This window comes from Strongylocentrotus purpuratus, unplaced genomic scaffold, assembly GCF_000002235.5.
Source record: "Strongylocentrotus purpuratus isolate Spur 01 unplaced genomic scaffold, Spur_5.0 spur5_scaffold_13, whole genome shotgun sequence".
Taxonomy (NCBI): domain Eukaryota; kingdom Metazoa; phylum Echinodermata; class Echinoidea; order Camarodonta; family Strongylocentrotidae; genus Strongylocentrotus; species Strongylocentrotus purpuratus.
Window position 1 is genome coordinate 23,892,819 of NW_022145598.1, and position 124,050 is coordinate 24,016,868.

The 124,050-nt window shown below is 38.0% G+C and overlaps 7 protein-coding genes and 2 long non-coding RNA genes across 9 annotated transcripts; 6 read left to right on the top strand and 3 right to left on the bottom strand.

The window, feature by feature from the left end:
* Window positions 1-22,950: 22,950 nt before the first annotated feature.
* Window positions 22,951-23,889, bottom strand: LOC763046 (galanin receptor type 1-like). Its single transcript, XM_001198905.2, has one exon. It carries the CDS (start codon window positions 23,887-23,889, stop codon window positions 22,951-22,953), a length of 939 nt encoding a protein of 312 aa, XP_001198905.2.
* A 10,865-nt stretch (window positions 23,890-34,754) lies between these two features.
* LOC105442106 (ileal sodium/bile acid cotransporter-like) lies at window positions 34,755-40,780 on the top strand. The gene is made up of 6 exons (XM_030983196.1): window positions 34,755-35,184; window positions 35,753-35,933; window positions 36,761-37,052; window positions 38,007-38,121; window positions 38,858-39,117; window positions 40,406-40,780. The coding sequence occupies exons 1-6, from the start codon at window positions 34,768-34,770 to the stop codon at window positions 40,584-40,586; spliced, it is 1,446 nt and encodes a 481-aa protein (XP_030839056.1). The 5' UTR covers window positions 34,755-34,767; the 3' UTR covers window positions 40,587-40,780.
* An 815-nt stretch (window positions 40,781-41,595) lies between these two features.
* LOC589280 (somatostatin receptor type 5-like) lies at window positions 41,596-42,651 on the top strand. Its single transcript, XM_788924.3, has one exon. The coding sequence runs from the start codon at window positions 41,596-41,598 to the stop codon at window positions 42,649-42,651; it is 1,056 nt and encodes a 351-aa protein (XP_794017.2).
* An 11,638-nt stretch (window positions 42,652-54,289) lies between these two features.
* On the bottom strand, window positions 54,290-55,577 carry LOC115923326 (somatostatin receptor type 5-like). The gene has a single exon (XM_030983780.1). The coding sequence runs from the start codon at window positions 55,421-55,423 to the stop codon at window positions 54,365-54,367; it is 1,059 nt and encodes a 352-aa protein (XP_030839640.1). The 5' UTR covers window positions 55,424-55,577; the 3' UTR covers window positions 54,290-54,364.
* Window positions 55,578-59,456: 3,879 nt separating this feature from the next.
* LOC587708 (palmitoyl-protein thioesterase 1) lies at window positions 59,457-74,543 on the top strand. The gene is made up of 10 exons (XM_030983197.1): window positions 59,457-59,636; window positions 63,157-63,266; window positions 64,733-64,860; window positions 65,401-65,471; window positions 67,534-67,621; window positions 68,612-68,626; window positions 69,339-69,429; window positions 71,290-71,388; window positions 72,121-72,192; window positions 73,655-74,543. Exons 1-10 carry the CDS (start codon window positions 59,531-59,533, stop codon window positions 73,775-73,777), a joined length of 903 nt encoding a protein of 300 aa, XP_030839057.1. The 5' UTR covers window positions 59,457-59,530; the 3' UTR covers window positions 73,778-74,543.
* A 1,964-nt stretch (window positions 74,544-76,507) lies between these two features.
* Window positions 76,508-78,127, top strand: LOC115923057. Its single transcript, XR_004063749.1, has 2 exons — window positions 76,508-77,207; window positions 77,714-78,127. It is a non-coding gene; the product is annotated as an uncharacterized LOC115923057 (long non-coding RNA).
* Window positions 78,128-79,957: 1,830 nt separating this feature from the next.
* On the top strand, window positions 79,958-80,129 carry LOC115923058. Its single transcript, XR_004063750.1, has 2 exons — window positions 79,958-79,993; window positions 80,028-80,129. It is a non-coding gene; the product is annotated as an uncharacterized LOC115923058 (long non-coding RNA).
* LOC754815 (eukaryotic translation initiation factor 3 subunit E) lies at window positions 79,999-95,064 on the bottom strand. Its single transcript, XM_030983198.1, has 13 exons — window positions 94,931-95,064; window positions 93,494-93,553; window positions 92,453-92,510; window positions 91,707-91,867; window positions 91,094-91,198; window positions 90,322-90,459; window positions 89,696-89,823; window positions 88,380-88,500; window positions 87,191-87,292; window positions 85,929-86,038; window positions 84,605-84,707; window positions 83,518-83,664; window positions 79,999-80,386 (listed from the first exon to the last, which is right to left on the bottom strand). The coding sequence occupies exons 1-13, from the start codon at window positions 95,018-95,020 to the stop codon at window positions 80,348-80,350; spliced, it is 1,362 nt and encodes a 453-aa protein (XP_030839058.1). The 5' UTR covers window positions 95,021-95,064; the 3' UTR covers window positions 79,999-80,347.
* A 23,607-nt stretch (window positions 95,065-118,671) lies between these two features.
* Window positions 118,672-120,134, top strand: LOC576990 (E3 ubiquitin-protein ligase rnf146). The gene has a single exon (XM_030983200.1). It carries the CDS (start codon window positions 118,698-118,700, stop codon window positions 119,922-119,924), a length of 1,227 nt encoding a protein of 408 aa, XP_030839060.1. The 5' UTR covers window positions 118,672-118,697; the 3' UTR covers window positions 119,925-120,134.
* Window positions 120,135-124,050: the final 3,916 nt, after the last annotated feature.

Sequence of the window (124,050 nt, forward strand, 5' to 3'; positions counted from 1 at the left end):
TCGTATATGCTGAGCACCTAGCTAGAAGGCAGAAGGTCCCATTGTTATCCCATTGGTCCCATTGTTGCTCTAACCACTGAGCCACCAGGCCCAGTAGTGTCCATAGGGGGTAATTGTCCCCGGGGGGTAGTTGTCCTCGGGGGGTAATTGTCCCCGGGGGGTAGTTATCCTCGGGGGGTAATTCTCCGGGGGGGGTAATTCTCCGGGGGGCAATCGTCCTACGGGGGTAGTTTTCCGGGGGTGATTTCTTGATAATAATTTACATAAATAATTAATGTGCATTTTCCATGTCAATTTGCGATCAACATAAATTCCAAGGAATTGTGTACTTTGAACACATTCTAGTTCGATACCATTTATTTGAATAGGACCAGGAAGATGATCAATAGTGTTGCTAAATAATAAAAATTATTTATTTCTAATAGATCTAGATAATGGCATACATGCACAGATTTTTTTAAATATTAATTTGCGAGTGTATGTTTTGCGTGACTGCTTAATCATATGTGTGCTACTATGCTAATCAGCTAAGAGACCTACGTCCTTAAGACATAATTGACAGTAATAAGGATTAATGCCTCACAAAAGGGCACTAATATATAGCTGATCGACACGATTTTTATCCTGGGGTCTCACAGTAACGAGGCCATTGCTTAGCCCCTGAATCATGACTCTACACAGTGTTTGCTAGGGTACGCGGCCCCTTCCACAAATCCCCCAAAACGAAGAAAATGCAATAAATTGTCAAAAATTCATTGCATTTTCCTCCGGCCCCCAACAGGAAAAATTCCTCTGTAGGGCCATGCATTATGGTCCAAGGTCTTTGAAACGTATAGAGAGAATAAAATGAAAGCAAAGAAAAGCAAATGAAACAAAACGAAAATGCATGATGAAATAAATAAATGTATATATAAACAATCATTAATACAATGAAAACAGTTTACAGATACAATCTTAATCAATTCAAATTTCTGGTATTTTCCCTCCGCACGCAATTAATAATAAACCAATAATTCTAATTCAATGTGATAATATCAACAACGAAACATTGGTGGGGGTAAACCGAGCAGATTTTAAAGAACAGGAAAAGAGGGAGGAAAACAAGTGCTATAATAAAACAGGGTAGATAATACAATCTCGATCATTAGCAAAGAGTTGAATTCTTAGGTAACTTGCTAACCTGGCAAATGTATAGAAGAGATATGGCAACAAAATAATAATTATACAAGAACTTGTACAGTATGACCTCTTCTCTTGTTGGTCGATTAGACTCTAAAAAAAAAAAAAAAAAAAAAAAAAACAGGGGAGATAATACGAACTCTGTCATAAACTAAAAGTTGATTTCTTTGGCAACTTGCAAACCTGGTAAATGTATGGAAGAGCATGGCAACTAAATTATGCGAGTCCATGTACAGTAAAATAACGTAATATACATGACCTCTTTTTTTGGTCGTCGATTACACTCTGAAAAAAACAGGGGAGATAATACAATCTCTGTCATAAACTAAAAGTTGATTTCTTTGGCAACTTGCAAACCTGGTAAATGTATGGAAGAGACATGGCAACAAAATAAGTATTATACAAATACAGTAGTACAACATAATCTTACATGACCTCGTCTCTTGTTAATCGATTAGACTCTGTAATCATAGGGAACACCTGATCCATCACGCCACTTTCCGACGGCGTAACGCAGCTTCACACCCTGATCGTAGAGTTTCTTTACCTCCGCCGACCATCTACGTTTTTCCGTTAGGTCATCTTTGGTGAGGTCGTCAGTGAAGAAGAAAGCTTCCTTTGCCAATGTGGTGCGCGCCTTCTTCATGATGTCAACTTTATGCCGGTACGACTGAAGTTTAATGAGGATATGCGGGGGTCCGTGCGCTTTCCATCGCGATGAGCCCGCTCGACCTTGAGGTCGATTTCGAATATCCCGCGAACGATGTCCTCCGCGATCTCGATGCATTGATGGTCCGGTGCTTCTGGATAGCCTACGAGGCGGATGTTATTTCTACGAGAAAAACGTTCAGCCTTGTTGATTCCTGCTGCATTCGATGCCGCTAATGCACGAAGCGGAGCTAGCTCATTCTCCAACCCTGACATCCTTTTCTTGAAGTATTGTTGCATGCTAACAATGCTCACATTACTCGTATCTATGGTGGCCCTGAAGGGACATCGCGAATAGACTAAATCGTGAAAAATATGCGATAAAATTCACGATATCGTCAATTTTATCGCATATTTTTCACGAAGAAATTCACGAAATTGACGATATCGTGAACTTTATCTTGAACTTTTCACGATATAAAGTTCACGATATCGTCAATTTTATCGTGTACTCTATCGTGTACTCTATCGTGTACTCTCCTGACGGGCGCTTCGTAAACAAAACCAGCCCTAGCTGGGGGAGACAGAGAGAAGGAAAAAAGGGAAAGGGAAAGAGAAGATAAAAGGAAAGAAAGAATAATAAGAAGAAAAGAGGGAAACGGGGGGGGCGAAGGGCTCTTGCCTCCTCCTCACTCCCCCCCCCCTCCCCGCCAAAAAATAAATCAGAGAGAGAGAGAGAAGGGAAAGGGAAAGGGAAAGAGAAGATAAAAGGAAAGAAAGAAGAGGAAGAAGAAGAAAAGAGGAAAACGGGGGAAGGGCGAAGGACTCTTGCCCCCCCCCTCCCCCCGCCAAAAAATAAATCAGAGAGAGAGAGAGAGAGAGAAGGGAAAGGGAAAGGGAAAGAGAAGATAAAAGGAAAGAAAGAAGAGGAAGAAGTAGAAAAGAGGGAAACGGGGGCAAAGGGCTTTTGCCTCGTCCCCCCGCCCCCCGCCAAAAAATAAATAAGAGAGAGAGAGAGAAGGAAAGGGAAAGAGAAGAAAGAAAGAGAAAAACGAAAAAGAGGGAGAATAGGAAAGAAAGGAAAAGAAAGAAAAGAAAGAAGGCAAGAGCCCTTCGCCCCTGTTTCCCTCTTTTCTTATTCTTTTTCCTCTTCTTTCTTTCCTTTTATATTTTCTTTCCCTCTCCCTTCTCTTTCCCTTTATGGCGGGAGGGGGGGGGGAGGTAAGAGCCTTTCGCCCTTCCCCCGTTTCCCTCTTTCCGTCTTCTTCTTCTTTCTTTCCTTTTATATTTTCTTTCCCTTTCCCTTTCCCTTCTCTCTATCTCTCTCTCTCTCTCCTATTTATTTGTTGGCGCGGGAGGGGGAGGAGGCAAGAGCCCCTCTTTTCTTCTTAATCTTCTTCCTTTCCTTTTTTATTCTCTTTCCCTTTCCCTTCTCTCTCTCTCTCTCTCTCTTATTTATTTTTTGGGCGGGGGGATGCAAGAGCCCTTCGCCCCCGTTTCCCTCTTTTCTTCTTCTTCTTCCTCTTCTTTCTTTCCTTTTATCTTCTCTTTCCCTTTCCCTTTCCCTTCTCTCTCTATCTCTTATTTATTTTTTTGGCGGGGGGTGGGGAGGGAGGAGGCAAGAGCCTTTCGCCCTTCCCCCGTTTCCCTCTTTCCTTCTTATTCCTCTTCTTTCTTTCCTTTTATATTTTCTTTCCCTTTCCCTTCTCTCTCTTATTTATTTTTGGCGGGGGGGGGGAGGAGGCAAGAGCCTTTCGCCCTTCCCCCGTTTCCCTCTTTCCTCCTTCCTCTTCTTTCTTTCCTTTTATATTTTCTTTCCCTTTCCCTTTCCCTTCTCTCTCTCCTTATTTATTTTTTGGCGGGGGGGGGGGGGGGTGAGTGAGGAGGAGGCAAGAGCCCTTCGCCCCCCCCCCCGTTTCCCTCTTTTCTTCTTATTATTCTTTCTTTCCTTTTATCTTCTCTTTCCCTTTCCCTTTTTTCCTTCTCTCTGTCTCCCCCAGCTAGGGCTGGTTTTGTTTACGAAGCGCCCGTCAGGAGAGTACACGATAGAGTACACGATAGAGTACACGATAAAATTGACGATATCGTGAACTTTATATCGTGAACTTTTCACGATAAAATTCACGATATCGTCAATTTCATCGTGAAAAGTTCACGATAAAGTTCACGATATCGTCAATTTCGTGAATTTCTTCGTGAAAAATATGCGATAAAATTGACGATATCGTGAATTTTATCGCATATTTTTCACGATTTAGTCTATTCGCGATGTCCCTTCAGGGCCACCATACGTATCCATGTCGGGTGCAGAGCTAACAGGTGGGGTGAATGTTTGGCCCGTTCCGCTTGAGTAGCCACTAGCACCAGCCGCTGTACCTAGGTATGATGAGGCGCTCCCCGGGCTTCCGCGGGCTTGCTTGGCCTGATGAGGTGGCGCCAGTGAGGGTGAGGCCTCACCATGCTGTGGTAGGTCCTGATTATCCGATAAGATGTCGATATCTGTGGGATTCAAATCCCCTTTGACTCTTCGATGGTGTTTATCGCGCCTCGAAGTCATCGGTCTAGCAGATGAGATGACCAACGATAAAATAAAACTACGAATTAGATCAATTTAAAAGAGAATTGCGGAGAGATTTATACCAGTACGTGTTACTCCATTGAATTAACGACAATAGAAGTGTGTATGTGTGTGCGTGCGTGCGTGGGTGCGTGTGCGTGTGTTTGTGTTGTGTGAAAGGGGGTGTGGTGTGGGTGGGCTAGAGGGGGTGTCATGAGTTTGTTGGTGTGAGAGTTTGTGATAGGGTGGGACTATGTGACTTATTCTGTTATTATAAACTGTTATATGAACGAAAAATGTACAATCGTGTATAATCTGAGATGTTTCTATGTTGTTCATTGATTGATGTAATTCATGAAGTGTCCTGTATCAAAAATATTATTTTATGTTACTTGTGATAATTTCTTGTAATGTGAATTCCTGAGGAAGGAAATAAAATATCATTTAAAAAAAAAATCAGTGGAATGCCCGTCCTTCCTTTCAGAGATGTGAAAATTATTTCATGGGTTGTAAAAAGTATTTCAAGTAATTAAGTTAGCTTTCTGAAGTCTTAATGCATGCAGGATGAAAGTCGGCAATTTTTCACCATCTAACTCTTTCTCTACACCTTTTTTCCTTACTATCTACTTCCTCTTTTTCTTCCTCTCCTTCCGTTTCTTCTATCCTAATTTGTTTTCGTCTCCTCTTTTCCCCTTTTCTTTTCTCTTCCTCTCTGTATCTCCTTCTCTCTCTCTCTCTCTCTCTCTCTCTCTTTCTCTCTTTCTCTCTCTCTCTTTCTCTCTCTCTCTCTTTCTTCACATTATGAAACTCGGGGAAGTTCACGATCACTATCGAGTATCGATACATCATAATTCAAAACGGAATAACCAGTCACATGAACAGTATTGAATATCATCCATTTCATGTAGCAAGAAAAAAAATTTATGTCATCTAGAGTTGTTTCTGCAAGGTAGCTTATATTAGCACAAGTAAAGATAAGTGTACATGGACATGTGTGCTTTTTCAACGTTGGTGAGAAGTATTTGTTTTATTGTTAGAAATATTGCATTGACAATACTTGGTATTTAGATTAGGCCAAATATTCCAGTAAAACAACATTTAAATTATTTTTCTTTTTCGTAAAGTTTGGTTTGGTCAGACAGTGTCTTTCAGTAAGATTTGAATGAACAGCTTGTGAAAATTTTATCTTGAAAATAATTGGCATTCACTTCCTTGATATTCTTCTTGTGTCTCTTTCTTATCTAAAAATACCGTTGCAAAGAAAAGTATTAGCTCTATGTATAGAAATGAACCGGCTAATGTACTTATTCAAACAGTCCTTAAACTGAAAGTAAATATATTCATATGGTATATCCATGTTTGGTATAAAAGAGGCAGGAAATTATACTTAAAAGACCAATAATACTTGAAAGACGTTATGCCAAGTAATCATAAACATTGTTTCCAAACCACAGTACTTGAGAGTAGTTAATAAAAGATAAATTGAAATTATCCTAATTTGCATCACTTCTCAACACTTGAACAACTATGACATAGTATAGTATTAATGACTGCTTTGAGAGAAATAGTTGTTTTATTACGCTCAAGGGAAGGTTAGAATTGTGCTATTCCCCGAGGCTTGCCGAGGGGAATAGCCCAATTGTAACCTTCCCGAGAGCGTATGAAAACAACTATTTCTCGAATATTAAAGCAGTCATTAATACTTTTATATGCCGAAAAAAATAGACTAAAAAATAAAAAATAAAAAATAATTTACATTTTTGTCGAAGACGGGACTCGAACTCTTGCGTACAACAAGAGGTGTATCGAAAACCAACGCTTAGACCACTCGGCTATCGCGCGCCGTTAACATGCTTGGCAGTTTTCTCCAATATATACATTAAAATGGATTGAAAACGGCTCCGCGTGAGGGATGCTTCGCAAAAGCTCCATGAAACGGACCCTTCTTTTACTTTTGCAATGCATATTGGCACGAACTTAGATCAAGATCTATCGGCAGATGTTGTTTTTTTGTTTTTGAGAGTTAATTTTCGTCTTCATGTCAACAATGCAAGATAAAATTGTCGATAAGATCGATCGAGATTCAATTGTATTGAAATTGCCGACCAATTTTTCGCACACGTATGGTATCCTCCATCGCTCAAACCATTTTTTAACATGTAAACCTATGGGGTAACCATGGAGACTGACCTATTTTTTTAATAACCATGGTTATTAAAAATATTGAAATGTTTTAAGCATGGTTACCGGGAATTTTACAGGAACAGTTGAAGTTTATGAATGCAATTCGACCAATCAGATGGCTGGATTTCTTAAGTGAGGTATATAACTTAGTATAAACGTGTTTAATAGTTTAGTTTCTGTTATGCAGACGAGTAATATAACATATACATGCACAAGAATAGCCATATAGGCATATTTTCGTATGGGGCTGATGCTTTTTGCGCAAATATCATAACATCTTCAGTTTCAAAATATTACGCACACAAGTGAAATGAGTGTCAAATAGTTTTCACAATTTTGTTCTCCCTGAAAATCACAAAAATGACATATTCGGGCACCTCCTGCCTTTCTATTGGGGCATCTTACTTCATAATTTTTTTTTTACTATTTACAAAAGTTTTGTTGGAAAAGAATTTAAAAAGTAAAACAACTAAAAAGAGACTTCTTCATATTTTTGTTTACCTATTAAGTTATCGTTTACAAACAGAAGAAAATATTAGAAAAACATGTATATCCCTCCAGAAATAGAGGCAAATGCTAAAAATGTGAATATGTTTATATTATTATGAAGAAAAGAATAAAGAAGACCTGAAATGGTTATTTTACACCAAAAAAAAAATCTTACTTCATGAACGGTGATATTTGGGCACCTCAATATTGTAACTTTAATCTTTCTTGGGGGTGGCAAGTTTGAACGGTTCCCCCTACACCTATGTGTACAATGTAAGCGAGGTGTTTGTGTTGTGTGAAAGGGGGTGTGGTGTGGGTGGGCTAGAGGGGGTGTCATGAGTTTGTTGGTGTGAGAGTTTGTGATAGGGTGGGACTATGTGACTTATTCTGTTATTATAAACTGTTATATGAACGAAAAATGTACAATCGTGTATAATCTGAGATGTTTCTATGTTGTTCATTGATTGATGTAATTCATGAAGTGTCCTGTATCAAAAATATTATTTTATATTACTTGTGATAATTTCTTGTAATGTGAATTCATGAGGAAGGAAATAAAATATCATTTAAAAAAAAAATCAGTGGAATGCCCGTCCTTCCTTTCAGAGATGTGAAAATTATTTCATGGGTTGTAAAAAGTATTTCAAGTAATTAAGTTAGCTTTCTGAAGTCTTAATGCATGCAGGATGAAAGTCGGCAATTTTTCACCATCTAACTCTTTCTCTACACCTTTTTTCCTTACTATCTACTTCCTCTTTTTCTTCCTCTCCTTCCGTTTCTTCTATCCTAATTTGTTTTCGTCTCCTCTTTTCCCCTTTTCTTTTCTCTTCCTCTCTGTATCTCCTTCTCTCTCTCTCTCTCTCTCTCTCTCTCTTTCTCTCTTTCTCTCTCTCTCTTTCTCTCTCTCTCTCTTTCTTCACATTATGAAACTCGGGGAAGTTCACGATCACTATCGAGTATCGATACATCATAATTCAAAACGGAATAACCAGTCACATGAACAGTATTGAATATCATCCATTTCATGTAGCAAGAAAAAAAATTTATGTCATCTAGAGTTGTTTCTGCAAGGTAGCTTATATTAGCACAAGTAAAGATAAGTGTACATGGACATGTGTGCTTTTTCAACGTTGGTGAGAAGTATTTGTTTTATTGTTAGAAATATTGCATTGACAATACTTGGTATTTAGATTAGGCCAAATATTCCAGTAAAACAACATTTAAATGATTTTTCTTTTTCGTAAAGTTTGGTTTGGTCAGACAGTGTCTTTCAGTAAGAATTGAATGAACAGCTTGTGAAAATTTTATCTTGAAAATAATTGGCATTCACTTCCTTGATATTCTTCTTGTGTCTCTTTCTTATCTAAAAATACCGTTGCAAAGAAAAGTATTAGCTCTATGTATAGAAATGAACCGGCTAATGTACTTATTCAAACAGTCCTTAAACAGAAAGTAAATATATTCATATGGTATATCCATGTTTGGTATAAAAGAGGCAGGAAATTATACTTAAAAGACCAATAATACTTGAAAGACGTTATGTCAAGTGATCATAAACATTGTTTCCAAACCACAGTACTTGAGACTTGAGAGTAGTTAATAAAAGATAAATTGAAATTATCCTAATTTGCATCACTTCTCAACACTTGAACAACTATGACATAGCTTAGTATAAACGTGTTTAATAGTTTAGTTTCTGTTATGCAGACGAGTAATATAACATATACATGCACAAGAATAGCCATAAAGGCACATTTTCGTATGGGGCTGATGCTTTTTGCGCAAATATCATAACATCTTCAGTTTCAAAATATTACGCACACAAGTGAAATGAGTGTCAAATAGTTTTCACAATTTTGTTCTCCCTGAAAATCACAAAAATGACATATTCGGGCACCTCCTGCCTTTCTATTGGGGCATCTTACTTCATAAACTTTTTTTTACTATTTACAAAAGTTTTGTTGGAAAAGAATTTAAAAAATAAAACAACTAAAAAGAGACTTCTTCATATTTTTGTTTACCTATTAAGTTATCGTTTACAAATAGAAGAAAATATTAGAAAAAGCATGTATATCCCTCCAGAAATAGAGGCAAATGCTAAAAATGTGAATATGTTTATATTATTATGAAGAAAAGAATAAAGAAGACCTGAAATGGTTATTTTACAAACAAACAAAAAATCTTACTCCATGAACGGTGATATTTGGGCACCTCAATATTGTAACTTTAATCTTTCTTGGGGGTGGCAAGTTTAAACGGTTCCCCCTCCGCCTATGTGTACAATGTAAGCGAGGTGTTTGTGACAATTATAGCAAATTCAATTAAATGTGTAATACATTATTTGACAATTTACTAATCATAGTCAGAATTCCTGCAGTAAAGGAAACAGGGAATGAGACATGAAAAAGGTATTATATAGAATTTGCTTAGTTATTGAGTAAAATAAGTATTGTGATTTCATTATATATTACAGTTATTAAGTTTGAACATATTTGTGGCTTACACCCAGTAAATAAGATCGATTGATCGGTCTGTAATTTAAAAAACAAGTCAGAAAAATCTAGGAACCAGCGGGATTTGAACCTGCCATCTACTGCTTGCCGGGCAGCGACTCTACCACCAGGCCATCCCTGGTCCATGACACAGTCACAATGAACTAGAAACAAATACCCAAGCTCTCCTGATTCATTCTGACTTATTAATATTCATTAGTCCGCCATAGGACAATAACTTTTTTTTTTTTATATATGTAATGCTTCCTGGGACTATTGGCATTTCTCCCAGGAAGCATTACAATTATAAAAAAAAGTTATTAAGTTGTAAATGCAGTATGTAAAATGCTTATTATGTAACTGACATTGCTGAATATTTCATGGTCTTCAGAGTAGCATACATGAACCTATCAACTTTAAGAATGTTTAAAGTTTAGGTACATCGGACTTAATATATGTACTGCATTGCAGAAATATAGGAATTCACAATCTTTTAAAAATCTCAAGTTTCTAACAAAATTGATTTGAGGTACTAGGAAGTAATGGCGGTTTGATTGATGTCTTTATTATGATCTGGCCTGTAACACTTTAGAAGGCGCGATAGCTCAGTCGGTAGAGCAGTGGTTTCGTAATCCGGTGGCCCGGGTTCGAAACCAAGTCGATGCGCTAGTGCCCTTGGTAAGGCATTAATCCTCATTACCAGGCCCCTCGGATAGGACCTTAAACCGTCGGTCTTACTAACAAGCAATTATTGCTTTCTTAGCTGTCAGCTAAAATAACCACCACTATCACTACCACTTTATAACTTAATTTGAAACCAACAGTTTGGAATGAAAACTATAAGGATGGGATAAAATTCCATAGGAGACTTAAGTTTTCAGTTGGTGATATGGCAGTCGAACCTTTAAAACGACAGGTACACAAGTCGCAATAGAAATCCTCGGGTATATATTTACTCGATAAGTAGAAACTTAAATAAAAAGTAAAAATCTTTGAGTGACCGGTTTTACTATCCCCGATTAACTGTAGTGTTATGAAAACCGTTTGGCAAACCGTTTTTTTTTAATTTGTAATTCCAATCATAAATATCTTGATTATCAGACAGGCGATCGGCTTGTAAAAGTCGAGGGGTTCCTGACTGACCTAAAGGTTTATGTACTGGCGATATGAATTGACTTTCACCTGACAAAACAAGTTATAAGAAGATCTTGATAACATTTATTTTTCATTGCATGTCCATCCAGATAAGTCTTTTCCAAAGATTTTGTGGAGAATATACTGAATCTTAGTCTTTCAATTTGAAATATGTTTTAAAGACTTTTATATTTTTTTAAAGAATTTATTGAATTAAAGGAATATTGTTGTTGTTTTTGTTCAGTTAGCTATTATGCAGAATTTCAATTCTATTCTGGATCATGTGACTAAATTGTACTTTCAAAGCCATACATTTGATTGCAAATTATATTTGTGATAATAAGATTTTGTACGTGTGTTAGCCAAGCTGAACTTTAAAGTTTCTTTATCAAAGAAATGTTGGTATAATAATGCATCATATTGTATACAAGATACTTTACAGCATGTATTGCTTGTTGGAAAATTCTATGAATACCATCATGCAATATACATCAATAAGTCATTTATGCACAGGTGGTTGATCCTCCCTTTTTTAAAATATATTTCCAGAGGCAACTATACTCATATAATATGACTACAGGGTGTGTATATCTATTTGTCAAATGCACAAATGGTCCTACCCTCTTTTTATAAAAGGTAAACACTTTAAGGGAAAGTGAATTTAATATTCATAAGAATCACTTTTTTTAAAGGGGAACTAGGAGGGCCAATAGAAATCATCTTTTGTAAGGAGTACACCATTTCTGTCTAAATGCGGGAGGAAATGAGGGGAAGACTTTTTATCGTCAACTTGCCTATATGGTGGACATCACGAACCATGGCCATAGTGTTGCCCTGGCCTCGTGGAATAGGATAGAAATATCGTTAAACCATCACGCTAATGATTGCATTTTAAGCGCGGACTTTATGTAAGGTTGCACATGGCTTTTAATGAAGATGTCCATCATTTGCTCCATCATCTTTTATGTACTTTGAATACGATGAAGGCTCGAAATTTGTTATGTACTGCCTTGTTCTTCCATTTGTATACATCTTCTTTTTTGTGTGTTTAATACTGTGTATGGATAAGGTGTCGTCCGTCTTTGACGAAAATGCTGCTTTGGGGCAAATATGGGATTGTCTTGGAAAAGCATCTTAAAATACCTCTTTTGGAAACAGTACTTGATGAATGCACATGACTCTATATTTTTCTATAACTTCAAGTCGACAGGGTACAAACTCGGTTGTGATATTCATTATGTTTAGGCCTGCATAGTTTATAAATGTTTTGACGGTATACACATTATTGAAATGACTATGATAAAGAAATATTCTCTATTTTGGGGTAAAATTGCATGTAGTATCAACTATAAGTGTGGATTATTGATGCTGTTCTACATAACAATAATACTGATGAATGTCTGGGGTTTGTTATTGTTGTTGTTGTTAACACGATCTCAACTACTTTTGAAAAATTTACTCTAGGACAATTTCAATACTGCATTCTACATTCTGTAACTTCGTGTTGAGTTACATAATACGCCATTGTAATGTTCACGTGTTTCAAAGGGTGATAGGCGGGGGTTATTGACAGTGCCTTAAAGGTAATACAAAGTTTTAGGAAATTTTGAAAAATCGGTGGATAGTGATTCTTTACAATTTTGATATATTTGGATGCCCCTGTGGATGTTTTATAAGCCCTAGAAATTTTAGCCCCTAAAACACTTCTGCTTTCGAGCAAAAATTGAATATCAAATTTACCGGTGCTCTCGGTAAATTTTGATAAATTTAAATCTCAGAATATGTAGTTGTGATATATAATTTCTAAACGGGAATAGCTTATCGGTCGTTTCGAGTCAATTATAGCTTAATTAATATCTTGACCTTGAGAGGGAGCTATACAACATGAAAAGTTTATTATTTACAATTTCATAACTTTAGACTCGACTTTAACCGCGACAACGATCACTGAATATTGTAGGATCGCATATGCTTCCAATATGTTCATTTGAACGAAATTCATGACCCCATACCAACACTTTGTATTACCTTTCAAGGAAAACCCAACCTCGATAACAAACTACTCTAGAACGAAGCAGAAAATCAGAGAAGCAGACTTGTGAAAGTTTGAATGAAATCGGACAAAAAATGAGAAAATTATGAACTTTTTTAAGTTGCAATCACGACAGTATGGGCTCTTCAAATAGGCTGAATCGGCAAAGCTGTAGTGATCTCACATTCATACCTTTCTTATTATTGGTCCGATTTGATTCAAAATGTAGACATTCTGTTTATCTGATTTTTCCGCTTTCGTTCAAATGAATTTATTACAAGGGTTGGACTGCCCTTTAAGTTGATTTTTCGAAAGTTGTGGCGATCGTGTTTGTTGCTGTTCGTTTATGTTGTGTTTTTTTTGTTCATACAACGAGAAGAAGGAAGCCAGCAAATCTTAACCACAGATTGCATGTTCCCTTATCATGCGTGTGTTTGGGAATCTTTCTGTCTATTTTGCTAGTACTTCTGTTACCAGTCAGCCTAACGAATGAATGCTTTTATTTAACATCCTTACATCCCTGTCTCCTTCCTTCGCTTTTACCGTACTAGGGTAGTGAGTCATATTTAGAAATAGGGCTTGTATTGAAGAAAAAGTGAAAGGGGGAGGAAGAGAGAGAGAGAGAGAGAGCGCGGTGGGGTCGAATAAAAGAAATACAGCTAAACCTGACAGAGATAATAGTTAATGACGGCAAATATTTAGTTATGATAGAAAGAGAGAGAGGGCGCGAGGGGAGGATTGGGGGGGGGGAGCGATAAATAAAGTCGGCCTTGTGAGGCAAGGCAGGGCTACCATCTAGTTACACTTGAACTGAACAATGTAGCGAGAAAAAAGAAGGAACATGGTGGACGTATCTCTGAATATGACATCTAGTGTAGCAGTTTAATATTGCCATTAGGATATCGTTTTATATGTATACATTGACAGTGTATGTGTTGTCAGATGACACATTGATCACGTGTTTTGTCATGATCTTAATCGATATATCATAAGGTCATAAAGATCATATAAAAAAGACATTGCAAGATGTTCGTGTCCGAAGGCAAGGACAAATAAATCGTCCCAAGATTTTAAAATCAGCTGACAAAGATTCGACTAAATTCGTTATTTCTTTCTCCAACCCCATCTCGTGACATTCTTGCAATCCGTATTATAGAGGAGAATCTTCAATCAGTTGAAGACCGGGGTTGAAGATCATAGTTCAAAACGGTCAATTACATGATATTATGATTCTCCCAAAGTAATGTGAAATACAACAACTGACAGCATTCAAAAACATTAACTATACAGGTCATCAGATTTACCATATTCAATGTTCATTTTGGCTTCTTTAGCTAGTTTCATTTTAAGCACAATATTGAACAATGTAATGGTGGCGAACTAGAACTAAACTGAGTTCTAAAACTGTTAAAACATTTCACGTATATGTGCGTGACTATGTGCGACAGAGCAATGCAATATATACATTATGTAATTAGTCATATAGTGGTGATAATTCTTTATCAAATAATATTATACACGTGTTTTTCTTCGCTTTTTTTTTTATCTTCTAACTCTAAACTCTGATTGTACATACATTACATCTTTGATGATTTCATACGTGTTACAAATTACCGCTGTACAAGTCTATTAAACATTGAACACCAATTTCTTTGTTGTCCTTTTTTTATATATATATAAGATATTCACCTAATGTGATCAGTCACAGTGATTATTACATTTACTTCTTCAAAGTACGTTATACAAGTAAGTCAGGGTGTTTGTATTTTTCTTTCTTTTGTGTATGTTCTAACGATAAATCTTACATCATGTAAATGTGTTTCTTCCACTAGAGATTTCATATTATGTTACAAATTGCCTTTTTTTTACATACTTTTTTGGGAGACTTTCGAGAAACCAACTCCAAGGGCAATCTCAGTACCCTTTTGTTTTCTGTTCCATATAAATCATATTCCGATTACATACGTTATTTATTTTTTTCTGATATTTAGACAGGGTGAGTCATTATCACCAAAAATGGTGGTCTTCCATGAGGCCCTGTTAAACATAATAAGGAACAATAGCTGTTGCTTTTTAAATGATAATAATAATAATAACAAAATCATGAACATAAACTCATAACACTGAGCAACAAAGAATAAGTAAGAACATGTATAAACATATATAAAAAGTATTTGGTATCCTCGTAATGAATGAATGGGTTTTTTTTTTTTTGCTTTGCTTTTTCTTTCAAGAAAACCTTGATGCATATTTATAATTTCTTAATATTACATTAAATTATAGACGGTAATTAGTTTTTAAATCCGATAAAAAGTAATTATTAGCATATTTCGGTGTGCATTATACTTTGAAATATATATTGAAACTACTTAGGCTCAGTTAAGAAAGACATGAGGGAAACATGAGGGATACATTACATTACATTACGTTCGCATACGTCGCAATGGTTGATGAACAAAGCTTTTGAAATTACATGTACTTTAGGTCGATTTCTCAAAATCCCGGAGATCTGGTTTTAGCCATTAATTATATTTACACTTTGATATTAAAAAAAATACAGAATAAAACACTTTATTTTTACATCTGCATGTATACTAGCGAAATGCAGGCGTTGACGATGTCCTACTTAAATAGCGCCTCGCTCATAATAATCTACGTTAGTTAAAATTGTTAGATGGTCACTAATTGTTATCATTTTCTTTTATTTGCCAGTTGAAAAAAAATCAACCAACTGACTCTAACTACGATCCTCCCAGTTGGGTTAGCCTCACATTTAAAGCCCCTAAAAATTAGTGTTGGAACCCCAAAAAATTTGATGGCGAAATTTCACTTGAATTATATCATAATGTGACACACTTCTGCAAAGATTTCCCCCACACAAAATGTGTGTGATAAAAGTATACATGAATTGGGGATTCTGTTGTACTCGGAAAACCTAAATTGTGTAGTTTTTCATCAATATTAGACTTCAAACACATTTGTTTCGAAAATCCTTGAAGAAATGTGCCTTATATTACATCGTCTTTCACATTATGAAAAAAATTAAGAAACATTTGCCATCAAATTGTTAGAGGGGCTTTATTAAAGTATGATACTGTCCCCTATTCACATACCCTCCCCCTCTCTTGGTGGTATTGCATATGGTCATATTATTTTCTTTCAGATAAACATTCACCTTGCAGGAGCTATCCAGGATTTTGTTAAGGAAAGGGCACAATATTTCTGAAATGTGCTTCCAAGCGAACAGAGAGAAAGAAAAAAAAACATATATACAAACAAAATTTTCGGTGCCCCGCTTGTGACCATGTATCATCAAGATATCATCAAGATATGTTCGAAGGCTGAACTAGCTCGATCTTTGTCACGCGAAAGATGCTGTCATGTCATCAGGAGTGGTTGCCATGTGCATCATGATAGATTGTTGTGATTTATCCATGCCTCGACCCATCAGAAGATCCTTGACAGTGCGTCGGAAGGTTGGAAGGCACACCGAGTAGATGATGGGGTTGGCGACTGCCGCATTGAGAAAAGAGATGGTGACAAAGACGTCAAAGACATCCTTGGACGTGTATGTCCTAGGGGTTGCTCCTATACGGTAGAGGAAGATGCCGAGTTGATCGGGTGTCCATAGGAGTATGAACGACGCTCAGATAAAGATGAACATGATTGTGAAACGACGTCGCATTGACTGAAGTTGCGTTGACTGTTGCCTTGCGGAAGGAACACCTTTGTCAGCCTGGCCAGAACCGTCTCGTCTGAGCTCAACTATGACCCTGATATTGGTGTATGCCATGATGATCAACGGGCACAGATACTCTGTCAGGAACAGGAATGTGTAGTCACTATGAACATGACTGACAATGAGAGCGGACAAAATATACAGTTCCTCAGGTAGACAAAGGAACATCCCTTCACAGCTATTATGTAAAAAGTGAATATGCATGTGACACCTGTTCTACACATTTTTACATAATAGCAGTGAAGGGATGTTCCTTTGTCTACCTGAGGAACTGTATATTTTGTCCGCTCTCATTGTCAGTCATTTTCATAGTGAGTAGACTTTTTCAGAGTGCCGGGACAATGGATATCTGGTGACGCACCTACCACAGTCGCCTACAACGCGGAAATACATCGTGGGGAATCGAATGATCAGAGGACAGATCCATATTGCAAGAAGGGCGTACTTGACGTAGTTCTTGAAACATTATGTCTCTTCAAATATCTTGTTTATGTTATATAATTCATTAATACTGCCTTATATTTCATATTGTAACATTATATGGGCAAATTCGAAAAGCAACGTTGACGCCATTTTACTGTTACAAAAGATAGCCAAGCGTATATGTACTGATTCTTCCTATCGCGACCACACCAATCCCTTGTTTTCAAAACTAAAAACTCTAAAAGCTGATGATATAAATTGTCTACAAATAGCACTTTTCATGTTTCGCTTACAAAATGGTCTACTACCTTCATACTTCCCCCCATTGTTTAATTTGAATAAAACCATCCATTCTTACCCTACAAGGCAAACTGAAAAATTCCATTTAAGAAATCCAAAAACCGCATTGGCTCTCAAATCCATTAGACACGCCGGCCCAGACATCTGGAACTCTCTGCCCATTGTAATAAGAAACCTTAGGACATTGTATTCTTTTAAGAAGGCAGTTAAAACTATGTTATTGTCTAAGTATTGATCCTGTCGTGTGTAATTTTACTGTATTCATGTTCGTGTGTACATTGACTGGATATTCAACAATGATGTGTAATCGTCCATGACCTAGCATCGTTTATCCATTCATGAATGAACCTGCATTCAATCAGCAGATGTATGAGATTTATTGTATTATTACCAACGCTCCTTCTCTCCCCTTTCCTTTTCTTCTCTGCAAGTCACACTCTTTTTTATTTATATTTTTATTGTTGTATCTAAGTTGAGGGCTGCGGGCACGTCAAGCTACTTTGCTTATTTCTGTAGCCCTCCTGCATCTAATGTATGTTAATTATGCATTCAATACATTTGTTTAACTTCGTTTATTATCTGTATAAAATTATATACATTAAAAATATTGTATCAAACCATATTATGTTCATGAAAATGTATGATGAAAAAAAGAAAAAAGATGCAGAATCCAATAAAATCAAATCAAATCAAATCAAATTGTGCATTGGAAAATATTTCAATAAAATGGAACAACCACTTGAAAATATATACAGATGGATCCAAACTTGATGATTTTTTTCTTTCTCTTATCCTCAAGCGAGGTTTTTATTTCCATAATAGTAATACATTTGTACATTAATAACTCAATAATTGAGTGAAACCTAACATCGGCTAAAGATTAAAGTACATTCAACAATTCTTCCAGCTAGTATTATTTTCTTTGCTAACACATTAATATCTTACAAAAATATCTTAGCAACGACTTGAATTAAAAAAAACAAAGTATGTGGGTAGTAAACAGAACCATTAACAATCTTCTTAACGTAACATTTATAAATTGCATATTGCGCATAATTTAAAATAATATTCAGAAGTGAATATTTCTTGTTTCCAATATCCTTACCTACAACTATTATCTTCTGGTCTATTTGTATTTCTATTTGGAATAGATTAAATATCAAATTACATAATATTTTCCAAAACAAAGTCACATCCTTGCAATATAACATAAAATGAAAAGTTGAGTCAACTTGTCCACAAGAGTTGCATAAATTATTATTAACAATTTGCCATTTATATAAGTTTTCTTTTGATGCAATAAACCTATGAATCATCTTGAAATTAAATTGTTTAACTTTATTATTACGAATTTGCTTTAATTTAAATAAAAATACATCCTTCCAAACAAAGTCATTATCCAAATCTAAAAAGAAATTCCAAATGTAAATGATATTTGGTTCTTTTGACTTTTTACGTACTAACGAACGATAGTAATCTTTCACTTTCATAACAAAAACATTCACTTTATCCCCTGTTTCTATTTCTATCATATTCGAAATATCACATTCTTGTTCAAAATCATAGCTTAATCTATCCAATCAACACTGTGGAAATGCTTTCTTTAATTTTGTATATTTAAAATCAAATAAGAGCTGTTGTGCTTTCACTTTTGTATTTAGTATTGTAGAATCATTCCAAATACCATTTGTAATCAAATTATGACATTTCAATACACCGGCCTCTTTCCATTCTCGATAAAACAGTATTTTTTTCTTAAAGGTAATGTTACTATTTTTCCAAATAATTTCATTTGGAATATTTCTTACTTTAAACATATCAATGAATTTTAGTTCTGACCAAGTACAAAAGAGATCTACATAGAATTCTGGCAAATTATGTTTAGAGCATAATAAATTCATATCCTTTATGTTACAATTGAAATGTAAACATAGTGGCAAACCCCCTATTTTGTCGGACCAGTATCTAAACATATTTTTCCAATAACAGCCATTATCATTAAAAAAACGAGATATCCATGCCAAACGAACTGAAGATATTTTACTAGCAATATCAATCATATTCAATCCACCATTTTCAATAACACTTATAATTACATTACGTTTAATTTTATCTTTTTTGGAGTTCCATAAGAAACAAAATAATAGTCTGTTCAATATCTGTGAAATATGTTTCGGTACTGGTATAACAGTTGCGGTATATACAATTTGTGACGCCGCTAACATTTTCAAAACAACAATTCTGCCATAAAAAGTAAGATCTCTCATTTTCCACATATTTAATACATTTCGATTTTTATCTATTTTTACATTCCAGTTTAAATCTTGTAACAATTTCTTATTTTCGCCTACATATACTCCTAGATATTTTACAGGTTGATCAGTATATATAAATGACATTATCATGAACAAAATTATCTACAGTATTCAGTTTCATAACTTCTGTCTTATTCCAATTTATTTTCGGACCTGCATAGTCTCCAAAATCATTAATTTAATTCATAATATATTGTATATCATTAAAAGATTCCACAAATAATGTTGTGTCATCTGCATATTGGGAAATTTTTAAACTATCAATACCTAAATCAACACTGAATATATCAATCCCTTTAATGTTTTTATTTTGTCTTATTTTGCATGCTAATATTTCCACTACTATGTTAAAAAGTAATGCCGATAATGGGCAACCCTGGCCAACTCCTCTCCCAATAAGTAACTTTTCTGAAATCCATCCATTATTCATTACACGACCGATGGCGTCAGTATAAAAGGTCTTTATCCAGGATATAAAAGATTCTTTAAAATTGAATTTACGTAGTACATGAAATAGGAAAAAATGAGGCATTGTCGAATGCTTTTTTAAAATCCAAAAAGAATATAATTCCCGAACTATTGGATGTCTTTAAATAGTCGATTACATCTTGTACTAATCGTATGTTTTCTGCTGCGGATCTTTTCTTTATAAAAACCTCTTTGATCAGTTGAAATGATACTTGATAAAACACGTTGAAGTCTTTTAGACAGTACTCTTGCCGCAATTTTATAATCATTATTTAATAACGAAATTGGTCTCCAGTTGTCTAAATAACCCCTATCCCCCTTCTTGAATAACAACGTAATAAGACCCTGCCTTTGGGAAGAAGATAATTTTTGTTTGTGATACCCCTCATTTAAGCATGCAATAACCAAATCTTTAATTTCTAATCAAAAAACCATGTAGAACTCAACACTAAGACCATCACTTCCAGGGGCTTTGTTATTACCCATACATTGCAATGCGTCTTTACATTCCTTTTCACTTAGCAACCCTTCACCCTTCGATGCCTCTTCATCGGTCAGAGTACTAATAATTCAATCTTTAAAATAGTTATCAACATGAACATTCGTGCATTCCTTAACATACACTTTTTCAAAATATTTATGAATTTCCTGTAAAACCTTTTCATCATCCTTAATAGTTTTTCCATTGACATATAAACTTTCTATTTCTTTTTTCTGCCTATTGCGCTTTTCCAACTGTAAAAAATATTTGCTTGCCTTCTCACCCTTTTCAATCCATTTTGACCACGATCTTACAAACGCCCCTTTACATTTATGTGTATAATATTTATCTATTTTCTTCTGTGCTTCCTTCATCTTACTAATAACATCTTCATTTGGATCCCTATCGAACTGTTCACTCAAGGTATCATATTCCTTTTTAAGTTTATTAAAAGCATTTTTTTTAACATCATATTTTTGTTTACAGTATGACATTGTAAATTCTTTTATCTTAACTTTACATATTTTTCCATTTGTCCTGTGGTGAAAATTGTATGTATTCCAATTTAATTTCTTTAATCAAATTACGTACACCAGTCTGATACTTTGTATCAACTAAGATATTATTATTTATCTTCCAAAAACCTTTGCCTCTCTTTACAATTTTCAATTTCAATTTCAAAGAAATAGCATTATGGTCACGCTTTAAAGCCGGACGGATGTCCGAAGAATGAACTAAATGGCAAACCTTCTTTGATATTAACCAATAATCTAACCTAGAAAATAAAGAGAGAGACACCTGCTTCCATGTAAATTGTCTCTTGTCTGGATATAAATGTCTCCAAATATCTACCAAATTGTGATCTTTTTTAAACTTCTTAAAATAAAACTTCGGAACATTAGCAGAAGAGATACCACGTGTATCCATTTCTTGACTTTGAACACAGTTCGAGTCCCCTCCTGCTACCAAAATATCATTATCTTCTTTAACCGTATTTAACCAATTTAAAAGCATTTTATAAAAAGGCTCTTTTTCCATTTTTTTTGTAGGAGCATAAACATTCAAAACAAAGTAGCATATTCCATTGATGCTCAAACGAGCAGCTACAATTCTTCCGTCACTTTTATTAAAAGCACGTATTAAATCAATTTTCGGGTCTCTGTTAAGTAAAATTGCAACACCCTTCGAATGATTGGTTCCGTTATTAAACAAACATGTACCAGTCCACTCATTACAAATATTCCTTTGTAGGTCGTGAGACCAAAACGTTTCTTGCAAAAAAAACAATATCTTGATGATGGTCTAACAGGTGCAGCCTTTTATATCCCAAAATTTAAGATAAGTAAAGGTTATAGAATAACCCCAGTAAATATTATGACTACTGAACTGACAGCAATCATCCTAGCATTACAATGGATAGAGGACTATCTCCCAGTTTCTGTGGTAATATTATCAGATTCCATATCAGCCTTGCAGGCTATTAAAAACATGGACAAATCTAGTTTAGTTATAGAAATATCGGAGAAATTGACACAATTAAGCGTTTTTGGTATAGACATACAGTTTGAGTAGATACCTGCACATTGTGACCTACTGGGAAACGAAAGAGCCGACAGTTTGGCTAAAAATGCAACACAAAAAGAACACATAGATGTAACTGTACTACGGAATAGGTCTGAATTAACTAACCACATGCGTCATTTTTATCAGCATTTATGGCAAAATCAGTGGGAAACAATAGACAAAGGTAGATTCTTATTTCAGATCCATCCATATATAACGAGACTTATTAACTTATCTGGTTTTTGTAGAAAAGATGAAAGATTATTACATCAAATGAGAATAGGAAAATGCAAATTAAACTTTTACAAATTCAGCATTAATAAACATGAAAATGGCCTTTGTGAATTTTGTCATGAAACTGAAACAATCGAACATTATTTATTGGTGTGTAAGAAATATGTACGAGAGAGGAAAAGGTTGTTTTCTCGGTTGAAAATTAAAGATAAGAGTTTAAAGAATTTACTGGAGAATGAATATCATCTGCACACTCTGTTGGCTTTCATAAAAGCTACATGTAGATACCAATCAGTATAGCTAACGAGTTATAAGTAACTCTCCTGGAGAGGAAGGGAAGGGAAAGTATAGTTTAGCACTGCACAGTTAACCCCTATTATTAATAAAATACTCGCACCCTGTTCATGGTCGACACCTACAATTATTGCCCGCACCATCGAATAAACGGAAGCTGCACAGTACATGATACCCACTGAAGAGGAAAAGAAACAGCGTCATCTAATCATCAGTGATGAACAACTAAAAAGACAACAGCACAGCCAGGCAGAAATAATCTTTTTAGATTGGTCAGCCTTAAATCCCAACAACAACAACAACAACAAATTTGTCCGAGGATGTATTTGGGTCAGGGTCATACTCTAGCAATTTCGTATCATACAGTCGAAACTCTTCACCAACAGGGCGTTTTCCACCATGCTCACACTGCACCCCTTTATGCAGAAGATGGTGTTACGGAAGTAGTAGTCAAGTCCATGATCGACTCCCTGGATCTATCTATTCCTCGACACATCAAAAGATCCTTGATGGCGCGACGAAAGTTTGGAAGACAAAGCGAGTAGATGACGGGATTGGTCGTGGCCGCGTTGAGGAAAGCGATCTGAAGAGAGATTCGATAGAAAGCAGTAGAGGGGTAGTCCCTTGGGAGAACCCTCAGATGGTAAAGCAAGATGCCAAGTTGATCGGGAGTCCAGAGGAGCATAAATGAGACGCAGATAGAGAAGAACATGATGGTCAGACGGCGTTTCAGAAGCTGGAGCCGTGTCGACTCGTTCCTTGTTCGCTGTCCGCTCGATCCTCCACCGTCAATCGATGTATGACGACTAAGCTCGCACATTGTCCTTATGCTGGTGTATGTTATGATGCAGAACGGCGCAAGGAACTCGATAAGAAATAGCAAACTGCCGTAGACTGCCCGAGAGTGTTCGGAAGGGTACTGTGTGATGCAATTGCCGCAGTCATCGACAACGCGGAATGTCATCTGAGGAAGTCGGATGATCAGAGGACAGATCCATATGGCACCAATAGCATACTTGACGTAATTGTTATGAACCCAGACTTTGTAGAAGAAGGGGTACACTACGGCCCAGAACCGTTCGATGGCGATTGTTGTAAGGGTATAGACAGATGCCCTGAAGGACACCCATAACATGTACCGAGATCCAATAATATGACAGTATAGATTGCCTGCGGCGTTGTTGGGGACGTTCCCAAACCTAGGAAATGGCAGCAGGAAAATTGCTGTTAGCAAATCTGCAGTGGCTAAACAGATAGTGAGGCGGTTTGTTGGTGTAGCCCTTGCATCCTCCTGCCCGTTTGCCAGACGACGCTGTATGTAGATAACGAAGGCATTCCCAATTATGCCAATAAACATGAGAATATAACTGACTGTATCAGACCACTTAGGTATTCCGAATACGTACCAAGGGTCATTTCTCGTATAATAGGAACAGTTCTCCATTTCTCGCAGATACAAATAACTATTAACTATATCAACGCAATATACTTTACTCCGCAGACCTCCTACTTTGAATAAGCGTCGTAAAACTGTGGTCTCTTCTATATATCTATCTTTAAACTATAATTAAAAAAAGACGCTTGAAGCTCTTTTTAGTCAGTAGTTGGCTACCAATCAAGAAATTAATTAATACCCTTAAAATATTTGTTGACATGTAGTATCGAAAGCTTCTTGATGTCATATGAATTTTTGTTATGGCACGCGATGTATTCCCTTTTCTCTCTCTTTCGACTCTTCTTTCCTTCTCTCTCTTCATCACTCTTAATCCCTCTTCATATATCTCGTTTTCGTTTTCAATTGCGCCCTCTAGTTATTTACTAGGAGTCCTTTTCTGGAGATTATATTGTGTTCATTTTGTATTCGATCAACCAATGCTTCACTATACCCTGATGAATATTGAAGACTGATATCATAATCATGGTAATATCGATTGCAAATATGCATTCATCATATTTGAGTATCGGTTCTATATCTGTTTAAGACTGAATTGTTAATTGCACATGATTAAACTTTGAGTGGTTTACTTGATTATATAATTATTTAGTATTAATTAACTTGAGTGAATAAAACATTTTATGATAGATCACTGAACTCTTAAATCTCTTTTAACCCTTTAACACATATCATTTTATTATAAACGCGTAAAAACAGATCTAGGATATATTTTCTCATTTTTATAATAGATAATAACAACATTACAGCACTCGAAACGTATATTTCTAAGCTATATAGGATTGTGTACTAGTAAGTCATTTACTATTATTACCCCGACACTGTAGCCGAGCTGAACCCGATAAGGCGCTCTGACATTCTAAAGGATTTCTTCCTACCGGGTACCCATTTACATCACCTGGGTGGAGTGTGACCAAAGGACATGAGTGCATCGATGTGACTCGAATCGCAAACCATGTGATCCATAATCTGGAGACGTATCCGCTATGTCGATCGTGGCCGAGTGGTTTAAGGTGCTTGACTAGAGATGCGAAGGTCGAGGGTTCGAATCTCGAGAAGGCACTATAAACATCCTTCGGCAAGATATTAACCTGCACTTGCTACTCTCCATCCAGGTGTTAAAATGGGTACCCGGTAGGATGCGACCGTCATTGTTGGTCTAACAGTTTTTGAGCGTCATGTAACGCCTGGCTGGAATGATTCCCAGGGAGTGGAGATTGTGCACACAGTCTGCAAGTATTGAATCCAATGACCGGGGTAATAGCGTATCTGTAAAGCGCTTAGAGACATTTGTATTAATAAAGCGCTATACAAAAGCGAAATATTATTATTATTGTTAGACCACGAAACCTCTAAAAATTGTTTATGGAAATGTTATTTCCCATGTTCGAGCGTTTTACAATGAAAGACATTATTGATGGAGTTTATTATGAAGAAAAGCCATACACTTCGGTTGCTTTATTTTTTCGATTTTCTGCACAGTTGCTCGCTTGTCACCGTGCAATTTTGCACAAAACTCTAAGTACCAATTAACGGCAAGATTGTTTTGTGCAACACAATGGCTTTGCAAAGTTACCCTTTTCCTGTCTTCATAAACTCCATGACAACCCTTTTGATACCGGTTTAGATTGACTTGCACTGAAAACAATTAAATTATCTTGAAGCCTTTGGAAGATTTATACAATTTGGCACAATTTTTGTTTGGCATATCTGTGTGCTAAAGATCGATAAATTTGGTACCAACGACAGTATTCAATCTGTACATAGAAAATGTTTTATACAAAATTCTGATTTAAATTAAGTAACATCTAAATCCTGCATTGCGTAATTTGCATTGACTTAACTTTCAGTTTCGACGTTGATATGGAGAGGTAAAATAAAATAAGGTAAATGATCGACAGATTTTGGTTAATGTAAACAAAAACAAAAAAGATCAGAAGCCTTTTATCAATTACGATTTTAGTTATGATATCCTTTTCCTTTATGCAAAAAAAAAAGTTTTCAACATTCAACGTAATAATTTATTTATTTATTCATTAAATAATGAATTTTATACTTTTACAAAATAGCATTGTCAGTTAGATAAAGCTCGTCTTACAGATGCCATGTGGGCGGTATGAAAAGTTGTTCCACAAGTAGCTCAAAGTTTTTGTGCGGATCCTGATAGTCTTTCCGTATAGTTGACAATTTCACAGAACCTGAATTTAGTTTCATCAACACGTAAATACATTCTTGACAGCTTGGCGAAAACCGCTCCAGGGATCGCGCATTCGTTAAGGATCGCGCCATCACTCGGCTTAACGCTTATAGTCGGCGAATAACAAAATTTGATAAAAGGGTCCAGAACTAGACTACTTACTCCCCTGATATGAACCCTATTGAGCATGCCTGGGACGCCCCAGGCCGAGCCATCGATGACAAGGACAATATTCCTCAAACTCTGAGTGTTCGGAATAGAATAGAAGAAGAAAAGCAAATCTATTTTGATCACAGCATTTAGGAGAAAAGCCCCCTAAATTAGCCGAAAAGCTATGAACGATATAATTATTTGAGGGTAAACGAGAGTGAAGATGAACATCAATGAATACACATATAGGCTTCAAGTCACCTGTCTATAAAGAACACATTTATTTGTTCCCGAGAACTGTCTTTCTCATTGAATAATGAATTAAATGAACATGTACAGAAAGTCCACTTGCCTATGAAGATCACCGTTCCGTTCGTACTTGACTGGTCTTTAAGGTTTCAATGGACTAGAGTCACTAGATGAAACGGTTTTAGATCTTCTATCAATTATTTTAGTGGTATGTTATCCTATATTTCAAGTCGCAGTACACCTATCAACATAATTATATAGGTGTCCTCACTGTGGGGGGGGGGGTCGGGCAAATCGAGCCTAAATGTGTTATGTTTACATCTCATCTTCATCATACCAAATTAAAGTGTCTTTTTTTTTTTTTGCTTGCTTGGTCGAAAAACAGGAAGATTTGATATACGAACAAGGGGTGTAAGCCCCCTTTCCCCTCCATCGCGAAAATGTGCCTGTACTGATAAAAGGGTTTTATACGATTGTGTTTAAAGTGTTTTTGTGTGAATAAAATATGAACATAAGACAGTTTGTATTGTTCGATGGCATACTTCAGGTTTATTTTTCCAATACCTGAAGCAAAGATGTATGCTAGCAGCTATGGAGAAATACAAGTGTGTCTTTAACGAGTTCCAATGATAGACTCATATTGTTTCATGAGTATTTGCAATATTCTACTAATGTTTGAAAACAAGCTATACACAACACGCTATAGTAACAGAGTTCATTTTGTGGTAACTACACATCTTTGATTTGAATGAAATAGAATATGCGTAAACAAATAGACTCATAATGTTTCATGACTATTTGCAATATTCTACTATACAGTGCGTCCAAGAAAAAACGAAACCGAGAATTATCGATGTTTTATCATAACAATTAAAATTTATCAATGACACAGATTTGGAAAACTGAGATCCTCCTCTTTCATTTGATGCAACTCAACCAAACGAAGTTAAGTTCTTTGTCAATTCTGCTTGTTGCTACGGCAGGCAGACATTGAATAAGAATTCGTTTGATAAAATTATGGAAATGCAAGCACTACTTTAAACAAACAGAACTTTGTTATTCATTGCTCATTTTTCCTGATTGAGGTGTAATGGGCAGAAACTCAACTTTCTAGAAATGTGATTTTCTCTTTAAACTTCAGATCCGTCCGCCAAATAACTTTTTGGTTTCCTCTTTTTAAATTAATTTAATCACTCATTCCTTCTGAATTTGGAGTCAGCAGGGCGGTATTCCGCATGTTTTTAACTTGGAATATGCATCATATGAGTTGCATCAAATGAAAGAGGAAGATCTAAGCTTTCCAAATCTGTGTCATTTATTAATTATAAATGTGACTAAGTTATGATAAAACATCGATAATTCTCGGTTTCGTTTTTTCTGGGACGCACTGTATAGTGTTAGAAAACAAGATACATAACACGCTAACAAAGTTCATTTGGTGGTAACTATTCAGCTTTGGTTTGAATGAAATAGAATATGCGCAAACAAGTGCAATAAAGAAGGGCAAATTAAATTTAGTCAGACGTATCCTTGACAGTAACATGAAAGCACACAATAATTAATTTTTTATCATGACATGTGTTGGCACTGACCTAGTACATGACCAGACATTTTTGGTAGTCTCATCAGCGCCTTTGACTAGATATCGACGCTCTATAAATACCTGGATTGGATTGGATTGGATTCATTGCGCTCTTATTTTTCATCACCTGCATGCATGATTCAACGAGACTCAAATTTACTCTAGGGAAAATGTAAGTAATATTCATTTTTCAAAAACCTTTACTTCGCTCTTCTTACGAAGGTAAGAATACTTTTCTTTCATTTGTAGGACATGTATAAAAGTGCATTTATATAAAAATCGGATAAAATCGGATAAAACCACTACAGATGATCAATTGGTCAGATGATCAAATCTTATAAATTGACTGCATCCATTGATGAAAAGGAGAAGGTAATGGATGAAAGCTTGTTGATATATGGCATCTGTGTCCAACGATGGAGAGAATGGTCTCGTAGACCTGGAGAGAGACCTGCTTAACTTTGGAGATCTATGCTACACAGGCTATTATCTCGTACAATGTTCTCAGTGTGTAAATGACCCTAAACTCCCCTTTTAAAAGAGAAGTCGAGTTCTGGGAAGAATTACAAAATAATTTGTGAGCGTTATCATTGTATTATGCAAGTGTGGAAGAACATCAGATTAAAAAAAATTCCTTGAAAAGCATGGCTCTTCAAATGCCTCAATATTCTAAATATGGCATGTAACAGCATAAAAAGCGGGACGGATCTTATGCCACATGTTCGTGTAGTCCCATAATTATACATCTTTCTGTGTACAGTGCTTGTAACTTTAACAAGACAGGGCCTAATTTCTTACCATTTAGATGATTCCAGAACCTTGCAGTACACACCAATACTTATGCTAGATGATCAATCTTTTCTGATCGATTTCACAACTTTATTATAAACACAATGCAATTGCATGACCAGAGCTCAACTTTATCTTAAAGAGAGCTTTTTAATCAATGTGATTTTATTCTAATACTGTAGCATGGTCTCTATGAGTCACAGTTTGCATGGTTTGATAAAATAGATGAAGAAAATGGAATAGGGAAACATGGGGTTAGTGCAATGAATGTTTGAATAATGAATGTTGTTGTCTGGAAGACCTTGTGGTGGAACAGCTATAATTTGGAAACAGTATAAAACTTAAAGTTGAACCATGCAATAAATGTTGATTCAGAATCTAATAGACTATTTGCAGTTACTTTTGAGTACCGGAAAAGGATGGTGTTTAATATGCAGTGTCTACGTGTCATGTGACGATAGATAAGTGTTAGGCGCTATATAAGCAAGGATAATTAATATTATTTGATGTTAGAATAGTAATTTGATAGAGCATCAGGGAATTTTGAACGATACTGACGCCCTTCTGCATGGGGTTAACACTGATTATGCTTGTATTGGAGGAGATTTGTATGCGGACATTCATAGAGATACTTACCAAACTAGACTATTCTTAAACCGTTTCAATGTCAATTTAAATATTCGCAAACAAGATCAGTTTTGTAATTTGGATTTTACCTTCTTTAGTAAAGGGTCAAAATAACGCTAAATCATTGATCGATCACTCTATTGTATCTGAGAATTTAGCAGAATCCCTTCAAGAATATGAGTGCGTTGATACAGTTCATAATTCTTCAGATCACATAGCAGTGAAATGTTTGTTGGATTTCCAGGTATCTGAAGTGTTAGAAAATTAAATGAATAACGATAAAAAGAAGAACTCTTGTAGCTGCAAATTCGCTAAAGAGGAAGACTACCGCAGCAGCTAACTCTAGATCTTTTTGGAAAGAGGTGAACAAAGTGTGATAGCTCTAAAATGGTAAAAAGATATGGTGTGAGAATTTTTTCAGGATTTTTTGCCTGTTAGAGGTTTAGTACAGTAGAAGGAATATAAAAATTTAAATTTCATACAAAAATTACGCAGTATTTCCATCAACCTTCAACAATGTTACCGAGTCAATTTTATAGGGATCAGTTCCTTTGGAAATTAATCGACTTCACAATGTAGTGGATTTCACTACGTTGAGCATGACTTGAATTCCCAATCCAAACAGATGATTAATTTCTTATATGAATATTTAATAATATAAAAAATGATAATATAACAAATTTTTATAGCGCTTCTGACAAAAGTTTCAAAGCGCTGTACGTGTACACAGATCAAAATTACTTCAAACAAAAAATCAATATTACTAATGGAATTAACATTACCCAAATTACCAAGAAAAAAAATATTACTAACATAACTTAACAAATTATCATTACTTAGATTAACAAGAAGATCAAATATTTCTAACATAACTTAACAAATTAACATTACTTAAATTACCAAGAAGATCAAACATTACTAACATTAAGAGTTTGAGAGTACCCTCATGTAAAGTTAGAGAATATAATGTAAGGCTAGTTAAGCTGGGAAACGACAGCGATTTATTATGCTTATGGAGAAGCAGTATAGCTGTTCATTAGTGTTTTTTTTCTAATTCAAGTCAGTAGGTTTGGGGTTCAGGTTCCTTTCTTTGAGGTGTAAATGAACAAGAGAACTGATGTACACAGCATGTCTGTTCCACACATAAGTATTTTGCTATTTAACGAATACGAATGCAAAGATGTGCAATGCCATGTTATTTGTTCCATACGTATACGTGTAAGTAGTTTGCTTTTCAACGAATATGAATGCGAAGATGCGCAATGCCATTTATGTTCTATACATAAATACCAGTATTTTTGTTATTCAACGAGTATGAAAGATGCACAAAGAAGAGAGATTTGAGACCCTGGGTATTTCATGCATTCATGCATGCACCGGGTATCAAATATAATACTGTTAGTCAATAATGTCAATGTTTGTGTCGTTCATAGCAGGCGCGTACGCAGGGAGGGAAGGGTGTTTTGGGGATTAAACACCCCCTCAATGTTTCTGTCAGTCATTGGCGGATCCAGAAGAGAGGACCCGGATGGCCCGACTCCCTCCCCCTTGCCCCCCCCCCCAATGGTAACGTTAATTTAACCTTTAATACAAAGATATAGAAGACGCCCCCCACCCCCTGATTAAAAAAAATAAAAAGTTTCTTTTTTCTGGTTTGCTCAAGGGGAAGGGGGTATGTGTTGAGTAAAAAAAAAATAATGCTCCTTATCCACCCCCACCCCCCCCCCCCCCCCCCCGCTTATTCGCCGGCTGGGTGATTCGCCGCTAAATATTTTCTCACGAATTGAGAAAAACAAATTGCTCTTATTACCCCGAGAAAGGGACAAGTAATACATATCAAAATACTGTTATGCTGCAATTCATTCGTAATCTGTAGCCACGGCGGTTACCTGTTTGTAAACCGCTTTTTCTTACCTTACTGCAAGTCATCGTTTTTATATCTCTATACAAACTTCACACAACAATGTGATTGTCATCGGAAACATTGGGGCCTCGACATAGAGAGAGAGAGAGAGAGAGAGGGTGGTATCAAGTGTGTAGCATGCACATTCAAAGTCTGTGTTAGCAAGTCATTTACATTTCTTGCTATAACTTTATGGATAGTTTTGGGGAAATTGGTTAGGAATAATTTTGAAGAAAAAAAATCGTGTTGAATATTGATTTAAAGTTAGCTATTAATTCAAATCTCTTGTGTCCTCTTGCACAGACTTAATGATCAATTTCAAATACCACAGCTTCTATGACGAATTTGCTCAAAGCTAATGAAATGCAATGATATAAAATATATAAAATTATTGTTACTTATTGTAGATAGCAATTTTAACAGGGCCGTAGGGCACACTTTTATGGGTTAGTATGCAGACTTTTTTCGTACAAAATGAGTGATTGCATGTAAGTGATCTTATTTTTATATCTTATGCGGTAGGACATTATTCATGCATAAATATTATATTCGTTTGAGTTTGTCTTTGATGTTTGCTCACGTTTGTACATGTACTTCGTGAGCCTCAAAGTACTCTTTAGGCAAATATACTCCACTCAAAAAATATATAAACATGTTTGACAACGTCTAGGATTCTTTAACCTTACAATTGAAACCGAATCGGCCATTGTACCAGCATTGGAGGATTAAGAGGGGTAAAACCAGTTTAATAATAATGGAGCGCGAGGTATGGCATGGCAATGAGCCAGACATGAGCGCTATAAAAGACTCCACTGTTATTATTATCTCTATTATTGTTACCATTATCATTATTGAGCAATAAGAAATTTTTTGCCTCAAAGTATTCTCATTACTTTGTATTATAACTTATAATCGTGCCTGATTTATATCTTATTGTATTGTAGTGTAGGTAAACACATATCCAACGAAATTGCAACCATTGTAAATATTACAGAAAAGAGCTGTTCGTATCTGTTCATTTTCTTGGAGTCAAGCTAATACTAAAGATTTGTTTTCCCCTTCCTCAGGGTTCTTTATTTCCAAAACAAATTCCATCATATACAGTTTATCCATACATTATATACAAATAATTAATAGTTTAGACCAGTTCTGGTCACGCGATTGCATTGTGAAAGAAACGTTGTGAAATCGATCAGAAAAGGTTGATGATCTGGCATATAAGTTTGATGTGTACTGCAAGGTTCTGTAATCATCGAAATGATAAGAAATTTGACCCAGTCTTGGTAAAGTTACAAGCACTGTGCACAGAAAGATCTATATGGGACTACCCTATATCTATCAAGTCCAGATAGATATAATAATAATTCACTAAATATATCAATTAGTAGGCGGTTTCCCGGCAAAATTGTTATCATCACGCATTAGTCAAAACATATTCTTTCACATGATTGGTAATAAGAGCTTCCATTTCATTTTTTGAGAGGGGGCGTTTCCAAAACTGGTCTTTACCTTTAAAGAAATAATTTCCATACTTAATGGCTTAACACAGATAATATCATCACGACCGAAAATGTTGTGGCAGATAAAAAAAAAAAAAAAAACTTTTATGACGACATCATTATTTTAAATATATAAAGAAAATACCAAACATAAAATACTTGATCAAGTTCGTGTTGGCACGTTTCCAACACTCTCAAAATATTCTCTAAAGTGAAACCATTTCTTTTTCAATTCATTCTCTCTGAGATTTGTTTGGTATACATATTTTTCCAATTCATAATAACGTTTTACAGCTGATATAAATATATATTAAATGGAGGTAGTTGATTTCGTAATTTTGCTGAAAATATTGCTTGTCTTACAACCATCAGAACACAGTTGAATGCATTATTATTGCTACCGCAAAATCCAAACAATTTATTTTGATTTGTAAGTATGATCCTTTCCCCCGTATTACGAAATATCCAGAACTCAAATTTCGACCATAAATAATAGTTACAAAAGCAAAAAAACATGTATGATAGTTTCATTATCGCTATTACAAAAGATACACTTCTTGTCAGCCACTATACCAAATCTTAACAAAGTATCCTTCATGTATAATACTCTTTTTAAAATCTTGATTTCAAACCACCTCATCTTGATATCTATTGTTGACTGAAATGGAATATCTATTGTTGACTGAAATGGATAAAGAAGTATTTGTTAAATGTAATGTTCTTAATGTCTTTCAACTCACTCTTACTACTGTGCAATATTACTTTTTAGACATAAGCAGAATATGCTTCATAAATCATTGTCATCAATGCTCACTTTGAATTCAGTTGTATATGGCCATAATACAAGAAGCAGAAATAAATATCCTCTTTGAACTGTTATTAAAACTTACGCACTATTCTCTTTTAGAGATCATACTCCCATTATCTGGAATAATCTTCCACTAGAAATAAATTCACTTAAAGTAACTCAATGAATACCTTTAAAAGAAAAGTCAAATCATACTCAATCACAAGTTTTTGAAATTTTTGATTTTTGATTTTACTGCCTCGTATTGTCCTGTGATGGGTTTGTGCGGTAATATGTGGGTTTTTTTAATAAAATATATCCTATATTCGTAATTATTTATTTCTTTGTAGTAATCTATCATCTTTTTAATTTTCTATATCATATAGAATGTTCAGTGCAACTTGTGCAACTTGTGCAACTTTTACCTTTATTAAGGATGGTCGTCTCGACAAATCCTCGTGGTACGGCCACCCAATTTCAATAATGCTCCATCTTGTAATGGTATATGTTGTATTGCTTTATTGTTCTATCATTTTACCTTATTTTTTATTACTCCTGGTGGATTTATACTGCTATTCTGTCATGATTGCATTATTTTTTGTATTGAATTGAATTGAATTATCATTTTTTTTGTAAATAACATTAAAAATCATCATTATATAGTTTTATTATTAGTAGTAGTACTATTATTAGTTTTATCATTACCATTATCATCATTGTTATTATTATCCCTTGGGCGTTTTGCTTTAGTTGGCAGCTAGCTTTGAATTATAAGCCCCCTACCCGGTTGAAATATGCTGATGTTGATTTTATCTTTAATTATCATCTTTTTCTTGTTTGCATGTTACCATTTACCTACAATTCTGCCCGCTCATTGAAAATGAAAAATGACAATCGGATCTCTGGTATGTCTGTAAAATGTAGATGTTATTTGTATTAACTTTTATTCTTTTTGTTTTGCTTTGTTTTCTAACCAGCAGAATATCAATTTTATCGACAATGAAACTCCCTTTGGCATCTGGGTTAGCATGCTGTCTCCTGATCATCCTCGTCATCAATGTCGATGCACAATGCGGCATGGACGTATTCGTCAACGTCTCCATTGCAGAGGAGACCGTCTACATGTTCGAAGGTTCCGAGATCAATACCACCATCACCGTCAATGAAGTCCTGGTCGATGGCGTCCTGACCTTCAGGTCATCCAATCCGGCTAAATTCAGGGTTAGGGATGGTGATGCAACGACCATATTGACAACGAGTGCAGTTGATCTTCCCTTTAACATCACCGTAGTCATCGAAGGTCGAGCTATCTCAATAGAAAGCCTCGAAGTCCTCTTCAAACCATCAGGTTCCGATGAGTTGGTGGAGCTCGGCAAACAGACCATTGGTGTCAAACGGATACCACAACTTTTACAGGTACGTTCATGTGTTCACAACCATTTAATATTTATTCACACAATTAAAGGTCGATCAATAATTTCAGAAACAATATACGCCCGTCAAAGGTAAATTATTAAAAAATTATGCTATACCACAAATTTGTCTCGTCACAAAGCCTAATCACATACTTAAAAAATAAAATGATAATTGATTGAATTGTACTGAATTTTTATTTTGGCGATATGTTTTACAACGCATTGATTTTGTGTCTTCACAATAAAGGTATGGGTATATAATATGTCTATATATAATCTAAGACTATGGCGTAGTTTTGGTCCAGCCATGGGGTGATTGATGTTAAAGCCCCACTGCACTACTCATAGCTACCTGCGCCCTATATATGACAAACAATGTCTAATCGGTGCCTGTTGGTCCCCCATGATCCTCTTTTTCTTATGTTAATCGACATGCAGGAAGTCTAATCCCCCCACCCCCCCCCCCCCTGGCCAAACTAGTGCAGACGGTCTTTAGATGTTAAATCATTATATATTTCTGTGATTTGTTTTTTCTTCTCCTCGGCTGATGTAAATAATATACTCTACAGGCAATATATGTGTACATCGTCTTGGCTTGGATTCTACTCAGTTATCTGTCGATGGGAGGAAGCATAGATCCCAAGGAGATTTGGAAGAATGTTCGTCGACCTTATGGAATCTTAATCGGTCTCTTCTGTCAATTTATCATCATGCCTGCGATGACGTATGTCATTGCGCTCCTCTTTGCAGGTAAGTATTTGAGCGAGGGACGAAAATCAAATTTAATATTATTTCATATCTCTCTGAGACCATTTGTTGTTGATATCCAGCATGATGTCTTGATCGAAAACAGGGGCAGATCAGGGCCCCATTTCACAAAACTTGTCATCAGAGACAAATGACAGTTTTTGTTATAAGCTACTGAAATCCCTGCTCCTGATTGGTTATCAGCAGATTTGTCACTGACTTTGTCATTTGTCATTGAAAAAAGGCTTGGTGAAACGGGTCCCTGAGGGGGAGTTTTCCTGACAATGTTTCCTATGTGATTTCTTTTAAGTGCACTGTTAGCTAATGAATGACTACTGGGGGAAAGTCAACGTAGTTTCAAAGCATATTGGGAGCTCAACGAACTATATTCCTTATGATTTGAATCATCCAATCAGAATCAGTTGGCTGGTTAGTAAAGTATCTTCATTTTTGTCTATTCTTTTGAGCGTGCGCATGCTTTTGTTTTTTTGGATGGACAGATTGTCCATAATACTAACTCGCTGCCACAAGGTTAGCTGTGCTGTTATCATACCATGGGGGTGTTTCACAAAGACTAAGATTGAATTTAAGTTGGACTTAACTATGGCAGGCCCTTCATGCCACTGTTTTCTGCTGTCACCGTTTACTGCCAATGGTCTCTCCAGGGACGTACAAATCATGGTCACACATAGAATTTATCTAAAGATCATAATTGAGAGACCAATGGTGAGAGCAACAGTGACATAAATGGCCTGTCATATTTAAGTCCAACTTAAAGTTGATCTTAGTCTTCGTGAAACACTCCCCATGATGATTTGTTCCTATAACAGAGGACGATGCTACGTCGGTTGGGATTGTCTTGGTGGGTACGGCACCAGGTGGTTGGCTTAGTAATATCTTCTGTGCTCTTCTCGACGTCGATTTGGTACTCAGCATCACGATGACCTTCTTCTCATCTGTGATCGCCCTCGGGATGATGCCTCTGAATCTCTACATCTACGCGACACCATTCACCACGGAGAACCAAAGATTAGTGACACCCTACTCCGAACTGGCCCAACAGCTTGCCATCTTGGTTATACCACTCTTCATTGGCATGGCTATCTCATGGAAATTCCCGAAGTAAGTTTACGAAATAGAAGTATATCTAACTATCTATCTATCTATCTATATATCTATTTATCTATCTATCTGTCTCTGTTCCATAGCTTGGAGGCCGTGGGGGGGGGGGGGTTGGGTAACAATGACATGGACCTTGAGACACAGGTTCTCCCGAACATTCTGTTTTTAGTTGTTCGTTAGCTGCTCAAAATCAAATGACATTCATGTCCACTGCTTGATGGTATCAGTCCATGTCTGGTCTGCCCCTCTTTCTTATCCCATTAGTTCCTCCTTGCAAGATGGTGTTTGTCATATTGCTGTATTTTAATAAACAGTTTTGTAATATTGGATTTCTAACTTAACATTCAACACAGTCTTAATAAAGCTAGACTTGAACCTGGATTTAGCTTAATCAGGATATCACCAAAGAGACTTTATATCATACTTGGAGCTGGGTGTGTCTAAATGTAGTTTCGTTAATCAATGCTTAACTTTGGTCTAGGTTTTGAATAAATTGGCTATCAGGATTCGGTTGATTGATGTGCTGTGGTGTCGTTGTGGAGTGGTTTGATCGAATGACTGTGTATGAGGAGGTCGTGGGTTCGAACCCTAGTAGTGCAATATGTCACTCATGTCCTCTTACGTCAGGCATGTATATTGCTAATCTCCACCCATCCAGATTGTGATGTGTAACCAACAGGATGCGGTTTTTCATTGTGTAACATTCCAATAGCTCATACCACCTAAATCGAGGACTATGAATTATAACCGTCAAATGTGTCCAAATGTATCTGTTAGTCTAATGTACTTATTGCATTGTCATTTTAACTATGCCTGCATTAAACTTTGTATTGTGCACGTAAACGGAGCAATTAACATCTCTTTACTACTTTGTTTATATGGACAATCAAAATATTGAATAACATTGAATTGGATTGATTTATAACAAAAATCAAATTTGTGTCTCGTTTTCAGGTTCAAGAAATTCTGCAAGAAGGTTGTGAAACCAATCGCTATGTTATTAATTGTTGTAGGCATTGGCATGGGCGTTCCAGCGGATTTCTATGCATTTTCACAATCTCCGGTCAATGTAAGATTTTATAAAATGGCTCTAGTATTTTAAGCATCGTGATTGGTCAATACGCGTCACATGGCATTGACAAATTTTTTATCAGTAATTATGCTTTTAAATTTCAATGAATTCTGAAATTTACAATTTTCATATTATTGGACATTACAGTCTAATCTTTGATGACCCGTGTACTATAGTGACCTAAACTATAAGATTTTAATTTATCAAATGATGATAATGATAAACGCTATTTTGTTTTGTCACCACTCTTGAAGTTCGGCGTTACACAGGCCTTTTCCAACGCAACAGGGATCTTACCAATACACAGAGAAATATTGACAATATGCGCGTCAATGGCACAATGATGTAGTCTATAGCATCTCTGCCAACCGCACCCCACCCCACCCCACGTCTGTGTAGGGTTCTGCACCTTTTTTCCATTACGTTACGTAATTACCTTTTATGATAACGTGTGTCGTACCTTTACATCTTTTGAACGACCTTTTTTTTTTAATTCAAGACAAAAGGTGACGAGAATCCTTTCTTTAATATCACTGTGGAGTTTGATCATTTCTCAAGTAACATCTGTGCATGGCCTTTCAACCTTACACGATTATTTTGTGGCATCTATAAATTATTATTATCAATCAAATTATCAAAATGATCAACCAGCTTGTATTCATTCAATATCAGTTAGCAATAAGGTAATGCCTTCACGGTCTCATTTTTTGTGTGGATTTTTTCACTGTCTTAGAACTGGATAGTGAGTATCCTCATACCTCTATTCGGAGCGTTCTTCGGCCTGTCTTTCGCTCGTATCTTCGGCCGTAATATCCGTACGTCCATCACCATCGCCATTGAGACTGGCGTCCAGAATGCTCTGCTAGCTCGAACCATTGTCTTTCTCTTCTATCCGAGACCAGAAGCTGATCTTCTAGCTCGTATCGCATTAACTACAATCTTAGTGACTTTACTCGAAGGCTCCTTCGCTACATTCGTCTATTACACGTTCAGGTTAGTATTGCCCTAAATACACAATGCCAAAGCAGTGAATAATAATAACATACAAACAAACAAACAAATAAACAAATAAACAAACAATCAACAAACAATCAATCAATTCGATTAATCAAAACAATTAATCAAATAACAAAAAAGCAAAATCAAACGATAAGGGGAAAAGAACGGGTCAATAGAATCAATAGAAAACATGCAATGATCAGGATCGAGATGTCCAAGATACACAACTCCGGACACAAAAACGTCATAAATCAGGGTATGCATTACTCGAAAAATTAAATGAGGTTCATTATTTGGAACATTTTGTTCATTTATCAGAATATTCACAGTTCCGAAAATGACATAGATATCATTTTTTCATATTGGAAAATGTTTTGGAATTATTACATAATATGTCATCATAAGCAAAATTTGAATATTGATGAAATGTTCATTACCTTATTAAAGACTGTAATAGTTACATTTCTTTTGTATTGTTATCCTGAAAACATACACAAACTTATCTTGTCCGTCCTTATATTTCTTTATTTTGCTGACATTATTCTATTTATTCAAAAGGAGACAGAATTGATACTGACTTGTAAATAGGAACCTGTGTAAATATCCTCTCATGGGTCATTCTGTCAAGTTATTCTTATATCATTTTGTTTCTAATTTTATATCATTTTACTCTTTGTATTTATGTTACATTGAACGTGATTAATAAATCTTATCATTTTTTGTGAAATCTAATATTACTTCTGTGGCAGATCCAGGGGGCATAGGGGGCACGTCCCCCCCCCCCCCCATCCCCCGGCCAAAAAAAAAAGTTAAAATCAGCCCAAAATTCGCCAAAAATGTACTGGCAATCAGGGACGTACTCCCCCCCCCCCCCCCCCGCCAAAAAAATATTTAAACAATAAGTGCGCACCCCCCCCCCCCCCCTCGGTCCGCATGTGGCCTAGTGTACCTCATCACTCTACTGATTCCTTCACCTATATGTTCTAGGGGGGTATTTCACAAATAGTAAGATTGGCTTTAAGTTGGACTTAACTATGGCAGGCCATTCATGCCACTAGTTCCTCTACCATTCCTGGCATTGGTTTCTCAAGGGACGTACATTATATCGTGGTCACGAATCTACAGCATTCACATTTGTTGATAGTTCATTATTGAAGGGAGAAAAAAATATCTAAAGATCATAATTGAGAGATCAATAGTGAGAGCAACCATTGGCATCAATGGCCCGCCATATTTAAGTCTAACTTAAGGTTGACCTTAGTCTTTATGAAACACCCCCCAGGTATATATTGTGCAGACGGCGATGTGAGAAGATGCTCACCGACGATGAGCTGGATGGCGAGAAGGCTATAGCCGTAGACGACATCGCAGCGACCGCGATCGATGAGAATACCGACAACCGGAACGGAGCTGAGAATGCTGCTTTTCAATCAGAGGCCAATAAAAATGGCACTGATCAGTGAATAATACCTACCTTATGCCTCAGTCACACCTTTGCGTATTTGGCATGCGTATTGCTCCGTTTTAAGAAATAGGAATAAATGTTAAAACGGCTTGCCATAATTACGTAGCAATAGTCCAGTTTACGGTTACATCAGTGCGCATGCGCAGACATGGGCGCCATTTTAATACACCAGTTTACGGTTGTATCCGTGCGCATGCGCAGACAGTTGACCTCGGGTCATTGGCTTTGAAACAAAGCCAATGACCCGAGGTCAGTAGTATTTATGCATAAATTAAGATTGCGCCCATATATGCAAATTATGATGTGAGCGCATGATCGAGTAAATAAATTTAACTAGGCCAACTGTGACGCAACAATACATGCTCATCTGAAAACTATGACATCACTGCCTGCGCGTTGCGCATGCGCAGTGCGCTCACATCATAATTTGCATGGGCGCAATCTTAATTTACGCATAAATACCACTGACCTCTAGGTCATTGGCTTTGTTTAAAATGGCGCACACAACCGTAAACTGGTGTATTATTATAGAGCCTACGTAATATTGTCAATATAATTTCAGCACATCGCAAGAATACAAATACGCCACCACAAAATAAGATAATCTGCATTTGTATAGCGCTTAAATACCGTATCGAAGCGCTTTGCAGATATCATTACCCCTGTCATCGGAGTATTTCGTCATATATAAGCAGACAATATTCGGTGTCAACATAAATGTTGTCGGGCAAGGGAGTTATGCGGTTAACCAAGCTAATAGGCACTTCCTTAGATTACTAGTTTTGTTTAATTATCATGACTTTCAGATGTCGGATCAAATTAAATTAAGTGTACCCGGTTGTATGGACTTTGCGAGCACTATAGACAGACCGCAGGCTATTTGGAAAGAGGTTGTTAGTCAGTGCATGTGTTAAGGCGACTGCTAATCAGATTGGGTTCCTCGCGATCAATTTGGCTACTACGAATTAAAACATCTTTTTGCACTTTTTCTCCGTACTTCGTTGAAAATGGCAAACTGCACAGTCTTGTCAAATACCAGTGAACAATGGACTCTCATCGGCGATTCGTTCCCTCCTTTCGACTATATCTTATGCCTCCTCATCGTAATTGGCATCGTAGGCAATTCTCTCGTCATATTCATCAAGATTCGCCATGGAGGATCGCGCAGTGGCGGCGGTGTGACGGAGACCAACCGCCTCGTCATCGGTCTAGCCACTGCGGACCTTCTTACCGCAGTATTCTTGTTACCGGTACCGGAGTATGTGAACGTACCGCGTAACGCCGCGGGAGAGTTCTATTGTCGCGTTCTCGAGCCGAGGACCTTGGCGTGGATCTGTCTCATTGCGTCGGTGTATACTCTCACCACCATATCTGTGGAACGTTTTCTCGCAGTGGTCTACCCGTACTACTACAGGATATGGGTGAAGAAACATCATGTCAAGTACTCATTTCTTGCCATATGGATCTCTGCGTTTGTCATTAACATTTACATCATCGCTTTTAATACCGTTGACGAATGCGGCAGATGCGATTCAATTTACATACCGACCCGCTCTAGAGTCAATGGCGTTTTCATTTTTCTGATCGAGTTTTTAGGTCCCTTGTTCATCATGACTTACACAAGTATCAGGGCCATGTGTGTCCTTCGAAGAAGTGCTGTAAAGGACGCGGATGAAAGTTCTAGATCCGTTAGAAGGCAGTCGACACAGCTAGAGATGCTAAGGCGCCGCTTTACCAAGATGTTCATCTTCATCTTCGCGTCTTTTATGATCCTCTGGACTCCTGATCAGCTGGCGTTCTTGCTCTACAACTTGGGCATCCTGAGTGATCAATTCACTCAGTCCGGAGCTTACAGATTCTTCCTCAACCTTGCCTTCTTGAATGCGGCCACGGCCAACCCCATCGTGTACTCGCTTTGCTTGCCTTCTTTTCGCCAAGCTGTGAAAGATCTTCTGATGTGTAGAGGCATGCAGAGATCAGCAGATCCGTTGACGGATCTATCATTCAGTACAGAAAGGCGACTCACCACTTCAACTGGTGCAACATCAACGTCCAAGAATTGATGTGTCAAGTTGCAGAAATATTATTTTGATAGCATTTCCCAATACCTTCGACGTTGTAGAGGCGTCGAAACCTAATGATCTTAACGCTGGGCTGGTCTTGGGTTCGAGTCCCGGCACGACAATAATGTCCCTAATTGACATGGCAAGGCACAAAATAATGTACATAATATTATGCCGCTCTCCTCTCATGTGTTAACATAGGTATAGGTCTACCTATAAAGAAGGAATTCTCAACCGCTGTGAGCGCCGAAAACGGCGTAATATATAGGCCTCGAGACATTGCATATTGGATGTGAGCGCTATACAAGTATAAAATATGATATCACCATAAACTTATAAATACAAAATGTGTAGCATATGAAATGTTGTAAAAGAAAAAACACATCTTCAAGCTATTTTAATTTTCTGTATGTTTTCCGCACAGAGGGAAAGAACTTAAGATTTTGACACGACGTACATAGTTTACTTGGCTATGATTAGTAATTTGTTTTAGAATGTATACAGTGCATCCCAGAAAAAACGAAACCGAGAATTAATGATTTATTATCATGACTTAATCACAATTATATTGACACATATTTATAAAAGCTTAGATTCTCTTCTTTCATATTTCACGCAACAAACAGAGTTGACAAAAGACATAACTCCATTTCGCTGACGATCAGTCTTGCGTGAAGTTTTTGTTCTTCTTACGGTTTGTTGTTAGGGGCTTAGGGCAGGCAGCCAGTGGAACGGATTCGTTTAATAAAATTATGGAAATGCAAGCATTATTTTAAACAAATAGAACTTTGTTTTTCCTGGCTCATTTTTTCCTGATTGGGTTGTCATTATGAGTGAAAGGGCAGAAAATGAACTTTCTAGAAATTTTATTTTCTCTTTGAAATTCAGATACAGTTCGCCAAAAGACTTTTAATTACCCTTTCTTCAAATTATTTTAATCACTCATGCGTGAAGTATGCATCACATGAGTTGCATCAAATGAAATAAGCTTTACAAATATATGTAATTCATTAATTAATTAATTAACGCTTATTAAGTTATGATAAAACATCACAAATTCTCGGTTTCGTTTTTTCCAGGACGCTCTGCAAATAGGGAAATTCTAAACAGTTTGAAGAAATATCATTAATAATTTTGCTACGAAAAAATATAAAATTGTGATTAAAAAATGATAAAACATCGATAATTCTCGGTTTCATTTTTCCGGAACGCACTGCAAATAGGGAAATGTTGAACAGTTTGAAGAAATATCATTAATAATTTTGCTATGACAAAAAAAAACTTTTCCAAGAAGAAAAAAAGGGGAGGCCTACAAGAATAGCATTATGAATAACTGTGTACAGCTGCATGCCGTTATGAATAGACATAATATATTTTCAAAGGAATTTAAAAAACAGTCACCACAAACGTAAACCAATGCAATTTAACGACATCAAGCGATTCGTGAATTAAATCTGTTTCATTCACGATATCGAAATAAGCATACGCTGTTTATCTCATATTACTTAAATGCTTTGTAAATACGTTGTTTTTTTTAAAGCTGAGTTCGTAATTTTATCTTTATTGGGCCATTTAAAAAACTATACATGTTTAGCGTCCCCGCCCGCTTACTTTTGGGGGGGCGCCTCCTTTTTTTCTTCAAATTTTTTAGATTTTTTTTTTCATTTTCTTTTTTTTTAAAGGAAAAAAACATGAAAAACACTGCTTAAATGGATTTATTTCTGATTTTAATTTTTGTTTTAAGAAAATGCCGACGGCCATTTTGAGCGGCATTTTGAAAGAAAAGAAAGAAGAAAAAAAGGGCCTCCTCCTTCCTATTTTTCAAAAAAACAGGACGCTAAACATTTTTTTTTTGGTATTTGGCCTTTTGTCATTTTTTGCCATTTGGCATAGATGGGAAGATTTAAACCCTCCAATTATTTTAGATGCAGCTAAGTGTTATAGTCATTGACAGTGATCGATGTTCTTTTGCCCAGTTTAAATAGCTAATATAGGAAAATTAATGTTTTATCATTAATATACAATGCCTGTTAAATGGTTTACGTCTAACTTGTATCTGACTTTAAAATGACATCGAAATGCAATACGGATATAAAATATTAGAGATATGTATAATGTCTCAATCCGTCTTTGCCGAGTTTAAATAGCTAGTGTAGAAAATTTAATGTTTTTATCAAAGTATTACTGTTGTTCACGTATGGAAATGTATTATTGTATAATCATTATCTGAAGCATTGTTGTATATTGTAATAACTCCAAAGGGACAAATATTTTGGATTTTCAGCACTTGTTTTTTTTTCTTCTTCCCCCATTCTATACAGTACGTATCTAAAAAGAATACCAACCTCTAGAAGTTTATGATTAAAAAGTCATAATTGATATGAACTTTAAATTTATTTCATGATAAGGAGTAAACTGTCTTCTGTCTAATGATACCACATTCATTGCTTCAGCCAAAACATGGTACAAGAGGTTTTTGACAACACTTTTTGAAAAAGGCTGCTGCTTAATCATCCGCGGCAGCAGAGTTATGAATAAGGTATCGTTAAACGGAATATTATTACAATGTCACACAGGTTACATCCTTAAAGAAGAATCTGCAAAAGTTAGGTATAACGCACTGTTTATATTATGAAGACAAGGAAGAAAAATAATGTTTGCAATTATATTGGTCTTGTGTTGGATGAGGGTCAATAAATTAATCAATGCTAAAATAAAGGATCCGTCTTATTTAAGAAAGTAAGGTGGAGAGAAGAGAGACTGAGAGAGAGGGAGGGAGGGAGGGAAGAAAGAGATATGGAGAGAGAGAGAGAGAGAGAGAGAGTAAAATAATGAGAGAGAGAGAGATAATGAGATAGAGGGAGAGAGAGAGAGGGGAGAGATAATGAGAGAGAGACACACAGAGATTCACACACAGAGGGAGAGAGAAAAAACGAAATCCAAATTTCCACAGCAATATTTGTTTATTTATTTACTTTGTTTTATTTAAAATACACTGGGTAACCCTGGTGAGTAAAACGCCTTTGTACTTGCATGGGGGCCTGCAAATAATACAAACAAAATTACAAACATTATACAAGAATACAAAACAACAAATAATACAAAGACATCAGGCCTGCAAGAAATAGTATGCTAAAAAGAAAATAAGACTCCCATAATGCCTCTGCTCCCCAAAAACAACTAAACAGCATATCTCTTCAAATAAACACAACCAGAATTGCACCATTAAAGGGAAATCCCTTTTTCTTTTAATTATTACATTTTTAACATAGGCCTAATAAATACAGTATTAATTTTCGGAAATGTTATAAATGTTTTAAATGGTTTGCGCTAAAGTGAGATCCATTGTCCAAATGAACAGGATGTATTTAACCTCTCTGCTTTCATTTTGTATTTTGTTCTCTGTTTTGTCTTTCCATCACTACGGGGCCTATTATAGACTCTTATTTAATTCCGAAATTGTTACAATTATAATAATGATAAGAATTCTACATTTATATTGCGCAAAACTCTGCCGACATAATTATAGGCACCCTTGGTGCACAAATCAACAAATCAAACGCATTTCAAGAATATGGTCATTAATCAAATTTCAACAAAATATATAACAAAATGAAATGGCGACAAAATTAATGGTTAACATGACTACAGATATACTAATAATAACCAAAAGTATTAATACTCTTAACTCAGATAATAATAATTCCAACATTAACAGTATTGCCTTGTTCATCAACAAGGTCTTGAATTTTTGTTGAAAGGTTCTAATTGATGAGCTCAACTTCAAGTCATAATTTGCATGGGTGCAATCTTAATTTACGCATAAATTCATGACCTCTAGGTCATTGGCTTTGTTTACTCGCCAATACACCAGTTTACAGTTGTATCAGTGCGCATGCGCAGACATGGGCGCCATTTTAAATGGTGAGTAAACAAAGCCAATACACCAGTTTACATTTGTATCAGTGCGCATGCGCAGACAGTTGACCTCGGGTCATTGGCCCCAAAATTGGGGCCAATAACCTCTGACCTCTGGTATTTATGCGTAAATTAAAATTGCGCCCATGCAAATGATGATGTGCGCGCACAACGCAGCGCGCAGGCAGTGATGTCATCATTATTTGCATGGGCGCAATCTTAATTTACGCATAAATACATGACTCCTAGGTCATTAGCTTTGTTTAAAATGGCGCACAAAGTTGTGCGCCATTTTAAACAAAGCTAATGACCTAGGAGTCATGTATTTATGCGTAAATTAAGATTGCGCCCATGCAAATAATGATGACATCACTGCCTGCGCGCTGCGTTGTGCGCGCACATCATCATTTGCATGGGCGCAATTTTAATTTACGCATAAATACCAGAGGTCAGAGGTTATTGGCCCCAATTTTGGGGCCAATGACCCGAGGTCAACTGTCTGCGCATGCGCACTGATACAACTGTAAACTGGTGTATACACCAGTTTACGGTTGTGTGCGCCATTTTAAACAAAGCCAATGACCTAGAGGTCATGTATTTATGCGTAAATTGAGATTGCGCCCATGCAAATTATGATGATATCACTGCCTACGCGCTGCATTGTGCGCGCACATCATCATTTGCATGGGCGCAATCTTAATTTACGCATAAATACCACTGGTCATAGTTGTTGGCCCCGCTTCCGGGGCCAATGACCCGAGGTCAACTGTCTGCGCATGCGCACTGATACAACTGTAAACTGGTGTATGACCTAGAGGTCATGTATTTATGCGTAAATTAAGATTGCGCCCATGCAAATTATGATGATATTACTGCCTGCGCGCTGCGTTGTGCGTGCAAATCATAATTTGCATGGGCGCAATCTTAATTTACGCATAAATACCACTGACCTCTAGGTCATTGGCTTTGTTTACTCGCCAATTAAAATGGCGCACACAACTGTAAACTGGTGTATTAAAATGGCGCCCCTAACCGTAAACTGGTGTATTAAAATGGCGCACACAACCATAAACTGGTGTATACGCAAGCCAAATACGCAGAGGTGTGACTGAGGCACAACACGAACTACGGTACTCCTTTCTGCTTGTAATTTGGTGTAGCATTTATTTGGTGTGATTCTTTCACCGAGGTTCTTTGGCGGATTTTAACGCATATACCCTATAGTAATATCGATGTGACCGACTCTAGACCTACTCTCTCCGTCTCTCTCTCTCTCTCTCTATCTAGGTGTCATATATTATATCGACTTTGGCGAAAATATATCCATATAGGAAAAGAAGTATTTTTGAATATTGAGCTTATACGAATTGATGGGAAATGTATTTATGATGACAAGTTGCAAGTAAAAACATTTTTCGATTAGAACATAATTCATAATTGATAGTAGTGGGAATTAAAGTCAGGGACCTACTTTCTTATTAAAGGTTTGTTTGATGTAGATCTACTGAAAATTAGAAAAATATACGAAGGACTTCCTCCAAGTTGGAAGCGAAATAAAGAAAGTACAGATTTAGATAAAAGATAAAAGTCTTAATGAATTGACTTTCATGAATAATGGGATAAAAAAGATCTTAAGACACAATTATTTCTAAAAATATATTTAGAAAGGATTAGTGGAAGAAATACTTGATCAGAGGCTAGTGAAAGATACAATAAAAAATATACATAATTGCGATTTTTTTTTTTTCTTTTCATTTCTTTTTTTTTCTGAAACGAACTATATCTATATTCAGTAGGCCCAGATGGAGTACTTTGATCAGTATTTTAAGGGAATTCCAATTTAGATTATTGCACGAAATTGAGAATACAAATTCTCACTTATATAAATTTAAGTTTATTGATACTAATTTATGTTCATTCTGTAAAATAGAAGAGGAATCTTTTAAGCATATATTTTATACGTGTGAATTTACTCGGAAACTATGGGAAAGGTGCAGTACTTTATTTGAATTTGTTAATTTGCGGAAATTAAACTGGGAAGAGATACAATTCGGAATAGATTTACCCGATAGAGGAAAATGACAGTTAGCAAATCATGTATTAATATTAGTAAATTATTAACTGTTTCTAAATGGGAAAGAAATGTAACCGCCAACCGAATATGATATTATAAACCAGATTGAACAAGATAAATTAGAAGAAAAAAAGTTAGCACTGTTACGTAACTCCTTTACGCTTCACCTGAAGAAGTAGGAAAGTTGTCATGTAGCAGATTTGGAAAAGGTTTGTTTATAAAGCTTGGTAATGTTTTGTTTTTATATATTGCTTTACATTGAGATATTAATTCGGTTATTTCAGGGAGAATGTTTTCATTTTCATCTTCATTCAATGTTATTAATTGTAATGTAATTGTTGTTGTTGTTGCTATTTTAATGTATTGTTTTTAATTATCATGTTATCAAAATCAATGATTTTATATGTAACAGAATGTCTTTTTTCGTCTCAATTATGTTAAATTTGGTTCATTGGATGAAAAATAAAATACTTTCTAAAACAAAACGAAACGTTATTCCTCAACTCTCGATCTGTTCAAAGCCTTCACTATAGGAGCTCCATTCCCTGGTCTTTCATGCCTCTCTTCTCAAGACATTTTGGTATATCATTTTCTCTTCCTCTCTCTCTCTCTCAAAAAAAAAAAGTTTACAACTAGAAAATTGCTAATTATTTTAAAAATCATCTATGAACAGTAAATTATTATACATCATATGAAAGAGTGCAAAAATTGACTTGCACCAAAGTGATGCCTACAGTATGTATTATGTTCGGATTAGTGGAGTGAGAGAATGAATTGAATGTATCAAATGAAATGCATATGCTCTTTGCAGAAGCAAAGTCACACACACACACGCGCGCATAAAATGTTCGTTGATATTTTATTTTCGATATTTGATATGTGTGGCATAATTAATTGTGTAAGGGATGTTATTTGGATCTGCAAAGACCGAATTAATACCCAAATCCCAATTGTTTTATTCAAACATCACATAAGCAACTTTGGCGCAAGTCGAATTTTGCACTCACGCAAACAACGCCTCCTGTTCATCCAAGCGTGAAAACATACCCCACAAAATTGATACCAAATGATTTGGGATAAAACACTCGTTCATAAGATGAATAATAATTTACTGTTTATAGATGATTTTGAAAATAATTAGCAATTTTCTAGGTAAACTTTTTTTTTGGACTCACACTGTATAGGAGCTCCATTCCCCGGTCTTTCGTTTCTCTCTTCTCAAGCCATTTATGTATATCATTCTCTCTTCCTCTCTCTCTCTCTCTCTCTCTCTCTCTCTCTTTCTCTCTCTCTCTCTCTCTCCCTCTCTCTCTCTCTCTCTCTCCCTCTCTCTTCCTCTCTCTCTCTCTCCCTCTCTTTCTCTCTCTCTCCCTCCCTCTCTCTCTCCCTCTCTCTCTCTCTCTCCCTCTCTCTCTCTCTCTCTCCTCTCTCTCCCTCTCTCTCTCAGTCTCTCCTCTCTCCACATTATTTACCCTCATCCAACACAAGAACAATATATTTGCAAACATTATTTGTCTTCCTTGTCTTTATAATTATAAACAGTGCGTTATACCCAACTTTTGCAGATTCTTTTTTAAAGGTAGTAACCTGTGTAACATGTAATAATATTCCGTCTAACGATACCTCATTCATAACTCTGCTGCCATGCACGGATGACTGAGCAGCAGCCTTTTTCAAAAAGTGTTGTCAAAAACCTCTTGTACCAAGTTTTGACTGAAACAATGAATGTGGATCAAAAGCCCTAAAAAAAATATTATACAATATAATTTTTTTCAATATTGTTATTGCTGACATATTCGAATATATTTCGTATATTAGAATAGAAAGGTGCCGATAATGTTAACTCAGACTCGAGAAAAGGCTCATTAACAAGCAAAATTTCGGATATTCTCTCTGTTATGATGACAAATGCCGCTTCTCTCGCATCCGTTGTTTAAATTAAGGTATATAAGTCTTGTTATTGAGTCATTCAAAATGAACAAGGTTTACTTTCATGGATGCTATCTACATATCTGTTATTTAACGAAAGTAGTATACTGTCAATATCTTTGGTAGCCAGCTCCACGACTTTTTTCTTGCATATACTTATTATTTTAGGCTAGTAAACTTCCAGGTTTTCATGTGCTGTTTGAAACAAAATGCCTTATGCACCTTACACACCTTAATTAAGTCAAATGGTGCAATCCACAAGTGAGAAGTGAGATTTAAGATATTTTATTTTATTTTATTTTATTTTATTTTATTTATTGGTTTCTGCATCTTTTTTCTTGTTTTTCATGATATAATTTTCATGAACATATGGTTTGATACAATATTTTAAGTGTATATAATTTTTATACAGATAATAAACGAAATTAAACAAATATATTGAATGCATAATTAACATAAATTAGATGCAGGAGGGCTACAGAAATAAGCAGAGTAGCTTGACGTGCCCGCAGCCCTCAATTTAGATACAACAGTAACAACAAAAATATAAATAAAAAAGAGTGTGACTTGCAGAAAAGAAAAGGAAAGGGGAGAGAAGGAGCGTTGGTAATAATACAATAAATCTCATACATCTGCTGATTGAAGACAAGACTTTAAAAGGCTGTTTAGAATAATTCACTGTTATCCTGTTGATTAAAACAATATTAAGGTCATGTAAAAGCTTAGATACATTACATCACTAATAGTAATGAAAGCAGAATGTTACTTCTTAAAGACCGTCAATACTACTGGGCCAGAAGGGCTTAGACCACACAGCGAGGTCACTGACAGGTGGTTATCTCATTAACTCAGCTCTCACCTAACATAGGAAAAAGAGGATCGTGGGGGACCAACAGGCACCGATTGGGGAAGTTTTCTATATAGAGGGAGCAAGTAGCTACAAGCAGGACAGTGGGCTTTAAAAGGTTCAAGACCAAAGTAATGCATGCAAATTATGCATATGGTCTGGCCCCCATTTGGTGCATCAGCCCAAACTTGGGATGTACATGTACAAATATATTTTGACGGCAATTTTTAGAAACCCTGGTGCTCAGTCATCGATTGCAGACAAATTATGAGCATAGGTAATCAATAGGCAGAAGACAGGTTACTCTTTTATCATGAAATCAATTTCAAGTTCATATTAGTTGGTATGTTTTTTGATACACACTGTATAGGACGAGGGAAAACAAATAAAAAGCAAGTGCTGAAAATCCTAAATATATTGCCACTTTTGTTTAAGCTTAAACTACGATAACACTATTTAACAATTCTTCAGATACCGAATAGAAAATAGCAAATGTCCATATACTATAACAATACTTTGATTAAAAAAACATTAAATTTCCTACATTAACTATTAATCTCGGCAAAGATAGATTGAGACATTCGACAGATTTCTATTATTTCAATTTCCGTATTGCATTTTGATGTCATATTACGCCAGTAACTAGTTTGATGCAAATCATTTAACAAGTATTGTATATTAATCATAAAAACATTGAATTTCTTATGCATTAGCTATTTAAACTGGGCAAAAAACGTTAATCACTGTCAATGACTAATAACACGCTGCATCTCAAATAATCGGAGGGTTTTAATCACCCTTTCTATACCGAATGGCATAACATGACAAAATAAAAGACAACTAATTTACAAACTAAGTTTTACAAATTAAAGCGTATTTACAAAGCATTTGAGTACTTTGACATATACATTGTATGCTTATTTCGATATGGTGAATGAAACATGATATATTGTCCGTATTGCATGATGTCGTTAATTTTTATTGATTTATGTTTGTGGTGACTTTTTTGAAATTCCTTAGAATTTATATTTCTATTCATAATGACAGATGTACGCAGTTTTCCGTACCGCTGTTCTTGTCGGCCCTTTTTTCTAGTTTTTTCTTCTTGGGAAAATTATTAAGGATATTTCTTCAAACTGTTCAAAGTTTCCCTATACAGTGCGTCCCAGAAAAAACGAAACCGAGAATTATCGATGTTTTATCACAATTATAATTAATAAATTACATTTATTTGCAAAGCTTAGATCCTCCTCTTCCATTATTTTGATGCAACGTGATGCATATTTCACGCACGAGTGATTCAAATCAATTTGAAGAAACAGTAATTAAAAGTCTTTTGGCGAACGGTATCTGAATTTCAAAGAGAAAATCACATTTCTAGACAGTTCATTTTCTGCCCTTTTATAATGACACCCCAATCAGGAAAAATGAGCCAGGAATAACAAAGTTCTGTTTGTTTAAAGTAATGCTTTGATTTCTATAATTTTATTAAACGAATCCGTTCCACTGGCTGTCTGCCCTAACAACAAACCGTAAGAAGACGAAAGCCTTCGTGCATGGCTGATCGTCAACGAAACGGAGTTAAGTCTTTTGTCAACTATGTTACTTTGTTGCGTGAAATATGCACCATATGAGTTGCATCAAATAAAAGAGGAGGATCTAAGCTTTACAAAACATATGTGTCATTTATTAACCATAATTGTGATTAAGTTTATGATAATACATCAATAATTCTCGGTTTCGTTTTTCCTGGGACGAACTGTATACATTATAAAACAAATTGCTAATCATAGACAAGTAAACTATGTATGTCGTGTCAAAATCTTAAGTTCTGTCCCTCTGTGCGGAAATCATAAGTACAGAAAATTAAAATAGCTTGAAACTGTGTTTTTCTTTTACAACATTTCATATGCTCCACATTTTGTATTTATAAGTTTATGGTATTCATGCTCCTATAGCGCTCACATTCAATGTCTCAAGGCACTCCAATCTTACCTTTGTGTTGTTATGTCTACGCCTGTACCACCGTTTTCGCTCGATCACAGCAGTTAAGGATTGCTTCTTTATAGATAGGCCTTTACCCATGTTAACATTTGAGAGGAGAGTGGATTAATTTTGTACATTATTTTGTCCCTTGCCATGCCACTTAGGGACATTATTGTCGTGCCGGGACTCGAACCCAAGACCAGCCCAGTGTTAAGATCAGTAGGTTCCGACGCCTCTACGCAAGGGTGGATCCACGTAGCGATTTTTCCGCCCCCCCCCCCCTAGCCCCCCAAAACGATTAAAAAATAGGATAATAACGTAAAGTTAACCTTTTTTTAAAACAAAAAACAAAAGCCCCCCCCCCCTCCCAAATTTATTCACCGACCGGCTAAGTCGGCGCTAAAGTTTTCCTCAAAAACTCGATCAAAAAAAGGAAAGAAGAAATGTGCTCTCCCCCCCCCCCGGCTTATTCGCCGGTCGGCTGAGTCGACGTTAAATTTTGTATTAAGATTTGGCTCCCACCCCCCTCCCCCCCCCCCCCCCCCCTTGTCGCCGGATGGATCCTCTGCAGGCGCAGATCCGCGGGAGGGGGGGCTTACGGGTCAACAACAGCAAAACAGTTTTTTTTTTTTTTTTTTTTTTTTTTTTTTTTTTTTTTAATTATTAAAATAAAAACATTCTCACGAAGAAGGCCAAAAAACTAAAAAAGTGGTCTTACCCACCCCCTTCCCCCCGCTTATTCACCGCCTGGCTGAGTCGGCGTACAATATTTCCTGAAAAATTGGACAAAAAAGTGCTCCTACCCCCCTTATTCACCGGTGGTTGAGTCGCAACTAATATTTTCTCACGGATTGGGCCCCCCCCCCCCCCCTCTTCCCGCCGGCTGGATCCGCCACTGCCTCTACGACGTCAAATATATTGGGAAGTGCTGTGAAAATAATATGTCTGCGTTTGACACATCATTCCTTGGATTTCGATGTCGGACCAGTTGCAGTGGTAGGTCGCCTTTCTGTACTGAATGATAGATCCGTCAACGGATCTGCTGATCTCTGCATGCCTCTACACATTAGAAGATCTTTAACAGCCTGGCGAAAAGAAGGCAAGCAAAGCGAGTACACGATGGGGTTGGCCGTGGCCGCATTCAAGAAGGCAAGGTTGATGACGAACTTGTAAGCTTTGGTACCGGTGAATTGGTCACTCAGGACGCCCAAGTTGTAGAGCAAGAACGCCAGCTGATCAGGAGTCCAGAGGATCATAAAAGACGCGAAGATGAAGATGAACATCTTGGTATAACGGCGCCGTAGCATCTCAAGCTGTGTCGACTGCCTTCTAATGGATCTAGAACTTTCATCCGCGTCCTTTACAGCACTTCTTCGAAGAACACACATAGCCCTGATACTTGTGTAAGTCATGATGAACAAGGGACCTAAAAACTCGATTAGGAAAATGAAAACGCCGTTGACTCGTCTAGAGCGGGTCGATGGGTATATTGAATCGCATCTGCCGCATTCGTCAATGGTATGAAAAGCGATGCTGTAAATGTTGATGACAAACGCAGAGATCCATATGGCAAGAAATGAGTACTTGACATGATGTTTCTTAACCCATACCCTGTAGTAGTACGGGTAGACCACGGCGAGAAAACGTTCTACAGATATCGTGGTGAGAGTATACACCGACGCAATGAAACAGATCCACGCCAAAACCTTCGACTCGAGAACGCGACAATAGAACTCTCCCGCGGCGTTACGTGGTACGTTCACGTACTCCGGTACCGGTATCAGAAATACTGCGGTCAGAAGGTCCGCCGTGGCTAGACCGATGACGAGGCGGTTGGTCTCCGTCACACCGCCGCCACTGCGCGATCCTCCGTGGCGAATCTTGATGAAGATGACGAGAGAATTGCCTACGATGCCAATTACGATGAGGAGGCATAAGATATAGTCGTAAGGAGGGAACGGATCACCAATGAGAGTCCATTGGTCACTGGTATTTGATAAGACTGTGCAGTTTGCCATTTTTAACGAAGCACGGAGACACGTGCAAAAAAGACACTAAAATTCGTATAAGCAAAAAAGATTGCAAGAGCGGTCGCCTCAACACATGCACTGATTAACAACCTCTTTCCAAATATCCTGCAGACTGTCCAGTGCTCCAAAAGTCCACGCAACCAGGTGCACCTAATTCAATTTTATGACATCTGCAAGTCATGATAATTAAACAAAACTATTAATCTATTAGCTTGGTTAGCCTTGCCCAACACCATTCATTTTGACGCCGAACTGTCTGCTTTTTGACGAAATACTCCGATGACAGGGGTAATTTTGTACAGCGTTTAGAGACGGTATTTAAGCGCTATCAATCCAGATTATATTACTTTGTGGTGACGTATTTCTATTCTTGCGATGTGCGGTTTAAATATATTGACATTAATTATTCTCATTATACATAGGCTCTATTATAATTGTGAAACTAGATAGATACATTGTTTTCTCTACTGAAATCCTACTCGTCGGAGACAGGAAACGAATGAGTTTCAATAGAGCGAAACTAATATGTATTACACTCAAAGCAGCTTAAAGCACGAAACTCCTGCCCAGCCCATAATCAGCGCGATCCTTCATCAATCTTTCTTTAATTGTCCTATCCATTAATTTAATTGTTTATCTACAGCAATTGGTTTGCATTAATTATTGTCTTCATCCAATTCTACGATTCAAGGCAAAAGTGCTGATGAAATTGATCGAATTGACGTTTCATAATGTGTTTCGTTAACAGGAGAGAGAGATTGAGAGACAGAGAGACAGAGAAAGGGAGATAGACTGAGAGAGATGAGAGACATAGAGAAAGACTGAGAGAGATAATAGGCATACAGAGAGAGAGAGAGAGAGAGAGAGAGAGAGAGAGAGAGAGAAGGAAAAAACGAAATCCAAATTTCTCTTTAAATAAACACAACTAGAATCGTCTACATTATTGAAACAAAATTTACTTTTCTTTTAAATTATCGCATTTTTAATACTGCTCAGTATTATATCAACAAACTATATAGTATCATTATAAATGTTAAAAAATGATTTGCATGCTAAAGTTGGATCTATAGTCCAAGTGAACAGGATTCATTTAACTCTCTGCTCTCATTTGTCATTTTGTTCTCCTGTTTGTCTTTCCTTCATTATAGGGCCTATTATAGACTCTGATTTAATTCCAAAATTGTAATCATGTGAAAGTAGGACATATCAAAATTAAGTCAGGTTGAAAAAAATAACCTACTAAAGCTCGAGAGCCGCGTCCCCGACATAAATGTACAAAAATAAATAAGTTAAAATCGTATTATTTACAGACAGATAAGACAAAAATAATAACAACATTAAAATAATAATGATAGAAATGATAATAAGTAAGAAGTAAGAAAAGTAAAATGAGGAAGAAGAAGAAGAAGAAAAAGAAGAAGAAAAAGAAGAAGAAGAAGAAGAAGAAGAAGAAGAAGGAGGAGGAGGAGAAGGAGAAGAAGGAGGAGAAGAACAATAACACGAACAAGAACAAAAAGAACAAGAAGAAGAAGAAGAAGAAAAAGTATGAACCTGGCAGAGAAAAGAAAATTTAGGCTATTTCAGTCATACAATATAATCATTCGCATCTCTCCTATTACTCTCATATTCCTATAATTTCCTCTTAAAATGAAGAAAGTTTTCTATTTCCTTTATATCATTAGGAAGGGAATTCCAATGTTTATTACATAATTATATTATAGTGTACTTTCATATTGTTATTTTTTTCTCCCACTTTTTCTCTTTCTATTTCATGCTAAAAAGGGGGGTAGAAAACAAAAAGGGGGAATAAAAGGAGAAAAGATGGGGGAAAGAGAGAAAAGTTAGAAGGAGGAAAAAAGGGTTGTAAAATGTATTACGAGTGATCTTGTTTATTTTCATCTCTTTACTAGGCCTATATTCCAAAAGAGACATAAAATGGTACGTTAATTTTTGCCATTCTTGGCTAATGGCTATAATAGTGACATGAATTTGCAATCTTTGTTACCCTATAATTCTAAATTTTGTTATCCGTTAATTGTATTTTTAAAAAACGAGAATAATCCTCTTTATTTCGATTATAATCTATAAAAGTTGAATTTAATTGAATGAATCTATATTCTTAACCCCATGTATGCAAACATAATTGCAATGGTAAAATTACTTCGGAATATCTCTCCCCCCCCCCCTTCCATCTCCCCTCTCTAGCTCATCCCTCCCACTGACCTCTACCACAGTCATAGGCGCCGGAAGCGGGGGGCAGGGGGGGGGGGGGCAAAACGCATTTTTGCCCCCTCCCCCCCCCCAAAAAAAAAAAAAAATAAATAAATAAATAAACGCCCCCCTCAAAAAAAAAAAAAAAAAAGCAGTAAAGGAGTAAGATGGTTTGTATTTTTAACCCAAATGAACATAACAATAATTTTTTAAAAAAAGGAATTCAATTTTATAAACATTGCGCATGCTACCTATATTATCAATTGAGATTTTTATAATAGCGCACGCATAATCATGGACATATTGTGAGAGAATGGGAAAGCGTGTCTGACTTTTGTTATAGAGGTGAAAAGCTCATGAACCCCTGCACGCTGGCGTACTGATGGTGTGGGGGGGGGGGGTGTTAATTTGTATTCGATACCAGTGGTTTAAAAAATGTTGTTGAAATGACGTGATTTTCTGGTATTTTTTCTCAATTTTTTTTGTAAGTCATAACTTTTTATGCGTTTGTTGAAAATTAGAAAGTCCCAAATTTACAGTCGGGCGAAAAATATGCTTATTTATAAGCCTGTATGTCAAGGTCTGCAAAACGGCCGGGCTCGGGGGCTCGAGCCCCCCTCACTTTTTGAAAAAGTTTGTTAGAGAGAAGAAGAAAGAAAGAGAGAGAGAGAAAATAAGTGACCTGCCAATGTCACAAAATAATGAGGTATCAAAATATGCTCATCTGACTGTAATTAAATGCCTAAAACTCCAGAGCTTACGGGCGCTCTTCCCCCGGACCCCATCAAGGGCCCTTTAGGCGGTCCCCTGTATGCTCATCTGACCGTAATTAAATGCCTAAAACACCAGAGCTAACGGGGGCTCTGCCCCCGGACCCCACCAAAGGCCCTAGGCGATCCCCTGTATACTCATCTGACAGTTATTAAATACCTAAAAAAAAAAAAAGCTTCCGGGGTCTCTGCCCCCTGGACCCCACCAAGGACCATGAGGGGGGCTTTGGATGCTCACCTGACCGTAATTAAATGCCTAAAACCCCAGAGCTTACGGGGGCTCTGCCCCCGGACCCCACCAAGGGCCCGCTAAGGCGGTCCCCTGTATGCACCTCTGACCGTAATTAAATACCTAAAACCCCTGAGCTTCCGGGGGCTCTGCCCCCTGAACCCCACCAAGGGCCCTAAGGCGGGGCCCTGGATGCTCATCTGACCGTAATTAAATGCCTATATCCCTAGAGCTTACTGGGGCTCCGCCCCCGGACCCCACCATGGGCCCTAAGGCGGTCCCCTGTATGCTCATCTGACAGTTATTAATTACCTAAAAACCCGGGGGGCTCTGCTCCCTGGAATCTCCGCCAATTGATTCAAGGTTCAAGGTTCATTTCATTTCTTTCTTTCACAACATTTTTACATATGATAATAGAACAAGAAACAGCATAAGAAAAAACAATTTAAGTGCAATTTTAAGTCGATATATAATCCAAATGAAAGAAAGTGGAGACCTTAGAAAAGCTGGGCTTGTAAGAACACAATCCATCAATGTTTCACTTTTAAAAATGTTTCAAAGTTATCAAAACAGAGAAAAACAGAGAAAGAAGAAAGTTATATGTATAAAAAATTTTCTTCTGCCCGCCCCCCCCCCCTTTCCAAACGTTTTTGCTCGTTACGTCACTGCCCCTGGAAGGTGAGCCCCCTGGAATGTTTGCCCCCCCCCCCCTCCCCACCCCCCCTCCCTCATCCCAAACTGCTTCCGGCGCGCCTTACCCCATATCTCGCTCGGCACCTACGTACGCACGTCACGTGAACTGATCGGTCATGATCATGTGACATAATCTCCACAGCTGACTAGTTATTAGTTGTTTACGTATTATTATTACTATTATACAACAAAATGGAGTGGAAAATCATTTTCTTAGCTGCTGTTTCTGTATTTTGTACTGCCAGTGTCAGCTGCCAGTCGAATTCGTCTATGCCTCTGGTTATTTGGCATGGAATGGGTATGTAATATTGTATTTCAACCCAAGTTTACGTAATTTATAAAACTATTGTGGTCCCATGTATTTATTTATAAGTTGTTTTGATTTTCTAACAAAGCTCCACCGCACAGTGGGCCAGGGAGGGACCAAAGTGCGCCAAAACTCATGTTTGGGGATTTCTTTTTTATAAATCCAGAGGAAATGTTTAGATTTCCAGGGATTTTCGCTTAAATTGTATTACCAACATTTTCTCTGATGTCTAACCTTTTAAGTTGATAGGGGGTCTACCAGATTTGGCTGCCCAATTCTGCCCGTTATTATGTTACTTTTTAGAGCTGTTTTCCTTGCAACATTGCCCCGAAAAATGTGTTTATTTTGGTCTGCGGTGTCAGAACAAGTGTCACGCGCCCCCTCTCGCCGTGATTTATGACCACGAATCCTTCATGATTCATCCGCGGACCCCAAAAACCCACATTTTCAGGGCAATGTGGCAAGGGAAATCGGCTCCAACATAACAATGGGCAAGTTTGGGCAGCCAAATTTGGTATCAACTTGAAGCTTAGACATCAGAGGAAAGGGTGGTATTAAAATTTAAGCGGTACACCGCGGAGATCTAAACATTTCTTCTGGATTTATAAAAAACATGGATAATTAGTCCATTTTTCAGTGAATTACCCTATAATATATCATGAAGATTGTGTTTCTATTAATTTTAACCCATTCATTCAACGAAATGAACTATCAGGAATATGTGAGAGCAATTTCATATCAATAACTTAAAAACTTCATGTTGAATTGAAAGATTTATAAAATAGGTCACTTTTGCACTAAAACTGTGAATATGTAGGATTTTGCTGATTGAAGTAGTAAATGTATACCCTTATTGTGCATACCGGAATTAAATATTTCACTGAGGTATTCCTCTATGTATTACCTTTCAACTGGGCAAGAAAAAAATTGAAAAAAATAAATCACCCAAAAATAGTTTTGGCGCACTTTGGTCCCTCCCTGGCCCACTGTGCACCGCCGCGCCGCAGTCGCTTCTCGCCGGCTGAAGAGGCCGGGGCGGGCGCAAGCAAACTGCAAAGGCTAGACTCAGCTCTGCAGCTCTGCTTGGGCTGAGATTTCATCATTATTAGACAATTACGACAAACAACATAATTTATCATTTGCTAGTGCTAGTGCCCTGGATATTTTTAGCGCTTATTAGAAACCTATCCAAAAGTTGACCCGTAACTCCGGCGTGGAGATACCTACTAAAACATACCCAAAATGAAGTAAATATTCATTAAATCTCCAAATAAAGATCCTGAGTTTAAAGTTGTTATGTGTATTACCTATTTCGTGTCAATTTTCTTGTTATTTTTGGAGTATTTTGGGGAAAAACATTGATATTAGTAGGCCTATACACTTTTTCACAGGTTTCACAGCAAACCGCTGCACAATACAAGTGCATAATGGGTTGTGGGCGGGCGCGCGCCTGTGTGAAGTTATCTACCATAATGAGGATTTGAGACATTACGGTAGATAACTTTACACAGATGCGCGCCCGCCCGCAACCCACCATCGGTATGTACTTGTATTGTGCAGTGGTTTGCCGTGAAACCTGTGAAAAAGTGTATACTGATAATATCAACGTTTATCCGAAAAATACTCCAAAAATAACAAGAAAATTGACACGAAACAGGTAATACCGGTAAACATAACAACTTTTGACTCATGATCTTTATTTGGACATTTAATGAATATTTACTTCATTTTGGGTATGTTTTAGTAGGGTATCCCCACTCCCGAGTTACGGGTCAAATTTTGGATGGGTTTTTGAACAATCGTCATATTTTTTCCTAACGATCCACTGAGTGTGCTTTTTCCATTTTTGCAGTGTTTTGATTAAGAACTTGGATATCTGGATATAGACTAGAGTAGAGACTAGACTTATCTGTAACTTTAGAATTAGATTGAAAATAGACCTGGCAATTACCTTCTATTTGGTGAATATCTAGTAAAGGAGGGGTTTTTCGACCACTTAAAGGCCCACTGCACTACTTGTAGCTACTTGCGCCCTCTATATAACAAACAATGCATAATCGGTGACCATTGGTCCCCCATCATCCTCTTTTTCTTATGTTAACTGAGAGCTGAGTTGATGAGATAACCACCTGTCCAGTGACCTTGCAGGGCGCTCTAATCCCTCCTGTAAACTATGGCAGATAAGCTTTAAGACAAAATCCTATTTTTGAGACTCTTTACTTCCTATTTATTATCATTTCTTGTTTAAATCATGAAGCAAATATTATTATTACCTAAACAGAAAAAGAATCCCAGAAAAAAATAATGAATTGCCATCAATATTCATTTCAATTTTCACTGTTTCGGAGGCAGTTATCAACATAGCGAGCCAGATTTCGACCGCATGTACAAAGTCAATAGGAAGCGCGTTACGCGCTGATCTATAGCACTAGCGGGCAGAGCAGGTATCCCACGCCGAAGTTCCCCGGTGCTCGCTATGTCGAAAACTAGCACTGCGTTGATCGGAAATTGAAATCTGAATTAGACAGAGATATCGTGTGTGCGTTGCGGTGTCCGGCTGCATTGATTTAATACATGTGATGAGATACTTTTGAGCTTGCGACTCGCACAAAATCGGGCTTTTAATCTGAAAAATACTTGAAATAAAGCTCATTTTATGGTACCCATATTTCTTACAGACACGTGTAAGATACTTGATTTTTCAGATTCGAGTAGCGGGACCGCCGATTACATCGCTAAATTGTGATATTTTAGGATATATTTTCCATTGCAAATGTGGTTCTTCAGTGACTCTGGCATGGTATGGTATGTGTGGGATATGTCATATGCTATTATGCAATGTATTTTAAAGGGATTTTACCATGCAACCATGCATCCAACCAATCGGCCGAAAACTGGAGATGGTCGATTACCCCCTCCTTTACTCTTTAACATATAAATCTAATGCAGCATGCATGCAGTGAAAAACATGACAAATCGTTAATATAAAATGACTGTCTACATTTTATTTTAACATTAAGATCTAATTCTAATTTTAAAAAGATACTTTTTAAACAGACATCACTATACATATCTGCACCAGAAATTGTTGTTGTTGTTGTTGTTGTTCTTCTTCTTCTTCTTCTACTTCTTCTTCTTCTTCTTCTTCTTCTTCTTCTTCTTCTTCTTCTTCTTCTTCTTCTTCTTCTTCTTCTTCTTCTTCTTCTTCTTCTTCTTCTTCTTTTTCTTCTTCTTCTTGAATACCTTGAATACCTTGAATACCAAAGCTTCTGGAAGAAAGCCGTCTCCAGCTGCCAAGCTTCCAGGTCTAACTTCAAGGGGGGGATGTCCCAGCTTCCGGGTCTTGCACCATAGTCATTTTACATCTGTATCTTGCTTGCTTCTTCTTCTTCTTCCTTTTCCTTTTCTTCTTATTCTTCCTCCTCCTCGTCGTCCTCCTTATTCTTTTTCTTGTTCTTGATGTTCTTCTTCTTATTCGGCCTGTATTAAACTGCATTTTTTGTCCTTTCAGGTGACAGCTGCTGTAACCCACTAAGCATGGGAAGCATCAAGAATCTTGTGGAGAAGCAGGTTCCAGGCATCTATGTCAACTCCCTGGAAATAGGCAGTGATATTGTTGCTGTAAGTATATGATAACATCCTCAATCAATTCAGGAATGTTAAAACTTTGTGACTGCAAAGCTTGCTTTGTTTTGATTTTTTGACTGTTTCTATAGCGATACCTGAAAAGCCATACATTTTTGTGAACTAAGTAGATTTTTATACTCAGTAAAAACTTTGTTTCAATTTATAAAACACCCAAATATGAAGCAAAATTTGTAATCTTAGATTTCCTCTATAGATTTATGGTATTTCCATAATCCTCCACTATTCAAGTCTTCCTTCAGAACCTGGATTAAAACCTTGATGGCGGTGTCGTGGTCTAGCCCCTCGGCAGCACTAATATCCTTTGGCAAGACATTAATCTACATTTGTAACACACAACCCAGATGAGGTAAATGGGTACCTAGCAGAACTTACCGTAATTCCTTGAAATGCTAAAGCTCCTTAAAGTACAAGTCCACTCTAAAAATAACTTAATTTCAAATAGAAGCAGAAAAATCAGACAAACCTATCAAAAAAAGTTTGAGCAAAATCGGATAACCAATAAGAAAGCCATGGATTTTTGAAAAAGTATGTAAAACTACAGAACAATGGAAATCACTACACAAATTGCCAATTTGATTATCAGTTAGTGACGTCATGTCCTCACTATTTGTCATTTGCTTTGTATAGTTTAATCCCATTAATTCTCTTTTTTTCCCTAAAAACTTGAAGTAAATTTCCAATTTTCCTTATTTTTACAGACTTTTACAAAAATTCATAACTTTCGTATTAGATATATATGATTTTGCCCAAACTTTTTTTAATTAGTTTGTCTGATTTTTCTGCTTCTATAGAAAGTAAGTTATTTTTGGAGTGGACTTGGCTTTTAAAGGCGTGCTAATACTTGTGGAGCGCCATGAGGGTCAAGTATTACAGACATGAGGGCTATATAAGAACCCACTATGATTATTTATTCTAATTCATACTACAGCCACTAGCTTCTCTGAAATTAGACACATGTAAAGAACCTGTCTGCAAAAAAGCATTAACAGTAACCACCTTGACCCTTTTCCTAAAGTGGCCTTTACATAATAATAGTATTCCACTTTTATATAGCGTCCAATACATCGATACAACGATGTGTGAATGCGCTTTACAGATATATCATTATCCTGATCATCGGATTCAAGCTTATCCGCAAAGAATGTATGCCCGTTATCCACTCCCTGGGGAGCATTCCAGCCAGTCGCCATTTTACAAGCGCACACTTGCTCATCCAACCACATTAACTTTCGCATCCTACTGGGTACCCATTTAACACCTGAGTGGAGAGTGGCAAATGTAGATTAACGTCTTACCAAAGGACATTAGTGCTGCGGCGGGACTCGAACCCGTACCTTAATTGTGACCTGCAGTCGGGTGACTTATCCACTTGACCACAACAAATCTACCTCTATATACAGGTTTGATGTAAGTTTTTTTTTTCTCTCTCTCTCTGTAAGGATATGGCCAATGGTTTTTTCATGGACGGCTTCGCTCAGATCAAAATGGCTTGTGACATCATCGCTAAGGACCCCAAGCTCAAGAACGGATACAATGCTATCGGCTTCTCACAAGGGGGACAGTTCTTGTGAGTTTTTTCACTACCATTACATTGCATAGGGGAGGGGAGATTTTCTGAAATTAAGCTTTCATCTCTTTTGGGGGGGGGGGGATCAGGGGTAGTAGTTAAGAGCCAAAAAATAAAAAATAAAAAATAATAATTTTGTTAGGAAATATTCATCCTCAATTAGAACCAGTCCTGGTCCAACCCCCCCCCCCCCCGAAAAACACTTTTCTACATGATGTTTTTTGCAGTTGAGAGTGGGTAGTGTGGCTTCCGGTCCCCCCCCCCCCCCCCCCCCTCATTTTGTAAACACCCTTTCATTTCACAAAATAAGTTAGCATATTATCTTTCTGGATCAAGGTGTAGAGTGACATTTATTCAGTTATTAAGCAAGATGAAAGAAAGAAATTGTTTGTCCAAATCTTGACTTAAACTGCTTTGCAGACTTACACACCACAATCACACTTTTAATACGTGGTGTTCATATATACCATGAAGCAATGTGCAGATATATCTTACCACTACTTCATGATTATATTTAATCTTTTTTTTCCTCATCTGCAGGAGAGCTGTGGCCCAGATGTGCCCAAACCCTCCCATGCACAATCTCATATCTGCAGGAGGCCAACACCAAGGTATATTCATTTCCACTTTCATATTTTTGTATATTGTAATCTTCTTAAAGCTCCCCTGTACTACTTATAGTCACTTGCAACCTCTACATGTATATAGCAAACAATGTCTAAGCGGTGCCTGTTGGTCCCCCATGATCCTCTATTTCTTATGTTAGTTGAGAGCTGAGTTAATGATATAGCCACCTGTCAGTGACCTTGCTGTGTGGTGTAATCCCTTTTGGCCCAGTACTATTGACGGTCTTTAAATTTAATGCCCCACCACCTTCAAAGGAATGGTACTCTGAAGCACTGGAACGCTCTAGTGAAAATTGCTCTATGCATTACCATTGGGTACAAGGGTCTGAGCATCAGACTATTTACTTAAAGCATTGCAATTTCTAAAGTCGATTCAACAACTAACGGTCGTTATTTTCCCACAAAAAGACGTTTTAATTCCCTTTTGTTTTGAGGAAAGTTCAAATTAGTATTATCTTTCAAATGCCGGTGGAATTTATCCTTTTCATTTTTTGTGCCAGCAAATGGAACATATACCTTAAAAGATACTATGTCCCTTTTGCTAGCCAATATCAAATTCTGTAGAACTTTGCAGGAATTATGAATATGTCATGTATGTCTGTGAAATTTAAATGTTAGCAGTGTCCTAATATTCAAATTATGCAAGGAAACCCGTTTACTTGCTAGACTTCAGTCAGACACTATGGAGTGACTGACTGGCTTTTTATGCCTCTGTTACGAAGTAGCCGGAGGCATTATGTTTTCGGGTTGTCCGTCTGTACGTACGTCCCGTTCTCGTGATCGCGTTATCTGAAGAACCGATTGATGGATTCCTGCCAAACTTTGGTCATGTATTTACTTTCAGAGCCAATGAACTGATTAGATTTTGGGGTCACGAGGTGAAAGGTCAAAGATCATAGGGCTCATTATGTATGCAAAAACAGCTCGTGATCGCGTTATCTGAAGAACTGATTAATGGATTCCTGCCAAACTTTGGTCATGTATGTATCTTGCAGAGCCGATGAACTGATTAGATTTTGGGGTCACGAGGTGAAAGGTCAAAGGTCATAGGGCTCATTATGTATCCAAAAACAGCTCGTGATCGCGTTATCTGAAGAACTGAGTAATGGATTCCTGCCAAACTTTGGTCATGTATGTATCTTGCAGAGCCAATAAACTAATTAGATTTTGGGGTCATGAGGTCAAAGGTCATGCGGCTCATTATGTATGCAAAAATAGCTCGTGATCGCGTTATCTGAAGAACAGATTGATGGATTCCTGCCAGACTTAGATTGTTTATGTATCTTGCAGAGCCAATGAACTGAGTAGATTTTGGGGTCATGAGGTCAAAGATCAAAGGGTCATATATGTATATGAGAACTTGCTTGTAATCATGATATTCTGAGAACCTGTTAATGGATTACAATTGAACTTGAATTTGAAAAATTTCTTCTGTTTTGGTATGTAAAATTGCTCTATGACGGAGGCATCATTTTCGACTGCACGCAGTCGAAGTTCCATCTAGTTTTCTTCTTTGGTAATAACATACATAAAATGAGCTGTAAAGGGTACATGAGCATTTGTCTACATCAATAACCCACTTCTTGTAATGGCCAAAATTAAACTGATTGAATATTTGCGCAACATAAAACGTACGACCATTGGGTACAATGGTCTGAAAATCAGACTACTACTTACTGGCTCTATAGCTCTTAAGTCGATTTGACGACTAATAGTCCTTGTTTTCCCACTTAAAGACATTTTCAAGCCCCCTTTTTTCAGGGAAGTACTAAATAAGTGTTATCTTTCAAATGCTGTTGGAATTTATCCTTTTCATTTTTTTGGCCTGCAAACGGGACATAGTACTTAGGGTTGCCATTGAGTTTTAGTGAAGGGTCTATGGTACTAAGATGGTTTTCTTGTTGTAGTTTTTGGTCCAAGGTTGAAATAAATAGGTGTTATGTAGGATACAGATCGCAGAACATGAAATACCCGGGAATATCGAAGGGGATCGATATTGTTACTAAAATGAAATAAAAATCAAATCAATTCATCCTGGTTTTTCTAGGTGTCTATGGCTTCCCGCGATGTCCAGGAGACAATTCTACTCTGTGTAACCTTGCAAGAGAGATGCTCAACTTGGGAGCTTACGACAGGTGAGTCTTGGTCTTATAGCCCCTCGGATATGATGCAAAATAGTTTTAGTATGTAAGAGAATCATGCCGGATCATGTATGTTACAAATCTGTTGTGTTAAAGTATATGACATAACTCCCTTCTGGCTCCAACAGATCGTCCTCGTTTTCACGAGTTGACTACGCAAAGTGAATGCAATTTTTTTTCACTACAGTCACTTCGTGAAAACAGCGACGAGATGATATACTCATGTATGAAGTCATTGCTAAGCTCTATATTCATGAAGAAAGAAATGAATTTCATTTGTTTATGTTGAATCGTGAATTTTTCATTCATCACCATTGATGAGGATATATCTTATTGGAGACCAGCCAACCATCATCTGTTTCTTCATGCGTCTAATTTGGTATTTTAATTGTTTGTTTCATTGTGAGACTTAGCTGTAAATATAGTCTGTCTTTACTGAGGGGAAATTGTGTACCATGTTAATGTATGTATGGTAATTTGTTTTTTAATTTTTTGAATGTATTGCTTTACATCATGCGCAATCCCTTATTGCCAAAATATTAAAAAATTATATAAATGAAGTTTCTTTGTTTGTTTGTTTGTTATATATCCTTATAAAAAGACAACAAACAATAACAAATAGAATGATGATTTACAAGATAAAATTAAGATATCTTCAGCAGTATCCTTATATTGCCGCTGGTCTTCCATTTGGAGTGGTAGTGAACCCACAGGGGGTGTTTCACAAAGACTAAGATCAACTTTAAGAGCAAACAGTGGCATGAACAGCCTGCCATAGTTAAGTCCAACTTAAGTTTGATCTTGGTCTTTGTGAAATACCCCCTGGAGTAATTTGTAGCATTTAGGATACACAGTGGTTCAGGTTTGATACAGCAATGAATTTACAGTTGTTTTCATGAGTTAGAATATGTTAATACCCATACACATGTAACTAGTGATTTTCTTTCTTTCTTCTTTATTTCCCCTTTTTGTGGCTGCCTGCAGCTTTGTACAAGACAAGTAAGTATTTTTATTTTTATATACAGTGAAACCTGTTAAACCTATTTCTCTGAGACTTTCAGATGTTGTTAAAGATAATGTCATGCGATTGCATTGTGAAAGAAACGTTGTGGAATCGATCAGGAAAGGTTGATCATCTAGCATAATACTGCACGGTTCTGGAATCATCAAAATGATAAGAAATTTGGCCCAGTCTTCGTAAAGTTACAAGCACTGTACACAGAAAGATGTATATGGGACTAGGCACACGTGCACGACACATGCCTTTATCTCTCACACACCAATAGATAAACTAATGTACAGGCGCTATTTTAAATTCATCAAAATTTACCGAGAGCACCGGTATAGTATATTCAATTTTTCTCGAAAGCAGAAGTGTTTTAGGGGCTAAATTTTCTAGTGCTTATTAAACTTCCACAGGTGCATCCAAATATATCAAAATTATAAAGAATCACTATCCACCTAATTTTCGAAAACTCCCAAAACTTTGTATTACCTTTAATGTATTGCTTCAAGCGCTCTTTTTAATTTTCCATGCCCATATTTGAGCTTCACTGAGCTAAATCACCAACTTCTCTAGACTAGTGCTTTTTTTTTCTTCCAATGATCACGATGTTCAGTAACTAGCAATGCTTTACATGTACATGACAAAAGTGCCCATAGACGATGCAATTGATGGCGCTTATTCTTCTCTGTTCGTTCTTTATCGTAGTCTCGTGCAGGCCCAGTACTGGCATGATCCTATCAACGAAGCCGAGTACAAGCAATACAGCAAGTTTATCGCCATCATCAACCAAGAAAATGTAAGCTACCCCTACATTGTTCACTACTATTTAAAATTTTTTGTTTACTAATCAGTCATCCACGAGAGCTTTCATAGTCGAAGGGTTTAAACACGGACTAGAAAAATGAAGGTTGTGGGTTCGATCCCCAGCTCTTATGCCATTATTAGCCAAGAAATTGTAAGCTACTCGTACAATGTCTATTTAAGAGGTTTTTTTAGAGATACATGTAATTTTGTAAATCAGTCACCCACCCACTTTCATAGTCGCATTGTCTAACCACTTGAAGGTTGTTGTTTCGATCCCCAGCACTTATGTCCCGAAGGAAGCCATTTTATAATTCAATTCAATTCAAGACTTTATTCCAGACTCAGTTGCAAGAGCAGAGGTCAATATAACATATTTACATGTAGATATAAACAATGAACAAGAATAAGAGAGGAACACATTTATTTATTAAAACTGACATATTTACATGTAGATATAAACAATGAACAAATATAAGAGGGAACACATATAGATATAAGAGAAACGAAACTAAACTATTTTAATCAACCTCTGTCGATAAGGGTGTGCAGTTGAAGCCTCCAAACCCATAGCCATTTTAAAGGTTATTTTGGCAACACTGGAGAGGACTTTGAATGAAAAAGTAAAAGGGTTTCAATTATTTTTTGCATCTGGGATTTGCACTTTAGCAAGGTGAAGTGTTATTCTGAAGGAAATACTAATTTTGGGGCCATTTTTAGTGATTTTTCAGCAGCACAAAACCATACCTGATGTTTCGGGGGGGGGGGGGGGTTCTTAAAAAAAGAGACCCATTAAAGTGGCTCTTCCCGTTGTATTGTATTAGGCCAGGGGTGTTTCACAAAGACTAAGATCAAATTTAAGTTGGACTTAACTATAGCAGGTCGCTCATGCCACTGTTTCCTCTCACCATTATGATCTTTAGATAATTCTTTTTCCTTCAATAATGAAATATTAACAAAATGTAAATTCTGTAGATTTGTGTCCTTGATTTGGAAGTCCTGTGAGAGACCAATGCCAGCAAATGGTGAGAGAAAACAGTGGCATGAATGGCCTGCTATAGTTAAGTCCAACTGGAAGTCGATCTTTGTGAAACACCCCCCAGTATTGAATTGTGGTACATGTACATCAAAACTAGGTGACAATAGATTTCTTTTTAAATCACATCATTAAATCATATAGAAACAGAACAGTAGCAAAACTAGCAACATAATTAAAACTAATTAAGAATAATAAAATACCTGTACAGATGGTCGTTGGTTTTTAATCAAAAATGAGATCTTCATCAAATCACGTCTTTTTCTCATGCGCAAAATGATATACATATGTACGTGAATATGCATGGGGTTCGTGACAGGTACTTTTTGAGGAATGAAGATGTCAACATTTGTCATACCATGAAATCGGTGAACTAACTCTTACCCATTTAGTTTTGGTCTTCGTCGGTGGCGTAGATTGCATGATGTCTGCGATATTGGTCCGTTAAGAGTGTTCTGGCTTTCAAATTTTTATCTTCACCGACACCAACACCAACACCAACCATACGCCAATTTAACCCCCAACACGAACTCAACAAACTGGTGACCTCGACCCTTTTCAGCTGCAGCACCTTATCTTTGGAATAATTTCCCATTGAATTTGAGAATCATGACTTCCTTAGAGACCTTTAAATGCAAGCTGAAATCTCATCTTGTTTAACAATACCTGTACTTGGCACTATGACACTCGCTTATTCTTTCTATTTTCTTGTGCCCCTTGGAATAGCGCTATACAAATGCCTCTTATTATTTATTTTTATTAACAAGTATATTTTTACTATTCACCTCTAACCTATATTATGTTTGTGTTTGTATGCAGTATGTGAATCAGACTTACAAGAAGAACCTGGTGACGCTGAATAAGTTTGTGATGGTCATGTTTGGTGAAGACACCATGGTCGAACCCAAAGAATCAGAGGTAAGAATGAAGATTTTGCTGTTCTATTTAATTTGCCACTACTTCCTGCCCTTTCTCCTTCTCTGAGTTCTCTCTCTCCTTCTCCTTCTTCCCCTCCTTCTTCTTCTCCCTCTCATTCTTCTTCTTCTTCTCCTCGTTCTTCTTTTTCTTCTTCTTCTGTTTCTTCTTCTTCCTCTCCTTTGCCTTCTTCTTCTTTTTCAACTGCCTGTTCTTCTTCTCCTTCTTTATCTTCTTCCTTTTCTTCTTCTACTTCCTGTCCTCCTTTTTCTTCTTTATCTTCTTCTTCTTCTTTCTTCTTCTTCTTCTTCTTCTTCTTCTTCTTCTTCTTCTTCTTCTTCTTCTTGTTTTCTTCTTTTTCTTCTTCTTCTTCTTCTCCTTCTTCTTCTTATTCTTCTTCTTCTTCTTCTTCTTCTTCTTCTTCTTGTTTTCTTCTTCTTCTTCTCCTTCTTCTTCTTCTTTTTCTTCTTCTTCTTGTTTTCTTCTTCTTCTTCTTCTTCTTCTTCTTCTTCTCCTTCTCCCTCTTCTTCATGTCCTTCTCCCTCTCCTTCTTCTTCTCCTCCTTCTTTTCTTCTTCTTTTTCTTCTTCTTTTTCTTCTCCTTCTTCTCCTTCTCCCTCTTCTTCTCCTTCCCCTTCTCCTTCCCCTACTCCTTCTCCTTCTCATTTCTTCTTTTTCATACAGTGTACAAATACATGTATGTGATTAATATATCTTTTTGATTATTTATTTCCAGTGGTTTGGTTTCTATGTCGCCGGGACCACCTCTAAGCTGTACACGCTGAGAGAAAGCCAACTATACATTCAGGTAGAAACATTTATTTATTTCTTCATTATCTTGTTTTATTTTATTTTCTTCCTATTCCATCCTAGTTCTGTAGATATGAGTGTTTTCTTCCTTGTCATTTCTTCATACTTTTCTTTCATGTTCAGTTATCTTATTTTCCCCTTTGGGATTTTGCACATCCCCCCTGCTGCTTTTCTTGTATTTCCTCATTTACATGACTTATAACAACTACTTTGATTTTCTCATTAACTCCATGATTATCTGTACTTCTTCCTTTTACATGGATCTGTAGTGCTTTTTCCCAATCTTGTATCATCATCTAATTCTGTTTTTTCCCTTCTTATTTTAACATCTTGAACTTGAGCTGATCGAGAATTTTATTAATGGGCAATTGAAACCCCAAACCCTTGAGTGATTTCCTGTGATAATATTTCATCATCATTGTAGGGGATTAATCAATTTCTTTCATAAATACATGTATTCATATACCTCACAAGGCACTCTACAAATACTTCCTCCTTTCGGAGTCATATAGAAAATGAACATTTGACCTTTTCAGGTTAATTGGGTCAAACCAACTGTTATCCTTGGTTATATGGAATACTTTGCCAAATAACATAACATCTATGATGAGTTACAAGATTTAAAAGAAGTGTAAAGCAGCATCTAATCACATTTGATATTGTGTAGAATATTTTTCCACTTTATTTATGTGTGTGTATTTGTAGGGCTTGGATATTTTTTTGTGTGTTTCTCATTTTTATACAGGTTTTCTTGGGGCAAAATAAGTTTATGTAAATTCAAATCTTTATTATGTTCATCACATTTTGTTTAATTACTTTTCGGGAAGATATCTCGACAACCTCATTTATTTGGGTTTTTATAACTTCCATTTTTCCATTATTGTTTAATATCTTAAAGATGTTCATGCATCGGTGTATAGTTGTTCGTGAAGTACCGGTAGGTAACTTGGCAAACACTGAGCCAACAGGTTTTACGCTCCTGTACAGACTAACGCATATTAGGGAAACTAGTTCGCACAGGATCGTAATACCCATTGGCTCAGTTAGCTGCCCTCTATATACCTAAGCTTGAGCAACTTTAATGTACTTACTGGTATGTATTTTCTAGTGAAACATTTTGCATGTTATTTACAGTAGTATTTGCAAATGTATTTGTTCTTGTAATGTGATTTTTATGGAAATTAATAAACTTAAAGCTTATCTGCCGTAGTTTACAGGAGGGATTAGACTGCCCTGCAAGGTCACTGGACAGGTGGTTATCTCATCAACTCAGCTCTCAGATAACATAAGAAAAAGAGGATCATGGGGGACCAATGGTCACCGATTAGGCATTGTTTGTTATATAGAGGGCGCAACTAGCTACAAGTAGTGCAGTGGGCCTTTAATTGATAATTAATTGATAATCATTTTACATTTATAGTGTTATTCCTTTATCTATTCTTCCTGTTTTCCCCCATCAGGACAAGCTTGGTTTGAAGCAGATGGACGCAGCCAATAAGTTGGTCTTCCTCACGGCACCCTGGGACCATCTTCGCTTCTCCGATGAGTGGTTTATCGCCAACCTCATTCCGTATATGAAATAGATGACTTCTGACCTCTGTCTGGCCTTTTGTCTGTCCGTCTGTTTTCCTCTCTCTCTCCCAATCACTCTCTCTCTCTCTCTCTCTCTCTCTCCCTCCCTCTCTCTCTCTCTTCCTCCCTCTCTCTCTCTCTCTCTCTCTCTCTCTCTCTGTCACTCTGTCTTTGACTCCTTTTCACCACATTTGTTACAAGATGTTTTACCTTTTATACTTATGAGAGATTGTGTTATAAATTGAAGGATGGTAATTTGAATAATAGTAGCCTGAAAGCCTGTTATAACTTCATGAACCATGTGTGCAGTTGAAGATCAAGAATACATGTAATACATAAATGTACCTACGTTTTAATTTGGTAAGACTGTAATATAGCAGTACAATTTTATGCAATAATGTTTAGTCATATTCCTTGCATGTATTGGTTAATATCGGTACTGTTCTGGAGTAATTTTGATTATGTCAGCAAATAAAAGTCATAAAATCTGAGTTAGTGTATGAGGTAATGCCCTTCTGGCTCCGAAGCAAACAAGATAATCATGTACAATGTTTGTTTTCAGTATGAAACTGCATGTTCATGAGGATAGAATAATAATTGGTATTTGTCATATCATTTTCTTTTTTTGTTGGGGGGGGGGGGGGTAGAATGGCATCAACATGGTGTGGCATTCTCATCAGTTAAGCTGGGACTAAGTCCAGACTAAGCATGAATTTTAGTTCACACTTCTATGGAATGCTAGGTTTCATCTTCCTCCTTCAATGTTCATGACAAAGATAATCTACCAAAGACTTTGTTGAAATTCAGTTCATACTCATATTAACTCTTTCTTCCCATTTCATTGCAAAATTAATTTTTTGGACACTTTTCATTGAAGGATTAAAATAATCTGTACAGGGTAAATGAGTTGGCAACAGGCACTCCATAAAAGTGTGGACTACCTTTAGTTAGTACATGCTAACTTAGTACGCGCTACCGGAATACCACCCACTGTGTATAAGTATACGAGATAACATTTTTCCAGCTCCAAACAGGTATTATAACCATGTATGTTGTCATTATTATAAAGCGGTACAATCACGAGAATAGAAAGAGATTCTATTTTTCATAATGTCTGTTTGGCACCAGGAGGGCACCAATGCTGTGTAAAAGTACACGAGGCAACTAACATCCTTCTGGCTCCAACAGATGATATAATTATGTATGTTGTCATTATTATAAAGTTGTACAATCACGAGAATAGAAAGAGATTCAATTTTTCATAATGTCTGTTTGGCACCAGGAGAGCACCAATGCTGTGTTAAAGTACACAAGACAACTAACATCCTTCCGGCTCCAATAGATGATATACTTATGTATGTAGTCTTTGTAAACTGCATGTTCATCCAAAAAAAAAGAACTTTCATTTGTTTATGAGTTATGACGCATCATGAATATTTAATTTATTACTATTGATGATGATATATCTTATTGGAGACCAGCCAACATTATCTAAACTGAAAGTACATGTATAAATATTTATACATGTATACTTTCTTATGATTATGATTGATGCGATAGAATTACTATTAATAGGACACATGCTAAAGATTCAGTTGCTATCCAGTTTTCATTCGTACTTTTGGAAGAAAAAAAATTATTCTTAAAGGCATCGTTCAACAATGTTAAATCTGAGATGCACGGCCCTACGACTTTTTATCAATGTCTGTGATATGGCCGGTGTAATATTGAAGTCCTACAAAAATCACGCTTCAAAATGATCAAGAAGTGCCTCGAGAAAGTACAAATCTTTGAGTGACCGGTCTTACCATACTTGTTTTCCCCAATAGACTGTAGTGTTATGAAAAGCGTTTGGCAAACGGTTTTCAAAATTTGTAATTCCAATCATAAATATCTTGATAATCAAACAGGCGATCGGCTTGTAAAAGTAATGGGGTGGCCTGACTGACCTTAAGGTTTATAATTACGATTGCAGCATGAGCTAAATCTGGGATTTTGTTTCAGAATCGGTGACAAAGTTACCAGATCCCTTTAATCACATCCTGTTATTTTCTGCATTCTAAACTCCTCTAAACAAGTTTGGAAACTCAAGTTTGATTTATTATATCTCTTTCGTCATGGGATAATTATCACTTTGTTTAGTATCATTAGGCAATATGTTTATTCCTGTTTACAATGGTAACCTATTTGTAATGATTTTGTAGCCATGGAATGAGCTGTAAACATCAGAATATGGGGCAGGGTCAAAAGTGAAAAGTTGCAAAATGCACTGGTACGATTATGCAGTGCAATATACAGCAGCCCTTACACGTACTATTAAAAAAAAAAAGAATGCATAGAAGAACAAGAGCTGTGCATTTTGCAACTTTTCGCTTTTGACCTTGCCTCTTATTTTAAAGGTAAAGACCAGTTATGGTCATGCACTTGCATTGTGAAAGAAACAGTGTGGAATCGATAAGAAAAGGTTGATCATCTAGCATATAAGTATTGGTGTGTACTGCAAGGTTCTGGAATCATCAAAATGATAAGAAATTTGGCCCAGTCTTCGTAAAGTTACAAGCACTGTACACAGGAAGATGTATATGGGACTATACGCACACATGCGCAACACGTGTGTTTATCTCTCACACACCAATAGATAAACTAATTTACCAAATATATCAATTAGTAGGCGGTTTCCCGGCAAATATTTTATCATCATGTATTAGTCAAAACATATTCTTCACATGATTGGTAATAAGAGCTTCCGTTTCTTTTTTGAAATTGGGGCGTTTCCAAAACTGGTCTTTACCTTTAACACACTTTCTAATGTTACTAATCATAGCGATGATTATGTCGTAACAAGAGAGATGTAATCAATCGAACTTGAGTGTCCAAACTTTTTTTGAGGGGTTTATAAATAAAAATGTGCTTTTAATGTTGGACTTCTGGTTTATTCTCATCCAAAATATTTTGTATTCATCATCCACATTTGTTGAAACTTAAAAATTCCTTTCAATAATATTTCACTGATCAAGTGATGTTGAACTTTTTTTAAATAATGTACAATAAATGAGCATGTATTTCTTTCACAACCTTTAATATGCAATGTTTAAGTCATAACGCATTTTATCTAGGCATATTTGGATTGATCTCAGATTTTAAATTTACACAGATAACTAATTGTGCATGTATATTTCTGAATTATTTTATTATGTATGTATATGTAGATTGATTTTTAAATGTAGATATTTCTGTTCATTTTTCAACAGAGATTGGTGCAATTAGCAGTAGGTAAACTGGAATAGGGAGGTATGATAGTACACTGTACATGTTGTTTTATGGGGGGCAGGGATACAGTAACACCCAAAATACCTTTAAAACAAGTTCAAATACGATATGATTTTGGAAGAATTTGCAATAGCATTTGATGCTATCATTCAAACCTGTAAAATCTTAAAGGTAATACAAAGTTTTGGGAAATTTTTGAAAATTGGGTGGATAGTGATTCTTTACAATTTTGATATATTTGGATGCCCATGTGGATGTATTCTAAGCACTAGAAAATTTAGCTCCTAAAACAATTCTGCTTTCGAGAAAAATTTAATATAAAATTTACTGGTGCTCCTGGTGAATTTTGATAAATTTTGAACAGCTCCTACGGCTGTACAATGGTAGCTGCGACCATGAAAATCTCAGAATATGTAGTTGTGATATATCATTTCCAAACGGGAATAGCAGTTCGGTCGATTTTAGTCCAGAAACATCGTTTCATAGCTTAATTAACATCTTGACCTTGAGAGGGAGCTCTACAACATAAAGAGTTTATTATTTACAATTTCATAACTTTAGACTCGATTTCAACCGCGACAACGATTACTGAATATTGTAGGATCGTATATGCTTCCAATATGTTCATTTTAACAAAATTCTTGACCCCATACCAAAACTTTGTATTACCTTTCAAGACGGAGGATCTGAATATTCATATGATTATGAAAATTTCATTTTCAAGGGATTTCATGTTTCCTGTCGAGGAGAAGCTAATTTGGCTCAGAATCTCAAACGCGATTGTCTATGGTTTGTAGTCGATTTGGCTATTGGTCTGACTAGACGAGTTCAATGCACTAAAACTTTGGGTAGGATTCTTAGCATTATTTAAATCAATTACAATTTCATTCTCTTCACTTTAGAGGATATTGTTATTTAATCAACTTTATGTAGGATTGGGTCACAAGGAGGGGAGGGGGGGGGGGTAGGATATTTTTGTCCCTTTTCTTTTTTAAGTTTCATTCACTCGTAAAATTAATTACACTTTTTCTAATACATGTACTTTGATATCATAATGTTTTTATCATTAATAAATATATGGAAATTAGCCAGTGGTAGTTTGTCGTCTGACTCTGTTGTAATAGTGTGAATTACCGGTATATCCTGTATCAAAAATGTATTGGTTTTTGATTGGTTGAGAGCTCTTCACGTGACCTGAAATACTTCAACCATTTATAGGTTGCCTGAAAGAGTACTATTTGGGAGTTGAATTTTTTTTGTATATTGGATGCAGGATGTAAAACAATATACCCTGCCTTCTTTTCAAGGTACAGGTTAAAACTATGAGCCTCGGTGACTCCAATAGTACCATTTACTTGGGGCTGCTCCCCACAGCAAATAGTACTATTGGAGTCGAAACCTTGCCCATAGTTTCAACCAGAACCTCTCAAGATGGTGTATATTTGTATAATAGTTTTAATAGAACGTTTACAGTGTTTAATGAGTACAAATAACAATGGGAATGCAAGTAATATGGACAGTACATGTATGTATATGTATTTATTTCAATAGCTCCTTGATTTTACATGCCAAATCTCATTCAATGAGAAGAAAGTTTGAACAAAATATTTGGATATAACCATATTTTTCTGTAAACTAAAAATACCGGTTACATAACTAATTCTTAAACTTGATAAAGACAAAATTTGTCAAAAAGTATAACATGAGAGGACATTTTGAGAACAATAAAATCATACACTGGGTGCAAGAAATCTGGGGAGGGGAATTTATGACTGCACTAGGCACCGTCTCCTATTCTAAACAATTTGTTAACATTTGGATGTGTCATGGCCTACCGATTTACATTGTATGTCCCCGGACTGTCAATCTCGCTGTTAGAGTCCCGCCGCGGCACCAATTTTCCTCGCCAAAACATTTATCTACTTTACTCCCTTGAATGTACAAGGCTCATGGTACAACGTTCTTCTTCTATAGGCATACTAGCTACTTAGACACGGAAAATCCTACTAAATATGTTGAGCATGCCTACACAAAATTATTATGAATATTGAGGAGATTGGAGCAAACATTGCATAACTACTCTGGAATGGACTAGAACGATCAAAACCCTTTCGTCGAAACAACATCCTCATTCAGTCATGCATTTCACGAAGGGCTCAAGAAGTTGAAAACTTATGATTAACTGCAAAAATATTTCCTCATTAGCTCAAAGGAAAACTGAACATAGTGCAAGATTGCTCTTAAAGAGTTCACAAATTTCGGCATTTGTAGGTTAATCATGGAAATCTTAATTTGAATGATAATTGTTTACTACCATTAATTATCAACGTTGTGTCGGGGAGACCTGGTAGGGTTGAAGCGATTGTTTCTCATGTGCAAAATTCATATATTATCTATGTTGGCTGGATATATTTACTGAAACCTTTGATGTAGAAATACAACAATGTTTTTAGCATGGGCCAGAACACTGTAAGAGTTGAAGTATTTGTGTAACATTAATTTACGTGAATTCCTCGCTAGGATCTCCAAACACGAATTTTAGAACTCAAGAAAATGTGAAACATTGTCTAGGACCATGTCGGAGTGAAAAATGAAATAGATGAATTATATGTCACTGAAACTGCAGCAAATTTGACCCCTGTTGACCTGTAATTTGGAGGGGTGTGGAAAATGAGGTTTTAATTTGCTTTCGTGCAATGCTGACAGGGAAAATATTTTTCATTCCTCCATATTCTGTAGTCTTCATTTGTTTAGCTTTCCATTGATATAAATTTGAATTTTCATCAGGTAGGGTCTGTACGTTCAAGTACAGTCAAACCTGTCTATAGCGACCACCCATGGGAAACACAAAAAGTGGCCTTTGTAGACAGGTGGTCTTTGTAGACAGGTTCCTTTAGTACATGATTCAATGGGAAACCATTTTCAAGGAAAACAACAAATGTGGCCTTTGTAGACAGGTGGTCTTTGTAGACAGGTGGTCTTTGTAGACAGGTGGTCTTTGTAGACAGGTGGTCACTAAAGCAGGTTTGACTGTACAAGGAAAAGGTGCTACAGTGTTGTATACGAAAAAAATGTAGGGATCGGAATTGAATACAAATAATTTGCTTAACTCAACCAGATCTCCCCTACACACATTCCATCATGAAAATATCAATTACAATACCTAATACCAGAGAAGTGAAGACAAAGTGAGAGAAACTTTGAATCTTCATAATTTTGACTAAACTTATGCTACGATCCTGACGTAACATAGATGGGGATAAATAAATTATGTGATCTCTGCTCTAGACGGTTGGTGGGTGATAGTGCCCTCAGTAGTTCTCCGGGGCCCAAGGTTTTACTTCTGGGTTCTATTGGAGAAAAGGAAGAGAAAGAGAAAATACATGAGGCATTTTACTTCTGGATTCTAAGTTAAGTTTTTGATCATTCTTCAATTCAAAGCCACCCTTTCTCATGTTCTATCTCACTTGTCTTACTTCTTCACTCTCTCCATGGTGCATGCATGCTCTCTCTGTCACACACACACGTACACACAATCCGTCTCAAACATCGGCGCCCAAATACACTGTACAAACTTTCATCATCCACACACACACACACGCACATGTCTGTCAAGTGGCTTTTTGACCTCCCACTAAACTGGGTCCATGCACGTTCGGTCACCAGACTGTAATTTATGCTGGTATCAAACTCCACCCACATAGCTAGAGAAAACTTCCTGATTGGTCACTAATTTTGATCAGCTCATTGCTGGGTGTGTCTTGGGTGTGTGTGTGTGATACTACACACATCCACATTCATACCGCAATGATACATGCAAACAGTACATTGCAGAGGCATATTAAAACACATCACAGATCAAGCCATCTTCACATCAACTTGACCTCAATTGTTTAAGGTAACTTTGCTAGGCTTATCATGATATCAGATGAGGAATAATAAGACATTTTTTTGATGAAAAAAAAAGTTATCGGGCTGAAGACCGGCAGGTGTTCCAGCTACAGCACTATTACAAATTCATGTATTTTCATAACGGTTAAACGAAACCGCCCGTATACTTTTAACGGTTAAACGTTTAGCACAAAAACCATAAAGACTCGGGCTTAATTATTATTATTATTATCAGGCTGACTTGCGAAATAACAAAATTTTGCTTTTTTGTGTGTGTGATATCGATAGTTCCCGGATGACTGAGCAATATGAAAACAATATTGGTCAGTTATCAAGGTACTTCGCTAAAGATATTGAATACACTAATTTATTGTACCACTTGGAAGCCTTATAAAATAGATAATAATTGTATATATTTGTAAACAAGATACAAATATATACAAAGGAAAGTATTTGTATATATATTTGTATACAAGACACCCCTTAACCCTATTTTAACTGGGCTATTTCAGACCAGGTTTTTACTGGGGGGGGGGGATCAATTTGACCCCCACCCACCCCCCCCCCCCAAGATCTCGGCTGTTTCACTGCTGATCGCCGCGAAAATTTGCATACATGTCAAGTGAAGTTTATAGAATACTATGGTAATTTCAATTTTTTGAAAAATTCATTCATTTGCATATTTATGGAAATTTATGCAAACAAGGTCATGAAATTCACATTTTTGCCCATAAATCATACATTATTCAAATTTAAGCATTCTTTTTCACTACGTATATTTGTTGTTTTATTTCATTTATAACTACAATTTAACTATTTTGACCCCAAAACAAACACCTAAACTTTAAACAAGACTAAATAACCAATGCTTTATCTCTTTTTAGAAAAAATGACATTTCCATATGTTTTGTACACAAATCACATGTACGTCCGATTTTCAAAAAAATCATTTTAAAAGATGCGTAAGACTCAAAAGAAAAAAGTAATGAAAGAAATTTTTTATATCTGCCGCGGCTTTGGAGTAGTCGCAAAATTTCTACAGGGGGGGGGGGGGGGGGTCAAATTGACCCCCCCCCCCCCCCAGTTAACGTAGGGTTAAGGTTCATTCAGATATGACATGGCAAAACTGTGGCGTGTTTTTATGACATAAGCATAATATGCTTCACAAGGCTGAATCTAATAACACAAAACTCAGTCTTGCTAGGGCCGGCACAACTAATATTTACAATCAGGATGTCAAGATTTGCCATTAATATCATACTGTATGTAGGAGTGTTGTATAGCCAGCCAATCACGGAATCAGATAAGCAGGAAAGCTTCACTCCTTGATTACTCTCTGCAGACCAGATATGAGCAATCAATCGATATGATTTGGCTCAGATAATTTATGGTCTGCAAATTAAAACCCTACATAATATAAATGATCTATAATCATAGCTTTGTAATGACCCAGATCCAAACTGTACATAAAAGATTTTGTGGTCATTTTTCGGGACAAATTCTCCTTTCAAAATATATAGAAAGCTTCAAGAGCAGGGGTGATAGTGAGCACTAAAAAAAAAATAGGTTTTCTTGTTTTCCCCTCAACCACGCCCCCCTTGAGTAAAAAAAAGAGAAGAGGATTCGCGGGGGAAAAATGGGGAAAAAATAGGGAAGATTCGAGACAATAACAGGGAAATCTGTAAAATCAGGATAAAAGAGGGAAGAAGAAAAAAAAATTGGTAAAAAAAAAAAAAAAAAAAAAAAATTTAAATCGGAAAGAAGAAAAAAATCGGGAAAAATCGGAAAACCGATTTAAATCGGGTTTTTATCAGGCCTGCAAGAGAAAACCAATAGGGAAGGATTTAGGCATGGCACAAATATGTTACCATATAAAAATCTTCCAACGGATGAGTTCATCTTCCATGCTTGATAAAAGAAAGAACTCATACCAGAGAACTTGACACCATTATAATATTTGCCCTGGGGGGTGTTTCACAAAGATTAAGATTGACTTTAAGTTGGACTTTACTATGGCAAGCCATTCATGCCACTGTTTGCTCTCACCATTAACTGGTATTGGTCTCTCAAGGGATGTACAAACAATGGTCACTAATCTACAGAATTTACATTTTTGGATAATTCATTGTTGAAGGAAAATATGATATCTAATGATCATAATGGTAAGCATTATTTGGTAAACAAATTTCCTTATTCTATTGTGTTTTACATTCTCCCCTCTAAATTACATCTTTCTCTACTGATACAGTTTTTTCATTTACAATACTTATTTTGCCAGGAACTTATGATATACAAGCACTGCTTTTTAATAGGTTCCTCACATTCTACTTAATCTATTATATGAATTGAGAATAATTGAAAATTGCTCATTTATACTATATGTATTGTATCATTTCTATTTCATAAGTATGTCTATATTTTTTGTAAAATATGGAGCAATAAAAACTTCAAACTTGAAAAAACAGTGGCACGAACGGCCTGCTATAGTCAAGTCCAAATTAAAGTCAATCTTAGTCTTTGTGAAACACCCCCCTGATCCCATGACGACTGACGGTATCATTTCAATCCTCCAAAAACACAATGGACTCACCTGTTGTGCGTTGGATAGCTGTTTGAGCTGGTTCTCTTTCTTCTCTAAACTGACAGCTAGGAGCTGGTTTCTATGGATCAGGTTCTTGGTCTTCTCAATCACCTGTTGGTATGGCGATACACTCTGGGTTCCCATGACGACGTGACCCTACAGACAGACGTCAAATAGAAATTGTGTTTAATAGTGGAGAAGTAATGAGGCGATAGAGAGCTAGGGCCACGTTCTGAGAACAATGCTGACTTTTGTGTTGGGGTAAAATGATTGATGAACCAAAGAACATCCCCCAATTGCCGATGTTAGATGCTTGTAGGATGCTTTGCAGGAGCAAATGGGCAATTTGCCATTAAAAATGGCACACACACACAAAATACAAATCATATATTTTGAGGGAAAATCATACTATATATTAACTTCTAAAAATTGTAAGAAATACAATAAAATCGTACTGGTTGGCAGCTCTGTAATACATGCTTCACAAGTCTGAATCTAATAACACAAAGCTCAGTCTTGCTAGGGCCGGCACAACTAATATTTACAATCAGGATGTCAGGATTTGCCATTAATATCAAAATGTGTAGGAGTGTTGTATAGCCAGCCAATCACAGTATCAGATAAGCAGGAAAGCTTCACTCCTTTATTACTCTCTGCAGACCAGATATGAGCAATCAATCGATATGATATGGCTCAGATAATTTATGGTCTGCAAACTAAAAACCTACTTAATATATATTAGGCCCGAGTCATAACGTATTTTGCTAAACATTTAGCCGTTTACTTTATACGGACGGTTTCGGTTAACCATTATGAAACGTTGGGAAAATTCCAAAATGGTTGGGAGAATTTACTGTAAGAGGGTGTTGCACAGTGACGCCTTCAAAGAAATCCATAAAAATCTTTTGGGTTTGAGCATTTTCTTAGGATTTTTTGGTTGTTAGAGGGCTAGTACAGTAAAAGGAATATAATGAGTAACATTTAATACAAAAATTATGCAGTTTTTCATCAAACTTCAATAATGTTAGTGAGTCACTTTAAGAAGTTGTGTTTTAAAGAGAGGCAAAACCTAATAATTTTGATCAATGCAACTTACCAATTTTGAGTCAAGCTTGGCATCTAGCCTTGCATTCCTGATTAAGTTGACGATCCACCTCTCTGCTTCATCCGGAAGCATGTTCAGCTTTTCCGCAAGCATGCTAAACAAAGGAAATTGTGAGAGAAAAAATAGGGAAAATGATATTTGATTTCTGCTGGCATCCAAAGTAGGAACAGATTAAATTGAGGGGTCAGTGACACAAAGCGTAACTCTATTTCAGCCATTTTTGAAAAAAGCGGTTTATGCGTCACTGAGCACTTGGACCTTTAGGAGTTAAGTCTATGTTTCACTACCCAGTGACTGCAATGGGGTGTTGGGTGCTGGAGCTAAGTCTTTGTGTGTCCTGGAAAGCCCACATTTTTCTGAACATTTTGATATCAAATACTCATTTTGGCAAAATATGGAGTTACATCTTTGTAATGATTCAAATCATTCATATTTCTATCATCAAGGAGATTTTATGTTCTTGATGTGGAATTTATGAAAAGTCTAAAATACTTGAATTTTTGCTTTTGAATATATTTTATTTTAAGGCTACAAATGGCTCTCATAATGTTTAAGTCCAACTTAGAGTTAAGTTCAACTTAGGATCTTTGTGAAACACCCCCCTGGTATGCTTTCATTACACCTGCGACTCAAATGGTAAATGCAAGTTAGAGGTTTTGACGCTCTTAGTCAGGCCCTCTGCAGGGTCTTTACCACGCAGAATCAATCTACATTTAAGTGTTCAAACAAATAACCACGGTGCATGCCTTCACTCAACTTGGTTTAGTCTCCAATACATATCATACTCTATGTAGGAGTGTTGTATAGCCAGCCAATCACGGAATCAGATAAGCAGGAAAGCTTCACTCCTTTATTACTCTCTGCAGACCAGATACGAGCAATCAATCGATATGATATGGCTCAGATAATTTATGGTCTGCAGGCTGCGTCAATCTACACCGAAGCATTATATGGTGATTATAAAGCACAGTAGAGTATGTTCATATAGTAGCTGTGCTCAATAAATGAACCTATGTTTACTATCATTAACATTGTTATAATTATCATTATTATCAATATTACTATTATTATCATCAATATTATTAATATTATTGGTATCATTATTATTAATATTATTATCATCAATATAATTATCCTTATCCTTATCATTATTGTTATTATCATTATTATTATTATTATTATCATCATTATTATTATTATTATTATCAACACATGCTTAGAATTTCAGTCGTTTATTCCAAAATACAGAAAAAACATCAGGCGTTATCTTACAGGTGACTCTGGCCTAGAGTCCAATCTTTTTTTTGAAACTTACTTGATGCTGATGCAATTGTGGATGCGACAGAATGTCTCAAAGATGAAGAGTCTAGCATTCTCGATGAAGTCTTGAAGACAGGCGACCAAGAAGAAGTCGTTGACAAGCACCTGTGATACGGAAGAAGACTTTGGTTAGCATGCGTTTTTTTTTTGTAGAGGCTTAAAAATAATAAAGAGGAGTGGGGGCTCACACATGTACCCATCTAATAATTTAAAGGGATACAGTAACTCTGTCTCAGATTCTGAAGTAAAATCCTGGATTTAGCTCATGCTTCAATGATAATTATAAACCTTTAGGTCAGTCAGGAACCACATGTCTTTTACAAGCCGATTACCTGTCTGATTATCAAGATATTTATGATTGGAAATCGAAACCAAATTTTGTGTTTTCCAAACGGTTTTCATAACACTACAGTCTATTGGGGAAAACGAGTATGGTAAAACCGGTCACTCAAAGATTTTTACTTTTTTGAGGCACTTCTTGATCATTTAGAAGCGCAATTTTGTTAGGGCTTCAATATTAATCCATATCACAGACACTGATAACACGTAGGGCGTGCATCTCAGATTTAACATTGTCGAATGGTGTCTTTAAAGAGAAGGTTGAGTTCTGGGGAGAGGTGAACAATAATTTGTGAGGGTTGTCATTGTTATAATGCAAGTGTGGAATAACATCAGGAAAAAAGAGTTCCCTGAAAAGCATGGCTCTTCAACTGCCTTCATATGCTAAATATCACATGTAACAGCTTTAAAATGAGGACATCGTTTTTATGCCACATCTTTGAGTAGTCCCATTTTCAACTTTCTGTGTACAATGTTTGTTATTTTTACGAAGACTGGGCCAAATTTTGTATCATTTTGATGATTCCACAACCTTGCAGTACACACTAATACTTATATGCTACATGATCAATTTTTTCTGATTGATTCCACACCCTTTCTTTACAATGCATCTGCATGACCAGAACTTAAATTTATCTTTAATGTTTGTTATTTTTAACTCGGGAATGAGATTGGTTGGGGATTACATTTCTCATCAAGTTACTTCTCACCTAAAACACTAAATCCATGGAAATTAACAAAAGCATCTGAATCCTAACTTTGATATTGGACCAAACACAATTATTCACCCTAACCCACACCCAAAAGTGAATAAATCTACACTTTACCCTAAAAATATATATATTTTCAAAAACAATTAGCTCAGAAAAAATGTTGCCTAGGCAACTGTCGGATCATCACCATGCAATATACACTCACCTTTTCACATTCCCTGAGCTTCTGCTGTGCTCCATCAAAGTCAAAGTTAACATAGAGGCATTCTACAAACTCTGTGATGGGATCTCGGTATGTGTAGGATTCCTGTACAGAGAAATAGCGAGAGAGTGAGAGGGTGAGGGAGAGGGACAGAGAGAGAGAGGAACAGAGAGAGAGAGAGAGAGAGAGAGATTGAGAGGGAGAGAGAGGGAGAGAGAGAGAGGGAGAGAGAGAGAGAGGGAGACAGAGAGAGAGAGAGAGGGGAGGGGGGGGGGGGTGGAGAGGGAATTAAGTTCAAAGTTAAGATTACAGACGATGTTTGGGATAATTAATACATGAAGCATAAATATCATTCCACTGAAACTAGATTTCACAAGAAAACTAAAGTTGTAAAGTGTGTTATTAAAAAGGGCTCACTGATTCAGTAAACCATTTGTTGCAATAAATTACTGATGTTTCTGCCTACAACTATATGTACTCTCACAGAACAACGAAACAATTCAAAAACTGCTTAGTCCAGTATAACAATTCAATATCAGGGATGCCAGGTAGAATTGATCAGAGGGCCTGAAAATCACCTACATGTAGAATGAGCTACTTTGTACACAAAATACCCTAAACTATGGTTTGAAAGTAACTCGCCAGGGCCTGAATTCAGGCTATTGCCTGAAACAGACATCCCTGCAGCATGCAAATTTGCAAAGTTCGCTGAATTACTTGTAAGTGAATGTTTCACTGTACCTACTGGGAAAGGGTTCTGTATTGGAAGGAGGCGTGATGGCTCAGTGGGGAAGCAGTAGTTCTGTAACTGGGAGGTCCCGGGTTTGAAACCAAGTTGATGCGCTAGTGCCCTTTGGTAAGACCTAATCCTGATTACCAAGTCTTTTTGTGGGGACTTAAGACCGTGTTTCCCCTGGGGGTGTTTCACAAAGATTAAGATCAACTTAAGTTGGACTATGGCAGCCTATTCATGCAACTGGTTGCTCTCACCATGATCTTTAGATAATATTTTTTTTGTTCAATAAAAATGTCAATTTTGTAGATTTGTGACCACAATTTGACGTCCCTTGAGAACCAATGCCAGGAATGGTTAGAGGAACTAGTGGCATGAACAGCCTGCCATAGTTCAAATCAAACTTAAATCGATCCTAGTCTTCGCAGTCAGCAACCAACATAGCAAGAGCCTATTTACCTGTTGTATAACTCTGACTAGATCTTTGAGTACCGATCTCCTCCTGCTCTTGTTGGTGATGACAGCCGTTGTCAGGTAACGCAGGATGTGAGGACACATGGTCTGGATTGCGTTCAGGTATCTGCAAAGAAAGATGGGAGATGACTTGGCAAGTAAAATCTGTTTCTCGGCGAACTTAATCCAAAGAATACAAAAGCCTGAAATGACTAGGGCTGCAGTCTATCAAGATCAGCTTGACTTTGCCAAATAACCCACTATTTTCAGACTCAGGATATTATCCCGAACATCAAAATTGGGTTTTCACTAGACCGTTACGCTCATCACAAACTAGCTCGGACGGGTGAAAATTAGCCTACTTTTTCCCAAATAGCAGGATATTTTGGACACAAGACCAAGATTTCTCTGGATATTTTCTCTACCAAATATCCCATTTATTGCAACTGCGGGCTGATGAAGACGCAAATTAACTGGTTAATTTGCGATCAGGATAGATAAAATAGTGGGTTATTTGGCAATCTGGAGCTGATGAAAACAGGCCTAATGAGGTTTTTGGGTGATGCAAATGTTAGATAATGACTTTACCATATGGGGAAAAGACAGAGCATTACATAAAGCCTGTTGGGCATCAAACTGAAGGCTAACCCTGGTAATTGACAACAGTCCACAACACCTATTATTGGGTAAACCACGAACAGGTATTCAATTCCCTGTGAGAGCCCACTCTTATGTGTCTGTAAGCCTATCTGCACTAGTTTGGTCAGGAGGGGTTAGACCTCCCTGCCTGGTCACTGACAGGTGGTTATCTCATCAATTTAGGTCTCAATTAACATAAGAAAAAAGGGACCATGGGGGACCAACAGGTTCTGCTTAGTCGTTGTTTGCTATATAGAGGGTGCAAGTAGCTACAAGTAGTGCAGTCCTGCTTTAAATCCTGCAATTAAAGGGATCCGGTAACTTTGTCTTAGATCCTTTTAAAAAATTCTTGATTTAGCTCATGCTACAATGATAATTATAAACCTTTAGGTCAGTCAGGAACCCCACGACTTTTACAAGCCGATCGTCTGATTATCAATATATTTATGATCGCAAACCGAAATCAAATTTTGCGTTTGCCAAACGGTTTTCATAACACTACAGTCTATTGGGGAAAACGAGTATGGTAAAACCGGTCACTCAAAGATTTTTACTTTTTTGAGGCACTAATTGATCATTTTTAGGGCTTCACTTTAACACCATATCACAGACACTGATAACACGTAGGGCCGTGGTTCCCATATTTAACATTGTTAAACGATCCCTTTAAAAGAGACACTTACGCTGGTTGGTAGAGGAACTTGTCAATGATTAGATCCCTCCCTTCAGGATGGTTGAAGTATACGAAGAGACTCCAATGAATCAACCACGTCCTCTGCTGTAGGGACTGCAACGGTGTGATGAAGTGCGACTAGAAAAGAAGGGAGGAGTGCAGAGTTATTACAGGATATACCTGACTACTAACTGGAAACAAAGAATCCCAAACCATCATTTGTTTTATATTATCCGTTTCATAAACAGGACGTTACCAAAATCAAGAAACGGGCTACAAACTTGTTAATACATTGCACAATCATAGACGCCACAATCCTCATGACTAGACAAGTAATTTGATATGTATATTGACACGATTGGAATATATTTGAATTTTGACCCCTGTTTGACATTTATTGGCCCCTCCCGGAAATGCCTGAAATTTTCAAGGGGGCAGCCCAAGTCAAACTTGTTCGGTATCCATCAGGGAACACAAAATCACTTTCAATCCTTTGTTCCCAGAATATGGTCAAGGGACTTACAGGCTGGTCTGCTACTACATGGTGCTTTTGAGGAACAAAATGACGGACACCACTTATCATAATTGCTGCAAACAAGACAATCATACTCAAGACTGCCTCAATGCGATACTCACGTCCATTTTATCTACAGGGTCGATGACCTCTTGTAGCTTGTTGAGATCTTCTAGTGCCCCTTCCCAGTTCTGCATGAGAATTTCCGAGGCTAGCTTGCCCCATAGAGAACTAGTAGACTTAGGATCGGAGGGTGGGACCTGAAAAAAAAAAATGAACAAAATATGAGTATACTGAATAAATTGTTGTAGATGTTTATGATCGATTTGTAATATTTGTTGGAAACAGAATAAATTGAATTGAATTTAAGATATTCAAATTGTATGCATTTTTCTTAGTCAAAGGTTGTTCTTGAGTCTTGCCAAACTGAAAGCTTGTCCCCAGGCTAGCCTGACATAGCAACAGGGATTGTATGTAGACTGGATACAGAGTATCGTAGTTCATTCATTAATAATGGGATAACTCGTCACTAGGACCCCGGGAAAAAAACTTCCATAAATTTGACTATGTTAGGGAGCCGGTCTATTGGCAATAAATGGCAATGTCTTAGGAGGTGCAGATGTTTGTCATCTTGGACTGAAAAACTGAAAACTTCTCAAATACCAAAACTAGGAGAGCATAATGTTCTTACATCAGCTTTAAAAACCATTGAAAACCTAGGGTACATGAGCATTGCTTCATGAAACCATCAAAAGTGGAAGTTCACCAGGCCTGTGTTCATTTTAATACATGCTTTTCAATGGAAGACAGTGAACTTGTACCTGCAACGCTTTTGTGAAAGGATGCCCGATTTTTACAGAAAAACAGCAAGAATTTAAGTGTATGGTTTCTTACCAGTGTCCTGTGGAAGTAGAGGTATTCCGAGGCTCCTGAATAGTTGCCACAATCGTACTGGAACTTAGCATAGTCGTACAGAAGGCTCAAATTGTCATGTTTAAACTGGAAAAGATGAAATATAGAAGAAAGTGATTTAAAAAGTTGTTTTTTAATGCAGAAGTGAAAAAAGTCTCAATTACCTGAATAATATTTCTCTGATTTTTCTGCTTTCATTCAAATAAACTTATTTCAAGGGTTGGATTGCCCTTTAAGTTTGTTTAAAGTTGAAAGACACCAGTTGTTCCCCACTCACACGCCCTATACCCCCCCCCCTGTTATCCTGCCCCTCCCCCTTCCTGTCTGTTTGTCTCTCTCTCTCTCTCTCTCTCTCTACCTGTATGTCTGCCTACCCATTCCTTCTTGCTGTCTCTGTCTGTCTGTTTACATGTTGTACAGTCAAACATGTCTATGGCGACAGCTCAAGGAAAACATAAAAAGTGGTCTTTGTGGACAGGTTCCTTTCTTACATGTTTCAATGAGAAACCATTTTCAAGACAAACAAAAATTGGGGTTTTTGTAGACAGTTGGTCATTAAAGCAAGTTTGACTGTACCTCCTTATCAAAGACTTACCCCATGGTTCTTCTCGAGGTATTCAAAGAGTTGCCTGCTGTCTCTGGCGGACTGGATGTGTTCTCGTACATCCGCATTCTCAAAGATCTTGATGATGGGCTCGGTGTCCTGCTGGAGTCGCTTCAGCTGGTTCACCACATCGGCACGCTTCTCTTTCAAAGCTGCACGATCATGACAGATAAAAAGCAAATGGTAAAGAGTCATCAAAGTAAATATCATGAAATTAAAGCCTGTCTGTACTAGTTTGGCCGGGAGGGATTAGACATCCCTGCATGGTCACTGACAAGTCGTTATCTCATCAAATCAGCTCTCAATTAATAAAAGAAAAAGGGGATCATGGGGTACTGACGGTCACTGATTAGTCATTGTTTGCTATGTTTATAATAGAGGGAGCAAGTAGATATAAGTAGTGCAGTTGGACTTCAATATAGAAATGTACAAAGTGGGTAGGAATGAAGCAACACCAACATGCTTCAATCAATTCGATGACTTGATTCTGCAACAAAATTTTCTTTACCTGTGCTTCCATGAAAAAGAGCTGTTATTTCTGCTAATAGTTATGGGTGCATTTATCATCTTTTGCCACTCAGAAACAGCATTTCTATACATACATATCGAACCCCACTATAAGAATGTGAGTTGCGGGTTGTCGCGTTTATCAACTTGTCACGATTCGAGATAAAGGCCTTGTCTCTGGGTAACTGCTTTACGCCGCTTGACCCCGGAAGTAGAAAGAAAACACTTACTTTGTGGAACCTCTTGATCTTCATTGAGGGTTTTGTACACGTCCATGGCAAAATCAACCTACAATAGGGAATAAAACAATAGAGAGGAGTTGTAGAGAATGAAACTGTTTATCATTTGGTTAGACAGTGGGGCAACTTACATGTAGATGATTACTTGCAGGTTTCTTTGAAAAATTAAAAATTTGAAGGTCATTTACATTGAACTGCATATCATAATAACATGAAATAACAACAGTGGGATTTTTGTTAATCGCAACACAAGCAACAAAGACAGGACTTTCAAGATTTGACAATCGAAATTTTAAATGGTTGACTATGGAATTCTCTCATTCGATATACAGTACGCTAATTACAGAAAGCAAACTGGGTAAGTTGTTAATGGCATCCGGGTAACTGCTTATTTTGAGTGAGCCCTTGATCAAACAATTCCAATGATTTTGTTCCTAGGCTTGAATGAAACCTTACATTTGAACTTGTACAAAATACAGCAAGGAGCAATCCCCTGGCTTAAACTATTCATGCCACTGTTTGCTCTCACCATTGATCTTTAAAGGGACGTCGCAAATCTACAAAATTCACATTTTTCATACTTTACTATTGGAGGGAAAAACATTATCTAGATCTATAGATAATAATTTCACATCTGGTTCAAGAATTTTTAAGGGCATAAATTACCTGTCAGAGTCACTATGAATATGACTGACTAAAAAAGCGGACAAAATATACAGTTCCTCAGGTAGACAAAGGAACCCCCCTTCACTGCTATTATGTAAAAATGTGTAGAACAGGTGTCACATGCATATTCACTTTTTACATAATAGCAGTGAAGGGATGTTCCTTTGTATACCTGAGGAACTGTATATTTTGTCCGCTTTCTTTGTCCGTAATGTTCATAGTGAGTTTAAGTCCAACTTAAGTTGATCTTAGTCTTTGTGAAACGCACCCTATGTCACATTTATATTCCTGACAGGAAAAAAATAGAATTTAAGGGAATCCCCCTGCTAAACACTTATGCCAGGCAGGCTCATGACATCATCTTACCATGTTTGTGTTGCTGAGGAGATCCAGCTTGCCTTGCAGCATGTCCTTCTCATCGTATATCTGTGCACAAACAAAGCAGAGAAATAAAATAGTGTTTAGCATTGACAGTGAGCAATTAACCTCTGTAAAACTCTCTCTCTCTCTTGTCGCAACAAGACGACATTATATTAAAAACTTGTATCATAAATTTAAATTATAACCACACAACAGTATGAATTCCCCCCAAAAAGTTAAATACCTTTGCAGACGGTCTTAGCCTCAAGATTTTTAATTAAAAAAACTCACACTTTTCCAATTCAGTCCTCTGGCTCTGCGCATGCCCATAATTAAGTTTAGCTGCCATCCTGCGCATGCGCTTTACGTTCGCCCGTTCTCAGCGGCTCTGCCTCGTTTTCAAACACTGGCGCTTTTTAACCCTTCAAGGGCCCTTCTGATTGGCTTTCGCTAGCTGCCATTCCCTCAATATTACAAGATATTAGTGCGAGGAGAAAGCATGCAATTTTTGATTAAGCCGATACCAAAGTTATGATATTCAAGCCAAACATTTTATTTTGTATGATTTTTTGAGCATCCTTAAAAATTTACTATTGTCTTATTATTGGCTCTCACATTTCGTGGGAGCCCTTAAGGCTAGTATTACGTATGCGCTTAACTTAGCATTAGGGGCGCTGGTCCGAGAATAAAGATCGTCCGCATAGACAAGGATCAATTTTCCGCGTACAATTCTTATTTCCAGTCCGCGCGTTGGCGATGCGAAAAAAGGACTCCGAAATGATGCTCCTTGGAATAACAAGAAAATAATCATAGAATCCGTTTTCCGCATTACCAACGCACCAATAAAAAAAATATGAATCATCTGCTAAAATGTGGACGATCCTCATTTCCGAGGACACAGCGGTCCGCGTTTACAAAGACGATCCTCGTTTTAATATGCAGACGATCTTTATTCTCGGACCAGCACCCCTACTGTTCACATGGGAAAACTGTCTTGTTGTTGATGTTGTTTCTTTTGTTCTTTCTATTTTGTTAAGCCAAGTCTCCAACATGGAAGAGACAGTCCCTCATCTGTGAAAGTCGAATGGGAGTCTCCCCAAAAAACGAAATCGAAAAGTGCGGTCAGTCAGAGACTCGGTGGTTTCTCCATATTTTCGACAGACATAAATGTAATAACTGGTCAACAAATGTTTAAGTTTTAAAGCAATCAGACTACATGTATTACACTAGGAAAAGATCTGATAGAAAAAAATGGATGGATCTTTGTCAGATAATGAATGGGACTTGATTTCCAGTTAACCCTACAAAAAAATAAACATGTCGGACTGTTTTAAGCCCACATGGGGCGCGGATTTGGAACCAGATGGCACGAAATTTATCTTCATTTTCATGTTAATAATATCTGTCTAAGTTTCAGACACCACTTAAGAACACGATACTCACTTCTTGAACCGATAAAAACTCCAACAATGGAAAAACAAGATGTCTATCCAAATATTGGCCAATCTTCGCAGTCAGATCAAATTCCGCCATTTTGCCAATTTGGGTGATCGTGAGCGCTCGCAATGTGCGCGTATCGGCGCGTTTTCATATGCGTGTACGTGCGACCGGCGTGAAGTTAGTTACTTTTTCCTTATTGGATATTCAAAATGTGAAGTTAGTTACTTATTCGATATTGGATATTCAATGTGAAGTTAGTTACTTATTCGATATTCGACATTCATTGTGAAGTTAGTTACTTTTTCCTTATTGGATATTCAAAACATGAATTTAGTTATTTATTCGATATTCAAAATAAGAATGCCGTTTATTACAGGAGTTATTGGCCTACTATAAGGTCAAGAGGGATAAGGGCAACCCAGAATCAGTCAGCTGGCCGTCAAAAAGTGCGCCATATGAACCAGAGTCCAAGGACAAGTATATTCAATTTTTGGTATATTTCATCAATCAAAGACTCATGGCAAGAGCCTGACGGCCTGGGCCGGGCAACCACTGGTCCCTCAAGGTCAAGGACGATGTGGGCAACCCAGAAACAGTCAGCTTGCCCCGGCCCAGGCCGTCAAAAGGTGCGCCATGAACCAATATCCAAGGACAAGTAATATTCAATTTTTTTTGAATATTTTATTTCATCAATCAAAGTCTCATGACAAGAGCCTGACGGCCTGGGCCGGGCAGCCACTGGTCCCTCAAGGTCAAGGAGGATGTGGGCAACCCAGAAACAGTCAGCTTGCCCCGGCCCAGGCCGTCAAAAGGTGCACCATGAACCAATATCCAAGGACAAGTAATATTCAATTTTTGGAATATTTTATTTCATCAATCAAAGTCTCATGACAAGAGCCTGACGGCCTGGGCCGGGCAGCCACTGGTCCCTCAGGGTCAAGGAGGATGTGGACAACCCAGAAACAGTCAGCTTGCCCCGGCCCAGGCCGTCAAAAGGTGCGCCATGAACCAATATCCAAGGACAAGTAATATTCAATTTTTGGAATATTTTATTTCATCAATCAAAGTCTCATGACAAGAGCCTGACGGCCTGGGCCGGGCAGCCACTCGTCCCTCAAGGTCAAGGAGGATGTGGGCAACCCAGAAACAGTCAGCTTGCCCCGGCCCAGGCCGTCAAAAGGTGCACCATGAACCAATATCCAAGGACAAGTAATATTCAATTTTTGGAATATTTTATTTCATCAATCAAAGTCTCATGACAAGAGCCTGACGGCCTGGGCCGGGCAGCCACTGGTCCCTCAGGGTCAAGGAGGATGTGGGCAACCCAGAAACAGTAAGCTTGCCCCGGCCCAGGCCGTCAAAAGGTGCGCCATGAACCAATATCCAAGGACAAGTAATATTCAATTTTTGGAATATTTTATTCATCAATCAAAGTCTCATGACCAGAGCCTGACGGCCTGGGCCGGGCAGCCACTCGTCCCTCAAGGTCAAGGAGGATGTGGGAAACCCAGAAACAGTCAGCTTGCCCCGGCCCAGGCCGTCAAAAGGGGCGCCATGAACCAATATCCAAGGCCAAGTAATATTCAATTTTTGGAATATTTTATTCATCAATCAAAGTCTCATGACCAGAGCCTGACGGCCTGGGCCGGGCAGCCACTGGTCCCTCAAGGTCAAGGAGGATGTGGGCAACCCAGAAACAGTCAGCTTGCCCCGGCCCAGGCCGTCAAAGAGGGCACCATGAACCAATATCCAAGGCAAAGTAATATTCAATTTTTGGAATATTTTATTCATCAATCAAAGTCTCATGACCAGAGCCTGACGGCCTGGGCCGGGCAGCCACTGGTCTCTCAAGGTCAAGGAGGATGTGGGCAACCCAGAAACAGTCAGCTTGCCCCCGCCCAGGCCGTCAAAAGGTGCGCCATGAACCAATATCCAAGGACAGTTAATATTCAAATTTTTTGGAATATTTTATTTCATCAATCAAAGTCTCATGACAAGAGCCTGACGGCCTGGGCCGGGCAGCCACTGGTCCCTCAAGGTCAAGGAGGATGTGGGCAACCCAGAAACAGTCAGCTTGCCTCGGCCCAGGCCGTCAAAAGGGGCGCCATGAACCAATATCCAAGGCCAAGTAATATTCAATTTTTGGAATATTTTATTCATCAATCAAAGTCTCATGACCAGAGCCTGACGGCCTGGGCCGGGCAGCCACTGGTCCCTCAAGGTCAAGGACGATGTGGGCAACCCAGAAACAGTCAGCTTGCCCCGGCCCAGGCCGTCAAAAGGTGCGCCATGAACCAATATCCAAGGACAAGTAATATTCAATTTTTTTTGAATATTTTATTTCATCAATCAAAGTCTCATGACAAAAGCCTGACGGCTTGGGCCGGGCAGCCACTGGTCCCTCAAGGTCAAGAAGGATGTGGGCAACCCAGAAACAGTCAGCTTGCTCCGGCCCAGGCCGTCAAAGAGGGCGCCATGAACCAAAATCCAAGGCAAAGTAATATTCAATTTTTGGAATATTTTATTCATCAATCAAAGTCTCATGACCAGAGCCTGCCGGCCTGGGCCGGGCAGCCACTGGTCTCTCAAGGTCAAAGAGGATGTGGGCAACCCAGAAACAGTCAGCTTGCCCCGGCCCAGGCCGTCAAAAGGTGCGCCATGAACCAATATCCAAGGCCAAGTAATATTCAATTTTTGGAATATTTTATTCATCAATCAAAGTCTCATGACCAGAGCCTGACGGCCTGGGCCGGGCAGCCACTGGTCCCTCAAGGTCAAGGAGGATGTGGACAACCCAGAAACAGTCAGCTTGCCCCGGCCCAGGCCGTCAAAAGGTGCACCATGAATCAATATCCAAGGACAAGTAATATTCAATTTTTGGAATATTTTATTTCATCAATCAAAGTCTCATGACAAGAGCCTGACGGCCTGGGCCGGGCAGCCACTGGTCCCTCAGGGTCAAGGAGGATGTGGGCAACCCAGAAACAGTCAGCTTGCCCCGGCCCAGGCCGTCAAAAGGTGCGCCATGAACCAATATCCAAGGACAAGTAATATTCAATTTTTGGAATATTTTATTCATCAATCAAAGTCTCATGACCAGAGCCTGACGGCCTGGGCCGGGCAGCCACTCGTCCCTCAAGGTCAAGGAGGATGTGGGAAACCCAGAAACAGTCAGCTTGCCCCGGCCCAGGCCGTCAAAAGGGGCGCCATGAACCAATATCCAAGGCCAAGTAATATTCAATTTTTGGAATATTTTATTCATCAATCAAAGTCTCATGACCAGAGCCTGACGGCCTGGGCCGGGCAGCCACTGGTCCCTCAAGGTCAAGGAGGATGTGGGCAACCCAGAAACAGTCAGCTTGCCTCGGCCCAGGCCGTCAAAAGGGGCGCCATGAACCAATATCCAAGGACAGTTAATATTCAATTTTTTTGGAATATTTTATTTCATCAATCAAAGTCTCATGACAAGAGCCTGACGGCCTGGGCCGGGCAGCCACTGGTCCCTCAAGGTCAAGGAGGATGTGGGCAACCCAGAAACAGTCAGCTTGCCTCGGCCCAGGCCGTCAAAAGGGGCGCCATGAACCAATATCCAAGGCCAAGTAATATTCAATTTTTGGAATATTTTATTCATCAATCAAAGTCTCATGACCAGAGCCTGACGGCCTGGGCCGGGCAGCCACTGGTCCCTCAAGGTCAAGGACGATGTGGGCAACGCAGAAACAGTCAGCTTGCCCCGGCCCAGGCCGTCAAAAGGTGCGCCATGAACCAATATCCAAGGACAAGTAATATTCAATTTTTTTTGAATATTTTATTTCATCAATCAAAGTCTCATGACAAAAGCCTGACGGCTTGGGCCGGGCAGCCACTGGTCCCTCAAGGTCAAGAAGGATGTGGGCAACCCAGAAACAGTCAGCTTGCTCCGGCCCAGGCCGTCAAAGAGGGCGCCATGAACCAAAATCCAAGGCAAAGTAATATTCAATTTTTGGAATATTTTATTCATCAATCAAAGTCTCATGACCAGAGCCTGACGGCCTGGGCCGGGCAGCCACTGGTCTCTCAAGGTCAAAGAGGATGTGGGCAACCCAGAAACAGTCAGCTTGCCCCGGCCCAGGCCGTCAAAAGGTGCGCCATGAACCAATATCCAAGGCCAAGTAATATTCAATTTTTGGAATATTTTATTCATCAATCAAAGTCTCATGACCAGAGCCTGACGGCCTGGGCCGGGCAGCCACTGGTCCCTCAAGGTCAAGGAGGATGTGGACAACCCAGAAACAGTCAGCTTGCCCCGGCCCAGGCCGTCAAAAGGTGCACCATGAATCAATATCCAAGGACAAGTAATATTCAATTTTTGGAATATTTTATTCATCAATCAAAGTCTCATGACCAGAGCCTGACGGCCTGGGCCGGGCAACCACTGGTCCCTAAAGGTCAAGGAGGATGAGGGCAGCCCAGAAACAGGCAGCCTGCCCCGGCCCAGGCCGTCAAAAGGTGCGCCATGAACCAATATCCAAGGACAAGTAGAATTCGAATGTTGAAATATTACATTTCATCAATCAAAGTCTTATGACAAGAGCCTAACGGTCTGTCAAGGTTTCTCGCTCTTAATAAAAGATCAATCTTGCGCCCCTTTTTTGTGTGTGCACCCATCCCTTCAGTTCTAAATTACTTTTGTGCCCCGGCCCCTCAGTTTAATATCAATTTTGCAGCCCCTTAGTTTCAGATTAATATTGCAGCCACCAAGTTTCAGATAAATATTGTGCCCCCCAAGTTTCAGATCTGTTATGCGCCCCATAATTTTCAGATCAAATTTGCGCCCCTTGATTGATCTGAAACCTAGGGGCTGCAAAATTGATGTTTAATTAAGGAGGCACCAAATCGATTTCGAACTCGGGGGGGGGGGGGGGCCTAATTTTGAACTTTTATTTTATCCGCGAAATTGATTTGGAATTGAGGGCGCAAAATACTACTTTTATTGAAAGGCGCAAAATTAATCTTAAACAGAAGATCGCCAAATTAATCTTAAACTTAGGGGGCGAAATTTATATCTTTCATTGGGGATTCAAAATTTATCTCGAACTGAGAGAGGCGCAAACAAAAAAAGATTATTTGAGGGGCGCAAATTGGATCTTAAGATTATGGGGCGCATTATAGATCTGAAACTTAGGGTGCGCAAAATTGATCTGAAACTTAAGGGCTGCAAAATTGTTGTTAAACTGAGGGGCACAAAATTGATTTAGAACATACTGGGTGGGGTGCAAAAAATTGTTTATAAAGGGGCGCAAATTTGATCTTAAACTTAGAGGGCGCAAAGTAGGTTTGAAACTTAGATGTTCAACTGATTGGAGGGGGGCACCAAATTTATTTGGAACTGAGGACAGTGTAAATTGTTTTGTTTATTTGTTGTTGTTTTTTATTGATGGGCGCAAAATTGATTTTAAAACTGAGGGAACGTGAAACCAAGCTTAAACTGACCGGGCGCAAAATTGATTGGAAACTTAGGTTGGTTGCTTGCATGGTTGGTTGGTTGGTTACCCGTTTAGGTGGCGCTCTTCAATCTGAAAGATTATTTGCGCCAGTCAATTTCAAATTATCAATAGCTTTGGCGTGGGCTTCGGAAATTAAGCCCACAAAACTGAGGGGCGTAAAATTGATGTTAAACTGAAGGGGCGCAAAATTGATTTGGAACAGAGGGGCGGGGGTGGGGTGACAAATAATTTTTTTATAGAGGGGCGCGAAAGTGATCTCACTTGAGAGGACGTGAAACTAAGCTTAAACTGACGGGGCGCAAAATTAATCTTTTGTTTGGGTCTCAAAATTGATCTTTTATTTGGGCGCGAAATTGATTTGGAACGGAGGGCGCAAAATCCTTTTTTTTTGTTATTGAGAGGCTCAAAATTGATCTTCAACAGAAGGGGGCACAAAATTGGGCATCAGATTGACCTTTTTGAGGGCGCAAAATTGATCTGGAATTCGGAAATGCAAGATATTTTTTTTACTGACTGGCGCAAAAAAAGATCTGAAACTTAAGTATGGGGGGGGGGGCAAATTGATCTGAAACTTAGGGCTGCAAAATTGATGTTTAACTAAGGGGCACAAAATCGACTGGAACTGAGGGGGGTTCGAAATATAATTTTTATTGAGGGGCGCAAATTTATTTCAAATTGAGGGGACGTGAAATTCACCTTAAACTGATGGGGCGCACAATTGATCGGAAATTTAGGGGGGCCCAAAATTTATCTGAATCTTATGGGGCGCAAAATTGATGTTAAACTGAGGGGGGCACAAAATTGATTTGGTACTGAGGGGGTGGATGCAAAATAGATTTTTTTTCTTCATAAAAGGGCGTAAAATTGATCTCAAACGGAGGGGATGGGGTGAAAAAAACAATTTTTTATAAAGGGGCGCAAAATTGATCTTAAACTGAGGGGGCATTTGAAACAGAGGGGGTGGAGGTGCAAATTTTTTTTTTTTTAATTGAGGGACACAAATTAGATCTCAAACCTAGATATGTTCAACCTTGGGGGGGGCACCAAATAGATTTGGAACTGAGGAGGGTGCAAATTGTTTTTATTTTATTGAGGGGCGCAAAATTGATCTCAAACTGAGGGGACGTGAACAACCAAACTTAATAAATGACAGGGAGCAAAATTGATAGGAAACTTAGGTCGTTTGGTTGGTTGGTTCTCCGTTTAGGTGGCGCTCTTCGACATGTTCAATCTCAAAGAATATTTGCGCCAGTCAATTTTGTTTTCGGAAATTAAGCCCACAAAATTGAGGGGCGCAAAATTGATCTTAAACTGAAGGGGCGCAAAATTACTCTTTTGTTTGCGTCTCAAAATTGGTCTTTTATTTTGGCCGTAATTAAATACCTAAAACCCCCGAGCTTCCAGGGGCTCTGGACCCCACCAAGGGCTCTAAGGCGGGCCCCTGGGTGCTCATCTGACCGTAATTAAATACCTAAAACCCCTGAGCTTCGGGGGACTCTTCCCCCTGGACCCCACCAAGGGCCCCAAGACGGCCCCTGGATGCTCGTCTGACCGTAATTAAATACCTAAAACCCCTGAGCTTCCGAGGGCTCTGCCCCCTGGACCCCACTAAAGGCCCTAAGGCAGGCCCCTGGATGCTCATCTGACCGTAGTTAAATATTAAAACATCTGAGCTTCTAGGGGCTCTCCCCCCCCCCCTTCTTGAACACGTCAATGGCTTAAAGAGGGCCTCTGGATGCTCATCTAACCGTAATGAAATACCTAAAATCCCTGAGGTTCCGGGGGCTCTGCCCCCGGACCCCACTAAAGGCCCTAAGGCGGCCCCTGGATGCTCATCTAACCGTATTTAAATACCTAAAGGGGCTCAGCCCCTTGACCCCCTGCTGAGGCTCACGCCCTGGACCCCACGCCAATTTACGCCTTTCTTGATCGTTAATACTCCACTTTGGAAAAATGTAACGTGTAAGATGGTAAGGTGGTGATGCAGATTTTTCGTCTGCAACCCCCCCCCCCCCCTTCCGAACGTTTTTTCTCATTACGTCACTGCCCCTGGAAGGTGAGCCCCCTGGAATGTTTGCCCCCCCCCCCAATCCCAAACTGCTTCCGGCGCGCCTGCCTGAGACCACTCGGTTTTTTTTTACATTTCTTCACAGGGTCACAGACCGATAGCCCGCGAGGTCAACTTTTCCATTCAAATCCCCCTCAACAATGAAAAAGAACATTCAAAAGAACCCACGAGACCGAAGGCCTGCGAGTCTGAATTTTCATTCAAATTTGTTAATACCTCCATAGGATTATGGTTCCGATTTTCCGTATCGTGTTCATTAAGCCTGCGCCTCCGGTTTCGTGGGTCTTCGGTCTCGGCAACCGCAGGCCTACACTAACTTTTTAAGGTTGTGTTAATTTTTTTTTTAACGCACCGTAGGCTTTCGGCCTACAGCTATCATATTTTGCAAACATCAAAAAGATGATTCAGTGACTTAGAGAGAGAGAGAAAGAGAAAGAGAGAGAGAGAAGATGGGATGGGTAAATTTTTTAATAATTCAAATATTAAAGGAGTGGTCCGGGGCAAAGAAAAGTAGACACTCATTACAAGAACATTGTATTTGAAAAAAAAAAAAAAAAAAAAAAAAAAAAAAAAAAAAAAAAAAAAAAAAAAAAAAAAGAACATTGTATTTGCGGTATATCGGACTACCAATTCAATTAAATTCAATTTATTTCACTCAGAAGCATAAATACAACGACATAAACTTGTAAAATTTCAAGGTATGTGAAACAAAAAGGAACATAAAAACGTACAATAAACGTAATAAGAGGGTTATGAATTATTTCATGGAATATAAGAAACATAGAATGAAAATCATTGCCTTTTAAATCAAATCACAAATGACGTCCTGGGTTTGTGACGTCACATCCCCACTATTTGTCACTTTTCCCCAAGAAACTCATTTCCTGATACCATCGCCCAATGTATCGATGTTAAAAGGAAAAGGGCAAGTATTCATTTTCATGGAATAAATCTATTTCCTTAAGACCAATTAAAAATGATATTTTTATAAGTTTAGAATATTCATAGATATATTATTTTGTATTCAAATTTTTTATCCAAAAAAAAACCATTTGTCACGTTGAGGAAGGGATTCATTTTATAGTAATGAATACAAACATGTTAAAATATAGGGAAAAAATTGCAAACAAGGACACACACACACACACACACACACAAATGCTTTGCCTCGGGGGGGGGGGTGTCACTAAATGCAACCTTTCGGTCGTTTTTAGGCACTTTTTTCTATTGAGGGGGGGGGGGAGGGGCAAGGCGCACTCGCGCAGGCTCCTCCTGGATCCACGCCTGGTTAGGCCCAACGTAAGCTTTCCTTAAAACATAACAAAGATACATACATACGGTTTGTGCCGACCTTTCTTCATCCATTTCCTCACAATTTGGGTGTTTCTCCATTATCATACAGGTACCAGTTGGAAGCCTTTACGATTTACAGATCCGACCATTTCACCTGCCGTTTCAGAGACGATGAGAAGCATTGGATTTCTTTCGACGGGCTGAGAGAAGGACTATTTGACAGGGACTCCTCTGCCACCATGACAGTCGGTCAAAGTGTTGGACATTTAGTGTATGTCTTGGAAAGTTTAACTGTCTAACACAGTTGCTGTATTGTGTACTTTGTTAATGATGGGTCTATATCAAACTGAAAACAGTATGTTCGTTACCATTCATGGTAGTTTTTTAAGTTTCCCACTAAGAGAACCACTGTGTGTTCTACTTTTATCATACGGTAACTTAGAAGTATCGTGACGGTGAGTTTGAAATAAAAAGTGTTAGGCCTGCACTCTAGTAAAATTTCACAACATCTGCTAATTTTAACAAAATCGGCTTCAGGAAAATTAACATACGTTGGTCAAATAGATTTACTCAATTTTGAGACATTAATTTACCAACGCCGTTTAGTGATGAATCTCAGAACAATTTACCAAGTAGTCGGGTAATTGCTAGTTGAAGTTCGGTACAAGTTAGTTTGGTATTTGAAGGTTGATCAGGAACAATGTTCCCCCAGTTGTTGGTCAATGTTGTGCAGAAGGAATCAGTATTATGACGATGGATAAAGGTTGGGTAATAATTGCCCAAACAGCAATTCTTAGGGGGGTGGGGGGTCGCAGGAGAATTGTTAAAAAATTGTCCTCCCAACTGTTGGTCTTTATGATGCAAAAGAAATGGGAATTTTTACGAAAGATAAAGTCGGGTAAGACATTGCCCACCAGCCATTACCAAACTATATCTTGCCCAGGTTCTGGCTTGCTCATAATACTTTCCACCGCCCCAGTACGCCAGTGACCCCAGTATGGGTACGCGCTTTGTGATTTTATCAAGCATTAATTTACATGTGCTTTGGGTGTAACCTGGCCAGTGCGTCCCAGAAATACGGAACCGGGACGGTCGGTCATTTTTTTCTCGGTGAAAGGAAACAATTCTTGAAATATTAAAAAAAATCATTATAATGTTCATTTTTTCATCTTTCTCTTGACACCTAATACAGATGAGCAAGAAGAGTTTTAAATCCAAATGTAAAAATAAAATTGCGAAGATAAGAGCAAAGAGAACCGCACTGGGACAACTTACTTACTTACTCATGTTTAAATCTATATCCACTATCACTGACTAGATATGGTGAAAGAAACCTAACAGAGAACATGAAAGAAATGCTAAATGAACCACCCCTTTCTTAGACAAGGTCGTTGCATCCTTGCAAATCCTGCCCAATTATTATGCGCAATTTGATTTTGACAATTGAATTTCAAACTATTGTTAGTCATCGATCTCTGCGTGGCTCTTTCGTATCTATTAGGTGTCAAGAGAAAGAAGAAACAACGATCTTTAAAATGATGCGTTTAATATTTCATGAATTAGTTAGTTTCAGCGGGGAAAATGACTGACCGTCCCGGTTCCGGGTTTTTTTTTTTAGGCGCACTGTATATTTGGCCTACATTATTATATAGACCATCTCCAAGGTAAATTACTGTAAAATAAAAACTAATGTTTTTGATAGGTATATCTTTCCTAGCCTAAAATATCATCTGGGAAATATAAGACGTCAAGTTTATGCTGAGATATTACAAATATTCTGACGTCTTTAAAGATATTTAAGGCATTGGAGTTATGTTAATGCTTTGTTAATAAAGTATTTTTTATTACGATTTATTGTGTATACATACATAGAAACAAGATTCGCGTACATGAAATGCATATATTTAACAACTTTTATTTACACAATCATGTTGTTTGCCTATCATTGCGTTCATATTCTGATATACGACATTACTGCATCTTGTCAACTTTTTACTTGAGGTTTGATCATTATGTTCATGATCATCAAGAACTGAAAAAGTGTTTATATGCATGCAGGTCATAAATGGGCCCCCTTTATATCCTCGCTGGGATGACAAGACCTTTTTTTGTGTGTAAATCTCCGGATAATGAGTCAAGTGCATGTCCTGTCCAAATCCTAGCTCTCTTTCCCCCAAAATGAAACCATCATAGCTTGTCAAAAGAAAAGCGATCCTATAGGTTATAGTGCTTTTGCCCCCATGTTCAATATCGCTCTCCTGGACATTTGACAATGTTTGTTGAGATACGAGGTCTTGTCGCCCCAGCAGATACATTATACTATATTCAACCTACACTGGATTTTGCAGAATGGGCAAGTATAGTTGTGATATAGTTTGAGTTATAGTTAAGAAGTGATTCATAACATCGTAAGGTTTAATGCAATATGATTCAAGTTCTGTTGCTATACTCTCTCCCATGATACCGATTATCATTGTTACTTTTGTGAAATTGTTATTATTATTCTGTAATGTTTTTTATTTATTCTATGGGAAAAGATAATTTGATTTCGGCAAGATTAATTAGCTATGTGTTTAAAGTATAGGCCTATACTTAGACTGCGAAGTTTTAATGTTTTACAATAGAATATGATTCATATTCTGTTGCTACGCTCTATCTCTCACGATACTGATTATCATTATTATTTTTGTTTAATCTTTGTTTTTTTTCTTCTGTGAATTTTTCAAAAATTATTATTCCATTGAAAATGATAATTTGATTTCGGCTGTATTTAGCTATGCGTTCAATGGTATAGGCCTATTGTACAAAAACAAAATTTGTCTTGCTCGTCGGCACTGTCGCATACCTCACAACTTGCTCTATAGTATATAGCGTAGATGAATATACCGGGGTAGGGTATTTTATTTTGGGCATGTATAACCCCTTAGGTCCGAAATACATGTATGTTGCAATGTGTTATTCAAGAGCTCTCATTTTGTATTACGCTAGATTAAAATAATCGAGTTTCTTTGACGGTGCAACTTTTCAAGGGGCCTATATGATGCCCTTTAAAAAATAATGTTAACATGGTCGGCCTTATGCCAAAAGGGCCTTACATTTTACTTTAACATTTTTATTATGTGTACAATATAATAGGCCTTTAAAAACGGTAATGCCCTTTTGGCATAAGGCCGACGATATAAATAATGTCACTATTACTCTATGCTTAGTAGTTAAACTTTTCAATTAAAATTTCTACAACAAAATGTAATATTTTAACTGCATAGAAATTAATAACAACATATTTGCACTCTAAAGTATCCTCTCTCAATATTTAATTATTAGCCTCTCTCAACGCAAAATCAAGGTATCATTCCCAATGTGAAGAATTTCTTGTATTCGCTGTATTTGTCTTCAAAGTCCACCGAGGAACAAATATTTAAGATCGAGATGCATTTAAACCAGAAAAAGTTTTGGAAAAAGTAACTTTCCCCCATTTCAATAATGTTTTAAACCTTCAAAATCTGTAAAATGATAACTCACATTATATGTTGTCAAATTGATATGAATATCAATGTAACTGACGGTACACACATTTTTTAGTTTCTGCGAATCAAATAGTTTATTTGTTTCTTATGTTCTTTTCATATTATATTTCTAGAAGTTTCAATAAATAAATGTCGAAAAAATATCTTTGTTGAGCATTATTGTTCTTCTTCTGACCAGTAAAACGTTTCAGTAACAATAACGAATTTTGTACAAACTGGTGTAGACCTAGCTATATCACAATCACGTAAGCAATGTATAGTGTGGGCACAATCCCAATGATGGAACCATCTTTTATAATTAATACAATATTCAAATAAGAGTTAGATTTTGAACACATTGAATTATCTTAATAACTTTTTACTCTTTAATCACCAACTTGCAAGATCAAAATACTTAGAAATTTGCATGCTTTTATGCCTTTCCTAGGTTTGGGATACATTGCCTAAAGAGATCAGAGACCTGTGTGTATAGACCTCTATAACACCCTGTTTGAATGCGCTCAGAAATGTACTCTTTGAACAATCTCCAGTTGAAAAGATATTCTGATTTCTGATTTTGATGTAAGTGTTAGATTTTGATATAATTTAATTAATTTCATTTGATATTAATGCACTGTTTGAGGTGTCGGTTACCTCGATTTATTATTTCTTCATCTTATTAGTCTCATAACACCAAGTTCAACAAAATAAAATCAATCAAACAAACAAACAAACAAATGCTAATTGAAAACAATAATCTGATGTCTTTAATTGTTTGAGGTGTCAGCTAAAAGGATTTATTAATTTATTTTCCTCTCCTGCTGTACGTTATTGTTATCGGCCTCATAATATTAGCATTGACATTAGGTTCAACATAATGCAATCTATATCAAATCTGAATATGTTGAACCAAGTAATAAGCTATAGCCTAGACTTGCATATATTTTATACCTATGCATTGTAAAACTACCATGAAAATTATACTTAAACTATGTACATTGAAATATGTTAATTCTAAAATCAAAGACTCAGCTAAGTGGAATATACGGGAATTAAGGACATTGACTTAAACTTTCACTGATCTGTTTCTTTTATATGTTTTCACACAACTCAACTTTAAAGGTACACTAGTCACATGACGCAAATCTTCACTGCCATTTGAAAATGAACAATATTGTCAATTATTGCAAATTTCTAATGCTTTCTTTCACTATTCTTTCACATATGTCTCTCTGTTTCTTACTTTGTACAAACTTTTCTTTCCCTTACTGTTATTAAACCTCCCATTGTTATTTATTGTTTACCGTTTTTTATTACACATTTCCATTTTATATTCAATATTGTTTTTCATCATAAACCCCCGGCTAGTTATAGGAATGCCTTTCAATAAAAAACAGTTTTCTTTGGTATAATCCTCAGGCACTAGTCGGTGGTATATTTCTCTCTCATGTCTTTCATTTGTTGTATATGTTTGTATATTTTGCCTGGAATTAAAAAAACAAGTAAATAAATAATAAATAAACTTTAAACATTTTACCCTTTTCGCGATAAGACTTGTAATATTTAATATTCCAAAAGTTGAATATAATTACATGCCCTTGAATCATTACTGGTTTGGGGTACGACCTGGGCCGGGGCAAGCTGACTGTTTCTGGGTTGCCCACATCCTCCTTGACCTTGAGGGACCAGTGGTTGCACGGCCCAGGCCGTCAGGCTCTTGCCATGAGTCTTTGATTGATGAAATATACCAAAAATTGAATATACTTGTCCTTGGACTCTGGTTCATATGGCGCACCTTTTGACGGCCTGGGCCGGGGCAAGCTTACTGTTTCTGGGTTGCCCACATCCTCCTTGACCTTGAGGGACCAGTGGCTGCCCGGCCCAGGCCGTCAGGCTCTTGTCATGAGACTTTGATTGATGAAATAAAATATTCCAAAAATTGAATATTACTTGGCCTTGGATATTGGTTCATGGTGCACCTTTTGAAGGTCTAGGCCGGGGCAAGCTGACTGTTTCTAGGTTGCCCACATCCTCCTTGACCCTGAAGGACCAGTGGCTGCCCGGCCCAGGCCGTCAGGCTCTTGTCATGAGACTTTGATTGATGAAATAAAATATTCCAAAAAAATTGAATATTACTTGTCCTTGGATATTGGTTCATGGCGCCCCTTTTGACGGCCTGGGCCGGGGCAAGCTGACTGTTTCTGGGTTGCCCACATCCTCCTTGACCTTGAGGGACCAGTGGCTGCCCGGCCCAGGCCGTCAGGCTCTTGTCATGAGACTTTGATTGATGAAATAAAATATTCCAAAAATTGAATATTACTTGTCCTTGGATATTGGTTCATGGTGCACCTTTTGACGGCCTGGGCCGGGGCAAGCTGACTGTTTCTGGGTTGCCCACATCCTCCTTGACCTTGAGGGACCAGTGGCTGCCCGGCCCAGGCCGTCAGGCTCTGGTCATGAGACTTTGATTGATGAATAAAATATTCCAAAAATTGAATATTACTTGGCCTTGGATATTGGTTCATGGCGCCCCTTTTGACGGCCTGGGCCGGGGCAAGCTGACTGTTTCTGGGTTGTCCACATCCTCCTTGACCCTGAGGGACCAGTGGCTGCCCGGCCCAGGCCGTCAGGCTCTTGTCATGAGACTTTGATTGATGAAATAAAATATTCCAAAAAAATTGAATATTAACTGTCCTTGGATATTGGTTCATGGCGCACCTTTTGACGGCCTGGGCCGGGGCAAGCTGACTGTTTCTGGGTTGCCCACATCCTCCTTGACCTTGAGGGACCAGTGGCTGCCCGGCCCAGGCCGTCAGGCTCTGGTCATGAGACTTTGATTGATGAATAAAATATTCCAAAAATTGAATATTACTTGTCCTTGGATATTGGTTCATGGCGCACCTTTTGACGGCCTGGGCCGGGGCAAGCTTACTGTTTCTGGGTTGCCCACATCCTCCTTGACCCTGAGGGACCAGTGGCTGCCCGGCCCAGACCGTCAGGCTCTGGTCATGAGACTTTGATTGATGAATAAAATATTCCGAAAATTGAATATTACTTGGCCTTGGATATTGGTTCATGGCGCCCCTTTTGACGGCCTGGGCCGGGGCAAGCTGACTGTTTCTGGGTTGTCCACATCCTCCTTGACCCTGAGGGACCAGTGGCTGCCCGGCCCAGGCCGTCAGGCTCTGGTCATGAGACTTTGATTGATGAATAAAATATTCCAAAAATTGAATATTACTTGGCCTTGGATATTGGTTCATGGCGCCCCTTTTGACGGCCTGGGCCGGGGCAAGCTGACTGTTTCTGGGTTGTCCACATCCTCCTTGACCCTGAGGGACCAGTGGCTGCCCGGCCCAGGCCGTCAGGCTCTGGTCATGAGACTTTGATTGATGAATAAAATATTCCGAAAATTGAATATTACTTGGCCTTGGATATTGGTTCATGGCGCCCCTTTTGACGGCCTGGGCCGGGGCAAGCTTACTGTTTCTGGGTTGCCCACATCCTCCTTGACCCTGAGGGACCAGTGGCTGCCCGGCCCAGGCCGTCAGGCTCTGGTCATGAGACTTTGATTGATGAAATAAAATATTCCAAAAATTGAATATTACTTGTCCTTGGATATTGGTTCATGGTGCACCTTTTGACGGCCTGGGCCGGGGCAAGCTGACTGTTTCTGGGTTGCCCACATCCTCCTTGACCTTGAGGGACCAGTGGCTGCCCGGCCCAGGCCGTCAGGCTCTGGTCATGAGACTTTGATTGATGAATAAAATATTCCAAAAATTGAATATTACTTGGCCTTGGATATTGGTTCATGGCGCCCCTTTTGACGGCCTGGGCCGGGGCAAGCTGACTGTTTCTGGGTTGTCCACATCCTCCTTGACCCTGAGGGACCAGTGGCTGCCCGGCCCAGGCCGTCAGGCTCTTGTCATGAGACTTTGATTGATGAAATAAAATATTCCAAAAAAATTGAATATTAACTGTCCTTGGATATTGGTTCATGGCGCACCTTTTGACGGCCTGGGCCGGGGCAAGCTGACTGTTTCTGGGTTGCCCACATCCTCCTTGACCTTGAGGGACCAGTAGCTGCCCGGCCCAGGCCGTCAGGCTCTGGTCATGAGACTTTGATTGATGAATAAAATATTCCAAAAATTGAATATTACTTGTCCTTGGATATTGGTTCATGGCGCACCTTTTGACGGCCTGGGCCGGGGCAAGCTTACTTTTTCTGGGTTGCCCACATCCTCCTTGACCCTGAGGGACCAGTGGCTGCCCGGCCCAGGCCGTCAGGCTCTTGTCATGAGACTTTGATTGATGAAATAAAATATTCCAAAAATTGAATATTACTTGTCCTTGGATATTGGTTCATGGTGCACCTTTTGACGGCCTGGGCCGGGGCAAGCTGACTGTTTCTGGGTTGCCCACATCCTTCTTAACCTTGAGGGACCAGTGGCTGCCCGGCCCAGGCCGTCAGGCTCTGGTCATGAGACTTTGATTGATGAATAAAATATTCCAAAAATTGAATATTACTTGGCCTTGGATATTGGTTCATGGCGCCCCTTTTGACGGCCTGGGCCGGGGCAAGCTGACTGTTTCTGGGTTGTCCACATCCTCCTTGACCCTGAGGGACCAGTGGCTGCCCGGCCCAGGCCGTCAGGCTCTTGTCATGAGACTTTGATTGATGAAATAAAATATTCCAAAAAAATTGAATATTAACTGTCCTTGGATATTGGTTCATGGCGCACCTTTTGACGGCCTGGGCCGGGGCAAGCTGACTGTTTCTGGGTTGCCCACATCCTCCTTGACCTTGAGGGACCAGTGGCTGCCCGGCCCAGGCCGTCAGGCTCTGGTCATGAGACTTTGATTGATGAATAAAATATTCCAAAAATTGAATATTACTTGGCCTTGGATATTGGTTCATGGCGCACCTTTTGACGGCCTGGGCCGGGGCAAGCTTACTGTTTCTGGGTTGCCCACATCCTCCTTGACCCTGAGGGACCAGTGGCTGCCCGGCCCAGGCCGTCAGGCTCTGGTCATGAGACTTTGATTGATGAAATAAAATATTCCAAAAATTGAATATTACTTGTCCTTGGATATTGGTTCATGGTGCACCTTTTGACGGCCTGGGCCGGGGCAAGCTGACTGTTTCTGGGTTGCCCACATCCTCCTTGACCTTGAGGGACCAGTGGCTGCCCGGCCCAGGCCGTCAGGCTCTGGTCATGAGACTTTGATTGATGAATAAAATATTCCAAAAATTGAATATTACTTGGCCTTGGATATTGGTTCATGGCGCCCCTTTTGACGGCCTGGGCCGGGGCAAGCTGACTGTTTCTGGGTTGTCCACATCCTCTTTGACCCTGAGGGACCAGTGGCTGCCCGGCCCAGGCCGTCAGGCTCTGGTCATGAGACTTTGATTGATGAATAAAATATTCCAAAAATTGAATATTACTTGTCCTTGGATATTGGTTCATGGCGCACCTTTAGACGGCCTGGGCCGGGGCAAGCTTACTTTTTCTGGGTTGCCCACATCCTCCTTGACCCTGAGGGACCAGTGGCTGCCCGGCCCAGGCCGTCAGGCTCTTGTCATGAGACTTTGATTGATGAAATAAAATATTCCAAAAATTGAATATTACTTGTCCTTGGATATTGGTTCATGGTGCACCTTTTGACGGCCTGGGCCGGGGCAAGCTGACTGTTTCTGGGTTGCCCACATCCTCCTTGACCTTGAGGGACCAGTGGCTGCCCGGCCCAGGCCGTCAGGCTCTGGTCATGAGACTTTGATTGATGAATAAAATATTCCAAAAATTGAATATTACTTGGCCTTGGATATTGGTTCATGGCGCCCCTTTTGACGGCCTGGGCCGGGGCAAGCTGACTGTTTCTGGGTTGCCCACATCCTCTTTGACCTTGAGGGACCAGTGGCTGCCCGGCCCAGGCCGTCAGGCTCTTGTCATGAGACTTTGATTGATGAAATAAAATATTCCAAAAAAATTGAATATTAACTGTCCTTGGATATTGGTTCATGGCGCACCTTTTGACGGCCTGGGCCGGGGCAAGCTGACTGTTTCTGGGTTGCCCACATCCTCCTTGACCTTGAGGGACCAGTGGCTGCCCGGCCCAGGCCGTCAGGCTCTGGTCATGAGACTTTGATTGATGAATAAAATATTCCAAAAATTGAATATTACTTGTCCTTGGATATTGGTTCATGGCGCACCTTTTGACGGCCTGGGCCGGGGCAAGCTTACTGTTTCTGGGTTGCCCACATCCTCCTTGACCCTGAGGGACCAGTGGCTGCCCGGCCCAGGCCGTCAGGCTCTTGTCATGAGACTTTGATTGATGAAATAAAATATTCCAAAAATTGAATATTACTTGTCCTTGGATATTGGTTCATGGTGCACCTTTTGACGGCCTGGGCCGGGGCAAGCTGACTGTTTCTGGGTTGCCCACATCCTCCTTGACCTTGAGGGACCAGTGGCTGCCCGCCCCAGGCCGTCAGGCTCTTGTCATTAGACTTTGATTGATGAAATAAAATATTCAAACAAAATTGAATATTACTTGTCCTTGGATATTGGTTCATGGCGCACCTTTTGACGGCCTGGGCCGGGGCAAGCTGACTGTTTCTGGGTTGCCCACATCGTCCTTGACCTTGAGGGACCAGTGGTTGCCGGCCCAGGCCGTCAGGCTCTTGCCATGAGTCTTTGATTGATGAAATATACCAAAAATTGAATATACTTGTCCTTGGACTCTGGTTCATATGGCGCACCTTTTGACGGCCAGCTGACTGATTCTGGGTTGCCCTCATCCCTCTTGACCTTATAGTAGGCCAATAACTCCTGTAATAAACGGCATTCTTATTTTGAATATCGAATAAATAACTAAATTCATGTTTTGAATATCCAATAAGGAAAAAGTAACTAACTTCACAATGAATGTCGAATATCGAATAAGTAACTAACTTCACATTGAATATCCAATATCGAATAAGTAACTAACTTCACATTTTGAATATCCAATAAGGAAAAAGTAACTAACTTCACGCCGGTGTACGTGCGGAGTTAATACACGTATTATTGTTAATGTTGTGTAAATTGTATTGCACTAGCACTGCTGTTGTGCTGCTAAAGTAATGCACTGCACTAGCTCAATTCATCATGTCTTCACGATAAACAAGTAGGTCTAGCTATATTTCAACTGACTGTTTTCAGGAATCTTCTTAACAAATTAACGACTGAGGAAATGTCGGAGTCGGAGGAACTTTCACAAGGGTGCTGTAAGTTGCAGAAGGGGGATTCAAAGAGCAAGTTGAGCAAACATAAAGCAAGTAAATCTGGCAGCACAGGTAATTTTTGCATCTCATTTTTTACACAGTGTAACCAATGCAATATTGAATTGACCATGGCCATGCATGTTGAATAAAAACATCAAATTGATCAATCATAATGAACACGATAGAACTCTTATCATTTCCATCAACATGTTAATCATTTAATGTGTTATGATTTCCTTTATAACTGTTTAATATTAACGTGTAGATTTGTGGTCTATGTCGATAAATAAGTAATTTTATTTATGTTTTCTGCTAGATCAGTGAGTAGGGGCGCTGGTCCAGTGGTCCGAGTATGAGGATCGTTCGCATAAACGTGGACAAATCGCATCTTTAAAAAAAAGGGATCGTCCGCATTATCGTGAAAGTTTTTTTTTTTCGGCGCTCTGCGGGTGAAGACGTGAAGGGATCCTGATCCGTGCGCTGGCGATGCGAAAAACAGATTCCGCGTAATAAAATTTGTCCACTTATTTTTACGGGTTGTCCGTCTTCTCAAGGATTTGTTGTTAATAATGTGAAAGTCTCTGTGCTGCGGCAATGAGAAATGTATCATGGAGCATCATCACAGAATCTGTTTTTTGCATTGCCAACGCACGGATCGTTAAGAAGGATAGTCTGCGAAAATGCGGACAATCCTTGCTTTTTAGGATGCAATTTGTCTGCGTTCATATTCATGAGGATATCCTCATTCTTCTTTAATCGTGCCATTAAGTGAGGCTCACCACGACATCATTGACTAGGAGCCTGAGAGAGCTTTCCATGTCTTCATCCCTGTGGGGAAGAAAGAGATTTGATGTTGCTGAGTCTTTCTTTCTTTTTCTCTTTCATTTTTCTTTATTTCTCTTTCTTTCTCTCTTTCTTTTTTCTTTGTTTCTCTCTTTCTTTTTTCCTTGTTTTTTTTTCTCTTTCTTTTTCCTTCTCCTTTTCCTTCTCCTTTCTTTTGTTCTTTCTTTTGTCTTTCTTTCTCTCTTTCTTTCTTTCTTCTTAAATCCTGCCATTAAGTGAGGCTCACCGAGACATAGAGGTTTATAGAGTGTGGAAATTAATGTAATTGGCTGTTCTCTAAAAATAGATCTTTCTAAAAAGTCTAAGGGGAACAATTCAATTTCCATCTCTGCCACTCATGAGATGAGATCATAATTGGGTTGGTCTGGAAAAAAGCATGTCCTTCTTGGAAGTATTGGTTGATTTGTTTAACATGTTGAACATGTAACAATGAAATTTGTACATGTATATTACCTTAAGCAGGAATCAGTATTAGGGCTGCGACGAGTTGTTGAATGCTCGAGCAGAGCTGCCAACCATTCCGTTTTTGCCGGAATTACTCCCATTTTTTCCTCCAAATTACGGTACTACGTTTTTTCTTCATAAAATACGTTTTTTAATAATTTTTTAATTTTTTTTTTTTTACATACCACACGTCAAACAACTGCCCATAAATGGTGATTTGATCACGAATTCAATAGAAAACTTATTTTAAAACATACTTGAAGAGAAAAATATTCTCAAAAGAAAATAAATGCCGATAACACCAAAATAACCAGTGTTAACCACCAAAAATATTACCTGCTTGTATGGAAAAAACAGCATGATGAATGAACATTTCTGCATTGGAAGTGTGTCGCGCGTGGCTGTAAGGTTCTTTTTATGAATTCCTTTTTTTGGCTTAAATTTCCTTTTTTTTGCCATCATGATTCCTTTTTTCGGTCGCACAAGGTTGGCAGCTCTGCTCGAGTAACCGCACTGTTGACATTTACTCGAGTACGATTTCTCATACCCGAATATTCGGCCACAAAAAAAAAAAAAAAAATTGTCGAGGCCGACGCTTAGCCACGCCAGGGAGAGCGGCGGCCGTTGGCATGGTGCCGTTGGTAAAAATGTTTCCCAACTCAAGCATTGTCAGACTCACCACTCAGAAACTGGGACCAAATGTCTGGATTTCTGTTTGGACTTGGAGGAAAATGGATTATTCTGCCATCTTTGGTTTTTAAAACGGCTTTGTTTACTGTTATTATTATTATTAAATCGGCACCTTCAACTGCAACTCGAAGTAAAAAAAATTTGGCGACGGAACTGGGATACTGCTCCAGTGGGATGGTGGTGGCAAAAAAAAAATCCAAAAAAAAAAAAAATTAATTTAAAAAAAAAATCAAAAAAATTCAAAAAAAATTATAAAAAAACATGGCGTCCGAATATTCAAGTATTCGCTTGTAAACCTGGGAGTGTACTCAGGTACCTCATTACACTGTTGTGCACAGCCTTAATCAGTATCTTAAGCCATTACATGTAGGGTTCACAAGCAATATTGTCTGGCTTGTTCAGTTTTTTTACATGTAAGTTTACATTTATGTAACAGCTGCAGTTTTCTATTATTATTTATATTATTATTTATATTACTGTATTATTATTATTGACAATTATCTGTGATATTATAATTTAATTGAAGTTATTAGAAGTGAGCACCAGGACCACTTGCCCGTGGAAACCACTACCCCACTCCAATATGTACACTTTACATATTAATCACACCATGCCAGCTATCCAACATTTACCCAAATCAAAAGATTCATCAAAAATCAAAAGACCAGCCAGCACCCCCCTCCCCCCCCCCTCCCCCCCCCCCCCCCCCCCCCCCCCCTCACACCCAGCTAGCACGCATCAACAAACAGTGTGCATGTACGTGATTAATTTTAAACTCTTTTTGGGGGGGGTGCTTTAAAAAAAAATTCTTGCATCAACTCAAGATACTGTACATTAAAAGAAGCTTTGCAGAGATAGGACTTTGGATTGTAAGCAAAGATAGGGGAATATTGATGTTATCATGTAGACACCACCCAAATTAAGCTAAATGGTGAAGCCAGGATTATTAGCCCCTGATTAACAGTGGTAGCCTCCTTAATAGTGGAAGAAGGAAATGAGTCAGAAAGTGATACATTTAGGGTGCATGTATACATGCAGGTTGTTTCTACAATGTGCATATACAGTACATTTACATGTAAGTGGCAACAAAAGGGGTGAATTTTCATTTCAGTCTGAGTACTGGTCACTTTGCTGGCTGAATATCTATAGGCATACATTACATGAGCATTGTAATTACCTTTGCATGGTCTTAGTAGTTATTCATGAAAATTATACTATTATATAATACACATCAGTGAAGGCATTAGGTATAACGCACGTATAGGTATGGCGTTTTTTTTTTAATCTAGCGCGCGTCGTGAGTGAGAGCCGTTTTCAGACCCTTGAAATGCGTGATGTCACACCTAATGCGTGACACTTGGTAGCTCTGTCTTTGTAGACGGGTTCATTTACTACATGTACATGTCACTGAGAAACCATTTTCAAGGGAAACAAAAAATGTGCTTGTTGTAGACAGGTGGTCTTTGTAGACAGGTTCCTTTAGTACAAGTTTCAATGAGAAACCATTTTCAAAGGAAGAAAACAAAATTGCTTGTTGTAGACAGGTGGTCTTTGTAAACAGGTGGTCACTAAAGCAGGTTTGACTGTACCTGATTCCAGACAGCGTACATGTACATACCATGGGACAAAGGATTTCCCTTTGTAAGGGGCAACACTCATTTACTTGGGTAATGTTGTTTTTGTTTGGCATCTGTACAACTTTTCTGATGCCAAAAAGGATCTTTCTTCTACACCGAGGTTAAAGAAGTTGAATATTACTTCTTACACAAGAGCAAGGGTACATGTACACTAATAAATAGATTTTGTAACATTAAGTCCCCAGAACCCAAACCACCCATTATGGGGAGCATGCATTTGTGCATGTTGCATTAGTCCTCTGGAAGAAGCTGCCATGTGAAATTCAAAACATTCAATGCCTAGAAACCTTTCAGAAATATGTTAAATGGGTTTTATTTTAATACTCCGAGTTACTAATGATATTATGTTGTTAAAATTCTGGAGAGAGATTTGTGTATTTTGTTTTGTATAGCGCCTTGAGTAAGTTATTAGATAAGCGCACTTTATGTATTTATTATTATTATTATTATTATTACTTTAATAATACATTAGTTATTAACGATCTCTCTCTTTTCCTTTTTTTTTTGTCTCAGACTTCAAACCAGAGCCGACTGCCAAAAGGATGGACATCCCAGACTGTGCCGTTTGTCTCCAAACATGCGTCCATCCGGTGGAACTGCCCTGCAGTCATGTCTTCTGTTTCCTCTGCATGAAGGGTGCCTCCACACAGTACAGAAGATGTGCTCTCTGCAGGCAAGAGATCCCTGTCGACTTCTTCTCGAGTCCCAAGCTGCTCCACCATCATGATGAGGATGATGAGGGGGTGGAAGAAGAGGAAGAGGAGGTGGAGGAGAGCTATACGTGGTTCTACGAAGGTAGGAATGGATGGTGGCAGTACGATGAAAGGACAGATGCAGAGCTGGAGGAGAGCTATCGTGCCAACAAGCGAACCTTTGAGCTGTTGATTGCAGGGTACGTGTATGTCATTGACTTGGACAGCATGCTGCAGTATAGGAGGTCCGATCCTTCGCGCAGGAGACGCATCAAACGCGACCTGGTTGGCGCCGCCAAGAAGGGCATCGCAGGGTTGAAAATTAAGGTAAAGCGTGAGGAGGATTCGGCAGATAGGCGTGTAGTTGGAGCGGAAGAAGATAAGGAGAATGGGGGTGCGGTAGGTGGTGCCATTGCCTCCGATGAAGATAGTGGTATGGTCAAGCAAAAGGATGACTGTACACAAGATGGGACTGTTCCATCTGAGAAAGAAGGGGTGGAGAGTGATGCAAGTACTCAGGTAACGAGGGCGGTGAGCCCCAATGCCAATCACAGTAACTCTGCTGGCAATGAGACAGTGTATGAAGTGGTGAGAAGTGCACCACCTCAAACAAGTAGAACAGGGGAGGAATCATCTCCTTCAAACTTTAGTTACACCAACCCTTCCCCAGCTGATAACCCTCCCCCTACTTATGCCAAACCTATACGTCAAAGAAGGAGACCAGCCAATGAATCTTCTTCATCAGGTGCAAGTTCGCAGGTAGTCAACGATACACAAGGGGATTCCCCAGTCAGTCAGCGTCTAACGGTTAGCCACCAGCGAACCCATTCTGCACCGGAGCCACGCCCCTCCAGTCGACCAAGGGGCCCCGCCCCTCAGGCCCCACCCAGAAACCTGGTCAGCCAGCAAGTTAGTAGCTCTGCTGCTCAAAGAACAGAATCTGAGGACACTCCTAGTCATGTTGAGAGGATCACTGAAACATTGCGCTCAGAGTTGGTCATAAACGTTAGTCCAAATGCGGACACCGGCTCAGGGGCTAGAAGGCGACAGGTTCGCAGACATGTGCATGAAGTATGAGACGATCATTAACATGGATTCTAATCAGGAGCTGGATGCTTAATGGTGTGTGTATATTACAGAAAAGATAAAGTTAATGGATGCAGGTTAGAATTATGCAATGTACATTGGCTACTGTTGGCCTTCTCTTTGCTTGATCTCACTTTCAGACGATGTGCCTACGTAATTTCATTGTATGTTGTGTAATAATGAATTCACTATTTTCTCACATTTTCAGTCTGTTTATTACAAAAATTCCAGGGATTTGTACAGATATAGCATGGTAGTTTACAGTGTATACATGTGTTTAAATCTCTACTCTTTCTCTGACGTACAATACATAGGAATGTGTGTAGTACACTACACAGGCCTTTTTCTGGAAACCAACTGTACAGTATGTCAGTAGATATTCTGGGACATCCCATTTAAAGACATGTTTGATAAAAGATGAATGAGCTTGAATTGTATATCTTCAAATATACAATTGAAGCTCATTTATAATATACATATACTCAGATATATATACAACTGTACATGTACTTCATGTCTGAAGGCTTGTTCAGATATGATGCTGTAAGGCGCTGCAAAAATCACCGTTGCCAAATGATTGGCAACTGAGCAGAACAATGGTCCTACATGTATGCAGTTCACTGAGCTAGCTGTCTTATAAGATGCCAAAAATGTAAAGCATGGAAACGGCAGGTATAGGAGGATTGCAATTCAAGTCTTTTTGTTTGAGTATCAATTTTATTATTTGGAAACATGTTGGTACATGTACATGTACATTTAGAAGCCATTATGTTCAAACTTATTTGTACAGTACACAAATTTATACAAGTGTACACATGTGCCCCTGTAATTCGTTTCATATGATAAGTCAATTCAACCCTCATTTTGATGTCTTTGCAAAAGATTACAGCATGCATTTGCAGTACACCTGTATGTCAGGAATTTGTTGTGAGCTGATACATGTACATTGGAACCTTGTCGTAAAAAGCACTGTAATACTCTCTTTTATATGAAGACATATTATTCTTCTTTTTTCTGAGTCCTTATTAAAAGCATATCAAGATTTCATTATAGCAAGGTAATTTTTGTTGTCCTAATGTGTTTGTTATAATGATTTTCCACTATTCTTTTTTTTTGTTAGCGCTTGTCCAATAAATATGTTTATAGACCTTTTTTTTTTAAATTTAACTTGCCAAAGTTTATTTACAAGTGTAATAGTTGTATGTATCGTTTTTCTGCTCTTTCCATTAAACATTTGTTTGTATTACTGGCTCTATTTTATACATGTACATGTACAGTACAGTGTACAGTATGTACACTTATTTGTGTAGGCCAGCTGTTTTGAATTTATTGTTAAAATCACTCTACAGGAAATTTATTAATATTAGTCAGAAGGATACTCTTCTTTAATATGAGATACTTACATCATGTCATCCCTAAATAAATAGGGTAAATTGCCCCGGTCGCCCCTCCGTTCAAATTGATACCCCATCTACATCTACTATGACTACTAAGCCAACTTGCACCATGTTCTTACTCTAACTGAACTGAAAGCCGAGAAATAAACATCTACTCCTGTTTCATGTACTGTAACTGCTAACTCAAGTCATTTGAATTACATTGTAGATAAATATGCACAATTATTAATTTGGCACTTTCATGTTCTGCACACACACAAATTAAATCAGATAAAATATATAAAAGAAAACTGTAGACTGTAGAGCCTACATGTAATAAGAAATACAAGGGCATTATTTTACGAAACCATCATAAGAACAAGTCCACCACAGAAACACAAGTTATATTGATTACAGTTGAGTCAATGGGTTGTCAGTGAACTTGTACCTACATGGTTTTGTGAAACCTTTCAGAGATACATGTATACACACATGGATGGTTTTCATTATCAGACACGTGGGGATTTTACATGTTAATATGTTGATAACTGAATTCATTCATTGCCATAGGCTTAATACAGGGGCCACTTTGTTCCAATATTCAAAGAAGTTATTTTTGTCTATCGTTACAGTATATTTATTCTACAAAGAGTTGTCAAAGCAGAGTGGGCTCGATCCCTGACTTGGCACTCATGTTCATGATTGTTTCAAAGTGACTAACTGAGTGAGGAAACGGATTTAGCCCGAACGCCACTTCTCAACTACAGCTGTAAGAGACTGTGTCCTCTGTAGATGGAGCTCTTGTTCAACTATATTATTGGGGGTATCAATAATACTCCAGAGCTGCACTTCTATGCCTTGTTCAGATCAGGTCATGGGGAAGAGGAATATAACAGGATGACGTCATATTCGACATTAGCTTTGATTGGTGAGAATAGTGAAGAAGCAGACCTCGACACGGGATACAGTATTCACCTTGTCCTCGTTCATGACGTAACAGTCATCGTGTGCAAAGAGTGTGCGGGTGAGGTATTTTATCTACATTGCTCCTCTCCACCCAGGTGTTCAATGGGTACCCGGTATGTGAATGTCACTGTGAGTGGATTTGCATGTGCCTGCTCATAAAGAGGGCAATTGGCTGAAATGCTGCTCAATGGAGTGGAGATTGTGCGCTGTAAAGTGGAGAATTGTAAAAAAATCCAGTGATCGGCGCAATAATACTGTAACCGCTTTGGTCAGTGACATTATCACTGGTATCGTGGTAAGGCGCTACTGGTATACACTGTCACATGTCATAAGAAACAGTTCTTGTTATTATTCCGTAACTAATGGCCTTCTCGTTTGGGCATTTGCCATTATATTAGAACATATTGCATTCGCATGAAGTGGTTATATCAGGAAATACACTGTAATTTATTTATGAAAATACTTCAAGATTATTCTTCAATTTAAAAGTGGAGAAAAAAAAAATCATGAATGTGTAATTTGTGAATGTTTGTGCTCAGTAAATTTAGTAAAGATTACTTGACACCTTTTCAATGCACTATATGACATGCATGAACATGTTTTTACAACTATTCTAAAAAGATAACATATAAATGTTTACTTCTCACTTACTGTGAAAGTATTTTGAAATGAAGGTATATTGTAGTATTTAACTATACATAATAAAGTGATGTGAGTTTGAAATAAACATTATGTTGGCTTGTGTTTGATAGAATTCTTTGCATGGAATGCTTCGTAGGCAAACAGGCATTTTAATTTATTTTTGCGAGAGGAGGGGGGGAGGGGTCTCAAACCTTTTGCCCAAATATGAAGTCTCTGATTTCCAGATTTTCCACAAAAGTTTTTAATACTTTTTTGTAGTGCACATTTACAGACACTACATATTCAGTGAGATTAATACCTAGCTTAGTTCCCCATGGTTCTCCTTTCCGAGATGTATACATTTTAGCAGGGAAAAAAATACACTGGGGCTCGGGGCGAACTAGCCCCCAAAATGCCCAAAAGAGCCCCCGAAAGTAAAAAGAGAATTCAATGCAAAACACATTAAAGAGTGTCATTTTCATGCAAGCAAGCTTGAAAAGTAGCCCCCCAATTTTTTTATTAATATTTTCCCTGAATTTTAGCATTTTGCCAGTATACATGTATCTCTGTAATTATCGTAATTTGTAACCAATAATATGAGTAAACTATCCATCCATTAGAGAGAGAGAGCATGCAGGAAAAAAAGGAAAGAGGGAGATAGGGAAAGAGAGAGAGTGGGAAAGAAGGAGAGAGGGAGATAGAGAGAGAGAGAGAGAGAGAGAGAGACTGGGAAAGAGAGAGAGTGGGAAAGATGGAGATAGCTCTAGAGAGAGAGAGAGAGACTGGGAAAGATGGAGATAGCTCTAGACAGAGAGAGAGAGAGAGAGAGACTGGGAAAGAGAGAGAGTGGGAAAGATGAAGATAGCTCTAGACAGAGAGAGAGTGGGAAAGATGGAGATAGCTCTAGACAGAGAGAGAGAAGGAGAGTGGGAGATAGAGACAGACAGAGAGAGACATGGAAAGAGAGTGGAAGATGAAGAGAGGGAGAAAGGGAGACAGGGAAAGAGAGAGCTAGACAAAAGAAAGAGACGGGAGGTTGATTCAATTCCGTAGGCCTAAACGGGCTCATTTAATAATATCTTTCCAGTGCTTATTAATTTTGTGAAATTTGAAAATGTAATAATTATCATCGAAATGTGCTAGATAAGATATAA

What these genes read in the sequence shown, in the direction of transcription:
- LOC763046 (XM_001198905.2), bottom strand. Translation starts at nt 23,889, where the DNA reads ATGTTTATTGGCATAATTGGGAATGCCTTCGTTATCTACATACAGCGT.
- LOC754815 (XM_030983198.1), bottom strand. Translation starts at nt 95,020, where the DNA reads ATGGCGGAATTTGATCTGACTGCGAAGATTGGCCAATATTTGGATAGA. An exon ending in TCCTCAGCAACACAAACATG is followed by an intron (nt 92,511 to 93,493) that starts GTAAGATGATGT and finishes TCCCTATTGTAG; the next exon opens with GTTGATTTTGCCATGGACGT. An exon ending in ACCCTGTAGATAAAATGGAC is followed by an intron (nt 89,824 to 90,321) that starts GTGAGTATCGCA and finishes CTTCTTTTCTAG; the next exon opens with TCGCACTTCATCACACCGTT.
- LOC589280 (XM_788924.3), top strand. Translation starts at nt 41,596, where the DNA reads ATGGCAAACTGCACAGTCTTGTCAAATACCAGTGAACAATGGACTCTC.
- LOC105442106 (XM_030983196.1), top strand. Translation starts at nt 34,768, where the DNA reads ATGAAACTCCCTTTGGCATCTGGGTTAGCATGCTGTCTCCTGATCATC. An exon ending in GGATACCACAACTTTTACAG is followed by an intron (nt 35,185 to 35,752) that starts GTACGTTCATGT and finishes TATACTCTACAG; the next exon opens with GCAATATATGTGTACATCGT. An exon ending in CATTGCGCTCCTCTTTGCAG is followed by an intron (nt 35,934 to 36,760) that starts GTAAGTATTTGA and finishes TTCCTATAACAG; the next exon opens with AGGACGATGCTACGTCGGTT.
- LOC587708 (XM_030983197.1), top strand. Translation starts at nt 59,531, where the DNA reads ATGGAGTGGAAAATCATTTTCTTAGCTGCTGTTTCTGTATTTTGTACT. An exon ending in TAGGCAGTGATATTGTTGCT is followed by an intron (nt 63,267 to 64,732) that starts GTAAGTATATGA and finishes TCTCTCTGTAAG; the next exon opens with GATATGGCCAATGGTTTTTT. An exon ending in TGCAGGAGGCCAACACCAAG is followed by an intron (nt 65,472 to 67,533) that starts GTATATTCATTT and finishes TGGTTTTTCTAG; the next exon opens with GTGTCTATGGCTTCCCGCGA.
- LOC576990 (XM_030983200.1), top strand. Translation starts at nt 118,698, where the DNA reads ATGGACATCCCAGACTGTGCCGTTTGTCTCCAAACATGCGTCCATCCG.
- LOC115923326 (XM_030983780.1), bottom strand. Translation starts at nt 55,423, where the DNA reads ATGGCAAACTGCACAGTCTTATCAAATACCAGTGACCAATGGACTCTC.